Below are 138,664 nucleotides of genomic sequence, written 5' to 3' on the forward strand. Positions count from 1 at the left end.
TTTAGTAGTTAGATTTACTTTATTTTCCCACATAATTAAATGAATTCTTAAAATATATATCGCAGTAAGTTTTTTTTCATTTTTTGCACATAATCTTAATTCCCTGACCAGAGATTGAACCCATGCCCTCTGCAGTGGAAGCATGGAGTCTTACCCACTGGACCACCTGGGAAGTCCCCTGACAGTCATTTTACATCTTTCCCCATAAGAGGTAATCTCTTCCACTGGTAGATTTTATTGTTTGAGCGTTTGGGTTTTTTTTTTGCTACTGTTGGTTTGGTTCATTTTTTAACACTACTGTGAATGTTTTGTGGGCTAAATATTTCAAAGTCTTCATTGCAAGAAACTACCAGTCCAAAAGATTAGATATTAATTCTTAGTGTCATGTTGGGATGAATAGAGAGAGCTTTGAAATGCATTATCCTTAATATATTACTACATAGTAAACATAAGATAAAATGCAACCAACTGTCATCAACAGAACTATGACGGCTGGGCACGGAACTAAGTGAGATATCACTGTAAATCAGCTTGGCTGTAAACAAAAAAAAAATCACAAATGCTATGACCATGAGGAAAACACTTTACATTTCTATACTTTCTGATTAATGTGTTTAATAGAGATTGTGGAAAGTGGCTTCATGTAACAGTTTGTTCAGTTATCAGGATGACTCAGAAGTATGTTGGTAGAGTGGTAGAAACCTTCTAGCATGGCCCTCATAGGATTTGATGAGTAAGGTTAAAGATTATATGTAGGCTTGAATGAACTAACTTACAAAACATGGACTCACAGACAGAGAAAAAAAACTTATGGTTACCAAAGGGGAAATGCAGAGGAAGGAGGGATAAATTTGGAGCTTGGGATTAACAGATATACACTCCTATTATAAATAAGGTAGATGACCAACAAGGACCTACTGTACAGCACAGGGAACTATATTCAGTATCTTGTAATAATCTACAATGGAAAAGAATCTGAAAAAGAATATATATATATATATATATATATAGTAACTTACTTGCTGTATACTTGTAATACTGTAAAATCAACTATACTTCATTTTTTTAAAAAAAGATTATATATAGGTTCAAGTTATTCCCCAGAGAAGAAAAAGCTAGGTGCTGGCAGATGAGCAGGTATTAAGAGAAGTTCTGCTTTGGCTGCTTTATGTTGGAGAGGAAAAAATAAAGTGCTCCTTCTCTCTCCCTCACAAGACAGCAGAGGGCTGAGGGCAGGCATCATGGAAGGAGAAACAGGGGCCCCTTTTCTGATAAACTGTAAGCTGGCAGCTCCTTACTAAAAACCTTAAAGCTTATAATGGAAAACGCCTGCAAGAAATGTGATCAAAGTTTAAAAACTGCTCACTTTCTGAAGCACCAGAATCAAGGCTGGGAAAGAACTTCTAGTTAGAAACACAGGGAATTTTTAAAAAGTTCTATTTGAGCCTGTTTTGGGAGGTGTGTGGCAAGGGGGAAAGCAGCATGCATGGGCTTGTATGTGTGTGTGGGGGGTGTGGGGAGTCGGGGAGTAGTGGGGATAAGGAGTCAGAGAGTAGTGGGGGCAGGGGGAAGGGTTTGTATGCAGGAGAGTTTGATTAAACTCGTTTGACTTGGATTACTCAGAAACTTACCAATTCTACTTGTATTTATTAGTAGATAGATTTTGCATATGTCTTAAGCATATATAAATGTATAAACCTTTAAGTATTTGATATTTATAAAATTATGTTTTCAAATGTGTCCTTTAGTGTTTTATGCTTAGTTACTTAACGCAATCGATTTTTCTGGGCAAAGCCTGAACAAGTGAAAAGGGGAGGCTGTCCTTCTTCCTGGCTCAGTGGGCTCTGCCTGGGAAGTGCGCTGCTGCCTATCTGCGAGGCCATGACCTTCATTTGGGAGTGGCTCACCCTCATTTCAGGCCCTGTGACTTGGAAAATGGCAACAGTCTTGTAAACACACGTATATGGTAGGAGGGAAAGAAGCGTGACCAACTGCAAAGTGAAGAGACTAGATTTTGAGAGGCAAGAGAAGGGGACGTAAGAGAGCTTGTGAGCTCGGGATGGGAGAGGAGTTTGCAGAGCATTTTCAATAGCTGCTCTGGAGTTGGGTTACCTAATGAGAGTGGTAGAGATGCAGAAAAGATTTCTTTTGTCTTATGTATTCTATTGCCATGTGACATTTTCCCCTCCAAATATGGAAGCAAAGATTTGAATTATACTCTGTAAGACACCATGGAAAAACTGAACGAATGTTTTGGCCAACCCGATACATGTTTAGAGAGCTGAACTATATGGTGAGCTGGTTTCATATTACAGTTGAAAAATTTCTAATTCGGCAGTGGTCTACAGAATGCCTGACTTGCAACGCTTTGGAGTCAGCATGTAAATGGACAAATTAGTGTGTTGTGCATTATGCCAAGTTCTAAAAGGGACATAGAAGTGACTGAAGATATACTCTGTGTTCTTATGGAACTTACTATCTGGCTAGACAGGTAGAATTTATCAATCTGCAAAATAAGAGAGCGCTTCAGAAAAAGGCTTTGAACCAGACTAGAGACAGAGAGAACTTCAGGGTAAAGTGAGCTTCCCTTAAGGCAATGTCAGATTTGGAGGAGAGAGAACAATTGAGGTTTCAAGGGGGGCAATACTACAGGAACAATGACGGAGGGGCAAAGGAAATGTAACACATATAACATGGCAGAGATTGTCTTAGAACACGGCTTCCCAATCTCCGGGATCTAATGCCTCAGGATCTGAGCTGATGTCATAATAGAAACAAAGTGCACAGTAAATGTAACGTACTTGAATCATCCCGAAGCCATCCTGCACCCCTGGTCCATGGAAAAATTGTCTTCTACAAAACTGGTCCCTGATGCCCAAAAGATTTGGGACTGCAGCCTTAGAGGATTTCAGTCACATTTCACTCTTCTCAAAGCCCTTTCATGTGAACTGGCTCTGTGACCCTGGGGGTGGGGGAGTAGGCCAGGTTTATTTATTGACTTTTTAAAGATGAAAGAAATGAGGACTTGTGATTCAAGAGACTATGAATCGCCTAGGGTCATGTAGGGGACATATCAGGATTTGCATCTATCATTTGACCCTTGGTCCCCTGTCCCCATAATACAGGGCAGAGAGGGGGCAGTTGTAGCAGTTTGGACAGAATTTAAAGTCCCCTTAGGACACTTACAGCTTCCCTGTGGCTCAGCTGGTAAAGAATCTGCCTGCAATGCGGGAGACCTGGATTTGATCCCTGGGTTGGGAAGATCCCCTGGAGAAGGGAAAGGCTACTCACTCCAGTATTCTGGCCTGGAGAATTTCATGGACTATACAGTCCATGGGGTCACAAGAGTTGGACATGACTGAGTGATTTTCACTTTCACTTAGGACCCTTAAGATACTAATAAGGATGTTGGTTCAGCTGCTTTAACCGAGTTCAAAACCCCAGTGCCATAAATAGGAGTTTGCTTTTCTACTGCATACAAGTTCAAGCTGGCAGGTAGTCCAGGTGAGTCAGGTACAGGCAGATGTAATCCACAAGGTCATTGGCCCTCTCTGTGCCCCAGGAGGCTGGGCTATCTGGACACATCAACCTGGTCCCTTGGTTTAGCTAATGGGAAGCACTAGCAACAGATTAGACTTGGGATGACGGGAGTGTGACTGCAGTGTGTTTGTGCCCCAAGACCCTCTGCAGATCATCACAGCTGGCTGCATCTTTTAATCAAAAATTACAGGTCCTTTTTTTTGGAGGGGGTGGTGGTGGTGGTGGTGCATGCCTTCAAGCTTTCAGGATCTTGGTTCCGCAGCCAGGGACTGAACCTGGGCCAGGGCAGTGAAAGTGCTAATTCCTAACCACTGGACCACCGGGAAAGTCCCTATAGGTCATGTTGAGTGCCTCTTCTACACACTCCATTCTAGTCTATAGTTTTCCCCCTCTGTCCCTCAGCCCTGTCCAAAGCTGGCTATAGCCCCCGACTGGTGCTGGACGTGGGATGTTATCCTTTATGGTTTTCCTCCTCCCTGTCCACATCTTTATCAGCAGTTTCTTATTAAACTGTCTGGCTCATGCCCTTGTCTCCTGCTGGGACCCTGACCAGCACAACCTTCCAGGAACCCACACTGCTTCTACCGTGTTTCACCAATGTTATCCTCATCTACATGGTTACTTCTGACTCACCATGTTCTGGCCCAAATGAAAAAGTAAACAGAAGCTGTATTCATTTCCTATGGTTGCAGTAACCAATCACCACAAACATAGGGCTTAAAACAACATGCCTTTACCTTGCAGTTCTGTGGGTTCAAAGTCCAAGACAGGTCTCCCTGGGCTAAAGTCAAGGTGTCACATGACTGTGTTCTTTTCTGCAACCAGTGGAGGAGAACTCCCTTCCTGGTGGTTTCCAGCTTCTAGAGCACCTTCCCTCCAGCTTCAAAACCACCAAGCGTCAGCCAAGACCTTCTCAGGCTGGTGTCTCGCTCAAGAGTATTTATGATTTCATTGAGTCCACCTGGGTAATCCAGGCTGCTTGCCCTGTGTCAAGATTAGCTGATTAGCAGACTGGCACTTCAATTCCAACTGTACTCCTAATTTCTCTTTGCCATATATGCATTACAGGTTACAGAGATGAGGATGTGGACATCATTTAGGGGTCATTATTCTGCCTATCCCCTTGAGAAAGAAATGGCACCCCAATCCAGTACTCTTGCCTGGAAAATCGCATGGACAGAGGAGCCTGGTAGGCTACAGTCCATGGAGTCCCAAAGAGTCGGACACGACTGAATGACTTCACTAACTAACCTAACCTATTCTGCCTATCAGTGGACGAAGAGCTTCCTTTTTTAAAAATTGAATTACAGTTGATTTACAATGTTGTGTTAGTTTCAGGTATATAGCAGGGTGATTCAATTATACGTCTATTCTTTTTCAGATTCTTTTCCATTGTAGGTTATTACTAGATACTGAATATAGTTCCCCGTGTGATACAGTAGATCCTTGTTGTTTATCAATTTTGTACATGGTAGTTTGTATCTATTAATCCAAACTCCTAATTTATCTTATCCTCCCCTCCCTTTCCCCTTTGGTAACCATAAATTTGTTTTCTATGTCTGTGAATCTATTTCTAAACAGCTTCCTTTTACAGTTGTATCCTTGAAATCACACTCAGCTGACCAACATCCTGTTGGACAGAATTTAGTCCAAAGGTCACATTGAACTCCAAGGGAGGTTGAGAAATATAGTCTAAGTAGGCAGCCCTGGGTCTGGTTAAACCATGGAGAGTTCTATTACCAAAAGAAAGAAGTGGGGTAATGAACAGCACTTTCCAGCCTGTGCTCTATATCAGGCTCCTTTGTTCTTGCCAGGTTCTACTGTCTGTTTCCCTTCACTTCATCTTGCCTCCTGGTGCTTTGGCTAGTTGCACTCACCTACAGGCCCCGAGCCAGGCTTTACCTGGAATTGTAGTTTCTAATTTAGGAGAAGACACAGAACTATTTCCTAAACGGACCATATCGGATACCTCATCACCAGTTATCTCCTGATTGCCATAATGATTTTCGTGATCTTCATAATGAACTCATAGATGAGCTGTAAATGTTTCTAGCTGGTCTTTGGTAACAGGGTTTCGTCACACTTACTGGCCCACCCACGTCCTGTGTGACCCACCCAGCCCGTGGTTCAGCACCTTGCCTTACCTCCCACATTCAGCGTCTTAGATCCTATCTGCCCACCCCTGCTGTTGAATCTTCCAGTCTATCTCTACTGATCTGGTCACTATTCCCAGTAACTTTGGCTCCCGGCTCCTGCCCTTCCCCAGCCCCTCCTCTTGATGTCAGAATTCAGCCTAGCTTTCTCTATGTTGGTCCCTCCTACATCAACAGACCTCCAAGTGCTGGGTGGATGATTTAGGAGAGTATTAGAAAAATTATAATAGAGGCAAAGGAAACTGATACATATTGATGCCTGTAAGCATTTTACAGAAAGAATTAAAATGTATCTTCTTCTAATCATATTTTCAGTTGACTATCACCTATGGGTGCTTTACATACTCTAATTCTTTTTTGGCTACTTACATCAAATTATCTTTCTTAGACAGGAGGCTGAACCATGCCTTTTACCAGGAAAGTTGATGAAGCATTGCTTAGGCAGAATCCATGGATCTAAAATCAAGAATGGAAATATATGTGATGCTTCTCACAATTATGCCTAAATGATTCAAAGGCAAAATTTTACTTTCTGTACCCATGACATTAGGCTCTTGTCTCTAAGGAACTGTGTTTTCACTTAATGACATAACAGTTGTTCTACTGAATTGGAATGCATATCAATCTCCAGTTTTTCAGGCTCCTCACACTAAGTGATAAACAGGTTGCAAAAAATGAGGGGGATGGGGGTGGATTCTATAATAATTTCAATTGGATCTTGATTTTTAAAGGGAAATAGAGCTGTTGGGACACAGTGGCTAGAATCTGGACAGTCTAGTCCTGCCCTGTCCCAGGGAAAAACATAAGAGCATTCTCCCCTATTCATGCAGCACCTTCCAAGACTCAGAATCCTCAGGAAAGAAGGTTTGGGTGATTCTACCTGGCAAAGAGATGTTTGCTGAAGACAGAACATAAAGAAAAACCAGAAACCCCCAACTACAACTTCTTGAGTAGTTATAAAAATAAAGACTGTGACCTCAATCTGTGTTTCTCAATCTGTGATGTTTTATAGATAATTATATTTTGTATTATAAAATACATTTAACTTTTAAATCTATTCCCCCACCCCTACGATTTTGTACTTAGCATATGTTGGTGGTGAAATTTGTTATTTTGATTATGGGTTCAGTACATCAAGACAGACTTATAACAGAAGTGGAAAAGAAATGGAGTTCAGCTGGAGACCCAACTTGATATTTAATTTTTTTTAATTTAAATTTATTTATTTTAATTGGAGGCTAATTAACCCCCCTCCCACCTCTCTCCCTGTACCATCCGTCTGGGTGGAGACCCAACTTGAAAGCTGGATGCACTGAATGAGTGAAGGGGGACCTTGGTCTGGTTCCTCTGAAGACATGGGATGTACTTTCAGATGGCTGAGTGAATGCAACATTGTGTTTGGTGGAAATGCTTGTGTTCTGGAAGAAAAGATGGGATGAAGAATGTATTATGGTATTAGAAAGCCAAAGAGGTAAGCTAGAATGGAAACTTGTGATTCTTTGTTGCCTGGCAGCAAAACTCTTCTTCCTCTGGAAGAGTTCAAAGATAGATGGAGGCCAAATTCCTTTTCTACTACCAAAGCCCAAGGGGGCAGACATTTTTCTCTTCTCACTCCCTGGCAGCCAGGGCACAGGAAAAGGCTCAGCCAATTGGACATTTCCACCAGGGATGCTGAGTCATGAGAAAGTGACTCAGGGTGCAGAGAAAGTTGGAAATGAACAGGATGGTGGAGAGTGTCTGTCACAGCCAGCCTGAGCATCCTTACCTGAGTGTCACCTGAGGCGTGATCTTGAATACACGTCCAGATGCATAATTGTCTTTGGGTACATTTTCTCCAGCTGTTTCTTCATTTTTCTGTGCTATATCTTTTTGGTAAAAGTCCCTTCCTGCTTGATAAACTATCGTTGGTTTTCAGCATTTGCAATCAAGGCAACTCAGACTGGAAAATATCATAGCATTTGGGTTTTTTTGCTGTTAATTATTGGATTTCTTTCATTTTACCATAAGTAGTGCTGCAGTGGAGAAGGCAATGGTAACCCACTCCTGTACTCTTGCCTGGAGAATCCCAGGGATGGGGGAGCCCGGTGGGCTGCCGTCCATGGGGTCACACGGAGTCGGACACGACCGAAGCGACTTAGCAGCAGCAGCAGCAGAAGTGCTGCAGTGGATTATCTACCAAACTCCCCGTCCCACCCTTGTGTTTAAGATTTCTTTCTTAATGTACAAGTTTAATTGGTCTTAGGTTAGATCTTGCTATGCATTGTCAGATTACTTTGCCATGTATAAGAGATACTGTTTTCACTGAATCTTTGCCTTGGTCACATCTTGAACAATGGATACAGCAAGTAATAGAAGTGAAGGTGATTTATCCAACATTTGCCTGGAGAATCCCATGGAGGGAGAAGCCTGGTAGGCTACAGTCCATGGGGTCCCAAAGAGTCAGACACGACTGAGCGACTTCACTTTCACTTTCACTGAGGAATGAGATTTTCCACCAATGTACATTTTAAAAAAGATAACCGAAGCTTATTATTTTCAACACCAAAGTTGTGAAAGCATAACCACTTTTTAATCACAATCTGTCCAAAGTCCATCACATAATTCTTAACCTCATCAAGCTGCAATCCCTGGAGGCCCACAGAGATGATGGGTTTATCTTTGCCTTTGCACTCACACTTGGTTCCCCAGATCACAGTGCTTTTGTCAAGACTGGGGAATTTTTACTCTCTCCAGAACTCAACAGCCTCCCCAGTCAGAGGACAGAAACTCTTCCCTCTTTAATCCTTTCTTTGCTCTGTGGGCTATTACTTGTACAGTCTGCCCACTGCAAAGGTAATTGACATGGTTATTGCAAACAGATCACCATGCTTGCAAAATTCAGTCTATCATTTGTACCAAGTTGAAAGTCAGTATCCCCGTGGGAAAGTTGGAGCATGTTCCATTCTCTATATTGGATAGAGATATTTTGTGATAGCTGTGTTCTTCGACTCTGGCTCATTCTGTGTGCTGTTGGTGGAAATTTCCAAAAGTCCAAGTGCTAAACGTGTGAAAAATTATAATCATATATTTCAAGAGAGATTTCTGGGATGGTTGTTTCTGTAGAAAAGTTTCATCCCATTCTTCAGAATCACCAGGGAAACTGATTTTCCTTGGTAACCTACATCTAAAGAAATTTCATATTTATATGTAATCATAAAGCCCCTTTGTTGAGTTTTTAAATCCATCTGTTAAGAGTTAGCCCTTAATGGAAATGGTTCCAGCTGCTTTTTCTCTTTCATACTGATGTATTTCTTATTCACAAATGTGGGGCCAAATTCCCTTAAAATAATCCCTCTGAAGGAGAGCTTTCACAATGCGCTCTATTATATAGCATACATGCAAAACAGGTTAATATGAAATAACAGATCCATTTTGAAATGAAAAAAATCTGCTCTTTTATACTAAACAATAACATGATCACTAGTCTTTTAAAAATAAGCAGATTTTTATAGCAAATGTGGTTGCAGACAACTTATGAAAAGTAGCTCAATATTTATCTTCCTTCCTCAATATTCCAACACTAGAATATTGTTCTAGTGTCATTTGGGGAAAACAGAATCCTTTGGTTGAGAGAATGAATACATAGGAAAGTGGGTGTAAAAATAAGCTACATTTTGAATTGTATGCATTTTAATCAGAATAGAATAAGAGTTTTACAGACAAAGCATATCCAAATAAAATATAGGACAATCTAGTATATGCCATCCATATTTATGCCATTCTAGTATTAGAGATCAGAGAAGGCAATGGCACCCCACTCTAGTACTCTTGCCTGGAGAATCCTATGGATGGAGGAGCCTGGTGGGCCGCAGTCCATGGAGTCACTAAGAGTCGGACACGACTGAGCTACTTCACTTTCACTTTTCACTTTCATACATTGGAGAAAGAAATGGCAACCCACTCCAGTGTTCTTACCTGGAGAATCCCAGGGACAGGGGAGACTGGTGGGCTGCCGTCTATGGGGTCACACAGAGTCGGACACGACTGAAGTGACTTAGCAGCAGCAGCAGCAGTATTAGAGATATTAGTTTGTTTAAATTTATTTATTTTTACCTTATTGTGTTAACATTTAATATGAGATTTACACTCATTGCTTTTTAAGTGTATAATATGTTGAAAAGTTGAAAGTGAAGTCATACAGTCGTGTCTGACTCTTTGTGACCCCATGGACTGTAGCCTACCAGGCTCCTCTGTCCATGGGATTTTCCAGGCAAGAATACTGGAGTGGGTTGCCATTTCCTTCTCCAGGGGATCCTCCCGACCCAGGAATTGAACCCGGGTCTCCTGCATTGCGGTGGCTCAGATGGTAAAGCGTCTGTCTACGATGCGGGAGACCGGGTTCAATCCCTGGGTTGGGAAGATCCCTTGGAGAAGGAAATGGGAATCCACTCCAGTACTATTACCTGGAAAATCCCATGGACAGAGGAGCCTGGTAGGCTACAGTCCATGGGGTCGCAGAGTTGGACACGACTGAGCGTCTTCATGTTCACGTTCTTCTGCATTGCAGGCAGAGGTATAATATGTTATCACTGACTATATGTACAATATGTAGTAGATTTTTACAATGTACTCATCTTGCTTAATTGAAACATCTTATCTGTTGATTAGAACTCTGCATTCCCCCAACCCCATCCTGGAAACTTATTTAACACTTAGGCCATTGGATTGAAATGAGTATAAATACATACTTATTTATAGATTTATACTTGTAACATGCAAGTCATTATTTTTAAGCTATGAATGGAAAGGAAGGCAAAAGCAAAGTATTCTGAAACTAGAGATGATCTCTTTATTACTCCATTTCTATTCCATATGAAGTGGCACTTCCTTGGCCAGACTTCACTCCCCAGCCATGCTGGGCAAGGAGAGGGCTCAGAGGAGGAGGCAGAAAAGGCTGGTCATTTGTGCTTCTCAGCTTCAGCACAGCTCCTCAGGTTTGCTCATCAGAAGCCAGAAATGAAGGCACACATGATTTTGCACTTTAACTCCACCTAACTGTAGTAGGTAGCATAGTTAATTTCTTGGTCGACAATTTCATTTTTAATGGCAATGACTTGATCTTCCAACTGTTTCAGCTGATCAGCTTTTTCTTGTTTACTAAGATTCAAAGCTTGGATCTTCTTTTCCAAATCTTAAAGAAGAAAATGGAGGAAATGTTTAATTAGGTCCCATTTGTTTATTTTTGCTTTTATTTCCATTACTCTAGAAGGTAGATCATAAATGATCTTGCTGCAGTTTATGTCACAGAGTGTTCTGCCTATGTTTTCTTCTAAGAATTTTTATAGTATCCAGTCTTACCTTTTGCTCTTTAACCCATTCTGAGTTTCTTCTTGTGTATGTTGTTGGAGAATGTTCTAATTTCATTCTTTTACATGTAGCTGTCCAGTTTTCCCAGCACCACTTATTGAAGAGATTGTTTCTTCCTACATTGTATATTCTTGCCTCCTTTGTCATAGATTAGGTGACCATAGGTGCACGGATTTATCTGGTCTTACTACCCGGTTCCATTGGTCTATATTCTGTTTTTGTGCCAGTATCACATTGTTTTGATTATTGTAGCTTTGTAGTATAGTCTGAACTTGGGGTGCCTGATTCCTCTGGCTCCAGTTTTCTTTCTCAAGATTACTTTGGCTATTTGGGGTCTTTTGTGCTTCCATTCAAATTAAACATAGAGCTACTGTTTGATTCAGCAATCCCACTCGGGCATATATTTGGAAGAAACCATAATTTGAAAAAAATGCATGCATCCCAGTGTTCACTGCAGCACTATTTACAATAGCCAGGACATGGAAGTAACCTAAAAGTCTATCAATAGCCGAATGGATAAAGATGTGGTACATATATACAAGGGAGTGTTGTTGTTGTTGTTTAGTCACTAAGTGTTGTCCAACTTTTGTGGCCCTGTGGACTTTAGCCCACCCAAGCTCCTCTTTCCATATTATGTTCCAGGCAAGAATATTGGAGTGGGTTGCCATTTCCTTCTCTAGGGGATCTTCCTGAGCCAGGGATCTAAACCATGTCTCCTGCATTGGCATGTGTGTGTGCTAAGTTGCTTCAGTCATGTCTGACTCTGAGCAACTCTATGCAACTCTATGAACTGTAGCCTGCCATGCTCCTCTGTCCATGGAATTCTCCAGGCATGAATATGGGAGTGGGTTGCCATGCCCTCCTCCAGGAGTTATTCCCAACCCAGGGATCAGACCTGCATCCCTTATGTCTCCTGCATTAACAGGCATATTCCTTATTACTGAGCCACCAGGGAAGCCCACAAGGGAATGTTACTTAGCCATAAAAAAGAATGAAATAATGCCATTTGCAGCAACATGGATGAACCTAGAGATTGTCACAATGAATGAAGTAAGTCAGAAAAAGACAAATATCATGATATCACTTATATGTGGAATCACAAAATAGAAATAGTCACAGATATAGAAAACAAACATGGCTACCAAGGATGAAAGTGGGGGAAGGAAAACTGCGAGAATGGGATTGACGTAAATGCACTACCATATATTAAATGGAAAACTAATAAGAACCTACCACGTAGCACAAGGAACTCTACTCAGTACTCTGTAGTGACCTATTTGGGGGAAGAATCTGCAAGAGTGGATACATGTTTATGTATAACTGATTCACTTTTCCCTACTGCAGAAACACAACATTGTAAATCAACTATACTCCAATAAAAATTAATTTTAAAAGAAAATGGATTAAATGATATCTTTCTATTTGATAGATTACTCCTAGATACCCCCATCATACAAAACACAGGGATTTATATGTCAGTTAAGGGCATATTTAGTTTTGTGGTTTGAATGCATAGATCACTTATTTTCACCAGATTTCTCAAGGTTTTCACTCAAATCAGCAGATAAATTGGTATTTTTGTCTAAAGAGAAATAGATTGCATTAGAAATTAAGAGAGATGATGAGCTTTGGTTGGATATGGTGACTTACTGTATTTCCAAAGGTTTATTCTTGCTATTTTAACTTCACTTTTTAAACAAGTTTCTATCACTTTAGGGCTTCCCAATTTTTCAGTAAAAAAGCCTGAAGACATTTTTAAAGACATGTACATTTATTCATTCTTCTCGGATACGGAAGTCCTTGAACAGTAAAAGCAAAGTAATGCCTTTCACTCTTATCCATCCTTTCATCTTATCTATGATTGCATAAATCCATCCACACACCCATCCATGAATTCATCCATGCATGCAACCATCCAAGCAGTTACTTATCAGTTCTTTACCCAACAAATACTTGGGAAATACTTATAGTAAACCCTAACCAGGAGCTCAAACTGTAGCGGATGAAAGAGGTAGAGAGAGCTACAGTTATCAGTGTGAGGTGGCCTTTAGAAAAGAAACTGACCTTCTTTAGTGGAACTTCTAAAAGAAAGAAGTAAGTGTTTCACTTCACTTGGTTGTATCACATGTGGATACTCAGTTGGTTTGGGGTTAAACTAGCATGTCAAACTAACACGTAGCATGTAGCATAACAAGCTAGATTGCTGAAGAAATATGAAACTGTCTTGTGAACAAAAGTTGAATTAACTGGTTATGCTTCAAATGGAGAAAGAAGATTCAGGATATGTACTATAGCTATTTTCAAGTACTTGTGGGGAGAAAAGCAGAGTGTACACGTTTGGTCATTCCAAGGCATAGTATAAAACCAGCACATGAAAGCTCCATGAAGGAAGATTCTGTCTGAATATAAAGAACTTTCTGTCCAGTGGTTAAGACTCCATACTCTCAACACAGGGAGCATGGGTCTGATCCCTGGTTAGGACCAAACATGTGGCAAGGCACAACCAAATAAAAAACAACTTTCTAGTAGTCACAACAGTTCAAAGACTAAGAAGTTGCTATGGTAGGTGATGAGCATTCTATCAATCACTAGAAACTTTCACATACAGACCATGTGGGATCAAAGAGGGGTTTTAGCATTAGAAGACTATTTGTACCAAGAGAAAAATATTAATAGATCCTGGTGTTTCTACCAAGTAATTTAATAAGAGCATGCTGGATACTCTTCATTTGCCCCACCAGATCCATTCCCCATCCTGCCTGTCCTGGAAAGCCAGCATCCCTGGATGTCATCACCTGGCTCCCTTGACCTCTGGCTTTCATTCACACTTGGCAGCCAGGCGGTTCTGAGAAGTGATGGGTGGCAGGGGGAGGGGAGTGAGCAGATTGCATCCCTGGGGAGCAGCAGGGTTCTGGCAGTTCTGCCTTCTTTTGAGTCCAACTCCTGCAACGCGGCCTCCTTCCTTCTGCCCTGGTGTTCCCAGGGCTGCTTTCTAGCACTCACACCCCTCCTTCTCGCGGCTTCTTCAGGGATGCTAATGGCTTCTCTGCTGGTCACCCAGGACCTCTACGCCCTTGGCTGATGCTCTTAATTCCTGTGCTTCTATTCTAATTTCTTCCGACAAGAAATACAGCCTGTTTACCTTCTCCCCTCAAACCAGGTCTAGCTTTCTTTGCCAGATGTTTGGACCAACAGAAAGCAGAAGAAATGATGTTTCTGGACCTCAAGAACCTTGGGCCTTCTAGTCACTCTAATAGAACCCTGTAACCACCAGGTTGTCAAGCAACCTGAGCTGAAAGACCCAGTGGAGAGAGGCAGTATCTCAGCCAGTCCTGGGCCCTGGCAGACCTACCAGTTGATCCATCAGCCAATGCAGCTGCTTGAGTAACACCCCAGGAGAGACCCACAGAAAAACAGTGCATGCTTGTTGTTCTAAGACATTAAATTTGGGGAACAGTTTGTGATGTGCTGAATAGGTAACTGAGACAACTCTGCTTATAAACACACGATCCAGAATTGTATCCAAGTGTGTTTTCATTTCTTGTTAGGATCCTGACTGACACAAAGCTCTGCAGAGGGATCTTGGCTATAGACTGGGGCCCACTCTCCACTCTCTTCACTTTGACCTGGTCAAGTTAAGTCAGGGCTCCTTTCTGGAATCCCATGGGCCTCTCTTCCTAACAGATGGGATAGAATACAACCCTTGTGGTTCAGCCTGTTCCCAAGTGGCAGAGTTAGGAAGATGGCCAAACCACTGTTTTATCTTCCTATCTGTTAAGTTGTGAAAACAGCCTTGAAGTGAGAAGAAAAAAAAGAAATAGAAGGCATTATTTTTGGTCTCTCTGAGTAGATGTCCCCTGACTTAAACTTCTCTTCCAACTTAATTTCAAGAACTGTGAAAGTTTTAGTCTATGTGGGAAAGTGGAAACAATGTGGACCCTGACATAAAATATAAGACAGAAAGGATTCTCCTTGTGTTTTTGTTCCCATAACAGGGACCAAGGTCTGGGAATAATAGAAACTGATTCTTCATGGTATCGTCCCTGGAATTCAAGGTAAAAAAATATTTGTCCTTTTGAATCTTAATATTTTTAAAATTATTAGGAAAATACTGAAAATGAAAAGAAGCTCACTACTTTTAAAACAATTCTACAAATGTAAAACGTAGTATTTTTTCCTCTTCACCCTCCCCTTCCCCAGAGATATCCAACAGTAAGAGTATGGTGTTATTTTCCCTGACTTTGTCCCACAGTGATGTCGCATTTTCATTTTTTTCATGTCATAGCAGTGATATAAATGGTTATAGGGCCAAAGACTCATTTTATAATCAGTTCAGTTCAGTCGCTCAGTTGTGTCTGACTCTGCGACCCCATGGACTGCAGCATGCCAGGCTTCCCTGTCCTTCACCAACTCCTGGAGCTTGCTCAAGCTCATGTACATTGAGTCAGTGATTCCATCCAACCATCTCATCCTCTGTCATCCCCTTTTCCTCCTGCCTTCAATCTTTCCCAGCATCAGGGTCTTTTCCAAGGAATCAGTTCTTCACATCAGGTGGCCAAAGTACTGGAGTTTCAGTTTCAGCATCAGTCCTTCCAATGAATATTCAGGACTGATTTCCTTTAGAATTCAGTGGTTTGATCTTGCAGTCCAAGGGACTCTCAAGAGTCTTCTCCAATACCCTAGTTCAAAAGCATCAGTTCTTCAGCACTCAGCTTTCTTTATAGTCCAACTCCAGTATCCTTGCCTAGAAAATCCAATAAACAGAGGAGCCTGGTGGGCTACAATGCACGGAGTCACAAAGAGTTGGACACGACTGATCAATTAACATACACACACACACATCCATACATGACTACAGGAAAAACCATAGCTTTGACCGGATGGACCTTTGTCGGCAAAGTAATGTCTCTGCTTTTTAATATGCTGTCTAGGTTGGTCATAACTTTTCTTCCAAGGAGCAAGTGTCTTTTAATTTCATGGCTGCAGTCACCATCTGCAGTGATTTTGGAACCCCAAAAATAAAGGCTGTCACTGTTTCCATTGTTTCCCCATCTATTTGCCATGAAGTGATGGGACCAGTTGCCATGATCTTAGTTTTTTAAATGTTTTGTTTTAAGCCAGCTTTTTCACTCTCCTCTTTCACTTTCATCAAGAGGCTTTTTAGTTCTTCTTTGCTTTCTGCCATAAGGGTGGTGTCATCTGCATATCTGAGGTTAGTGATATTTCTCCCTGCAATCCACTTTATAATAAAGAAGCCCTTATAAGTGAGGAGTTTCAGTTATTTTAATATTTTGAGAGTCACTTATATTCCAAATGAATCTGGTTAACTTGAAAGCATTTGTTGTTGTTCAGTTGCTAAGCGGTGTCTGACTCTCTGTGATCTCATGGACTGTAGCACTCCAGGCTTCCTGTCCTTCACTATCTCCTGGAGCTTGCTTAAACTCATGTCCATTGATTAGTTGATGCCATCCAACCATCTCTTCCTCTGTTATCCCCTTCTCTTCTTGCCCTCAATGTTTCCCAGCATCAGGGTCTTTGGGAAACAATAAACACAACTAGAAGTAAAACTAGACCACTCATCATTTGATATTTCTTGATGCTTTAGAGGTGGTTCGGGACATGATGACTGCCCAGAACAATAACAAGTATTAGCTGTGGGAAAAGTAGACTGATTAACTTTTAAATTATATGTGTTCTGTGTTTATATAACTATTTATTTACTTACCCTCTGATGTCTGATGGAAACTAATTCTTTAGCCAAATTGGTCTATGTTTTTAATGGTTCTTTGGCTTTTATTACTTAAGTTAATTTTTATTGGAATGTAGTTACTTTGGGTTTTCCAGGTGGTGCAAGTGGTAAAGAATCTGCCTGCAATGCAGGAGACACCAGTTTGATCCCTGGTTGGGAAGATCCTCTGGAATAGGAAATGGCAACCCCCTCTAGTGTTCTTGCCCGGAAAATTCCATGGACAGAGAAGCCTGGCAGGCTATAGTCCACGGGGTCGCAAACAATCAGTCATGACTGAGCACGCATGCACATAGTTGCTTTACAATGTTGGGTTAGTTTCTGCTGTTGTGTTAGTTTCTTCTGTACACCAAAGTGAATCAGCTATATATATACATATATCCCTTCTTTGTGTTTTGATTTCCCTCCCATTTAGTTCACCATAGAGCTCTGAGTAGAGTTCCCTGAGCTATACAGTAGGTTCTCATTAGTTATCCATATTACATATAGTATCAATATTTACTACACTTCTTGTGCATCAAAATTTCCATTTTGTTCAGAGTGTGTTTCCTTCCGAGTTGCTACCTACAGACCCGTGCTAAATGACGTAGCACTCTAGAGACTAGATCATACTAACTCCAAAAAAGTAATTTGAAGGAGAAGAGAAAATGGGCAGCATAGGTTAGGACAGGGTTCCCCACCTTGGCATTAGTGATATTTTGGGCAGAATAACTGTTCATTGTCAGGGAGACATTCTGTGGATTATAGAACATTTAGCAACATCCCTAACCTCCATCCACTAGAACATTAGTTGAGCCACTAGTTGTGACAAACAGGAATGTCTTCAAACATTTTTATCCCCAGGGGAGGGGAGAAAATCACCCCTGATCAAGAAGCACCAAATTAGGGAACTTTCTTGGTGGTCTAGTGGCTAAGACTCTGTGCTCCCAATGCAGGGGGCCTGGCTTCAATCCTTGTCAGGGAACTAGAGTCCACAGGTTACAACTGAAGATCCTGCATGCCCCAACTAAGACCCAGCACAGGACCTAGCACAGCCAGAGGAATAACAGAGGCACCAAATTAGGACAAGGGCATTGTAAGGTGACTAAAGGCAATCTCAGTGTGCTCCGGTTAGTACAAGTCAGAGTTCACCAATACTCTTTGAAGTAAGACCAGGCACAAGGCGTGTTCTGTTACAGTCACAAACCCAGCTCCTACTTCTGTCTCAACTGAGCGGACTCATAAGTGGTTAAACTGTGTCAACCATAAATTGAAACCAGTATTTGTCCTACTAGGAAGGTGGAATATTATTAATATGATGTTATTGTCAAACTGGGGGAGTGCATAAAAGGATAGATAGAACTATTACATGATCTGGGAATCCTCAATGTGTGTATTGATCTGAAAGAAACAAAATCTGTATCTCAAAGAGATACTGCTCTCCTGTGTTCACTGCAGCACTATTCACAACAGCCGAGACATGGAAACAACCTGTGTCTGTCCATGGACGACTGGATACAAACAATGTGAGAGGCATATATTCACATATCAGATAGATACATATATATGTATAAATATAGTTCAGCCATAAAAAACAAGGAAATCTTGCCCATATGTAACAATGGATGAACCTAGAGGACATTATGCTAAGTGAAAATAAACCAGACAGAGAAAGACAAATACTATATGATCTCACTCATATGTGGACTCTAAACACACAGAATGAGGAGAATTACGGCTGCCATGGGTTGCAGGGGCATAGAGGACATTGGGCAGATGTTGGTCAAAGAATGCAAACTTCCAGTTGTAAGATGAATGGTTCTGTGGATCAATCAGATTGTATTGTGCACACCAGTAGATCAGAAGCATTATTACCATATATACAAAAAGGCTGGGCTTTCCTGGCGGCTCAGAGTGTAAAGAGTCTGCCTGCAACGCGGGAGACCCAGGTTCAATCCTCAGGTCAGGTAGATCCCTTGGAGAAGAAAATGACAACTCACTCCAGTACTCCTGCCTGGAAAATTCCATGGATGGTGGTGCCTGGTAGGCTTCATTCCATGGGATCACAAAGAGTCAGACATGACTGAGCAACTTCACAGGCATCCCTGGCAGCTCAGTTGGTAAAGAATCTGCCTGCAGTGCAGGAGACCCAGGTTCAGTCCCTGGGTTGGGAAGATCCCCTGGAGAAGGAAATGGCAACCCACTCCAGTATTCTTGCCTGGAGAATTCCATGGACAGAAAGGCCAGCCTGTACAGTCCATGGGGGTCACAAGAATTGGACACAACTTAGTGACTAAACCACCATCACAAAAAGGTAGTTATGTGAGGTGGTGGATGTGTTAACTTAATTGTAGTAGTCATTTCACAACATACATATTCATCAAACCATCACATTGTGCACTTTAAATACATACAATTCTATTTGTCGATTATACCTCCAAAAATCTAGGAGCATATAAAGAACGGGTACCTGCTCTTCCTCCCTTCTTGTCCTCTGTGTCTCCAGCCGGTTTCGCTGCCGCATCTTCTAGCTGCTTCACTTTTCCTAATGTTTCCTTCGTCAGTCCTGATACGCTCATCTTACGCTGAAGAACAGCGTATTGATTCTGTAGCTCAACAAACTCCTAAAACACAGTAACATTCTCCTTATCAGAAGATACTTGTAAAGCAGGCACACATGTGATGTCTGCCTGATATTGTTCATAAAAGGAGTAAGAGGCAACCCTCATCCACTCAATATGCTTGTGTCACTCTTGAGATGTCCAGCAGGGCTTTCATTGGTATTGCTTGCTTGTTTACAGGCTGAAAAAATTCTCAGCTTTAGTGAATTAAAAATCAAAACTTCCTGTTGTAAAATATCAAACATTGTGTTCTGTGATGGCAACTATTTATGAGGTACCAGTTTGTCCTGAAGTATAAGGTCAGAGCTACACAGGACGGAACTGGCTCAGTGCTGCCCTGGACAAAGGTCTCGGTTCAGTTGGGTTGAGCACTTACAAGTGCAAGGTGAAGGTCAGAGCAAGGTCAGAGCAAGGTCAGAGCAAGGTGAACATTCAGAGGCAGCAAGGACACAGGATTTGCTTGTGAGATAGGAATGTGGTAGGAAGGGAGGCAGGAGGTTATGAAGCGCTCCCTCAATATTAGAAGGGAAATCTTCAGGGTCAGCCTAAGTGGCTGACAACCTAGAACGTTAGATGAATACAGGCCCGACCCAGGAATGGACTATGGAAGTGGTAGCAGGTGGGCAGGAAGCACCTTTCTCAACCTCTGTTTCATAGAAAACACCCTCACCTCCCAAGTCAGCAAAAAATGTACCCAGCACATTAGGAATTAAGAGCAAGAAAATACACCAATTATAAAAAACACTTCAACCTCTTTCTTTTGCTTAAGCTGCTATATGAATGAGACCAACCAGATTTTCTGCCAAGAAAATGAGTTGACAGCCTCTTTCAGCAACCCAAATGAATAGGCCATTTTCCACAACTGGTGTATGAATTCACTCTGATTTTTGTAACTCAATCTATTCTCTTTGGCAGGTGACTTGTAGTTCTTTATCTGCTATGTGACTTAATTAGAGCAAAGGGCAAATACGTACAGTTAGACCCGTGACATAAATTGTGAACGTTTGGAAGTTTAGGAAAAAATTCGACTAGATGGGAGTAAACAGTCTAACAAAATCTAGTCACAAAACTCTTCCTTGGGAGACAACCCTCCATGTACAGAAGCGTCTCCATGCCCAGTGGGTTCCCTACACACACACTATGGAACATGGACCAGCACTAAAGGAAATGTTGACAAATGGCACAAAAATCTGGGGTTAAGGGATTATCTTTCAAAGAAGCTGTTTGTCTGCTCTTGGTGGCAGAGGTAGGATCAATGACCTCCTCAAGGCCCCCAGCCTGGTGCCAGGCTGCTTCAGCCTGAGCTCGTGCATGGCCAACCTCTCCTCAATTCCTCTGCAGTGTGGTCTGCAGCTGGGCAAGTCCACCCTCCAACGCTGACTGGTGCTTTGCTACGTCCAGCTTATTCTTCATCTCCTGGGCCTGATTTTCAGCCTGCTGTTGATTGAAACACCAGAAAAGAAAAAGTCTCCTTATGTAATAAACAAACAAGAAAATAAATGATGTAATGATCCCTCCACAAATAATCTAGGTGTAAAGGGAAAGAAAACTGTTCCTTTGCTTTTTCTGTTCTATTAAAACAATGTTATAATAAGATGCTTCTGATAATAGGGTATAAGAGAAAATATGGCACATATCAATGTAGCCACCCTCTGGCTTAAGAGTAAGTAATGCCATGAGCCAAGGCCTTGGGTGTACCACCCTCCTCTCCATACCTCCCTCCACCCCCTCAAAGGTTACCACTACCCTGAATCTAACACTTTTCATTCCACATACTTCTATTTCATTCCATGTGTGTGTGTGTGTGTGTGTATTAGCTGTCTTTTTGGGTATTTCTAACAAAATACAATGGAGAAGGCAATGGCACCCCACTCCAGTACTCTTGCCTGGAAAATCCCATGGACGGAGGAGCCTGGTGGGCTGCCGTCTATGGGGTCACACAGAGTCGGACACGACTGACGTGACTTAGCAGCAGCAGCAGCAACAAAATACAGTATTTTCTACTTTTAAACTTTATATATATATATATAGCATCCTGTTTTTTTCTGCAGCTTGAATTTTTAAATTAAAAATTATGCTTGTACAGGTCATTTAAGCCAATTTGCATAGCTCTTGTGTATTCACTTTTACCAATTTAAAGTGTCTCACAGTTTGACTGTACAAAAGTTGACTTTTTTCTTCTCTGGTGATGCAGGGGTGGCTTCTTATTTTTTTCTCCCTTATAAATAATAACAAAACTTTTACCCTTATTTGGACAGGGAGGCCTGACGTGCTGCGGTTCATGGGGTTGCAAAGAGTCGGACACGACTGAGTGACTGAACTGAACTGAACTAAACTTATTCCTTATTTTGGTGACTATGCTTATGATGTCTAAAAGTCTGATTTGTCATTGGTTATCTCTTTTGTTCTTTGGTCAAAGTTTCATACCTTGATTTTTCTTAAGCAGAATAAACACTCTTATTTTGTATCAGATACCCAGTAATGGTTATATTCAAAGTCTCCTGCATTCTGATTCTCTTGTTTGCTATTTCTGATGATTCTTCCTTAAGGCAATTTGTTTCTTTATTATGTGTTTTAAGGGAACCCTTTGAGGCTTGGTTTTAAGGTACAGTCCTTTGGAGAGGATTTCTCATGGCCTCTGTCAGGCATCTGAGGGCCTTGACAACTCAGGGTCACTTTAAATGACATTTTTGGCTTGGTTTATGGGGGTCACACAGGTAGTGTGGATTCTAGCCCCATCTTACCTGAGAGCCAGCTTTTTAATAATTCTCAGTGAAGATTATCCCCAGAGGCTAGTGTCTTTACCACCTCTCTCTGTGTAATGGTCTAACATTTCCTTGAGGGTGTGCCTTTTAAGGACCTTACTCTCTGCAGGGGCCTCATCGCCTCCTTGCATGGGTTTTTCTATTACTTATGGCAGCTATGAAAACCAGCAGTGCTGATATCCCAGGGATTGGCAGCTGCCCTCTGCCGGCTTCCTGATCAATTACCTGTCTGGATTATGCTTTCCCGTCATTTTTGGCCTCTGAAGATGTCCTCCATTTTTTAACAATTCAGCGATGCATTTTAAAATGGTTTAAAGTAACATTTTCAGGTTTCTTTTTTTTTTTTTTGCTAGGCGGGTTCCTTTGGGTACTGGTGCATCATGCTGCTAGAAACAGAGAAGCCCCTTCCTGTGCCCTCAGGTATATGTGGGAGTTTTTCTAGAGTAGGAATCTGCAAGCTTTTTCTGTAAAGGGCCTGACAGTAAACATTTTATACATTGTGGTCCAGAAAATCTCAATTGCAACTATTCAACTCAGTGCCGTGGCTGCGCAAATGATCTATGGACAATATGTGGCTGAATTCCAATTGAACTGTGTGACTTTGGACACTACAACAGTTGGTGGGTACATGTGGCCCCTGGGCTGTATTTTGCCAACCCCTATTCTAGAGTAGATGCACAGAGGGAGAAAACCTGGAGGCCTTCTTTATTTTTTGCTCCTATATATGTGCAACCTCTTCATATCTAAACTTTTTTTAATTTCCTGGTGTCCTAATCCTGTTCTGGTGCTTTCTGCTTTTCTTTTCAGGATGCCTGTATTTAGATATCTAAACTGAGCTGAAGAGCAGAGACTGAGGAACTTGCAGTCTGCTGGGAAGGGGATGAGCCTTGGAGGAGAGATGTTATGGACTCTCAGACTAGGACCTGTTTTGTCCTTTAACTGCCAGGCTTCCTCTTCCAGACCCATCAAGTGGGTTAAAGCATGGCTTTATTCCTGCCAAACTCTGGATGGAACTCTTTCTTTTGGGTTATCTTTCAGTTTTAGGATATGCTGGTGAGATTTCATGTAAACTTCATTATAAAAGTCTGGCAACAATTAATTTCTTTGGTTGGTGAGCTTTCAAAGCTCTATGACTTTCCCTGGTATAAGAAGGGATAATATGACATCACTTCTAGGTGGAATTTAAGATACAACACAAATAAACCTATCTACCAAACAGAAACAGACTCACAGACATAGAGATCAGATTTCTGATTACCAACATGGGGAGTTGGGGCAGAGGGCTGGGAGGGATGGACTGGGTATTTCGGGGTTGTTAAATATTACATTTAGAATGGATAAACAACAAGGTCCTACTCTATAGGACAGGGAGCTATATCCAATCTCCTGGGATAAACCATAATGGAAAAGAATATTTTAAGAAGAATGTATATATGTGTAAAACTGAATTACTTTGCTGAACAGCAGACACTGGCATAACACTGTAAATCAACTATACTCCAATTAAAAATTAAAAAAAAAAAGAAGGGATAAACTGTCCTCAAATCTATCACTGATTAGCTGTGTGACCTTAGGCAAATGACTTAGTCTCCCCAGGTCTTAGTTTCTTCATTTACAAGTTGGTGGTAGCACTTGCTTTGTCCCCCAGGCTTGGACAACTGTGAAAAGAGATAATGCTGGAAGAGCTCTGTAGTACATTAATTACACATACAATACTATCATAGCCTAATTTATCATCATAATAATCCCACTGAACAGGTAAGACAAGCATGGAATTGGCAGACATGAAACCTGTGCTGTCTCCACAGCTGAAGTTTATTTCAGGTTAGTTTCAAAGAAGATAAAAAAATACCTGAAGTTCGTCCTTTCTGAATTTTGTTATCTCGGCAGTCAGCTGTGTAGAATCTGCCCATCCTTGAGTGATTTGAACTTGGTGCAACTTATTCAACATTTTGCTGAGATTTGATAGAACATTTTCTGCTTTTCTGAGGTAAGATATTAACATATCAGATTAGATAAATATACAATTATTCATTTATTTCACCTTGAGAGTTCATTCAACTCAACCAAAAACTTTCCTGAATTATTCATAAAGTCTGTTTAAATTACTCTCAAGCAAGGCAAAGCACTGAAGTCTTCATTTTGAGAAACAGGTATATTTAAATACCAATAAAAACACTTATATTGTATATACCTACATAGGTACAGATTTTGCCAGGTATGGAAATCAAAGATATAGATATCATTTCTTAACTTGTCATAAGCAGAGCTGTTTGGGTAATAAAAATGCCAAGCTTGGAACAACAACAACAAAAATCTATCTTCAGCCAGCTCTCTCCTGACTCCTCAAACTTAAGCAATGCTCTTGACACTCTTATTGGAGGTGAGGGGCTGGGGGTGGGCAAGTCAAGAGGCTCCACAGAGAGCAAAGAGAGTGGAAGGCTTTGCATTTACAGGCGGTGTTTATTCAGGGTTAGTTAAGCTTCACTGACATTCCAGCCGCCCAGGGGCCCAGTCAGAGGTTAAAATCACAAGCATTCCAAGTGATAGTCTACTTTACAGAAATGAGCTCACCTCAAGTCAACACTCACCAGATACTTAGATCTACGGGCTCAGAAGAACCTTTGGAAGAATGTACGAAGTCAGGGAGATAGCTGACTGACCTTAGTAGAGGCATAGTAGAAATGCTTATGTAGGAGCAAAAATAGCTAAATGGCAAAACATCCTCTTCTCCAATCAACCCATTCTCTCCTCCCAGTGGTAATTTTTTTTCTTTTTAAAGAAAAATACTGTTTTTTTAAGAGCAGTTTTAGGGTCACAGCAAAATTGAGAGGGAGGTACAGAGAGTTCCCATACACTTATAACCTCCCCAGTTATTGACACCCCACACCAGAGGGTCCATTTGTTACAACTGATGAATCTACACTGACACACCATAATCACCCAAAGTCCACAGTTTACATTAGGGCTCTCTCTCGGTGTTGTCCATTCTCTGGGTTTGGACAAATGTATAATGACATGCATTTATCACTATAGTATCAAACTGAGTATTTTCACTGTCCTAAAATTTCTCTGTGTTTGCCTATTCATCCCTCTCCTCAATCCCTGCAACCACTGATCTTTTTTTTTCTCCACTGTCCCCATAGTTGTGCTATTTCCAGAAGGTCTTAGAGTAAGAATCATACGGTATGTAGCTTTCCTTTTCTACACTTCTTTCTCTACAGTTACAGAAGGGGGTTCTGGAATCATGCCTTCTCATAACTCCCCCTATCCCTCTATCTTTTTACTGTATTCTTTTTTTCCCTTAGATTTTCAGTGTATTGCTCATTATAGTACATTTAGAGAGCACTCCCCAAAAAAGAAGAAAAAAATATCGGAGAGAAAATGTACCAATAATTCTACCACCTTTTATGATATTGGCATATTCTAACATTTTTGTCCTTATAAGATTTTTGTTTTCATGACTGAGAGCCTCTTCTGTGTATAATGTGTTATCTTCTTTTAAAAAGTATTAACATTACACTGTAAGAATCTCTGCATGTTACTTCATCAGCATCATTTCGGAGAAGGCAATGGCAACCCACTCCACTACTCTTGCTGGGAAGGTCCCATGGATGGAGGAGCCTGGTAGGCTGCAGTCCTCAGAATTGCTAGGAGTCGGACATGACTTCACTTTCACTTTTCACTTTCATGTATTGGAGAAGGAAATGGCAACTCACTCCAGTGTTCTTGCCTGGAGAATCCCAGGGACGGGGGAGCCTGGTGGGCTGCTGTCTATGGGGTCACACAGAGTCGGACACGACTGAAGCGACTTAGCAGTAGCAGCAGCATGATCGTGCTGTAGTTACTTAATCTTCCTAGTTGTAAATAGTAAAACTGGGAGGGGCTGGGCTTTCAGTGGAGTCTGAGGGACTTTATTTGTATAAGTGGATGGTGAGATAGTTCAGGTCTCAACTCTGCTTCAAGGCATCCAAAAATGATGGTGGATGTAGATGATGGTACCATTATCCACTGCCCCTATGACCTTGACTCACAGTACCCCATGATCATAAAAACATCAAGGTGGCTTCTCATCTTTGGTTAATGAAGTCGACAAGGGCAAAAGGAAGCAAGAATTAATTGACTTTGTGTGCTGTATATATCATTCTACTCCAGTACTACTCTTAGGGCACTAGAGTCCTTCTCTTCCTTACTGTCATATCTTTTTAATGTGATATATATATATTTTAAGTTTAGATTTTCAAAGTATTGCTTATTGCCATAAATATAGAAAGAACCAAAAATCAGTGTAAAAGAAGGGGGAAATACACAGATATTCCCACCACTTGTTAAGATACAGGCATATAATTAATACACAAGGAGCCTGGTAGGCTGCAGTCCATGGGGTCACTAAGAGTCAGGAACAACTGAGCGACTTCACTTTCACTTTTCACTTTCATGCATTGGAGAAGGAAATGGCAACCCACTCCAGTGTTCTTGCCTGGAGAATCCCAGGGACAGGGGAGCCTGGTGGGCTGCCGTCTGTCTATGGGGTCGTACAGAGTTGGACACGACTGAAGCGACGTAGCAGCAGCAGCAGCAGCAGCAGCAGCAGCAGCAGCAGCAGCAGCAGCAGCAATATACAGCATTTACTGGCGTATATTGGTATAAAGAGGTAACAGACCACAGGAAGGGTGCTCAGTCTAAGGAAAATGGGAAACCAGCATCTTTATGCACTGCCTCCCAGCTTCCCAGCTTTCTGGGGCACCTCCACAGACAGCTTAGCCTTCATTTTGGGCAATGAACTATCAGAGGGTAATTTCATTTGAATGCTATAGCTCCTTATGCTAGCTCCTTAGACAAATATTTTTCTGATGGCCTTTCAGCAGATTGCCTGTTAGAGCAGGAGAATCTTAATATTAATTGTACTTACTCAGCTGCTTCTGCCTTCACCAAAACCTTGTGGGCTCCATCTGAGCCTTGTTTAGCCTGTCCTCTTCTGTCCCGTAGTCCTCACAGAGTTGCCTAAGTTTCTGTATTTTGTCAAGTTAATGAGTTAGATTTTGCGATGTTATTGGGAGGTGGATGTCAAATACACGATTCGCCACCTTCTCTACCTCCTCTGGAGGCACTGTTCCTCTTAAATAAGAAGATGCGTTTTAGATAACTGTGTCTCCTTATCACTCTATCTTGTCAATAGCATCACAATGAATTCTAAGCTAAATCTATCTGTATTTGATTAGTGTCTCTAGAATATAGGAACTAGACTGTAAGTGTCCCATAGACTCTTCTGCATCCTCAATTTTCCCTTCTCTGTGAAAGAAACACTGTTTGTGTAATGATGAACACACCTGAACAAATGTTTGTTGGAAAAAAACAGATTTGGGATATTTTGTGACCTACAAAATGTCTTCACAATAATTGCTTATTGTAAGTACAGATTCAAAAGCAATTAAAATGTTTAGATGCCTGTCATTAAGATTCAAAACCATGGAAAACTATTAAGCATAGAATGGATCAGCAACAAGGTCCTACTGTATAGCACAGGGAACTATATTCAATATCCTGTGATAAGCCATCACGGAAAGGAATATAAAAAAGAATGTAAATATATGTATAACTGAGTCACTTTACTATGTAGCAGATATTAACAACAATATAAATCAGCTATAGTTCAATTAAAAAAAAAAAAAGATTCAAACACCATGAATGAGACAATAGGGAAGCCCTGGGTTTGGACTCAACAAAACTCCACTCTAATCTCCCATGACATTAAAAAGGCTCACAATTGCCTATTATACAAAGTGAATTAAGTCAGAAAGAGAAACACAAATACTGTATATTAACACATATATTGGAATTTAGAAAGATGGTAACGATGACCCTATATGCGAGGCAGCAAAAGAGACATAGATGTAAAGAACAGACTTTTGGACTCTGTGGGAGAAGGCAAGGTGGGATGATTTGAGAGAATAGCACTGAAACATGTATATTACCATATGGAAAACAGATGACCGGTACAAGTTTGACGCATGAAGCAGGGCACTCAAAACTGGTGCTCTGGGACAACCCAGAGGGATGGGTGGGAAGGGAGGTGGAAGGAGGGTTCTGGATGGTGGGGCACATGTACAGCCATGGCTGATTCATGCTGATGTATGGCAAAAACCACCACAATACTGTAAAGTAGTTATCCTCTCAATTAAAATTAATTTAAAATAATAAAAAGGCTAACAATTTTTGCTTATCTGCATAACAGTAATTATATCTGATACTGCTTCTCAAAGGCCTATTTTGAAAAGGGATATGACAAAATACACTATGAGCAACATATTATCAAGAAACTTCTAAATACTATGCCCTGCTTTTCAGAAAATAGAATTGGCCTCTTTTGAGAACTGAAGTGGAAGATGTACTGTTGGTGTTGGGGGTAATAACTCTTTGTCTCTTTCTGGCTCCTTTCTGAGGCACAGATCCTGAGTTCCATGGGGGAATTTAGAGATGAATTAGATACAGATCTGATCTCCAGGGGGTTTACCATCAAGTTGGGAAATTATAAGTCATTTCAGATGATTACTGATATTTCATAAGAGGAGAAGTCATAAATGTAAGACAAAATGATGTGGTGTTCAGAGGGAAGAGAAAATATTTCAGGAAGAACTTTAAGAAGACATTCAAATCCGGCCTTAGAAGCCCACACAGATTAAATCTGTGGAGATGTGGGTTGAAGGGACGGGTAAGGGCATTGTCAGCTCAGGCCAAAGCTCAGGGTGGAACAGATAAATAGTGTGTTTGGCTGGCCAGTGGAGGGGGTGTGTAAAAAGTATGTGACAAAGTTAAAAAGTGTCTTAAAAAGTTTAAAAGAGAGAGGTGAAGTTCAAGAAGGCTGGGAGTGGATCACACAAGCCCCTAAATGTGGGGCTAAGGAAACTGGACTTCATTCAAGAGACAATGGGAGCCAGTGTTGGCTTTCAGTATTTGAGTGACACGACCTAAGTATATATCTTCTTTGCAGTAATTTTGCCTTAGCTAGTTTTAATATAAAAGGACTATTTTACTTAGTTTTTTCTTTTTTTTAGCTGTGCCACGTGGCTTGTGAGGTTTTAGTTCCCCAACCAGGGATTGAATCTGGGCCCTTGGCAGTGAATGTGCCAAGTCCTAACCACTGGACTGCCAGCAAATTCCCAAAGTTAATGTTTCACTTCCTATAATGCTTTTGAAAAAATGTAGCAAGAATTTTTCATGAATAAATTAAAGCCATATTTTAAACAGAACCGTGGATCTGGCTCTTTATAGAAATGGTAACTGTTTTGTTAAAAGGAAAAGTTCCAATAAAAAGTGAATTGAACTTAATTCCACATTCAGTCATGAAACATTTATTGCCATTGATTATGAGATTAAAAATTAAAATTTAAATGATTATAAATTCACTTTCAGGAAAAGTGACACAAAACTCTGTTAATAAGGAATTCAGATCACAAGGAAAATATTAAGATGGTCAAAGAAGATCTGCATGGTGTGGCCACCATAAAGGTAATACTTTTATTTGGGCTTTACAGCCAAGAAAATTGAAGAAACTGGGTGGGCGAAAGGTACCACTTCCTGGTGACCAAGAATCTCGGGACTCTGACCAGGGAAGTTCCTTTTATGGAACAGGATTTTTCTTGATGCCTAGGTCGCTAAGAGTCGGACATGACTGAGTGACTTCACTTTGACTTCTCACTTTTGTGCATTGGAGAAGGAAATGGCAACCCACTCCAGTGTTCTTGCCTGGGGAATCCCAGGGACGAGGGAGCCTGGAGGGCTGCCATCTATGGGGTCGCACAGAGTCGGACACGACTGAAGTGACTTAGCAGCAGCAGCAGCAGCAGCCTAATTTTTGTTGTAATAATCTGAACACAGTTCCTCCCCACCCAATTCCTTAGGCTAATTAAAATGACATTTTTATTGTGACTCTATTTAAAGTGACATTCTAGTAGCAATGAGAACCAGGACCGGTATAGCAGTAGGCTCTATGATCCAGTGAACTAGGAGGAAAACAGGTAGAACCTGCTTTGTGATCTGTTGCTTGAGCTCAGGACTGTATTTTATGATTTTCACACAACAGCAGTGGCAGTTCTGATATTTAGTTTTGGTGTCTGAATTAACTTGTATCTGCAGAAACAGCTAATGTGTTCCTCACATTAATCGGCATTGATTGTGAGTATAAATCTACTAGATTAAATCACAGATCTACTACCATCTGTGCCTAGTAAATATCAATCCACCTAGTTTCTCATTGAAAATTTGCTTTTGAACAAACAAATGTCCAGCTGACTGATTTCATACCCAGTCATTTTCACTGATTATTTTGGTCATTTTTATTAATTATTTTCACTCCCTATTTTTTTCTTATTTTGAAAATCAGTATTAGAGCTGCTAATACAATTTCTAGAAACAATGAAATAGACCTTGGCCACAGGGTCTCATAAAAATCAATAGCAAAGGATTTAATAAAGTGACTGCAAAGATTGTAACCGACACCCTGACTGTTGATTAATTCACGTGGAAATATTAAATTACTGAATTTGGATGATGGCTATGGGAGAGAAAGCTATCTCAGATCAATTCCATGTAGTATGGTACCTAAACGACATTATTTGCAGAAAGTGAGGTTTCAGGTCAATTTCCAGCTGTACTATTTGATTTTTATCTTTGACTGCTAATTCTCTGGAGTTTTAAACAACGCTTTCCCAGGGACCTCCCCGGTAGTCCACTGGTTAAAGCTATGCACTCCCACTGCAGGGGGCATGGTCTCAACCCACGGTCAGGAAACTAAGATCCCCTATGCGTGGGGTGATCAAAAATAAACAACAAACCTCTCCTAAAATAAGGCCCTATGAGGGATATCAAGTTTATAATCATAATAATAAGGAATCAAATAGTTCCATCTGGCAGTCACAGAAAGCCAACATGAGTCTTGGAAAACAGTCAATAACAGTTATCCAAAATAATCAGTATTTTAGCTGCCACTTCACTACAGTATTTGATATACTAACCAACAATTGACATGCCTTGATCTAGAGTCTTCATGTTAGATTTTCTTTTTGAAAAAATAATATAATTTTAAACGCTAAGTTCACTTGTTTGGAATTTTAACTAAATTCTAGGATTTATTACTAAATTAACCTTATATAGAGAACCATATTTTTTGATACAGAGTGAGTATTTTGCAATTTTTTTTTCCCCGCCCCCTGCAATTGTTTTCATTAAGAAATTTAAGATCAACGAGTATGTCTTCTTTTGGATTTAGGCATGTGATTTCCAATTAATGTAATTTGGAATTGGTTGATGCTTCAGTATACATTGAAAAGGAAGAAAAAGGAAGAGGAGATGGGGGAGGGGGGGAAGAAGGAGGAACAAAAATTAGTCCTAATATTTAAAAAAAAATTACCTAACAAAAATACTTTCAGTTTTTTTACTAGAAGATTCATTTTTTCTTCTTCAGATTCACTTTGGTTTTTCATATTCCTGTTTCTTTCTTAGCTGTAATGCACTCTTTTTGCAAACTTCTGCCAGTTTACTTATATTTCTGTTCTGGAATAGAAAAAACAAAAACGAGGCAAACATAACAATCAGGCATATTCTGTGATGTCTCGTTACTTAGCTGACCAAATAGAACTCACTAAAACTAAAACAGAAGTCTAGACAACTAAACAATAGATTTATGAAAAGGACTCTTTTAAAAGGTGATATTGGTTGTTTTCATTATCCTGTTTTCTTAATAATGTAAACTTCTCTCTTAAAACATTATTAGTGATCAAAATTGCTATTTGAAAACAATGATTTTTCCTGATATAAATTGAAAATTTATAAATTTTTAAATTTTATTTTTAGGAGATGTTAGTATTTTAGGGTATCAAAAATTTCACAGAATTACAGTGACCATCATGTTTAGGAAGCTGAGAACATTTTCTTTAATATCAGTTAAAATATTAACTTTAGTAAGTTTAACATAAGTTAAAATCTTTACTCTTTTAAACATTCTTCAAATTCAAATAATATACGCTCTTTGAGCGTATAAAGGAAGCATTCTTTCTTTTAATAAATGAGTTTGAACTCAGAGCAGGCTACAAAAATAAATTACAAATACTGTGTATACTTGGTGGAGAAACGATAAGGACTAAAACGCTTACAACTTAGAAGTGCAAATTCTTAACTGTATGATTTGAAAAAGGTCATGGACTTTTTGTTAGGATTCCAACAAATGAGAGAAAGAGAAAAAAAATGGAGAGCAATAGAACAATATCACCCACAAGTTGAGCTGCACTGAATAAATTAATTGTGACAGAAGCAGGGCTAATTAGGATCAAACATAGTTAGGGGGAAAAAAATCTCCCTTTATTTCCCCATAAAAAAGCCAGCTTAATTTAAGCCATACAGATTCTGTGGAAAAGGATTTAATGGTAGTCACTGGCAAATGATGAAACAAAACAGAAATATTTACATGATGAAAAGTATGTACCTTAATTTTTTGGAGTTGTTCCTTAATTCTCTAGAACTTTTTAAACTTTAAAATGGATACCAGTTGCTAAGAGAGATTTTAAAAGTTCTTATCACAGGAAAGAAAATGTAACTACATGTGGTGATGGATGGATGTTAACTAGATTTATTGTACTAATCATTTCACAATATATACATATATCAAATCATTATGTTGTTCACCTAAAACTAATACAAATTTCCTATGTCAATTATATTTCAATAAAAAATAAAGTGGAGATATTGTGAGTAAGAATACATAGAAGAAAGATGAGAATTTCAGAAATAAATACTCTGGTCAGGAAGCACCAAGTTACACAGATGAAATCTCAATGTAGATTAGTTGATGCCATATTCAGAAAGAACAAGATTGCTAAATTACTTCACTCTTAAAACATCTCTCTGCAATCCATCCTCTGTCACGACTCCTGAGAATTCTCTCGTAATCTCTTCTGGCATGCTTCCCCCTTCTAATCAAGAGGAAAATAGCACACCATTTTATCAACATGGCAACCTTCATCCTTTTCTAGTTCTCCATTTATATGTTGATTAAGCAAGATTCTGCTATTATATACTTCAGGGGTTATCTTTTAAAAGTAATCACTTAACATGGTACTTATTTAAATGGTGTGAGATTTCTGGTTTTTGAGGAGGGACTCAATAGTAGTTTAACATTACATGAAATGATTAAGGGTTGATTTAAGCACAGGGATGTAAGATCAGGATTCGTATTTGCTTACTGTTGAATTCCCAGCATGTAGATAAATGCCCAGCATGCAATAGGTACTCAACGAATATTTGTTAAAGCATTGAAGAATAATATATAAGTGAAAAAACTAGGTGGCAATACAAATTTGAATGCTAGGTCGCTTCAGTCATGTCTGACTCTTTGTGATCCTATGGACTCTAGCTTGCCAGGCTCTTCTGTCCACGGGACTCTCCAGGCAAGAATACTGGAGTGGTTGCCATGCCCTCCTCCAGGGGATCTTCCTGACCCGGGGATTGAACCTCTTCTGTCTCCTGCAGCGGCAAGCAGGTTCTTTACCACTAGCGCCACGGATGACTATGTAAACAAAAAATGTCAGCATTTAGGATATGTAAGAATGTTCTTCAACCTGACTATAATCAGAGACCTGCTCCAGAACTTGGATTCTGGAGCCTGTGGAGCAAGCATATTGGACCAGCTGGGGCTCAGGTCCATGGAGACGAGGCTCATGGAACAAATGGCTGCTCTGCAGTGTGTGTGTGCAGGAGTGTGTATCTTAGCTATGGTTCTCACCCCATTTTCAAGTCTGGCTCTGTATCCTTCTTTCAATTCTGAGGCCCAGATGTCTGCATGTACATTTCCTTTCTGTTCAGGAGTTGGTTTCTGCCACTTGCAAACAAGAGGGCTGACTGATATAATATTTATCTTATATTGATTAAAAAATGCAGGTTTTCTTCTTCAAAGGCTCTATGTATATTGCCCCCCAAAAAGGAAACTAGGGAGCATACTAACTTATTTTCAAGATGAACACAATGTACTCACAAAACTCTTAAATTTGTATTTATCCTTTCAAGATGAATATAACGTATTCATCAAAAAGCCTGAAGAAAACTAGGTAACTGAAAATTATACTCATTTTTTAGAAATGATTTTTTAAATCACTTAAAATTATTTGAGATTCTGTTATCAGGTACTTAAATATTAAAACAACTTTATCATATCAACCTAGGAAGGAGTTTAAGGAAGTAAGGGTATAATCCTATTAAAAACATTTTCTAACCTTAAATTCTAACATTAAAATTTGTCTATTAGTAGAATTTCAAACACCTTCTTGAATTAATGAAAAATTATTCTTTACTTGGAGATTTCTATAGTTTTCAAACCTCCAAGGCTAGGAATTTACACATTTCTATGCAGTGTTTGCTATAAAGGAATCATAATCAAATGTCTATTTATGTCCTATGAACATATACTTTTTGTTTTTCTCTTCTCTTTCTTTCCATACACACACACACACACAATGCTATACACATACATACACGTTTATACATCATATATATGAAAAAATATGTTAATATTCTCATCTACTTCTAAATCACCATTTATAGTCACGTCTATATTTTTAGGGCTTCCTTGGTGCCTCAGATGGTAATGCAGGAAGATTCAGTTTCGATCCCTGGGTTTGGAAGATCCCCTGGAGAAGGGCATGGCAACCCACTCCAGTATACTTGCCTGGAGAATTCCATGGACAGAGGAGCCTGGCCGGGTTTACAAAGAGTCGGACATGACTAAGCAACTAACACTTTCATAACTTTTCTTTATTTTTATTTTGTATTTCCAGGCAAAAGAACACCCAACATCTAGAATCTATTCTTTCACTTAGAAGATAAATGGAAATTAAAAAAATTTCAAGCAGTTTGCTTTTTTAAAAATTGCTATAGCTTTGCATATAAAGCATGAGAAGATGTCATTCACCTGTTTCTTCAACCTGTGAACTTGGTTGTTCAAACTGTGAACCACAGACTCTGCTTCCTGAGCTTTCTGCAGGGCATTCATTGAGAGGGCTGGGGAGCCGTAACAGCTCGGGCCACCGCAGGACGAGAGCACGCAGGCCGTGTCCTCTCCTGCTCCGTACACCCGAGAGGAAAAAGGATCTGTGTGAAAAAGTGACTTGTTGGCAGAGGGTTTTCCTAGCGTTATCCAGGCTCACTGAGGCAAGACACTGCTCTACTCATGTGTGTTTCTTCAACAGCTGTTCATGCTTAATATGTAGATATGACCCATTAAATATTTCCTAGTTAACTGAATACGTATCTAACTTATTTGTTGTTAGCACAGGTGTCAATCAATAACACTTTCATACTTATGGTTTCTTTGGAAAATATCGAGCATTTCTATGTTAATTTCATCTTTTTAAAAATAAAAACCACCTTTCACTTATGAAGCAGGAAGAGTAAATGTCCACAGTCTGTACCATTTGGGAAATAGTAAATAGTATAAAATAATAAAATCAAGCCACAATCTTTACTTTTTGATTTTTCTTGAACTTGGACTTAAGAAATTTTTAAAAAGTACATGATTTTTAGATTAAATATATTTATATTATTTATATATTATTCCTATACTTATAAAATATAAATTAAAAATGAAATAAAACATTAGACAGGGAAATAGAAAAGATTTGTATATCAAGTCAGGCTTCCCAGGTAGCACAGTGGTAAAGAATCCACCTGCCAAGGCAGTAGATGCAGGCTCGATTTCTGGGTTGGGAACATCCTCTGGAAAAGAAAATGGCAACCCATTCCAGTATTCTTGCCTGGAAAATTCCATGGACAGAGAAGCCTGGCTACAGTCCATGGTGTCCCTATGAGTCAGACATGACTGAGTGATCAAGCACACACATATCAAGTAAAAACCACTGTCATGAATATTTACCTTTTCTTGCAATATTTGAATATTTGGTATCTTGATCTGCTTTAATTTCTCCAATGACAAGTCTTCTTTTGAGGTTAGTGTATCTAAGATGTTAAGTAAGTCATTCCTGGTATTTTTGGAGTTGTTTATGATGGATGTAGTTTCATTAGTTTTCTTTTCAGTAGATAAAGAACTCTGATAATACTTCTTGATGTTCTTTGAAAAATCTATATCAACACCAATTGAGGTAAGATAAATTTTGTGGAAACAACTGAAATTATACATGGGCTATCAACATAATTATTCTCCAACTTGACTAGACTGTCTTGGTCTCAATGATCAATACATAAATTCAACATCCATTCCCTTGAGCTTGTACTTCATGGGGAAAAGTTAGAAGTTCTATAATAGATACAGATGTAATACCTACAGAGCACTGAGGTTTAAGTCTGCAGACATAGATTTGAATGCTGGCTTCTCCCTTTACCGTGGTGGGTATGTCCTCGAGCAAACCCATTAGTCTCTTAGATTATGTTTCTTGTAAATTAGTGATAATAATTTGTGAAGATTAAGTGAAATAATATAAAAATACTCTGTGAGATGTTCCACATATGTAAGGTATTAATTTTGACTACCTATATGAACTCTAAGATGATGAACCAAGTTTATCCCACTACATAGCACAGAAGTTGACAAACTCATTCTACAAAGGCTGGAGGATAAATGTTTCAGGCTTACCTACCATTACATTGCTGTCACAACTACTCAACTCTGCCACTGTAGAGGAACAGTTACCATGTAAATAAATAGGTGAGATTGTCTCCTAATGAAACTTTATTTATAAAAATGGACTGGGAGGGGAAATATGTATACCTATGGTTGATTCCTATTGATGTATAGCAGAAACTAGTTACAATACTGATATGGTAAAGCAATAATCCCCCAACTAAAAGTAAATAAATTTTTTTTTAAAAGGGAAAAAAAAAACCTACCACAGGCTGTGGGTAGGATCCTCAGGCAGACTGTAGTTTGCTGACCTGTGATGTTGAAGCTGACGACAACAGCTACTGTGCTAAAGTGAAGGTCACTCAGTCGTGTCAGACGCTTGGTGACCCCATGGATTGTAGCCTGCTGGGCTCCTCTGTCCATGGAATTCTCCAGGCAAGAATGGGTAGCCTTCTCCAGGGGATCTTCCCAACCCAGGGATCGAACCCACGTCTCCTGCATTGCAGACAGATTCGTTACTGCCTGAGCCACCAAACGGTGCTAAGTGCTTTCTATATACCTGTACTTCTGATCAATTTTCATCCTTAATTTTACAAAACACTGTGAGAATTAGCCCAACCACCATTTTACAAGTGGAAAAATGAGGCTCTGATGACAGTAAATTCTTGCTGATAGTAAGAGATGCAGCGAGGATTTGAAGCCAGGTAGCTTGACTCTAGAGACTGTGTTCTTAAACACTTCTCTACATTTTGATAGAAATACAAATTCCTGAAAGCATAAGGTGATGTTTTAATGTAAATGATAGCATATTAGGGTTTTAGACTATTTTAGGAACCAAAGGCCCATGATTCTGATCTTTACTCCATACGTAACCAGAGTCCAGGCATGACAACCCCTCTTTATCTTCTAAACATTCCTGGTTTTTATACTAACATACTCGGATGGCATCACCGACTCAATAGACAGGAGCATGAGGAAACTCTGGGAGTTGGTGATGGACAGGGAGGCCTGGTTTGCTGCAATCCATGGGGTGGCAAAGAGTCGGACACAACTGAGTGACTGAACTGCTCTTAATATATCATGATTTTTATTTACCATGAACCACTTCCCTAAACAAACAAAAATCATCTTTCTATTGCTTGTGATGATTTTCTGCCTTGATTTATCTGGCAAATTTATCTTTATTCTATGAAGCCTTTTCTAATATACCCAGGAATAATACCATTCTCTCTACTTCGTTCCTGAAACAGTTTGAATATGCTCTAACAGAGTCTGTTCACTGTTTGGGGTTGTTTATATGCCTGGCTTTCCCACATGAGATTGGGATGACTTCAGGGTGAGGACTGGCTGAATTTACTGCCTGTCTCTGATGCCCAGTACAGTGTCAGGCACTGAGAAAAAGCCCAGTAACTGCTGTTGGAATGCAAGTTTGAGAGGATCAGCATGGGTCAGTTTTGCTTTCTTCTACCTGGCTTGGGTGACTGCTGATGGATTTTCAATTCTTTCACTGGGTACCTTCTTCTAGATTAGGAATCAGAGCAAATTCCTTACTCTTTATATGGTATTTATTAAGGATCATCAATAGTGATTTCATTAAATCCAGGGCCACCTTTTTTTTTTCTCTTTTAGCTCAAGATCAGATGACAAACAGGAGCATAGACATAGGATAAGGAAAAGTAGATGATGCTTTTGCCTTGAGATAGGTTTCATCTCTCAACTAGATGGGTTCTGTGTGAATAAGATCAGGGCTGCCTCTCCTGGTAGTTAACAAGATGTCTGTCCATTTCCAAACATAACAAGGATCTCATGGGAAAAGAGGATATGACTTAATTCAAGTTTTGTTTCAGAGTTCCATTTCCCCTCCAAGTTGGTCTTGGCTTTGGCATGGCTCCCATTCATTTTTTAAAACTATGCAATATATACTACAGCCTGTTAGTGTGTTATATGTCTCCAAATTCCTACAAAGTTCTTACAAGAAATATGTAAGTTCTTTTTGATTCATATCCTTTTGTGTTTATGATTGCTGGAAACTGAGTGGCTTATATTCAGGAAGGTATCAAAACATATCTCTTTCATTTTCTTATGGCCACATTAGAATTTCCAAGCTGATGATTACACAAGATCCTTGTGTGGCTTGGCATCTGAATACTTTGGGTTTTAGTATATGTTTAGTATTGCATAACTGTTAGCATTTTTTTGTGCAAATGCTATCCAGTCTCTGCAATGTTTTAAGAAGTTGAAATATTCGTGCACAAATAATACCTTTAATGGGTATGTTTTCATGTTTTAAAGTGCTTGGGTGCTGTGGCAACAAGCACAGGGTGATTCACTAATGGAATGCACTATGGATTTTATCAACTTCTATCCATAAACAGACAGTTAAGGTACATTTTCTCTCTTACCCATGAGGCTTGCATTCCAGGCACTGGAGTGCAAATCATTTCCTTCCTGAAGATCTTCAAGTAAGAAGTTTGTTTCATTCCTCGTTCTGACTATTGCTTCTTTCAGGTCTTCAAATTCATCCACTGTTTTCAGCTGCTCACTTAGTTGTACGATTTGTTTCCTATAGGCGAAAATGAGAGTAAGTGTAGCAAAGCTTGTATTACATTTGACAGATTGGTGGAAAACACACACACACACAAAGAAATTGCCCTCATTATTAAGTATCCTCATACTTGGGATGGATTTCAACTGCAGTAGTCTTATTTCTGAATCTATGCTTATGGACATCCTGAGTGCTCTGTCCTTCCCCTAGTGCCATTCTGATTTGTAATTTACCCAGTGAACATTTATTATTTAACTAAACCAGGCCTGGAGAATACAATCATAGAGAAAATAGCTTTGCCCACAGGAGCTCCTCCGTGAGGTAGTGGCAAATGAACTACAAAGACATGGGAAGATGGAGAAGGAAACACATCCTTTCTCTGAGGTCATCAGGAAAGGCTTCAGAGAGGGGGCAGTGTCTGGGTGGTTGTTACAGAGGAACAGGAGCTCAAAAGGCGGCCCAGGAAGGGCAGGCGCCCCTACCATCTCAGACCTGGCACTGGGAATCCTGGTCCTTTGCTTCCTTCTCTCTGGCTCTGCTCTGGGCTCTTGCAGGCTCTTTGTTTGGACCAACCACTATGGACTGGCTCCTTCTGCTTTCTCAGTTCCATTTTACCTGCTAGGTCTGACAACCACAAACTAGTGGTCCATGGGACAAGCTCATTCTCAGACATGTTTCTTTGGCCTATACAGTGCTTTTAAAAAGTGCTATTGAATTAGTTGCCTATAGTTTAAAGTGGGGACATTTCCATAGACATCTGGATATCTGACATCACTTAAAAAGCAGGGAGCTCTGGGAACCCAGTCTTTACTAGGGTATAGAAGCGCTTGTTTTCACCTGCCAGCTTAATCTGAACATATTACCACCCTGGGCCCTAGAGCTGTGTTTATGATGCCAGTGGCCCTTCCTCTGAACTAACCAAGTGAGTTGCATCATCCTCCCTGTGTAACTTTTAAGCAATTACTATATACTTCTGGAATTTTTGTCTGATGACAAAACTGACAAAATGAATGGCCTTATATTTACACTTGTGTTTTATATAACATGAAACTTTGTAGCTTCAACTATTCTTTAATCCAAGAGCTTTTCTGGGCAGGAGGAATATTTTTTATAGAACCATCATCTTCTTGGTTTCTCTGTAGACTGTGTGCTCCTAGATGGGTAGAAACTATACCCAACTCATCCTCATTTCCCCAAATCAGGTCAGCAAACTTGTTCTGTAAAGGGTGAGAAAGTAAATATTTCAGGCCTTGGGGGCCATAGCATCCCTGTCCCAACTGCTCAACTCTGTCATTGCAGAGGGACAGCAGCCACAGAGGATGTAAATGATAGTTATGGCTGTGTTCCAATAAAACTTTATTTACAAAAAATGTGATGGGTTGGATGTTGCTCATGAACTATGTCTTGCTGACTCCTGGCCCACAGCAATCAACATCATCTCTAGAACTATTTGATGAATGAAAAAAATGATACTGCATTTTGAAAGACCTATTGTACTCATTATACAACTTCACAGTAATGTATGGGCATGTAAACAACTGAGGAATTTGGGAACATTAAGCAAATTTCCCTGAGTACATGGTTGAAAAAAAAATGTGTATTAGAAACCTTCCTACTTCCAATTTTGTGTCCTTCAGCTCTGCTAAGTTTGGGCTTCCCAATTAACCTTGTGGTTGCCTTTTTGTTATAATCAATGATATCCCGAAAAATCATATGCAATCCTAACTAGATAGGAAAGAGACAGAGAGATATGATCCTCAGCCTGGTTACTAATTGAACAATGATCATTCTCCTAATGTTAACAAAGGTACATTTCTAAGCTGAAAGCTGTTAAAGCTCTCCGGAGTTAAGGTAAATCAGGAACTTGGCGACCTATTACTTTTGCACAAACCTTACCGAACAGAGTCATGATAATCCTTGACTTTTGAGAATTCCTCAGATGAGAAAACAGGATGTCTCCAAATCCTTTCTATTTCAGACATGTTTTCTCTGAGGCCTTTGAAGTCGGCCTCACAGACAGGCAGGGTCTCTCTTTTATCTTCCATGTTAGCAGCTAGCCTAATTAACCCTTGCACCACTGCGGAGAGGGAAGAAATAGTGTGGTCCCATTGATCAAAGCAGAAGTGACACCGAAGACAAGTGGGGAATTCCTGGTCATGACCCCAGGCACAGCGATCACATCGAGGACCACTAATGCCCTCCTGGCATCGACACGTGCCTGTGTCCTGGTCACAGACAGGCTTCTGGGAACCTTCCTTGTTGCAGTCACAGGCTGAAAAAGATGAGAGAAGGAGCAGAGAATGTCAGTCACCTGGCCTTTGGCTCCTTACTAGCTCAAGAATAAAGTCCCCTCCTCTTCCCTGAGAAACTTCCTAAATCCCATTTCTAAGGTGAACATTTAAAGCAGGATAATTACAGAGATCTTTGCAATGGCCATTAAAACATGGCATCCCTCTTTTCACTCCAGACAAGTCAGCTCCTGGGGTTTTTGTTCTGTTTTTTTGGTTTGTTTGTTTTGGCCATGCCACTTGGCTTGCAAGATTAGTTCTCTGACCAGGGATCGAAACTGTGCCCTCTGCAGTGCAAGTGCGGAGTCCTAACCACTGGACTGCCAGGGAAGTCCCAGGTCTTTGTTCTTTCCTGGGCATTATTAGATGTCATTTTTACTGCAAGTGTGTGAGTTGTTCACATCTGGGCTCTTCACCGATGTGAGTGAAGAATATCAATCTAATGACACACTTGTGGACAGCTGCTACTCTTCCTGCAGGGTGGTTCAGGCATGTCACAGACTCTCTAAGAAGGCCCATGATCACACTTTTTCTTAGTGAAACCAGCCTGGATGTGGTGTCTTCCTTGCATAAGAAAGACTGTTCTGTTCTCAAAAGAGTGTCTGTGTAGAATCTCCCTTTGGTATTTACCCAAAGGAATTCAAAACACGTCCACATAAAAACCTACAAATGGGTGTTTATAGCAACGTTATGCATAATTGCCAACTTAGATGTAACCAAGATGTCTAGGTGAATGGATAAAGAAACTGTGATACATCCAGACAATTAAATGTTATTCAGCATTATAAAGAAATGAGTGTTAAGCCATAAAAAAAAAAAAAAAAAAAAAAAAAAACATGGAAGAACCTTAGGGGCTTTCTACTAAATGAAAGAAATCACTTTGAAAAAGGTACATACTGTAATATTATTCCAGCTATAGGATATTCTGAAAAGGCAAAACTATAGAGACAGTAAACTGATCAGTTGTTGCCAGGGGTTAAGGGGTGTGTAAGGATGCATAGAAGGCAAAGCACAGAGGATTTTTAAGGCAGTGGAAATATCCTGTATGATACTATGCTGATAGATACATGTCATTAGACATCTATCTAAACCCAATACCAAGTCAACCCTAATATAAACTATGAGCTTTGATGATTACAATGTATCAATATAGGTTCATCAGTTGTAACGAATGTACCACTCTTGTGGGGAGGTTGATAATGAGGGAAGGTATGCATATGTAGGGTCTGGGAGTACATATGGGAAATCTCTGCCTTCCTCTCAATTTTCCTGTGAACTTAAAACTGCTCTAAAAAAAGTCTTTAAAAAAATGGGAACATTAAAATTACCATCTTAATTAAAAGAAAAACAAACAAACAAAAAAACACCTCGGATGTTAGGTGGTGGTCCAATGGTTAGGACATCCTGGTGGTCCAGTGGTTAGGGCTGCATGCTTTCAGCTGAGGGCTTGGGTTCAGTCACTGGTCTAGGAGCAGATTCACAGCCATGCATTGTAGCCAAAAAATAAACAGATACTCTCCCCAAACCTGATACTATATGTACTTCAGATGAGTAGGTTGTTGATTACAGCTAAGGATGGAGGATGAAGAGAGCTACTGAAGTTATTTGAAGCAATTATTATTATTATTGAAGCAATTTCCAAAAGGTCAGGGAATCACTAGCCTATGCCACAGGCTTAACTGTAAGGAACAAGTGATTTAAAAATCCATTTGGCAGCCTGAGTGCGAATAATGCCAATTACAAATAACTGATTAACACACTAGGCTCCTCCAATAGACATCATCTATCTGGCCCATTCATTTTGGTCCAGAGGCCTCTGCAGGAACCCCTTGGGGGGACTCTGTGCATTTCACCACCTGGAGGCCAAGGCTCCCCCTTATTATCTGTTCTTCTCCAGGAGCACTACTGGGATCTGTAGCCTGAGCTGACTATTTGCAAAGTTTCCTCTATGAAAGCATTTTTATAAAATAAGATTATCAAAATATTAGAGGGACACAGGAATACAGGCTCTCTAAGAAAGATTTTCTAAGAGCCAACATTCCTTCCTGGTTTTTAAAGTAGCAATTCCACTTGGAAAATTGCATCTTTGAATGTGGCAAAAAACCAAAGACTTTTTTTTTTTTTTTAAACCACAAAAGCACATTTATAAAGGAATGGACAGGAAGAAAGAGTTCCCATATGTGGCTACATAGAATAGAAATGACTGCAATGGTAAGTCCATCACATCTGATATTTCTTTAGTTTGACTTCTTTTGGAAGTGGATTTCAAAGAGAAATTCAAAAATCCCTCCTCCTAGAAATAATCCAGACTCTACATTTGCACTGTCCAATATGGTAGCTACTAACCACATGTGCTATTTAAATATAAATGGATTAAATGAAATAAACAATTGTTTTTCTCACTTGCACTAGCCACAGTGCAAGTGCTCAATACAACTAGTGGTCCCTGCACTGGATAGTTCAGATGTAAAATGGTTCCATGTTTGCAGAAAGTAGTGGGAAACAGCCTTGCCCGCCCTGGAAATTCTCTGGCAGTCCAGAGGTTAAGGCTCCACTGTTCCACTGTGGGGACATGGGTTCGATTCCTTGTCTGGGAACTGAGATCCCACATACTGTGAGGCGCAGCCAAAAAATAAATAAAAAGACAATCTCATTTTTTAAAGATGCCAGGAGCACTGGCTGTGTATTAAGAATAAATAAATAGAAATAAACAGCCCTGCTTTAAATCCTATAACTAGTGCTAATGGAATGAAAGGCACTAGGAACACAAACTCCTCAAGTTTGGAGGCCTTGCCTTCTTTGTTCACTACCCCGAGTACCCAGTAGACACTCTGTGAATATTTTTAAATAAATAAATAAGTGAATCTGTGATAAACCACAAGTTATGAAAGCCATGTTAAGGAAACATCTGCTCTGCTGGCTTCTTATGATCCATTTCCCAGCCTCTACCTTGATCCAAATTAGCTGTTTTTGTCAGCATGCTTCCAGATAGCAGAAAATTTGCTACAAGTTATGATCTCAAAAATCTGTTCCATATTAACAACTTTGAGGAATTTTAATAGAACCTAACATTCAATATAGTGCAAAGTTTTAATATAAGAGAAAAAACTTTTAAGGGCTAAAAATACTTAAAAAAAAAAACAAAAAACTAAGATTAAAGTTTGTGAATTTTCAAATATAAAGCATGATACCAGAAAATTCCTAGATGAGAACTTAGGCAAAACATTCTCTGACATAAATCATACTAATGTTTTCTTAGGTCAGTCTCCCAAGGCAATGGAAATAAAAATGAAAATAAACAAATGAGACCTAATCAAACTTATAAGCTTTTGCACAGCAAAGGAAGCCATAAACAAAATGAAAAGACAATCTGTGGACTGGGAGAGAATATTTGCAAATGACCTGATCAACAAGGGCTTAATTTCCAAAATACACAAGCAGCTCATACAACTCAATAACAAAACAAAACAAGAAAACCAAACAACCCAATTGAGAAAAGGGCAGAAGACCTAAACAAACATTTCTCTAAAGAAGACATACAGATGGCCAACAGGCACATGAAAAGATGCTCAACACTGCTAATTATTAGAGAAATGCAAATCAAAACGACAAGTAGGTATCACCTTATATTGGTCACATGACCATCATGAAAATGTCTAGGGCTTCCTGGTGGCTCAGTGGTAAAGAATCTGCCTGCCACTGCAGGAGACATGGATTCAATCCCTGATCCAGGAAGATCCCACATACCACAGAACAAATAAGCCACAACTATTGAGCTGTACTCAAGAGCCCAGGAACTGGAACTACTGAGCCAGCTCTGCAACTAATGAAGCCCTCGCACCCTAGAGCCTGTGCTTCTCAAGAGAAGCACTGCAATGGGAAGCTGAGCACCGCAACTAGAAGGTACTCCCACTCTGCACAACTAAGGAAAGGCTGCGCAGCAAGGAAGACTCAGCACAGCCAAAAACAATAAATAAAATTATATATATAAAAAATCTATAAACAACAAATGCTGGAGAAGTGTTGAGAAAAGGGAACCCTCCTACACTGTTGGTGGGAATGTAAATTGGTACAGCCACTACGGAGAACCATACGGAGGTTACTCAAAAAACTAAAAATAGAGTTGTCATATGGTCTAGCAATTCCACTTCTGGGCATATGGCTGGATACATACACCTCTATGATCATAGCAGCACTAGTCACAATAGCCAAGACATGGTTACAACCTAAATGTACCTAAATGGATGGATAAAAGACATGGTACATATATATAATGGAACACTGCATAGCCATAAAAAGAATGAAATAATGCTATTTGCAGCAATGTGGATGGACTTAGAGATTATCCTACCAAGTGAAGGAAGTTAAAAAGAGGAAGACAAATACCATATAATGTTGCTTACATGTGGAATCTAAAACATGACACAAATGAATTTGTTTTACAAAACAGAAATAGACTCACACAGAACAGACTGTGGTTGCCAAAGGGGAGGGGCTGGATTGGGAGTCTGGGATTAGCAAACACAAACTATTATATATAGGATGGATAAACAACAAGATCCTACTATATAGCACATGTGTGTGTGTGCTAAGTCACTGCAGTGTGTCCGACTATGTGTGACCCTATGGACTATAGCCTGCCAGGCTCCTCTGTCCTCGGGATTCTCCAGGCAAGAATACTGGAGTGGATTGCCATGCCCTCCTCCAGGGGACTTTCCTGACCCAGGGATGGAACCGGAGTCTCTTGATGTCTCCTGCATTGGCAGGTGGGTTCTTCAGCACTAGTGCCACCTGGGAAGCCCACACTATATAGCCCAGGGAGCTATATTTAGTATCTTGTGAAAAACCATAATGGAAAAGAAAAAAGAGAAATCTAACTGGTTTATACAGCTTTCATTTTATTAATATCTTATAGAAATTTTTTTTTTTTTTTTTTAGTTTGTGAAGTTTCTACCAAATAAAGGAATTTAAAATTCGGCTGGTTCACAGCAAGCCTGTGGTAGGACCAGGTTGACTGTACTCACATTTTTAGAACCAATACTTATGAATGCATTGGCCTAGGGGATCCTCATAATGGTTTTCCTCACACTCAGAGCAGCGTTTCCCATCATAGCCTAATCTACACGGACACTGGCCTGTAAGCTGTGAGAATGGTCATGGGTAAGAAATTGACAAGCTTTATGATCTTAAAAAAAAAAAAAAAGGCAAATTAATGCAAAACAACTTTTCCCTCCAGTGATTTAGGACATACAGCTGTGCAGAGGCAGGAGGAGGATTCCCATGGCCAGCAACCACTCCCAACAACACCAAAGATTAAGAGTTAATGTGTTTTGGCTGAGGGCTCTTGAATATACCGCCTGCTTCCAGCTGTTCAGGGACAGGTGGCCTCAAACTGGGAAACATCCACAGATGTAAATGAAAACAAAACACTTAATAGGAAATGGGCCACATTCTTCTCCTCTACGGTTCTGGGAGTTCTCCCCTAAGAGAGAGAGACCAAAGACCTGGTTTTAACATCCATCAATAACTTTGGCAAATGTTTCCATTATGAAATGTAAGTTGGAGTCTTTCCCAACTGGGCTAGTGTTTTTCCTCCACAAACATTTTTTTTTTTTTTTTTTAGTAAATGAAGCTTAATCATTTAGTGACAATTATTTAACTGTATTTTGGAGAGAAGGCTGAACTTCTCTGTATCCTCCCAACTGGATTCTTGACCAGATTTTCTGAACACTGAGGAGATTAAAAAATTAATGAGAAAACACACAAAGCAAATCACTATTGTTGCGGTCCTACATTATACTTGACCAAATCTGCTTACCCAGTGAGGACTCTAGAAGCAGCTGAATTCTTAAAGTGACTGGACTACTAAAGCTTCTACCCATCTCTGGAGTAACCACTGGCTTCTGCTCAGATATAACGAGCTGCAGGAGCCTGTAGTCCCAGGAGTTGTCATGGTGCCACGTTGTCTTTGACTGTTGGGCAATTCTTTCTCTATCTTGATGCAGAATCCGCTCCTTGTAACTTGTTCCCATTGTTCTAAGCCCAGTCTTAAGGAAACTGCACAAAACATGTAGCTTCCCTCTTCTTTTGTACAGTCCATCTCCCAACTAGAGGTGGCCGTTCTCAACTTGTATATGCTTCATTATTTTAAATCAATCACCCCTAAGACTTCATTACAAAATAGCATGGTTCTTTTCCACTATCTACAGACACTAGTTTGTCAATTCAGTGCTTAAAATGTGGCACTCAGAAATGACAACAATGTTCCTGGGAGTCATCTGACCAGTACAGAGGACAAATGGGACAAGAGAGGCTGCCCTGGAGCTGGGCGTGGCACTCCCACTCCTGCCTGAATGGGCATCCCCTCTTTGGCAGCCAAGCCGCACCGCTGGCTCACTTGGAGCACACAATGAAAATCTCCCAGATGTTTTTCACACAAACTGGTGCCAAGTTATTACTCCCTCTCTGCATTTATGCAATGGATTTAAAAAACTCAATTGCAAAACTTTATTTTTATCCCACTGACATGTCATCATTGTTTCCAGTCAATAAGACAGTTGTAAAATATCTTGTCTCTTGTGCTGTCTTGATCATATTAACTTATAATTTTGTAGTATCTGCAAATTTGATATGTGTGTTTCTCCATCAAAACTGTTGATGAAAATATTGCATAGCATATTTGCTTCTCTAAGAACGCACTAGGGACCACCTACGGGCTGACACAGAGACATTTATCAGTAGTTGTTTAAACAGCTGGAGATCTCAAGGATCGTGCGGCTCTTCTATACTCCAATGAAAGTGTTTCCTGATTGTAAAGAACAAACTTCCCCAAGGAATCCCCTGTGGACCAGATTACCCCAAATAACCTGTCATAAGCAGGTCTTCAGTTAAACCAACACCATCTGATCTTCAGCTTCGTAGGCTTCCCTCAGCCTCCACGGCAGAACTGCAATCACTGCCACGTGCTCCTACAAACATGCTTCCCAGAAAGTGTAAGCAGCACTCCAGACAGTGATGTCACGAGCATGAGGACTTCCTCATGAATTAAGGAGCCAAGCAGTGTGTGGGAATCTGCTAATTTGGTCAATATGTTCTGTGGTTGGTGGCTGCAGGTGTGATGAGTGGAGAGGAGCGTATAAAATAGTCATGGTCCTCTAGTGCCCAGATCTTGGTTTCTAACATCATTCTCCAAGAGAAGGAACCAGTGCTCCTTAAAGCAATGGCTGATTCTAGGGCAGAGGCAGGAAATATACAAAAGGAGCTTAGAGCATCTTGCAGTGCAAAAAGTAGGGAGGTACTTAAAACAAAAACAAAAACACACCAACGATATTGAGGTATGTCAAAGGCCTGAAGAAACCAACTGAAAACGTTTCCCATGACCAAAGCTGGAACAACTTGAACAACAAAATTAAGTAGTACTGATTTGTAACTCAAAGAATAGTACAAATACTGTTGAGTTCACTGATATAAAACATGATTAAATAAATGAAGAAATGGGAAGCAACAGACAAAACTCCAGTGCAGAAGAATAGAATAATTTATGGAGACACTCTGCCCTCAAGGGGACAGAGCATAACTCCCTACTCCTTAAGTGTGGTACTGTCCTTAGTGATTTCTTCCAAAGGAGTACAATACGGAGAAGAGCAAAAGGATCACTTTGCAGGAGAGAAACCTGACGCACACTGCTTCAGCCAGGAGGTCAAGGTTCAGGGCAGCAGTGGTAAGTTATGTAAATAGTGTATAGCTTTGATGTGATGTGATGAGAACAGCACTTTACCTCCACGGGTCATCTTTTTCTCAAAATCCATAATCCAAGTCTTACTAGGAGAGAAATACAGCATAAATGTGAACTGAAGGACATTTCACAAAATACTCAAAACTGTTATGGTATCAAAAATAAGGAAAGTCTAAGAAACCCTCACAACCAAGAGCAACCTAAGGGGATATGATGACTGAATGTCATGTAGTGTTCTGAAGTCTTGGAACAGAAAAAGGGCATCAGATAAAAAACTAATCAAATATGAATAAATTATGAACGTTAGTTAATGATAATGTAACAACACTCAATTCATTAATTATAAGAAATACACCATACTAATATATAATAAATTTAATAATAGAGAAAACTTGGTGTGGGGTACATCTTCTCTATCTTCATAACTTTTCTGTAAACCCAAGTCTATCTTAATATAAAAAGTTATTAAGGAAAAAAAGGCCATGATGTGCATTTGTGTGGATATGGGTTGGAGGAAGGAAGGTTGGAGATAAAGAAAAACAGAAGGGAAAACCCATTCTATATATAAGAACTACTTCAAAACTTTACTTCTACAAAATTTGACCTTTAATAAGTTGAACAGTGGAGCTGAAATTGGAGGTGAGACATACTATTTAATTGGGAAGATTCCAGCTTCTGAAATGAGCATTTTGATTCTAATTAAGCTGTAATTCCTATATTGCGGATTCAACTCTAAAACTTCTCATCATTGTTTTACCCTTCTTTTCACATCTCTATTAATGTAAAAAGTGTTTCAAAGAATATATTTACTAAGCATAAAACCTTATCATGAGATTGTTTTTTCCATAAATAATGTTAATATTCTTAAAAAATTTTCATTCTCATTGTTTCATTGACTGAAAACCATATGTGCAGTTAAGTGTAGAGTTTATTGTACATGAAACAATAAAGATTTGCTCCTAGACTGCATTCTCTAGAAACAATTGCTGCTGGTCTGGTAGCTTGAAGATAAATAAAATAAGAGGACATCTTATTTAACCATACATAAAGCAACTGGTGAACCATGGGAATGACAGCTTGATTTTTAAAGATGGAATTACAGATTCTGAAGGCACTCAATTTTTATTCTGGTTAGTAATCAATTGTGATTAATGATGGGTTTCTTGGGGCTTCCCTATGCTTCTATGTACGAAACAATGAAAGAGAAGACTGATTTGCTGTGTGTGAATCTTGACTTGCCCAGTCCCAGTGAGGACTGGAGAAGGCTGAAGGGGGCAGAGCTTAACTTCCAAACCCTTATTCTCTCTTCTTTGGTGCTTTTCATTTCTTGACAAATGCAGATTCAGTGCCCACAAAAGGCCAATCCTATCTAAAAACACTGATTAACAGCAATACATAAAGAAAACATTCTTTACATGTTTAGAAAGCATGTCTCCCCACTGTGTCTCATTCTGACACCATAGGAAGTTGAAATTTTCTTGCCTGGTCACGGCGGCTGCTGAGCGAGGTCCGGGCGTCACAGTCGCATGGCTGACATCCTCTGCCAGGGACCAGATTCCAGTATCATCAGCACAACGGTCCCAGGCCTGGCCTGGGACGCTGGGCAGACGTGGGCACATGCCAGTGTCAGGGTCGCAGAGGCAAGGTTCCCCACCGGGGGGACACTCAGTGGGACTCACGCCAGAGGGATGGCAAGAGCACCCTGGAAGCACAGAGCCATCACTGGGGGTGAATCCACGAGAACACTGGCAGTCAACAACCCATACAAATAGCTTTTTAGAGTGAAGGTATCATTTCTTTAAAAGGCCCGAGAAAGAAACATTTTACAAGAACAGAATTTATCAAAGAGTCTAAGTAGGTTGAATTCATTCAACTGTTTTTGATCTCCCCCAACTATAATTTCCTATGGTTCAGCCAACTACGTCCCAAGAGCTCACAAATAGGATGAATGAAAGTATCACTGTTTCCTCACATCAGTCACCAAAGTTCCACTTAAATCAATGATCTGAAAACAAATGGTTTACTAAATTGACTTGGATGAACTGAAATAATTAAAATATTTCCTAAAAATGAAGAGCATATTCCTTGAGAGTGAAAAAGTTGGCTTAAAGTTCAACATTCAGAAAATGAAGATCATGGCATCTGGTCCCATCACTTCATGAGAAATAGATGGGGAAACAGTGGAAACAGTGTCAGACTTTGTTTTTTGGGCGGCTCCAAAATCACTGCAGATGGTGACTGCAGCCATGAAATTAAAAGATGCTTACTCCCTGGAAGAAAAGTTATGACCAACCTAGATAGCATATTCAAAAGCAAAGACATTACTTTGCCAACAAACGTCCATCTAGTCAAGGCTATGGTTTTTCCAGTGGTCATGTATGGATGTGAGAGTTGGACTGTGAAGAAAGCTGAGCACTGAAGAATTGATGATTTTGAACTGTGGTGTTGGAGAAGACTCTTGAGAGTCCCTTGGACTGCAAGGAGATCCAACCAGTCCATTCTGAAGGAGATCAGCCCTGGGATTTCTTTGCAAGGAATGATGCTAAAGCTGAAACTCCAGTACTTTGGCCACCTCATGAGAAGAGCTGACTTATTGGAAAAGACTCTGATGCTGGGAGGGATTGGGGGCAGGAGGAGAAGGGGATGACAGAGGATGAGATGGCTGGATGGCATCATGGACTCGATGGACGTGAGTCAGAGTGAACTCCAGGAGTTGGTGATGGACAGGGAGGCCTGGCGTGCTGTGATTCATGGGGTCACAAAGAGTCAGACACGACTGAGCGACTGAACTGAACTGAACTGTCTTTCTTTATCATGGAATTAAACCCTTGTCCTCTTCTACATCAGTGATTCTCCTCTTTATACATTAAAGTCTGGTTGATGAGCTGGTTACAATGCAGATTCCTGGGCTCCACCCCACAGAGATCCAGTTCTCTAAGGTCTGAGGCACAGTCCCAGGCATCTGCATAATGATACTCCACATCCATCCCTGGGTGATTCTGGCAGAGGGCACTCTGAGAAAGAAGACTTCAAATCCTGCAGGGCATGTGCTGAAGTGTACAGTTACAAAAGGCAAACTTACAACACCGGTGAGTTATTACTATAATGACACTGGGCTGCGTGTGCACTGCATCCATTTCTGCTGCTGAGTTCAGGACATCAGCCCATTCTCTGTGGGTGCTGGCACTACGGACCTAACTGAAATGAGTACAGGAGTTGCTACCACAGCTCAAGCTGCCACGTTTCCTGCTAAGAGCTTTGCAGACTTACTTGTGCAGGTCTGATTGAGGGCCGATCCAAAGTAACCTGGTTTGCAGAGCTGGCAGTTGGGGCCCTGAGTGTTGTACAGACATTTAAGGCACTCCCCTGTGACTGGGCTGCAGGACCCTGGATCAGTTACATCAATGTTGTTGTTACAGGCACATGGCTGGCAGGGTGCTCCGGAAATTCTTGGATTTCCATAGAAACCAGCACAGCATTCTCCACACTGCACACCTGAAAGAAGGGGAGAAGAAAAGAGAATGAGATAACAAGTTGTGTGTGTGTGTGTGTGTGTGTGTGTGTGTGCGCGCGCATGTGTGTGGAGAGTGATGTGGATAATTGGACTCCTCTAGGGATTATGAAAGGTCACACATTTGGGATGAATAGGAGAAAGTGTTCTAAATTAAAACCATTTTCATTTACTATCTATTCAGAGAATAAAAAGGTTATTTGGATATAGAAAGTTCTTGGTGAAGAACAGACTTTAGTCTTCCTTAAAAAACCACAGAGTTGTGAGTTCAGGCTTCCTGGGTCCTCAAATAAGCAAAACCACTCAAATATGCCTCTGGATCCAAAACTAATCTCAGCCCAGGTTCTCCATGCAGCACTGCAACCCTCACCCAGTCTTAGAGGTGAGACAGCAGCAGCCTGAGATAACATGCCTGGAGGTGCAGAGGGGTGAGTACTCTTCCTGACATGTGAACCTCTGAGGTTTTTTAAAAAATAACCTTTATAAGACACTTTGAGGGTATTTCCATGAAAGATAGTGGAAAAACCATCCCATCTCTCCTACACTCTACTCTTGCAATCACAAAGGCAACTGCCAATGTTTAGGTGCCCAAACCCTGGGTCCACCTTCTGTTTCTTGGTTTATTCCATTTAGAAGTGGTCTCGTAGCTCAACCATGGTCTCAGCTCTTAAGAACTGACCAACCAAGCCAGAGTGCACATGGAGAAGATTAACTAGAGACATATGTAACCATAGAGGTAATAAATAAGAAAAACAATGGCCATGTGATTTATCATGAGGGTAATTATAATAAAGAAAATAATAATGCCATATTTTTAGTATCATTAATTCATACAGATATCATGATTTTTTTCCTTGTTTGTATTGTATATTTGTACTTGTGCTTAAACTCCTTGAATAAAATTTTTGATTGAGGGACAGACATAGATATTGATTAATTTTTGCAGTATCTGTACATTACCCAAATTGGTGCTTTAAGACACCTGAAAAAAATCAGTTATATCTGTGGAATATCAATCAAATTGATTACTTGAAATTATATAAAGAAAGCATTTGAATGATTTTTATTGAAAAATTTTTGTGTTTTATATATATATCAATATATAAAACTTAATCACATATTTATATTACTTAACACATGATTTTAAATAAATTATTTTGATTTGAACTCATTTGGTCAATTTTCCAGACCATCATTTAAAAACATAAGTCTATGATATGAGTTTTTGTCACTGGTTTTTGAACCATTCAAATTCTTTGTTCTGAAAAGTAGCAATTTACCAAATTTTGTCTTCTTACCATTATCCTACTATATCCGGTATCACTAATTTTTCCAAGGCAGATAAATTATGAATATGTGATCATTTTTTAGGTAGCAATGTAGGATGAGAAGGAAAAACAACATCATGAAGTACACTGCATACCTGCATAACCTTGAAGACCAAAAATTTTTCAATAAAAATCATTCAAATGCTTTCTTTATATAATTTCAAGTAATCAATTTGATTGATATTCCACAGATATAACTGATTTTTTTCAGATGTCTTAAAGCACCAATTTGGGTAATGTACAGATACTGCAAAAATTAATCAATATCTATGTCTGTCCCTCAATCAAAAATTTTATTCAAGGAGTTTAAGCACAAGTACAAATATACAATGCAAACAAGGAAAAAAATCATGATGTCTGTATGAATTAATGATACTAAAAATATGGCATTATTATTTTCTTTATTATAATTACCCTCATGATAAATCACATGGCCATTGTTTTTCTTATTTATTACCTCTATGGTTACATATGTCTCTAGTTAATCTTCTCCATGTGCACTCTGGCTTGGTTGGTCAGTTCTTAAGAGCTGAGACCATGGTTGAGCTATGAGACCACTTGCAGATTACATCTGAGTTCCAAAGACTCTGATAACAGGAATGGGCAAAATACCGATTGCTGGAGGGAACATCTGGACACAGGCAAGGACGGCAGGACTGTCCTGAAGAACGATTTCCATAGTAACCATTGATGCATCTGTGAAGGAAAATTCTTTTTACTAAGATGTTCCCAGGAAAAGCTCACATGAGCCAATGTGGATTTGCTATGCTTTAGTGTCAGACTTTATTTTTGGGGGCTCCAAAATCACTGCAGATGGTGACTGCAGCCATGAAATTAAAAGACGTTTACTCCCTGGAAGAAAAGTTATGATCAACCTAGATAGCATATTCAAAAGCAGAGACATTACTTTGCCAACAAATGTCCGTCTAGTCAAGGCTATGGTTTTTCCTGTGGTCATGTATGGATGTGAGAGTTGGACTGTGAAGAAAGCTGAGCACTGAAGAATTGATGCTTTTGAACTGTGGTGTTGGAGAAGACTCTTGAGAGTCCCTTGGACTGCAAGGAGATCCAACCAGTCCATTCTGAAGGAGATCAGCCCTGGGATTTCTTTGGAGGAAATGATGTTGAAGCTGAAGCTCCAGTACTTTGGCCACCTAATGCAAAGAGTTGACTCATTGGAAAAGACTCTGATGCTGGGAGGGATTGGGGGCAGGAGGAGACGGGGACGACCGAGGATGAGATGGCTGGATGGCATCACTGACTCGATGGACGTGAGTCTGAGTGAACTCCGGGAGTTGGTGATGGACAGGGAGTCCCGGCGTGCTGCGAATCATGGGGTCGCAAAGAGTCAGACATGACTGAGCGACTGAACTGAACTGAGGACAGTAACATTACATTGCCAACAAAGGTCCATCTAGTCAAGGCTACGGTTTTTCCAGTAGTCATGTATGGATGTGAGAGTTGGAATATAAAGAAAGCTGAGCACCGAAGAATTGATGCTTTTGAACTGTGGTGTTAGAGAAGACTCTTGAGAGTCCGTCCCTTGGACTGCAAGGAGATCCAACCAGTCCACCCTAAAAGAGATCAGTCCTGAGTGTTCATTGGAAGGACTGATGTTGAAGCTGAAACTCCAATACTTTGGCTACCTGGTGCGAAGAACTGACTCATTAGAAAAGACCCTGATGCTGGGAAAGATTGAGGGCAGGAGGAGAAGGGGATGACAGAGGATGAGATGGTTGGATGGCATCACCGAGTCAATGGACATGAGTTTGGGTAAACTCCAGGAGTTGGTGATGGACAGGGAGGTCTGGCGCCCTGCAGTCCATGGGGTCACAAAGAGTTGGACACAACTGAGCGACTGAACTGAACTGAGGACAATGCAATTCTTTAAACTCAACATTTTAGAAGATGCTCATTTGCTCTGTAGAAAGGTTTTCTGCTTCATATTGAAAGTCCCACAGCTTAGTCATATCATCTAATTTACATGCATATTTTAGGGATATAAAAAGCAAGGTGCCAGGCAAATGCATGTTACTGATGTATCAGACAAAGTCCAGTTCATAACAAGATTTTGAAGGATGACGTAATGACGCTCTATCTTGCCCTGCCCGTTGCCATCACTCTACACTTCAATACAATTGATTCTCTACTCAGTGGTCCTTTAGAGAATGTTGTGAAATCAGAACAAAAGGAAAAAAAAAAGTGCATATGAATGCCATACCTTTCACAGTTTCTCCCAGTTGTAAATCCGCCACAGTTGAAGCATGACCCAGTTTCTGGATCACAAAGTTCAGCGAACCCATTACAAAGGCAGGGGCGGCAGTTGGGAAATCCGAAGTAGCCTGCCAGGCACTGGTCACAATGGCGGCCGGCCACCTCTCCATGGCAGGGGCACTGTCCCGTTACTTGGTCACATATGGCGCTCTTTGAGCCTTGAGGGTGGCAGTGACAAGCTGAGCAAAACAAAGAGAAACCTGTCAGGGTCAAGGGGCTAGTGGTGGGTTGGTGAGAGTCACAGTTCTGATATCATAATCTCTAATTTATTGTATCAACCTGATCAAGGTAAATAAATTTGAGTCCATACAGTGCTTAGAATAGAGCCTTGCATGTACTGGGTCCAGGTATATGTGCTCAGTTGGCAAGTTATATCTGCCTCTGTGTAACCCCATGGACCGTAGCCCACCAGGCTCCTCTGTCCATGGAATTTTCCAGGAAGAATACTGGAGTGGGTTGCCATTTCCTACTCCAGGGTATCTTCCCAACACAGGGATCAGTCCTGTGTCTCTGTCTCCTGCACTCAGTTACATATGATTTGTTAATAAGAATTCACTGATTTCATTTGATCAAAAATTCTGAAAGAGATGGGAATACTAGACCACCTGACCTGCCTCTTGAGAAACCTGTATGCAGGTCAGGAAGCAACAGTTAGAACTGGACATGGAACAACAGACTGGTTCCAAATACGAAAAGGAGTACATTAAGGCTGTATATTGTCACTCTGCTTATTTAACTTATATGCAGAGTACCTCATGAGAAACGCTGGACTAGAAGAAACACAAGCTGGAATCAAGATTGCCAGGAGAAATATCAATAACCTCAGATATGCAGATGACACCACCCTTATGGCAGAAAGTGAAGAGGAGTTAAAAAGCCTCTTGATGAAAGTGAAAGAGGAGAGTGAAAAAGTTGGCTTAAAGCTCAACATTCAGAAAACGAAGATCATGGCATCTGGTCCCATCACTTCATGGGAAATAGATGGGGAAACAGTGGAAACAGTGTCAGACTTTGTTTTTGGGGGCTCCAAAATCACTGCAGATGGTGACTGCAGCCATGAAATTAAAAGATGCTTACTCCTTGGAAGAAAAGTTATGACCAACCTAGATAGTATATTCAAAAGCAGAGACATTACTTTACCGACTAAGGTCTGTCTAGTCAAGGCTATGGTTTTTCCTGTGGTCATGTATGGATGTGAGAGTTGGACTGTGAAGAAGGCTGAGCGCCGAAGAATTGATGTGTTTGAACTGTGGTGTTGGAGAAGACTCTTGAGGGTCCCTTGGACTGCAAGGAGATCCAACCAGTCCATTCTGAAGGAGATCAGCCCTGGGATTTCTTTGGAAGGAATGATGCTAAAGCTGAAGCTCCGGTACTTTGGCCACCTCATGCGAAGAGTTGACTCATTGGAAAAGACTCTGATGCTGGGAGAGATTGGGGGCAGGAGGAGAAGGGGACGACCCAGGATGAGATGGCTGGATGGCATCACTGACTCGATGGACGTGAGTCTGAGTGAACTCCGGAAGATGGTGATGGACAGGGAGGCCTGGTGTATTACAGTCCACGGGGTTGCAAAGAGCCAGACATGACTGAGCGACTGAACTGAGCTGAACTGATACATATATCTATAATATAATAATGGAATATTATTCAGTCATTTTAAAAAAGGGAAGTCTTGACATTTGCAGCAACTTAAATGGACCTAGAGGGTTCATGCTGAGTGAAATAAGTCAGAAGACAACAAATTCTGTGTGATCACATTTTCTCTATTTTTATTTTTTTATTTTATATGAGAGGATAGTTGGTTAACAATATTGTGTGAGGTTCAGGTGTACAACAAGGTGATTCAGTTATGTATGTATATGTATCATAGTAGTATGTACCTGTCAATTCCAAACTCCCAGTCTATCCCTCCCGTCTACCCTTTACCCTTGGTAACCTAAGTTCGCTCTCTAAGAGTATGATCTCATTTGTATGTGAATCTAAAACAAACAAACAAAAATCAAGTTCATGGATATGGAGCACCAATAGATTAGTGGTTGCCAGAGGTGAGGTGGGACTAGATGCCTTGATCTTAGTTTTCTGAATGTTGAGTCTTAAGCCAACTTTTTCACTCTCCTGTTTCACTTTCATCAAGAGGCTCTTTAGTTCTTCTTCTCTTTCTGCCATAAGGGAGGTGTCATCTGCATATTTGAGGTTATTGATATTTCTCCTGGCAATCTTGAACTCAGCTTATGCTTAATCCAGTTCAGTGTTTCTCATGATGTACTCTGCATATAAGTTAAATAAGCAGGGTGACAATATACAGCCTTGATGTACTCCTTTCCCTATTTGGAACCAGTCTGTTTTTCCATGTCGAGTTCTAACTTGCTTCCTGACCTGCATATAGGTTTCTCAAGAGGCAGGTCAGGTGGTCTGGTATTTCCATCTCTTTCAGAATTTTCTAGTTTGTTGTGATCCGCACAGTCAAAGGCTTTGGCATAGTCAATAAAGCAGAAGTAGATGTTTTTCTGGAACTCTCTTGCTTTTTCCATGATCCAGCAGATGTCGGCAATTTGATCTCTGGTTCCTCTGCCTTGAGTATCTGGAAGTTCACAGTTCATGTATTGTTGAAGCCTGGGTTGGAGAATTTTGAGCATTACTTTACTAACATGTGAGATGAGTGCAATTGTGTGGTAGTTGGAGCATTCTTTGGCATTGCTTTCCTTTGGGATTGGAATGAAAACTGACATTTTCCAGTCCTGTGGCCACTGCTGAGTTTTCCAAATTTGCTGGCATACTGAGTGCAGCACTTTCACAGCGTCATCTTTTCAGATTTATATATCATATATCATGGAAATACATATCTATATATACATCACATTTTATCTATTCATCTGTTGGTGGAAACAGGTTGTCTCCATACCTTGGCTACTGTAAACAATGCTGCATGGACAAGAGGGTGCAAGTATATTTCCAAGTTAGTGTTTTCATTCTCTTTGCATAAGTGCCCAGAAGCAGGACTGCTGGACCATATGGTAGTGATTTTTAAGTTGTTGAGGAACCACCATACTGTTTTTCCTAGTAGCTGCACCAATTCACATTCCTAGTGTACAGGGTTCCCTTTTCTCCACATCCTTGCCAACACTCATTATTTCTTGTCTTTTTTGGCAATAGAATTTCTAACAGACGTGAGGTGATATCTCATTGTGGTTTTGATTTGCATTTCTCTGATGACCAGCGATCCTGAGCATCTTTTCATGTAGCTATTGGCCATATGTGTATCTTCTTCAGAAAAATGTCTATTCAGACATTCTATCCTCTGTCCATTTCAATCAAGTGTCACAAACGCTGTTTATACAGAGCATCTGAACAAGTAATGTTTTTAATGATTCGAACTTCCATGAAACTTAGGATTCAAACTTTCCAATTATAAAAATAAGAAGAATCACACTTAAATGGTTAGATTTTTCTTTTCCCTATGTGAGATAATAGAGATTCAATCTTTTTCTGGTAAATTGCAGAATTCTTTGAGCCAATCTTCCCTATACAAAAGTGTGATGCTTGTTTGTTTGACAGGGTGGTACGTGGAAGAAATGTTTTCTCCTTTGTGTGTCAGTGTTTCATAATTTTTTTAAAGGAAAGAAAAAGAAATGATGGACCAAAGCACTGTTTGCTGGGTAGACAACCGTGCCCAGGTGATGACCAGGAAGGTGTACCACCTCTCTGAATCATAACTGAAAAGACATGTTCCCTGATTTGGAAGAATTAACCTACCTGGGTGTTTTCATGGTTCATAAGGAAGATTTCTCAGCGGGGAGCAGTGTTTTCACTAATGGTTTACATTGTGAACAGAGAACTATTTACCCTGAACATGACAGTCTTGGTAAAGAATTAGCAATGCTGGATGAAGCCTCACCTAAGCCTTTATTAAAGGGTGGCTTATGAAATGAGTTCCAAGGTTAGATGTGACCCCAGCAGCAGAAAGGGTAAGATTTTGGCGACAGGGTCATCCCACTTTTCAACTTCCCAATCTTATGGTTTTAGCCTTTCCAACCACTGGGTTTATGCACCAGGTGATAAAGCTGGAGTTACACAGACAACTCCATGGGGTTCTCACATCCTCCCTGGGCTACTATGTTCCTATCATCATGCATGGTACCTAAGAGAGCTCTGCACACAGTCAGTGCCCACTGCATGAAAGAATAAAGTTTGGCAGAAAAATTTTCAGGGTTTTACTTACATTGATAGTCTGAACAAATATAGACAAATTCCCAATTCCACCCCTTTTAAACTCCCCACATTGATTTTCCCACCTTTAAAACTCCAAGGTTGAGAACACGTGTGTGTTCCCCATCTGGGTTTTGCTACGTACAGTGACAGCCACGTTGCCCCAAACCATAGCTTCCTGTTGCGCACATGTCACAGCAGCGGCCAGTCACACCAGGCTTACATTGGCACTGGCCTCCCAGTCGGCTGCAGTTGGGTCCCTCCGAGCCCTGTGGATGACGCTTGCAAGCTGCAGGGAACAAAGAAAGTTAGAGGGAAAGGAAGTGACAGCAAAGCACCTCGGCCCATTGGTAGCTCTAGTTTTGATCTGTCTTTCTCTTTGGATACCTCTACCTCCTCAGATTATAAGGATTAAAGACAATCATGCCTGTGAAGTACTTAGCACAGTGTTTGGCAAAGTAAGTGCTCGATAAACACTACTTAATACACATCACTTAGCAGTAAACATTACTTAACAAGTTACTGAAAGGCTTGAAATAGATCACTTCAATCATTAGTTGTTCCAATGTTATTCTTATTGATGCTATTATGTCTTCAATTCCTGATGATCTATGTTGATGCTGGATTATGCCTTTCATTTCCCTTATTCCATCTTTCATGAAATTGTGGGCACCCTGAAGCCAGAGTCTTGCATGGAAGAAGCATCTGACTGGAACTCAGGAAGCCCAGACTCTCACTGTGGCTGTCACTCTATAGCACTGATTCTCAGCTAGAGGGGAGATCTTGCTCCCCAGGGGACATATGATAAAGCCTGGGGGCATTTTTGGATGTCACACCTAGCGGGAGGGTGCTGCTGATATCAGGTGGGCAGAGGGTAGGGTAGCTGTTAAACATCTTACAACCACAGGATAGTACCCCCTTCCCAGCAAAGTGTTACCCAGACCTAGATTTCAAAAGTGCTGAAACCCTGTTCGATAGCTTAGTGAAATGGGCAAGTCTCCTCATGTTTTGGACTCAGTCTCATTTATTAAATGAAGGTTGAGGGATGAAAGAGGTTGTTTATAGTTCATTCTAGCCCTAACATTCCAGGATTCCAAAGAAATATTTTAGGACCGTTGTTCCAGAAATCTGGTATTCCCCAAATGACTGCCAGGCCCTTCTTTTACATACTTTTTCTGTACTGTAAGTTATGATTTCTACACATGGAGAGAATGCACTGTGTATCTAATCATTGAGCAATTGGTATTTACATTGGCTGTTAAGCTAAAACATATTAAACCATTTCACTCATGTTCCTTTGTATAGACAACGGCGCTTCAGCGGAGCCCATTGAACAGATACTCACCCACGGCCCCATTGTGCAGCCTGGCAGACAAACTGGCTATAAACCTTTCACGTGCTCCAGGGAGCAACTGAGGTCCCGATGCTGAGGCAATTTCAACACAGTTGTGCAGCTGATATTCATCTAAATCCTGCTTGCTGCAGAAATTCTTCAGTGAGTTGATTTGGGGAATAAGACCAAGCTTTTAAAATAATGGAAAAAAAAAAAGGTTTCTGTTCATAGTAGGATCCTGTTCAAGATTCCAGTTATTAAAATAATCAGATCTATGAGAGTCATGGTTGAAAAGAGACTCAATTTCATCCTTTTAATTGCATGCAACTGAAGATTTTAAGATTTTCTATTTAAGAAACCTTCAACTAAATATTTACGTTTGTTGACTTCTGGCAAAGAAAACAAGCCTTTATCTTTTTATTATTATATTTTTTTACTTGCTAATCAATTTGTCTTAGATTAGAAAGATTGCTAACTAGACTACTTGTGATGGATTAAGAAATGACAGCTTAGGGAGTTTCCTGATGGTAGAGGGGATAAGAATCCCCCTGCCAATGCAGGGGACACAGGTTTGATCCTCGTTCTGGGAAAATCCCACATGTCACAGAGCAACTAAGCCGGTGTATCACAACTACTGAGCCTGCGCTCTGGAGATCAAGAACTGCAAGTACTGAGCCCACATGCCACAAAATAAATAATTAAAAAAATTCGGACTTAGATGGTGCACTCTGTAGTATTACTGTGGAACTCTAATTCCACAAAACTCTCCTTTAGAAAGTTTTGTCTTTTTCTATGGCTGATTCATGTTGATGTTTGGCAGAAAGTAACACAATAAAGCAATCATCCTTCAATTAAAAATAAACACATTAAAAAAAGAGAAATTTTTGTCTTTTTCAGTTACACATGAACAGTGCTGTTCTACATCAAACAATCTGCCTCTTGGGTGACTTGCAGTACAGATTAACATAATAAACCTCTGAGAAGTACTGCAAGAAAGTTACCTTTGTTTTTATTGAATTATAGTTGGTTTTTAATGCTCTGTTAGTTTCAGGTATACAGTACAGTAGTTCAGTTGTATATATATAAAAGAATATATATTGGAGTAGGAAATGGCAACCCACTCCAGTATTCTTGCCTGGAAAATCCAATGGGCAGAGGAGCCTGGCAGGCAACAGTTCATGGGGTCATAGAGAGTCAGATATGACTGAGTGTACACACACATATACAAGAATATACATATACATATGTATTCTTTTTCAGATTCATTTCCCTTAGAGGTTATTACAAAATATTGACTTTAGTTCCCTGTGCTATACAACAGGTCCTTGTTGTTTATCTATTTCATGTAGTTTGTATCTGCTAATCCCAATCTCCTAATTCATCCCACCCCATCTTTTTCCCCTTTGATAACTATAAGCTTGTTTTCTGTTTTGTAAATAAGTTCATTTATAGAAAAATACTTTCAAAACTCAGCATTTCCACACTTATTTTACCACTTGGTCCTATATCCAAATAATATTTATTAACATCCTGTATGCTTAGTGTTCCACAGATGCACTTTAGGAATTGCTGGCTAAAACCACACAGCTATTATGGGGACAAGGACATCATTTCAAGCTTATTCTCAAGGAGAAGTGATCTATAGTTTAATAGTTACATGAAGAATAACTATCTGTTTAGGTTTCTTGAGATTTTATCTAAATTATCACCTAATACTATTCAAAACGTTTCCTAATGACTTGGTTGAAATAGTGAAGAATGGGATAGCAAACTGATCACCAAGTTTGTCGTTTTGGACAATTGGTGGAAAAAACAGCACTGGAAATAAGTTTGAATTCAACAGGTCAAGTTGGGAGGTGAACCCGATGGCGCAGATAAATCTCCCCTGATCTTTTTGCTTTGTCTACACTGACGTTAGTTTTCATGGGCTTTACTTTGACCCTCTTCAGTCTTTTCCTTCCTGTCCTCTGACACACCCGTACCACGGGGCGCAGTCTCAAACGTGGATGACGATTTCAGTAATCCACGCTATTTCTACTCCTCAAATTTCTAACCTTATCCTCCCAGCATGTCACTGCCTCTCACTCCTCAAATTTCATAGAGAAACCAGGTAACAGCCAAGGGACTGGAGTCCCCTACTTCCTGTTGCCCAAACTCCTGTCTCACAGGGACTGACCCCCGTCCTCACCCCTGCGAGCTGGTGAGGGAGAGGTGTCCCAGGGAAGGGACGTCCCGGCAGCTACGCCCTATGCCCTAGGGGACGTTCCTGTGGAATATGGACGGGGAAGCCTGGCGTGCTCCAGTCCATGGGTCTCAGAGAGTTGGACACGACTTAGTGACTGAACAACAATGCCCTCCTCCTTCAGTCTTTTCCTTTCAATCGACCTCTGTATGTGCTTAAATCTCTCCCATCTGTAGAGTCACCGCCTTGATCTCAAACATGTCTCCTGCTACTGCCTTGTCTCTTGGTGCCTTGGAAGTCAAATTTCTTTAACAATTGTTTCCTTGCCATCTTCACTACCTCCTCGCCCATTTACCCTTCACGCCAACGCAACAGCTCTGCCCTAAATGTTGGGGCCCCTTGGGGTTCCCTCACAGGCTCTCTTCTTGCCCCACGTCCATTTCCTCAGTGACTGTAACAAAGCTGTGTCTTTGGTTTTCATCCGCATTTATGTCTGCTGCCACATCTCAGTTCTGGTTCCAGCTCTGCACAGACAAGCCTATCGGTTGTCCCACAGGTACTGCCAATCAAACACACCCACAGTCTCCTTTCCTTTCAGTGCCTGTTGCCAGGAAATAGTGCCACCATCTGCCAAGCTGCTTGGTGTAGAAAACTGAAGGCCATCTTCGATACCTGCCTCTTCATCATCAACACGCCCAATCCATTCCACTTGCTCCCACCCCCAACATCAAGTTCTTCACAAGCCTGGTCAGTCTGACCGACTGATAGGTCTCGGATGTGTTTATCGCTCTTCATTTCCCATCCCTTCCCTGATCTAGGCCACCCGGATGACCGTGGTGACAGCCCCAAAGATGTCCCAGCTTCCACTTTTGTCTCCCCTCCGTCATCAATTTTCTACCCTATTGCCACAGCGACCTTTGAAAAGGCAGTCTATTCAGATAACATTCCTTCTTCAAAGTTTCAGTGACTTCCCATCGCCTCAGGATATCTAAGTCACATCTCTTTTCATTCTGCTGCTCCTTGACCTCTCAGCTCACTGGTTCTCTCTGTGGGAGGTACCCACCCGCATGGGGCATTTTAGAAATTCCAAGGGGTAATTTTGGTTGTCAAGGTAATTGGGTGAGGTGTGTGACTGGCATTTAGTGGGTGGAGATCAGAAATGCTAGACATTCTCACAAAAAGGAAAATCATCTCACGTCTCTGATAGCTTTTGAATGTTTCACTGAAGATCCATGAAGGAGGATTCTGTTTATAGTTATGAGTTGAAAGCTTTACCCTGTGTTTTTAAAACATGTTAAACATGTTTACAACACACGTGCTTGCATGGCTGTCTCATATGTAGTGATCCTGCACGTATGAGCATCTCCACACTTCACCGTCTCCCGGTGTGTTCATGTCCATGCATGTACATATCGAACTACACACTATAGCTCCATAAATTACTTCCCTTTTATTTCTCCTTTGTGTTTGCACATAACACTGATAGTATTTAGAAGCTGTGGGTTCAGGTAGGCGATAATTCCTGTGAATTTCACTGCAGGATAGGAAAGAGTGATACAAAATATTTGTAATAAGAAGGGAAGGTTGTGTCAGATGACATTTAGAGCCGCTGCCTGAGGCAAACCAAAGGACCCGTCACAACTCCCAGTATCTGCATGACTGTGCCGTCACTTCCTGCCTAACTGCCTACATCTCCTCCTTAGAGCCTCAGCCCTGGTGACGGCAGGGATGGTTCTAGCCTTACTTACACCTATGCCTACCCCAGCGGCTAGTTTTCAGTAAATGCTTATAAAAAATTCTGCAGTAAAGAAGTATACATGCATTCTTAGTATTATTGTATCTTTAAGTTGATACTATAACGACTCTGCATTCTCCAAACACAAACCAAGCAGGGTGACACTCAGAGGAAACCAGATGGGTTAGGCTTAGGACTGAGGACAGCCAATCCAGGACTACTGTTTACAGTTCTTGGTCAGAGTTGGTTTAAGAGTTGGCCATTCTTGGCACCAAGCCGATGGAACAGATGACAAGAGTTCCTGTTAGCTGTAGAGGTTTGTAATGCCAACTCACTTCTCCTAGAAACTTCTAAGGACTTTATATTACCAACTACAGTCCATCCCATGGTTTAAAAAAAGAATGCCAGTTTTATATTCTAGAATGCGTTATCTACGTTTGAGTCTCAGCACATTTTTATGGACGCACCTATCATGTAATTAGGGCGACTGAAAAAAAAAAGAACTGACTCATAAACAAAAGATATTTGTGCAGAAGGGTTGAACACAGCTTTCTTCTGGTTTTCTTGGTAATGCATCTCAGTTAATCAGGCTACAGAGGAGAATGAACTTAAAGAGGGTCAAGTTCCAAGCAATCAAGTATTTTCCAGAACAGCAGAATTGCTTTAGTCTGTAATCATAATGTGCAAGGATTTTCTCCTACTGTCATCCTGGGTCAGGGACTCTCAGGGACATTGCAGGTGCCCTCCTCAGATCTCCCCACCACCAGCTGCGGTGGCACTGGATGCTGAAAGCTCACAGCTGTCCCCTTCTCCAGAGAATTGGACTCAGTCACTGTGTCCAGGAGTGAGTGTGTTCCCAAGGGTCATGGGGTGGGGTGGGAGCCTGTAGCTGATGATGACCCGGGCACACAAAGCCCTACCCCTCACCTCCATGTGGAACCAACCCATGGGGCAGTTCATGCCCCAGAGCTCCCTGAGCCCATCCTGGCCGAGTTCCTTCTGCTGTCTCCTCACTCCTCTTTCCCAATGAGCACCTCAAATCAGGAGCACCCAAATCTCTGCTTATAAGGAATCTCACTCTAAAATGATGACTAAAGGCCTCTTCTGGGGTTTTGGACAGTTTGCCAAGATCTGGTGGCTCTCTTAATTTTTATTTTGGTTTTAGGATTTTTCATGACTATATGTAAGAGAATGATCACTTGATAATCGACCAAATGGACCTATTTTTAGTTAATTTCAAATTGTCCATGTATATTCTACATCTATCAAACATCATTGTGGTGGTTTTGTTTACACGCTGTCTTCTATATCAGGCTGAGGATGTGTTGAGGGCAAGAACCAGATTTTTTCCCCCTCAGGAATCAGCACAGTGCCTGGTTGTACCCTCAGAGAATGCGTGATGAATGGACAATTTGGATGGATGCATTTAACACAGCATCCAGTGATTACTTTGGAATTTATAAACTTTAGAGATATTTAGGACATGGATTTAAAATAAGAAGTAACTTGGATCTCATTACAATAATAACATCCCTTTGTTACTAGGAATCCTTATTTTCTTCCTTTCCCTTTCTTTTCTCTGCCTGGGTTCCCACCTGTCAGGGTTTTTTCCCCTTAATTAAACCTGTTGGATTTGATTCTCTTTCTTTGTAACTCACATGTTGGTTCATGAGCCCAGTTCTATTTAAAGTTCCTCGTCAGAATATGAATTATATGGGTTAGAGAAATCATGACAGTTTACATTTCCCATTCAGGAGTTGGTTTCTACTTTCCATTTCAATTATACTGAATTTCAGAGAAACAATGAATAATTTTTTAGTATGTCTCAAGTAATATTTGAGGGCAATATTTGGCACATATTTATGTCAAATTCAAATTTAACTGGGTGCCCTGTATCTTTCCTCCCTCCATCCCTCCCTTTTTCCTTCCTTCCTTTCTTTCCTAAATCTTGCAGTCCCACCTTTGATGAAATAATCTTAAATAATGGCCTTTTAAAAATGTTATAATAGCTGAACTTGCTGAATACAAATCCAAGATATACCTGCCCCATACTAAATTCTATAATAGATAATGAAATTAAGAAGTTCTAGCTTGTAAATTAAAAATGTTCAATAGTTATAAACTGAAGTTTAGAGATACAATACACAAAATATGGAGAGAGATATATTACATATGTATATACTTATATATAGCTAATTAAATCAGGGGTTGGCAAACTTCCTATAAAGAGCAGATAGTAGAGGACAGAAGGAAGGCTCAAGAGGGGGGATATATATTCATATTCATATACACGTATGCAGATGTACGTGTATATATATGAATGACTGATTCGAGTTGTGGCACAGCAGAAACCAAGAAAACATTGTAAAGCAATTTTCTGCCAATTAAATTTTTTTTAAAAAAATCCAGGAAGGCCAGATAGTTAATATTTTGGCTTTATGATCATAGGATCTCTGCTGCAAATACTCAGTGGTGCCTTTGGAGCTTGAAAGCAGCATAGATAGGTGTGTGCAACACAGGTGTGTCTGTGTTGCAATAAACATTGGTAGGGTTGTAGTATGCCAATTAAATCACGATATTAAGAGATTCTCGCAGATATTTAAAAACAAAATTTAACAAAGCAATTTGATTTTTATCCACAAAATTTTTAAAAATCTCACACAATTCTGTACAATTCTGCTAATGGTGGGATGAAACTGGCACTTTCACGCATTACTGATGATCCTGAAAATTAATTGATGAATACCTACCAGAAAATTAATTTGACAGATTTCAAGAGCCATGAAATTTTGGTAAAGTAGGATTGCATTTTAAACTATTAAAAAAATATACCAACTATGCAGAGTTATAAAAAATAGAAGCAACTTAAAGACCACAAGTAGGGGAATAGGTAAGTAGATTAAGTAAATTTATTCAGTGTCTAAACTCTGCCCAGTGACAGGACTGAGCCTAAAGTTGTGGACCGAATGAAAGGTTTGGAATGAATACCTGTGGCCCAAATTTGGAGGGGAAAACAATGAAAGAAGTTACTCAAGGCAACACTATGCATGGTTCCTAAAAATGGTAAGCTTACAAAAGCACCAGAAGAAAATGCTTATGATGTAATATAAAGTACCAAAAAAAACCATAAAAAAAATCTTGTCTGAGCACTCTGATTACAATGATAGAAAAGCATAATAGGTAGAAAATGGGAAGTTACAAGATGACAATAAGTAATTAATTATTGGTGGACTGTCTCCCCAAACTTTCTATAATGCAAGTACACAGCTGTGGCTCCAGGCAGAGATGCTGGAATCAGGCCTTTTGGCTCTGAATTCTCACTCCTCACTCACTAACTCCGTGACCCTTTCCTTCAATTCTGTCTGTAAAATGGGAATAAACACAGACTTCCCTCTCAGAGTTGTCATGAAGTCTCAACAATAGAATATGGAAAATACTTCAAACTGGGGCTGACAAGTGCTGTTCTGGAAGATTTGCCATTGTTATTCAACGACCTTCATAAACAGGAGATGATTTTCATAATGAAACAAATAGATTTCTATTTCTCATGAAACACTGCAAAGTACAACCCTACATGTACAATTAGAATGGAACTCAGTTCAGAAGGAAGCATCCACAAGGCTTTGTAGTACTTACAGAATCAACCAGGATGTGTGAATGAGCCTTGAACCTTCCTTCCAAAGGCTGGGAAAAATAGACATCAAGGGAATATTGTACATCTGGTTCTAAACAGATGGGTGTGGGAAGTAGCATGATTCTGTATTAAAAGAAATAAAGCAAAAATTCAGTGTCAAAAGTACAGTTATATAAGCTAAGCAGCCATTGCATTTGGTGTGTTCCACGTGTGCTGTGAAGCGGGTTCCACTGCCGGATGGAGGCTTGGTTTAGATCCAGACCAGCTCAGGTGGGTTGGGTGGTCAGTTCACATTCAGATTCTCTGTGGCTCTACCACAGGATTGTGCCACATAGCAAAACCTTGGGAACTGGCCAAGGGGTGTCACGACTGCTCTGGGGAAAGGATGGAGCAAATGTACTCCCTCCCATCTATCAGGCTAATATTTACAAGGTTTCTGTTTTATTCAGCCACAAATCTCCAATGCAAAATTACTGGCCTGAAAACTAGACTTTTGGCTGCTGAGCTAACTCAAACTGAACATCGTACTCTTATTTTTGTAGCATTTCGTTTGTTCACATCTCCAGGTATCTGGGGGAACAGAAAACAAACATTCAGGATCAGAGTCAGGCTGTCTGGGCTGGAGCCCTGGTTCTGCTATACATCAGCTATAAAACTCGAGCAAGTCATCGAAATGTTCTCAGTTTCCTCCTCGTCTGGTGAAGACAATATCCACCTCATTGAGTTCTTAGGAAAATTCAACGTGATATTAAATGTAAATCATAGTGTAGCATATAGTAAACACTTAATAAACATTACAGTCTCCTTTGATATACCTCTTCTCCCACATAGTTCCTGGTTACAAAATACTGATAAACAAACAACATTCTAAGAAATCTTCAGTATTTGTGGCCAGGTACCCATGCATACCTGGAAGCTGCCGGTAAAGCCTGAGGCTTTGGCTGTGGGGTCTCGCGTGTGCGGTGCTTGCTTGCTCCAATGGGGTTAATTACCATCTGGATGGTCCAGTCATCTGCAGACTAGACAGGCATCACATAAGGGCATGTTCCTGCGAGGATGCATGCACCAACATATTTCTAATGGATAGTGCACGGGATAAACCCAAAGTCTGCTTGGAAGATGGAGTTTTGCATTTGTGAGAAGAGAGTCACCCTCAGGCCTAACTTTCTGGTATTTGAATTATGATCCAGGTAGAAAGAATATTGTTTATGGCCATAGATGTAATTCCTGGGTCTAGAAAACCCCAGGACTCTTGAAGGTCTAATCTTTTATTTTTTTTTTAAACTTTTTATTTTGTTTTGGGATATAGCCAATTAACAAACAATGTAGTGACAGTTTCAGGTGAACAGTGAAGGGACTCAGTCATACCTATACATGTATCCATTCTCCCCCAAACTCCCCTCCCATGCAGGCTGCCACATAACACTGAGCAGAGTTCCCTGTGCTCAACAGTAGGACCCTGTTGGTCTTCCATTTTAAACACAGCTGTGTGCACATGTCCATCTCAAACTTATCTAACAGGAGTCAATTAATTTATCATGTTCTTGGATCACAGCACTAAGGGAAAAAAAGGAATCTTTTACAAAAATATATATATTTCTATCATACTATTGCATAAATATTCTTATATAAATTTATTATTTATATATTTATTAAATAATTTTAATATCATATTACCAGATATATTTACATGTGTATAAATACATATATATATATATATATATATAAGAGAGAGAGAGCATATATGCTAATTATCTAAACTCTAGAAGTATCACAATCTGGAAAAGTTTTTTAAAGCTGTCAGAGATATATTCTGTCTATACAAAAATTTATATATATTTATACATACACGTTTATACACATGTATCTTTTTAAAAAATGACGTTTTTGTCATACTCACCATGTCAAAGTGCCTTCAAGTCCCTTGCTTTTAATTTGTTAAGTGAGAAATTAAGAAGTATGTCATATTAAGAGTTTCAAAGTAGATCATCCACTCTGGTCATACAACAGACAACGAGCCCTTTCAGAATGTGGTCCCCAGAGGGACTCTGGGGGCTCTGAGACCACTCCCAGCCACATAAAATATTTTTCAAGGGAGATGGTCTATGGAGTTTCAGACCACCAAAGAAAAGATTATGCAAAGAAAACTCTAGATCAAGTGTTTTCCTAACTTGGTTTCTCTTCTTTCTTAGATATTTCTCAATAGGCAGGGGAAGGGCTCGAAAGGGAGGAAGCAAGAGGACCAGGTTGGTTTGAGCTTTCCTTTTGTCTCCTGGTAAAATCCAAGTGCAAATAAATGCCTCTTCTGCATCCCCATGAGTCTAAATCTCTGCACATATGTTGCTTATTACACTTTCAGGGGGAAAAATGTCCTAGGAGGGCAGGATTTGCATTATTTGAGTTATTTATTATTCTTATACAAACATTTCATCACCACTTCCCTAGACTTAGTACCTTAAATCTATAGCTCCGGCTTTACTTTCTCTCCATGGAATAATGTGTGTGTACATACGGCTCCCTGTGTTGCTTTAATATCTTCAGGAAATACTTTGGTTTACAATGCTCTCCAGATGTTCAACTTTCTGCAAATCCTGTTATGATGAACCTAGGCAAGACTGGAATGGAAACACTTAGCTTGAGAATGTATTTCTTTCAGCTTGGAACCACCAGCACAGAAGGGGAGTTGAAGGATACCTGAGTTTCAAAGCGAATGGCAACTGTGAAATCCATGGGAACAGGGATGTTCCCCACAGCAAATCTCAAACCAGCCCCAGGGAGAACGCTGGCAAATCCAGGTCCTGTCCATGTAACGGGAATCCCAGGAACCGGCTCTCGGAGAAAGATGGAAACAGCAGGCAGTTGGTCAGAAGTCACCGAGCTCTAAAATAGGAGAGGAATGAACACAACTTTGCCTAGAGTGAAGGGTTGGAAGAGAAAATAAAAAACCTCATGTATTTCTTGATGTGTATATGATCCATCTGGGCCCCGGATAAATTATTCCAACCAGGACACATCCCAGAATACCACAGAGAATAAAGTGCCGATCCTGCAGCTGTGGAACATATGTTACTGTATAGAATGGTCACTTGGAAAGCAGGATCATTGGCCAGCACGAGAAGTACCCCATGTGTCATAAACGGAGTGATTCCACATTGGTGACCTTGGCTTTTCTCAGATATGACTATGGAGTTCTGGCCAAAACATGAAGGGAAAGAAAATATTCCCATGCCTACTTCATGGATTTTGCCTAATTGTGCATGACAATGATAAAACCACATGGATTTGTTTTTTCTAGATATTTCTTTCATGCAAATGTGAGAAATGATCTTCTCCCATCTGCCTGGGGGCACATGAGTACAAAACTGCTCACACGCTTGGCTGATTAGCAGCCCTGCTGGTTTCGATGCTGGATGTCAGCCTGGGACCATCTGGACCCTGTAGATAATACTTCCTTGATGACTTCTGCATCTGCCTCTCAACACTTCCAGCCTCCACTGGAATTCTGCCTCTTTCTTACTTTTTGCCTGTGTTGCTGCAACAGTGTCTTGGCTGTTCTCTCTGTGGTCCCTCTAGTCCAATACATACCACACACTGCTGCCAACGAGCATTTCAAACGCGTTCTCACTGCCAACAACCTCACGCCCAAATTACTTAGCCTGAAGTTCAAGTTGCTCTGTGATCTACCACAAACTGCTCCTCACTTGACAAATGTTTATTTAGGAACAATTCAATCCCAGCCTCTGAATCAGATGCAAAGATGAATAGACTAGAATCCCTGCCACAGAGGAGTTTAAGGTAAATAAGAAATGAGATGAAGGTGTGTGTAAACTCATTCTGCAACATTTTCAAACTTTAAAAAAGTACTCTGGGGACATCCCTGGTGGTTCACTGGCTAATACTTCGTGCTTCCAATGTGGAGGGGCCTGGGTTCGATCCCTGGGTGGGGGAATTAGACCCTACATGCTGCAACTAAGAGTTCACATGCTGCAACTAAAGAACCTGTTCCAAGACCTGGAGCAGTCAAATAAATAAAAATATTTAAAAAATAGTAAAATAATAAAAATTTAAAAGTATCTTGGAGATGGCAGCAGACAGTGTAGGTGCCCCATGGATCCCCTTTACTTAGCTGGTACGCCCATGCCCATTTGTCGTTTGAGTGTGACTTCTAACAGCTCACACTTGCCCCTTCTCTGGAGAACTGCCCTCTCACGTCCCCACCCCTACGCCGAGGGTAGCTCACAGCCAGTGACTTCCTGTGTGTTAGTTGCTCAGTCGTGTCCAATTCTTTGTGATCCCATGGACTGTAGCCCGCCAGGCTCCTCTGTCCATGGGGTTTTCCAGGCAAGAATAGTGGAGTGGGTTGCCATTTCCTTCTCCAGGGGATCTTCCCAACCAAGGAATCGAACCCAGGTCTCCTGCACTGCAGGCAGATTCTTTACTCTCTGAGCCAGCGGGGAAGCCACCAATGACTGCCTGATAGGGTACAAAAGGCTGGCCCTGTGGTCTCAAGAGGCAGGAAAACTTTATCCGCAGTTTATGTTTCTGACTTTCTCTATGGGTCAATCCAAGGTTTGTTTTGCCTGAGACCACCTCTGACTCTTTCTCCTCCTCCATCTTATTTCCTTCATTCTCTTAAAGAGTTTTCCCAAAGAAGATTGCCTTTGTAAATCTCTTGCACATGACTCTAGTCTCAGGCTCTGTTTCGAGGGCCCCTGACCTGAAATAGTTGGTAGCAGACAGTGTACCTAAAAGTAGACTCGAAGATGCATTCTTGGAGGAGAATAATTTACTCTTCAGGTGGCAACGAGGACCTCAGTGGGTAACATGTGTTGATGACCCTTGTGGAGCAGCAGAGCCATTGCTAAAACTGTCATCTTGGGCAAACTGGGACAGGATAAAGAGGGAAGGGGAGGCACTGACATGAGCAATATTTCTGGCATCAACAGATATGGGTTATAAGGACTGTGGGCCCGGATGGCTACTATTGGTTGTCACTGGTGCATTTGATGAAGATGGAAGCCTCAGGGCAATTTACAGTCAAGTGTGAGAATCAGAAGGGCTTCTTGGCAGCATTTAGAGAGACTCTTGGGACTTCCCTGGTGGACCATGGTTAAGACCCTGCACTTCCAATGCAGGAGGTGTGGGTTTGATCCCTGGTTGAGGAACTAAGGGCCCACATGCTGCGCAGCACAACCAAAAATAAAATAAAGAGACTCCCATCTCTTTTAGTGAGAGGGTAGGAAAAACCCAAGACCAAGCATGATACTTTATTGGAAAAGTTGTAGAACTTCAGAGAGGGCTCACTTCTCAGCCTGGGTAAGTCACCTATGCCAAAGTCAGAGCTTCCCTTCGCAGGGAATCAGGGGAGTCTTGAGACATGAGTGATGTACATGAGAACCATGAACCCTGAGGTTCTTCTGAGCACTTTGGACTATGTATGTAGTCCGCTCACTCTTATTAGAAAAGAGCCCTCCCCTAGTCTGCCTCCATCCCTGCCTCATTTGAAGACTATCCGCAAATCTCAAATGATGCAGGTGCCTTAAAAGAAAACAAGTATATTCCTCAGCATCTGCCCCCCCTTAGCACTTGCCTAATAGTCAGGGTCAAATTTCAGCATGGCGTGCTGGATCTCCTAGAGAGACCTGCTTAACACGAGCCAGTAGCAACTGGGAGAAGATGGCTGGGCATGGGGGGGCCAGACTATGAAACCAGGTAAGGAGAGCTTGTTTGTTTGGGGTCACTGGTGACATAGGATTTAGCCATTTGGCAAGGGCCCTGGAGCCCTGCGAGATGAACTAATATATTGCTGGAGTAGTTCTTAGAAGCTTGGCAAAAGCTGTGGTTCAGAGTAATGAAGCAGAGCTGCCAGAACTGCTGCAGCAGCCTGGGGAGGATGGGCCACAAGGCTCAAAGAACTATGGGTGCTAGAATGGATGTAAAGTCCAAGGCTGGAAAACCCATCTGCTGACTACGCTCCATTTATCAAGAGAGTGAGGAATGAACTGGTGAGGGGGCCACCAGGATCACTGAGAAGCTGAGGACTGTGCACCTTCCGTAGGGTGGTAAGACAAAACATCACAAATCTGAGCTCCTTAGTAGCAGTGCAGAGGACATGATCACAAGGCCAGGGAACATTTAACTCTCAAGAGCAAGATGAGTATAAATATAATGCGTAGCAAAGTTGGGATAGGAGACAAGGTGGCCTGACCTATGGGAATCTTCTATGAAGATGATTAGTAGATGTTCCTAGAAGCATGACAGATGAGCAGTCAACAAAATATTGCTTAATATATATAATTGAAAGTGATCAAGGGACTTCCCTGGTGGTCCAGTGGTTAAAAATCTTCCTGCCACTGCAGGGGACCCAGGTTCAATCCCTGGTCAGGGAAGATCCCACATGCCATGGGGCAACTAAGCCCATGCGCCTAGAGCCTGTGCTCCGCAACAAGAGAAGCCACTGCAATGAGAATCCTGTGCACTGCAACCAGAGAGTAGTCCCTGCTTGCTGCAACTAGAGAAAGCCTGTGCACAGCAGTGAAAGCCCAGTGCAGCCAAAAACAAATAAATGAAGTTTTAAAAAAATCAATTGAAGAGCTTTTTAAAAAAGTGACCAAGTATGAATTGACAGAAATCTGGACTGAACTGCTGGAATGTACCTGCTTAGCAGTTGGCACTGATTCTCTGATCTGTAGGGTTAGTCCTCTTATGGTAGGAAACGTCGAGTAAAACCTTGAGAAATGCCCACCCTCCATTGCCCACCCCACACACCAAGCCAAGAAAGTAAATAAAAACCAATATTGCAAATCAGAGGTGTCCTCAAAGCACCACCCTCAAGACTTGGTGGGTCCCATATCACATCCACATTACAAATTTAATACAAGCATAACCAAATTGCAGCCCCACTTGCAGACATTATGATGGATGGAATATCATGACCAGAGTTTATCAACACCAGAGTGTACACTCTGGTATGTGATATGCAGCTACTGAAACGAAAAGGAAGAGAAACAATTTGTATTTGCTTGGGATGGGCAGTAGTGTATATTGTATATATTTAGTCTTGCCCCAAAGTTGTTAATTCTCTTGCTTGCTGTAACAGCATAGTCCAAAAGAATCTGAACCAACCAGATGTTCCATAAAATATCATACTGATCCCCTGTTTTGAAGGACAGTGAAGAGGGTTCTTTGGTCTATGGCAATGTTACGTGGTCTCCCATAACATCGGTGAGAATCACCCTATGGCCCGGTCAGCACCCCTACTCTCTGATGCCTCCCAGAATGTCTATTTCACCAGCGTGGGAAAACACAACTTCCTCAGCCCAAAGGACCCACTTTACAGTAAAAGCTATCAGTGGTCATGTGACTTTGGGATTCACTGTTGCTACACAAACCATGGCATCCAGAAGATGCTAACTTGGGATAGCAGTGGGACGGGGCCCCTAAAAGATCCATCAGCTCCACTGGCTTGGAAGTGACATGCTATGAGATGGGGAAGTGTTCTTCTAGAGGCAGTTTACGGAGTACATAAACCAATGGTCTTTATGTGATGCTATGTCCCCAGGAGGGAGAAAGCACAGGTTTGGGAATGAAGTGGAAGTATCCAAATTCACTGTCGTTTTCAGTGACCATGAATTTCTTGTGCTGGCAACTCCAGGCTCTATGGGATCAGATGTCTTAATTCTTGGGTAGGGACAAATAATTTCACTACTTTAAAGCTGCTGGATGGTCACACTCCTGCACAGAGTGAGCTTAAGAAGCAAACGGGTAGAGTCAGCTTCATGGGCATATAGCCTATGCAGCTGCATGGGACCCCATGCTTAGAAGGACCCCATGCTTGGTTTAATGCTCTGCTCGTGTCATCTTGAAATAATTAAGATTTACGAAGTTGTTTCCTAAGTGAAATGTCTTGGGACAATGGAGCATGCACAAGGACAGAAGGTATATGCACAGCGTGTGTCTGCTTCCTTGCTGCCTCATTTGCACACAGGGCACACAAAGCCCATGAGCAGGGGATTCAAACGGATCTCCTACGCTTAGGCATTCAGTGAGACTCAGACTCAGAGGTAGCACAAAGTCAGTGTGTTACATCTATGACTAAGTAAGCAGGGTGCCAACAGCTCCAAGAAGCTGCGTTTTCTGTTCCAACCAGAAATTTCTTTGAAAGCAGAAAGAAGGGAAAGACATTCTAAGAAACACATTATTCATGTTACTTCCTTGTGTCAGCCAGCTACTCACACTGAAAATGATAACTAGAAGGAAAAAGGACAATAGGCAACTCAGAGTTTCTTTTCCTTTCAGTCCCTCCTGACTCATGAATAAGCTGAAGGTACTGTTGGTCAAACACATACTAAGACATGAAATAACAGCCGAGTTAGTTTTGTGCAGCATTCCCATTATTCTAGGAAGAATTAAATATATATGCATGGTGATGGTTTAGTCACTCAAGTGTGTCTGACTCTTTGACACTCCATGGACTGTAGCCTGCTAGGCTCCTCTGTCCATGGGATTTTCCAGGCAAGAATACTGGAGTGGGTTGCCATTTCCTTCTCCTATATATATACGTACATACATATATATACATATATGACTCCAAAATAAAAATTGTGTAATTTCAATGATTATGTGTATGAATTAAGTGCTCTTATGTTTGCAATTAAAATTGGCATTGCATGCTATGGAGATGAATAGTATAATTCATGCTAATAATTAAAATTTTTACTATTTCTTTTCTTAGAATGACATTAAATAGCATATAAAGTATTTTGACAAGTTGAGAGACAGAGACTATGGAAGAAAGTAAATTTATATTTTACTATCTTCAAGGGGCCCTTTCCCTATTTTCTGTTTTGGCTGTGTATCATTCAGGATCTTAGTATCCCTGTCAGGGATCAAACCCATACACCCTGCAGTAGAAGGATAGAGTCCTAACTACAGGCCTACAAGGGAAGTCCCCCTAATTTCTCAACTAGGGGGCTCTGCATTTAATTTCTATTTTGCCCTGGCCCTGCCCATGGGTCTGAGCATGCCAGGAGTGAGCTGGAATGGATGCTCTTAGGGTACTGCCTGGTTCCCTTTATTGGACCACTCTATCTTGCCACCAGTTCCTGCGACTGTTAGCTGCTATGTCTCAGCACTGCTCCCTTCGAGAACTGCCCTTGGCTGAAGGGAGCTGCCTCACTTGGGAGGTGACCTGGGTCTGCCCCGGCAGTCTGTAGCCATGACTGCCTGACATGAGAATACAACAGGCCAGCCCTGAGGCCTCAGTGGAGGACAACTCTGTGGTGCCCTGTGTGCTTCAGAGTTTCCCCAGGGAAGCAGGCAAGGCTAGACTACTCTAGATGCCTCCTTGCCTCACTTTCCCCCTCCCCAGCCTCCTGCCCTCCTTCCTGACAGGTTTCTCCTGATGAGTACTCCTTCAGTAAAGCACAAGCATTCAGATCTCTGTTGCAGTCTCTGTTTCTAGGGAATCCAACCTAGGACAGTGATTTAGGGTGTACGTATATGCACACACACACTTATGTAAAAGTTTCACCAAAAAATATGCCCTTGCTTTATAGTCTTTTACTGTACTAAGTTGATCCAGTCAATTGATTGCATGACCTACTTACCAACAGGCATGACCTGCAGTTTGAAAATTACTGACCTATGGGACCCTAGAGATGGAAACAATTACTTATGTCCGGATGTTAGGGTAGCGAATGTCACAGAAAGATAAATTGGAATCAGGTCTTAAGGGATGACTACAAGTTTTCCAAGTGAGTAATACGGAAGTAGTTGTTTCAGGTGAGAGTCAGGAGAGGAGTCTGTGGCTGCTTACAACAGTATTTCTCAAAGTGCTTCCAGGGATCACTTTCCAGGGATTGCTTTCCAGGGCAAACATGCAGATTTCTTTTTTTCCCCAAATGATCCAAAAAGTATTTATTTAAAAAAATCATTATGCCAAACATCTCAAATATCTAAATCCAATTGAAGATCACAAAATGTATCTATGTTTTCCTAAACTCTCTGCAGGTTCCAAATTGAGCCTCACTGCTCTAGAGCAACACTGTCTAATTGAACTTCCTGCAGTAATGAAAATGTTCCTTATCTGCACTATCCAGTATGGCAGTCCAATGTGGCTATGGAGTTACTTGAAAAAATATGCAGGTTTCATGACACTAGTCAGATTCCCCGATTCAGCATCTCAAGTGGAAGGCCCTAGCATCTGCATTCTAAACAAGTTCCCTGGGTGATACTTCTGTGCAGTAAAATCAGGAAGTTCACTGAGCTGTGCCACTGGGAACAAGAGCACTCCCAACCCTTCTTTTTCAGGTGGACTTCAGCTCGAGATGCCTGGAGTCAGAGAAGGCTTTACGGACAGGTGGCATGGGGACAGAGACAAGTAGAAGAGCAAAACTGCTTTGCCGTGCACGTGGGCCTGAACGGAGGACCACCACTCATGAAGCCTTCTCTGACCCTCTCGGCTGGAGGTGGTTTTCCCTAAGGGAAATTCGTAACAGGTTTTGTGCACCTCTTCACGCACCCCACCCTGAAATGCATTCATTGTCTGTATACATGCCTCATTTCTTCCACAACAATCTCAAGGGCAGGCTTTCTACGTCTAGGTATTTCTGTTTTCATTCTTTCAACCAAGAAAGTCTCTTAGGCATAAAGAACTGTTTCAAATGCTGGTTGTATGAACAGGACAGCCAACATCTGCTTTCTTTTGCTTTTCCAACCCATCCCTTCATGCAAACACACAGGAATGCTCGGTAAAGACCCCACCATAACAAATGAACAAATAGACCCAAAGTTATCCTGTCTTCAATTAAATAGCAGTTGAATGGCCACAGGGTTTTCTGGTCTCTTCTAGCCTGCAGAAGCTATTGGAGGCAGGGCCCTGAGGAGGCAGCATTACCCTGTCACTCATACCAGCACTAATCAACTATAGCTATTTCAGAATCAAGAGCATCGTCACACAGCATCCTCAGGGACACCAACATGTCCTTTGTCTTCAACTAGGAAGATAGCCATTTCTCAGCACTGTACCTCTCCTTTTTAAAAAGACAAGAAAATATGAGTGCACGGTCTGACTCTTCAACTCTCCAGAATCTTACTTTCCCAAAGTTTTCACTCTGTAGAGAAATAAAGCTAAAGAAGTTTGCCCCAGAGGTTCTAGTTACTTTGAGAGTGCTTCTTCCTTTCCTTCACTCTATTTCTGAGGATAATAAGAGCTTAGAGTGACTGAGCACAGACATGAGGCAGGCATAGTTCTGAGTGCATTACCCAGGTTATTTGCTTCTAGTGAATAGACAATGACCCTGAGGAAACGGTTTACCTCATTCTGTTCATCTGCTTGTATGCTTTGCTGATTTTTTCTCAGTATTATATTTCCTTTGTCAATTATGAAATCATCTCCTTGTTGCTGGAAATACACATCGCATGTAGGCAAAGCTGTTGCTAATATCTTAAAAAGAAAAGAAATGGTAGTTTAAGTAACGAACAACAGTTTCAATTTTACCATAGTTGAAGAGTTTCAGATTCTAAAAGGGAATCATGATTCTCACTTAATAGCCTCGGGAGGAAGTCATGGAGGCAGCTTAAAATTTTTTGTTTCTCTATGAAAATGTGAAATTTTAGGTGGTTATAAGGCTATGTGTTGAGTTTTCTTTTCAAGGGCTGTTATACTGTAATAATTGTAACTGAATAATTGTGTAATTCTAATCTGGGAAAACATTTCTTCTTTGCTATTGGTTTTATGGTGTTTTGAACATTAACAATATGCATGATATACCAATTCAAAGATTTATTAGATGTTGTAATTTTGATACCTCCAGACCAATTTCTCTTAGTTTTCATGGTCTGTAAAATTTGGCTTTAAATGTTTCCATAAGAGATTATATCAGGACAGCAAAATTCCCCCAACTAAACTAAAACAGCAGAATTGCATGCATGCAACTGCAGTTTCCTTAAAATCCTGGGTTCTGTGGGACTCACTTTTATATTATCTCCTAGTCATTCAGTTGTCTACACAGTTGGAATCTCCAATTGTTTATTTCCAAGTTTTCACTGTACCCTGTGTATTAATCACTCAGTTGTATCCGATTTTCTGACTCCATGGACTGTAGCCTGCCAGGCTCCTCTGTCCATGGAATTCTCCAGGCAAGAATACTGGAGTGTGCAGTCATTCACTTCTCCAGGGGATTTTCCCAAGCCAGGGATCGAACCTGGGTCTCCTGCATTGCAGGCAGATTCTTTACTGAGCCACCCCTATATGTTTGCTTGATGTTTCACTATTAGTTTTACAGACAAAGTTTTTAATTTCACAGATGCTCTGGTTGTTCATTGTGAGTGGGAAGCCCTGAGCCCTCTATTCTCATGGTCACTGTTCAGACTCTTGACCAGGCTGTTGAGTCAGCTCCTTTGGACAGGACCCACAGGATTATGTTTATTTGTCCTCTTCATTTTTTCCCCTCACTAATTATGTTCATCTTACAACACAAAATCATAAACTATTTTACTAATTTTATACAGAAAACATATTATGGAATACTATATTAAATGCCATACTATGTTAAATTCAATCAATATTAACTTTTGTGGCCATGTTTAATTTCTATAAGAAAACAAGTCAGGTGCTTCCCAAACTGTGTACAAATCACCTGGGGGTCTTGCTAACATGCAGACTGGATTCAGTAGGTTTAGATGGGGGCTGAGAGTCTCCAAGTCGAATGAATCCACAAATGATGCCACTATTGTTGGTCTGCCCACCATATTTTGAGTAGCAAGGATGTTGCTATAGATTGAATGCTTGTGTCCCCCTGCTAAATTCCTATGTTGACATCGAATCCCCATCATGATGGTCTTAGGAGGTGGGGTTCTGGGAGGTGATTAGGTCATGAAGGCAGAGTCCTCATAAATGGGATTAGTGCCCTTATAAAAGATGCCTGAGTGAAAAGACAGCCATCTAAGAACCAGGAAGAGGCTCTCAGACATTGAATCAGTAGGTACCCTGACCTTGGACTTCCCAGTCTTCGGAACTGTGAGAAATAAATTCATGTTGTTTATAAGCCATCTGGTCTATGGTATTTTTAGCAGCCCACACAGACTAAGAAAGATTAGATAGACAGGCAGGTAGATATGGATGGATGGATGTGAAAGTGAAAGTGAAGTTGTTCAGTCGTGTCCGACTCTTTGCGACCCCATGGACTGTAGCCTACCAGGCTCCTCCCTCCATGGGATTCTCCAGGCAAGAGTACTGGAGTGGGTTGCCATTTCCTTCTCGAGGGGATCTTCCCAACCCAGGGATCGAACCCGGGTCTCCCGCATTCCAGGCAGACACTTTAACCTGAGCCACCAGGGAAGCCCGGATGGATGGATAGATGTAGATATATAGATATCTTTTTGAAGACCTACCAAGAAAGTTAATTGTCATTCTTCTTAGCTCTCCAATTTGAGTATTAAAACAATTACTTGTAAGATGGGTTTTGGATTCATGTCCCTGGGTGTCTCCGTTTTCCATCCTCTCTCTTTGCCCTGAACCTGGCCCCTTCTCCATCCCTGTCTGGACTACTGCAGACGGTGCTGCTCCAAACCAGGCTCTACTCCTGCTGGGTGGTGTCTATGGACAGTCTTCATCACGTCATTCCTTTGCTCAGAAAGATTCAAAGTTTAGCCTCTTTAATGGTGGTGGTTTAGCTACTAAGTTGTGCTCGACTCTTGCAACACCATGGACTGTAGTGCACCAGGCTTCTCTGTCTGTGGGATTTTCCAGTCAAGAATACTGGAGAGGGTGGTCATTTCCTTCTCCAGGGGATCAACCCCACCCAGGGATCAAACTCGAGTCTTCTGCATTGAAGGCAGACTCTTTACTACTGAGCCAGCAGGGAAGCCCCGCCTCTTCAGGAGGAAAATCTAGTTCCAGTACTTCTCTGTGTAAACTTTCTGTTCTACCTGTGAATACACCTGCGTTGTTTCTCCTCTGAGTTATTACTTGGAACTTTTCTGGCTGGATTGTCTTCTCTAGTCCACCAATGGAAACACTTAATTAGTTTCAAGTCTCAGTCCAGATGATTCTACCTGTGTGTTAAGTCCATTCATAAAGGTTCAGTCCTGGCTCTAAAATCCTGAAGCACTTATGGACTCTTCTTGTTTTACGGCACTGTCCCCATCTTGAGCTATTTATGAAAAGTACTAGCTGTGGTTAAAAACTTCTGGAGGGCGGAGACCTTAACTAATCCCATTCTATGCCAATCAGCCTGGGTCTCAGCATTATGCGCCTGGCTATAAACTGGGGTTCTTGTGACACTTTCCCTGGGTTTGACCATTTGCTAGAATTACTCACAGAATCACTTATTTATGCTTACTGGTTTTTTTGTATAATAAAGGCTATGACCAAAGGATATAGATGAACAGTCAGATGAACATGTACATAGGGTGAGAACTGGAAGAGACCCAGACGCAGGAGCTTCTGTCCCCTTGGAGCTGGGTTGCACCACCCCCAGCACACTGATATGGCCACCAACCTGGATGTGGGAACCCAGCACTTGTGGGAATTGTATGGAGGCTTCAGCCCACAGACATGACGGATCATTACCTCAATCTCCCTCACTTCTCTTCCTGGAGGATGGGGTGTGCGGCTAAAAGTTTCAAGTGTCTAATAGTTTCTGGTGACCAAACACTGACCTGAAGCCATCCAGAGTTACCTCATCAGGACAAACGACACTCCTCTCACCCAGGAAAGTCCAAAGGATTTAGTAGTTCTGTGTCAGCAGCCAGGGTCAAAGACCAAACATTAGAACAAAGGATGCTCCTAGTGCTCTTATCCCTTAGGAAAGCTCAAAGGTTCTAGGAGCTCTGGGCCGGGAACCAGGGACCAACATCATTAGGTATATTTTTTCTATTATTTCATGATAGTTGGAGTCTAGACAACAATATCCCCTTCCCAAAGTCCCCCCGCCCCGCCTCTGCCCAGTTATCCTCATAAACCTGCAACACTAAAAACCATGAAGAAGAATCCAGACATAGGATTGTTTTATCTTGACTCTACCCACCGCAGTGCTGAATCGAGGTCAGGACAGTGCAAGCCTTCTCTTCCTGCCCCAATTTCAGTCAGTAAAAGAGCAAATTCCAAGCCTCTTCAGGGGTATCTTCATCCCTCCCGCCAGTCTTGTCCAGATTAGGAAGAGATCTCAGGAAATGACTTAGTCCCTGGAACCTGGGATGGGTTCCCCGTTTTCCACCCAAATCCTGCCTCTAGAACCAGCTTTCATACGCCTTCTCCCCTTGAAGCCGTTCACCTCACACAGCCGTTTCCTGTGTCAGATTCCTGCCTGGGGCTGGAGTCACAGGCATGTGAGTGCTATCAGAGCCTAACTTAACTTTTCTCTGTTAGGTTTGGATGCTTGTGTTTGCCCCCTCATAAGACTTCGAGATAAATATTTTTAGGGAGCATGCCCCACAGGACTGTGACTTGTAATGAACGGGTCCCAGAGGCATTTTTAATCACACACCCCTGCGACCAGCACTGAGGACTGCTAATCCAAGGTCAGCTTCAGGAGGCTGGTGAGCACATCTCACACTTGGTTTGGTACCAGATTCATTCATTCAGTAGCAGAGATTCATGGCTCTCTGTTATGCATCAATCACAGTGCTCTGCACTAGAGCAACAGTGGTGATGGGATAACACACACCCTTCCTTCCCTCTCACGGTTTATAGTGTCATCAGGGAGACAGACCAGGAAACGCTCCATAAACATTCCCTATCCGACGGGTGACTCGAAAGAGCAAGAGTCAAGTCTGTGTCATCACGACTTAATCCAATTCACACTTCTGTGCCAGCCTCTGTGTTGGAATGGGGATATAAAAATAAAATAGAATGCAAACTCTGCCCTTAAGACTTTATAGAATCTGCAATTCTGTAATATGATCAACTCTGCTCCGTGTTTGTGGGCAAAACCACTCTCTTCCAGGTACCTTACCCACAATCTCAAGGGTGTGCTTTATGTATTTACCTACACTCCACCAGATGAAGTCTGTAAGGAGAGTCAGTGAAATACGAACCAAAGGTGCCAGTCCCTGAAGTGGTGCGCCTTCCTCTGCCTGGTAGAGGTAGAAATTCAAAGAAGCAAAGAAATAGCCAGGTGCTGGCTCAGTGCAGCTGCCACCTGTGACGTGGGGGCGACAATCACACTGCCCATTCTTGGGTGAGCACCTGTGGGAAAAAAGAGTGGAGGTGGGGTGGCAAGTGTAAGATAAGGGCCTAGGGGTGCTGGCGTAAGTGCCCTCTGGATTTGAGTCCATTCTTTGAATCCATCACTCAGTCATCCCGGGGAAGATGTGGAGAGGCAATGAGATCTACAGGTCTGGTGTTCTTATTAACTTTTTGTTTTATATTGGAGTATAGTCGATTAACAACATTGTTCTAGTTTCAAGTGTACAGCAAAATGATTCAGCAATACATACGCATACATCTATTCTATTTCAAATTCTTTTCCCGTTTAGGTTATTACATAATGTTGAATATAGTCCCCTGTGCTATACACTAGAGTCTTGCTTGTTATCCATTTTAAATACACCAGTATGTTCATGTCGATCCCAAACTTCCCATCTATCCCTCCCCTAGCCATTCTCCCCTTATGGTAACCATAAGCTCATTCTCTCAGCTCTACAGGTCTGATCTTGACAAACCAACCCAGATCCATGAAACCCTGGCCACCGCTTCTGTCCTCAGTGGCTCTCTGCCTCTCCTCTAAAAACTGCACAAAGGAGAATGCTGGACCTCTCTTTACACGCTGGCAAAAAGTTGGGGTTTCAGGTGGGTCAAGTCATACATGTGCAGTGATATTTCCCACCACCTTGGGATTCCCAAGTAACAGAACTGTTTTCTCAGCCTCAGAAATACCTGAAGTGAAAGAAATCAAGTGGGCTCTCTTTAATGTCTCAAGATTGCTGCTTTTCAATGCCCTTTGCCTGCCATGGAATGACTTCACTTCTGACTATCAGCATGTCCTAAAAAGCGCTTTTACTTATTTTATGGAAATGGGATTGAGGAATACTGCCACAAAACTCACTCATTTTACTGACTTACGTGTTGGAATAAGCACCTCCAATATCACAGTCGCAGGGAGAACATCCATGGAAGTGATTTTCTAGTCCCCAGTATCCAGCCTACAAACAGAAAATGCTCAGTTGATTCCAGTTGTGAAGATAACTGCTTCTCTGAGGTATGGCATTAATATTAAAAGCACTACAAGTCAATTGTCAACAGTAAACAGCCACAGGGCCTGAACAATTACACAGCAGCTTGCTTGCCTACATCCTTGATGCTGCTGCTGCTGCTGCTAAGTCACTTCAGTCGTGTCCAACTCTGCGACCACATAGACGGCAGCCCACCAGGCTCCCCTGTCCCTGGGATTCTCCAGGCAAGAACACTGGAGTGAGTTGCCATTTCCTTCTCCAATGCATGAAAGTGAAAAGTGAAAGTGAAGTCACTCAGTCGTGTCCTACTCCTAGCGACCCCATGGACTGCAGCCTACCAGGCTTCTCCATCCATGGGATTTTCCAGGCAAGAGTACTGGAGTGGGGTGCCATTGCCTTCTCCGACATCCTTGATAATGATCTAAAAGTAAACATATCCTATTCCCAGGACTCAAATGAAGAGGGTAGGTAGGTTGTCTCTGTATTGCTTCGAATGGAATTGCAATGGATAATCAACAAGGACCTACTACATAGCACAGGGAAGTCTATTCAATATTCTGTAAAAACCTAAATGAGAAAAGAATCTGAAAAAGAACAGATACAGGTATAACTGAATCACTTCGCTGTATACCTAAAGCACAACAGTGTCAATCACCTATATCCAATAAAAAGAGAAAAGAAATGCAATAGAAACCTCACAGTTCCTCTGACAGCAACAATTTTAGCTTCCAGCTAGGTTGTTTAAGGCCAGTCAGGAGAAATTCTTCAACTAGCCTACTTGCAACTGTTTGCATAAAACCAATGGAGTCCCTTACTATAAAACCCCTAGGGAGTTTTACTTCCACACTACAGCAATGTTTGTGAGTTTAAAAAAAAAAAAAAAGTGTTCAGCTGATAGTGAGATCTTGTATGAATTATCACCGTTCAGTAGAATCGCTTACTTATAAATAATTGTTTTGGCATAACAAACTCTCCCCATGTGAGAGATCCAACTCTCTTCTTCAAGATTTTTCTCATCATTGCAACATCTTGACCTTTATTCGATATAAACAGCTGGTGAGATACAAACAACTACCTCTCAGTTCTGACGTTTAGACTCAGAAAAAGACTCCCCTGCTCAAATATCTATTTAACAAGCTTAGGTGAAATTAAGACCTAGGTTGGCATGGAATTCTCATTTGAAATGGGTTTGTTAAGTATCCATATTTTTTGTTGTTATCTTGGTACAATTTTATGCCCAGTTTTACTCAAACCGATTTATTTAAAACATTAAAAGTTGACATAATTTGTTACATAACACAGCTAAGGGCTTTTGAAATCTTTTTTCCCCAAACCAAACTTCAGTTTCAGCAAAAGCAATGTGAACTGAGCTGCTTTACTCAGGCTGGGGTTGTAAGAACTCCCGCGAGACAGCTCATCCTGTAATGCTGGCCCCCGGTGCACCACCGATAGATCTGCATGGGGTACCAAGCAGAGGCCTGGGCTCAGCCACGATGGAAAGGTTCCCCAACAGTGGCCCCCGCTCAGTTAGTTTCCTTTTGCAAGAACAATGGCAGTTAACCAGCTAAGGAAAAAGTCAGCTGAGTCTAAGGTTTGTCTGGAATGATCTGATGTGGTGTCTCCGTGGACCTGTTCACTAGCTCTACTCTCCTGCTTTGTGTTGCCCATTCATGGTCATGGAACTTGGCACAGCTCACCTTCCAACAAGAAACTTCTAGATTACCTGTCCTGGGGTAGAGTTCCCTTTTCATATTTTCTCCTTGCTTTCTTTTCCCTCCTCCTCTGCCTCATCCCCATGTGTTTTCAGTAAAGCGACTTCCAATATTAGCACAAACTATGTTGTAACAGACATATGTTTCTTATTTATCAGCTACATTTCTTCAGACACATCAAGGTCACTGTTCTTTTATTAGGTTAAGTTCTTGTTTTTTCTTTCTAAAATGTTACAGTGGGCTGCCAAGTTTGGAGGACAAAGGAAAGAGCTGGATTTTTAACTCTCTAAATGCATGACTCATTTCTTATGGCGGGAACATGTTTTATTTTGCTAATTTGAGACATATATGCTCATGTGTGTAGTAGAGTCTGTGAAAAATTCAAGGGTTTATTTCCCACAGGAATCGACAATACATTTAAACAATATTTTTTTTATGAGCTCATCCAAAAATAATTTGGGGCAAGGAGTGGTCGGGGTGGGAAACTGACTAAATAATGTTAAAAGACTCCATGATCTGGTGGCCTTAACAAGGGGTGGGGGGGTGGGGCAGCAGCAAATAAATGCTCTTACACTCTATTGCTTGCACTTTCAGGAGAAGAGTAGATAAAACTATTGTCTGGGTGGGTTCAGACCCATTGGGTAAACGTTGTGCTGGTAAATGCTTAACAACTAGCTTTCTACAGAACGATAGGGGCTGATTTCCAGTGTGTGCTGACTTCTGCAGTGTAAATACTTTTACCACAGGAGTACTGAAATACAACAGGGCAAGGAAAGTGATCAACAAGACCAAGTCTCTTCTAGGCAATAGCAGTAGAAGAACGCATCACTCCCTAAAGCGGGGGATTTTGTGCTCAGTCGTGTCCGACTCTTTGTAACCCCGACAGGCTCCTCTGTCCCTGGGGATTCTCCAGGAAAGATTACTGGACTGGATTGCCATGCACTCCTCCAGGGGGTCTTCCCAACCCAGGGATCAAACCCAGGCCTCCCACGCTGCAGGCAGATTCTTTACCGTCTGAGCCACCAGAGAAGCCCCCCGAAAAGGGGAATCAGAGGTAAAATACATACAGTGCATTCTTCACAGTGTAATCCGGTAGCAAACGGCTGACACAAGCATTGGCCTGTATCCACATCACAGGTCAAGAGCGGCAGACTCCCAAGGGGGTGACAGTCGCAGGCTGAAAGCACATCATACATAGTTATTCTCATTTTGACTTCTTCACACTGGTAAACCTTCTTATTAGCTTACACTGAGCAAAACATGGCCACGAGAACCCTGAGCAGCCTGCCCTGCCAAGTCCACTGTCTGCCTGGCCGCACCACTATTGTACTGCATTCAGCTTTCCCCAGGAAAGCCAGTGCCAGACACTCTCAGAGCCCTCGTGTGGTTCTGCTGCTGCTGCTAAGTTGCTTCAGTCGTGTCCGACTCTGTGCGACCGCATAGACGGCAGCCCACCAGGCTCCCCCGTCCCTGGGATTCTCCAGGCAAGAACACTGGGGTGGGTTGCCATTTCCTTCTCCAATGCATGAAAGTGAAAAGTGAAAGTGAAGTTGCTCAGTTGTGTCCTACTCCTAGCGACCCCATGGACTGCAGCTTACCAGGCTCCTCCATCCATGGGATTTTGCAGGCAAGAGTACTGGAGTGGGGTGCCATTGCCTTCTCCATCATGTGGTTCTACTGGGTGCCAATTAGGAGGAGACAAGAGGTCATGCATGTTAGGGAGTGGGGCACAGTTCTCCTAAGTGATGCTGGCTGGATCAAGTGACTAGGGGCAAGGGTTTCTAAGCATCATGGTTATTATAAATGGCTCCCTCTCTGGCTGCTGCTGCTGCTGCTAAGTTGCTTCAGTTGTGTTCAACTCTGTGTGACCCCATGGACTGCAGCCTACCAGGCTCCTTCGTCCATGGGATTTTCCAGGCAAGAGTACTCTGGCAGATGCCATCTATTATAATCCTTTCTCTCCTCTTTTTTGGCGCCTCTTTACCTTTTTTATTTTTTATTCTCTCTTTTTCTCTTCCACTCATAGGTATTGTTGAGTTCTGTTTATGTTGTGAAGGCTAAGAAATTGTGCAACCAGAGCAAGATAGGTGTTTTCCCTGCTGAATCTGCTACAGGAAAAGCTAATGTGCTTGGAAACAGCCCAAATGTCCTTCAACTGATGAGTGGATAAATAGTGGTGTATCCAAACGATGGAATATTATTTAGCAATGAAAAGATTTCAAGTTGCTACAACATGGATAAACCTTGAAAACATCGTGGTAAGCAAGAAAAGCCAGACACAAAATACCACACATTATATGATTGATTCCCCTTTATGAAATGTCCACAATAGGCAAATCTATAGAAACAGAAGCATCACTGACTCAATGGATATAAATTTGAGCAAACTCTGGGAAATAGTGGAGGACAGAGGAGACTGGCATGCTACAGGCCGTGGGGTCACAAAGAGTCAGACACAACTTAGTGACCAAACAGCATAGAAACATAAAGTAGATTAGTGCTTGCCTAGGGCTGGTGGGATGGGAGGTGGTAGCTAGAGTGTTTCTTTTCTCCTCCATAGTAAAATAGGTATAATATAAACTTTACCATCTTCACCATTTTAAAGTATATAGTTCAATAATGTTACGTACACTAACACTGTTGTGCAACCAGTCTCCAGAACTCTTCATCTTCAAAACTGAAACTCTGTATCATTAAACACCATCTCCCTATTCCTCCTCCCTCCCCCAAGCCCTTGGCAACCACCAGTCTATGTTCTGTTTCTATGGATTTCACTTAACAAAATGCTTTCAAGATTCATCCACATTGTAGGATGGATCAGGATGTCCCTTCTTTTTAAGGCTGAATAATATTCCATCATGCATACATACCACATTTTGTTTATCCATTCATTCATCAATGGATGCCTGGGTTGCTCCCACCTTTTGACTGCTGTGAATAGTACTTCTATTAACATGGGCATGCAAATCACCTTTAAGATGCTGCTTTCAGTTTTGAGGGTATATAACCAGAAATAGGAGTATGGGGCTTCTTTAAGGCAGAGACATTACTTTGCCGACTAAGGTCCGTCTAGTCAAGGCTATGGTTTTTCCTGTGGTCATGTATGGATGTGAGAGTTGGACTGTGAAGAAGGCTGAGCACTGAAGAATTGATGATTTTGAACTGTGGTGTTGGAGAAGACTCTTGAGAGTCCCTTGGACTGCAAGGAGATCCAACCAGTCCATTCTGAAGGAGATCAGCCCTGGGATTTCTTTGGAAGGAATGATGCTAAAGCTGAAACTCCAGTACTTTGGCCACCTCATGCGAAGAATTGACTCATTGGAAAAGACTCTGATGCTGGGAGAGATTGGGGGCAGGAGGAGAAGGGGACGACCCAGGATGAGATGGCTGGATGGCATCACTGACTCGATGGATGTGAGTCTGAGTGAACTCTGGGAGTTGGTGATGGACAGGGAGGCCTGGCGTGCTGCAGTTCATGGGGTCGCAAAGAGTCTGACATGACTGAGCGACTGAACTGAACTAAGCTGAACTGAATGAAAATGTTCTAAAATTGATTGTAGTGATGGTTACACACTCTGAATATACTACGAATCATTGAATTGTATACTTTAAAAAGTGAATTGTATGGGATGTGAATGTAACTAAATCTTTGACAAAAGAAAAAACAAAAACCCATGTCTGGCCCATTTCTTGGAGGGCATAATGTTAGCCAGTGAACCAGGGTAAGTGCCTGGAGTACTGACAGGTATACTGGGAAACTGGCTTAGCTATATACTTAGTTATCCTGAAATTAAATTTTACATCAAATCCAAGAAGAAGAGCATTTAAAAAATAGAATGATTCATCATGCTGCTTTCTAAACATGCAAATAATCCACAGTTCCTTATATGGGTATAACACAGAGCATGACACTGTGATCAAAGGGAAATAATTAACCCAGACTCTCTGAGGAATCAGCAGCTCTCTGAGACCCCAGGCAGCCTTAAATTTCTGTGATCCTAGAGCCAAGGGGCTCCCCATTTGGTCCTCAAAAATTCTGCAGTTATTTCTATTTTCCCATGACTCCTTCCTTGCTTCTTTTTTCCCCCAGTTGAAAATTGCCTAAGAAGTCATCAATCTATGCAAAAATGCATAATGTAATTTAACAAACTTGTAGAACGGAATCCTGGTGGAGGATTTTTCTTTTTTAATTTAAAGGTTTCATAAAGGCATTAAATTTCTTGGCAGATATCCTGCGTTTGCTCCAGCAGTGAAAATGTGAGCGCCCCCTGCTGGTTCTTGATGATAAACTCAGCAAACCACCTAAAATAGTTCACTAATTCTCTAAAATTTGCGAGAGGTTTTGTATTACTAAAAACAAACAAAAAATTCAGAGAATTCTGGGATTTAAGTCTTTACAATGACCAAATGTTAGCATTGACAGGGTCAGCTCCAAGCCTCAAAATGCACTCAAGGTGATGATCCAGCCGCCGCTGACTTACACTGACAGCCGAGGGGTTCCGAGGCGCTCAGTCCATAGTGGTCTGGCTTGCATCTGTCACATTTTGCTCCTTCCACGTTCTCCTTACACAGGCATCGGCCGGTCATAGACCCCAAGCCAGGATCAGAGTGGCTCACACAAAGCCCACCTGAAATGGTCCCATCAGGGTCACATTCACAAGCTGGGGACACAGATGTGCATTATCTTAATTAACTGCAAATTGTGGGAACCCTGAAATAGAAGCATACTGCTTTACCTTCACTATAACTGTTTTAGCTGTTTAAATACAATACATATGTTTGAATAATTAAACCAGTGAGCAAGGGCTGCTTGGATATGTCTCCCATATCTCAGAACTAGAAAAATATTGAATACATAAATATATTTTTAAAAGAATTTAAAGTGATTCTAAAGGAAGAGGACCAGAGAAAGTCTATTATGAAAGCCCGATGTTAAGAATAGATTGATGAAAAAAAAAGCAACAAACTGTAAAATTTATATGGATCACAAACAACCCTGAATAGCCAAAGCAATCTTAAGAAAAGAATGAAGCTGGAGCCACCATGCTTCCTGATTTCAAATTATATTACAAAACAACAGTAATCAAAAGAGCATGGTATTGGCATAAAAATAAACACATAACCCAGTGGAACAGAACAGAGAGCCCAGTGACAGACCCACACATGTATGGTCAACTAATTTATGACAAAGGAGTCAAGACTATATGCCAGGGAAATGCCAGTCTCTTCAAGAAAAGACACTGGGAAGATTGAACAGCCATGTGCAAAAGGAAAAAATGGATCCCTCTCTTACACCATTCACAAAAATTAATTCAAGATGGACTGAAGACTTGAATGTAAGATCTTAGACCAGAAAACTCCTGGAAGAAAACACAGGCAGCAAACTTTTTGATATCGGTCCTGGCAATGATTGTTTGCATTTGAAATCAAAATCAAAGGCAAACAAAAGGAAAAATAAACAAGTGGTACCATATCAAACTTAAAGGCTTCTGCACAGTAAAGGAAACTACCCACAAAATGAGGCAATCTACTGGCAAGGACAAGAAATAACAAGTGTTTTCAAGGATGTGAAGAAAAGGGAACTTTTTTGTACTGTTGTTCAGTTCAGTTCGGTTGTTCCTTGTGGCCAACTCTTTGTGACCCCATGAATCGCAGCACGCCAGGCCTCCCTGTCCATCACCAACTCCCGGAGTTCACTCAGACTCACGTCCATCGAGTCAGTGATGCCATCCAGCCATCTCATCCTGGGTCGTCCCCTTCTCCTCCTGCCCCCAATCCCTCCCAGCATCAGAGTCTTTTCCAATGAGTCAACTCTTCACATGAGTTTGTACTGTTGATGGGAATGTAAATTGGTACAGCCACTATGGAAAGCAATATTGAGGTTCCCCCCAAATTAAAAATATGAAATATCCAGAAATTCCATTTCTAGGTACTTATCTGAAGAAAATAAAATGCTAATTTAAAAAGATACATGAACTCTATGTTCATTGCAGCATTCTTTATAGTAGGCAAGACACGGAAGCAACTTAAGTAATCAATAGATAGAATAAAGAAATATACCACGTTGTGTATATTTACATAATGGAATATTATACGGTCATAAAAGAATGAATTCTTGCCATTTGTGGCAAAATGGGTGGATTTTGAGGGCATTGTGCTTAGTGAAATAAGGTAGACAAAGAAAATACCACATGATCTCACTTACATATAGAATCTCAAAAAAGTCCCCAAAGCAAACTCATAGTTACACAGAATAAATTGGTGGTTTCCAGAGGTGAGGATGAGAGAGATGGGTGAAGGCAGTCAAGAGGCACAAACTTCCAGTTACAGAATAAATAAATCATTACTGTAATGTACAGCATGGTGAACATAGTTAATAGTGTATCCTACATTTGAAAGTTGCTAAGAGAGTCGATTTTAAAAGTCATTACAAGGAAAAAATTGTAACTATGTGTGGTAATGAATGACAAATAGACTTATTGCAGTGATAATTTTGCAATACAAAATTTACCAATTGTTTACCAAATCTCTGAAATATGGTTGTTAAGAAAGTAAATCTGTCCTTCCCATTACAGAAAAATATGTTACAAAGGTAACAGCTATCATTCTTTTTGAGTCTTCTTGGAAAGGAGCACCTTCAAGAAAAAAAAAAAAGAGAATAAGAAACGTTCAAATCTTTGTTTCAATTTTGGAAATCTGTTGGTGGGGCAAAAGCTTAGATAAAGAGATTCTGGAAAATGAGATAAACAGTCACATGTAACAAAAGGAACAACCTCCTCCACCTTTTATTTTTCCAGTAGAAATTCAAACAATTAAAAGAAGAAATGTCATATGAAAAAGGATGCTGATAATATGAGTAATTCCAGTGGGTAAAAGCTAGAAAATGTAGCGCTTAACCTAGTATAAGAACAAACAGTTGGGGCTGCCCAATACAGCAGCAGCCTCCTTATCACTGGAGGTCTGGTTGTGACTTTGGCATAGAGGACAAGTGCATTCATTAGTAGACATTAGATGACCAACAAGGTCATCTTGAATCTTCGTGGACCTGTGTTTTCAAGGGATTCCACTTTTAAGGAAAGCAATAAAGATTTTTAAAAAATGAATATCTGGATTCTAAGAAACAACTATGTTAAGATTTATACATGTTTGCTTTGGAGTAATAAAACAAAACCCTCAAGTCTAAGGCAATGTTTACCTATCCACCATTTAGGTTAGTGTATTTAGGGGAAAAAATTCAGTCAGTTTGGAATCAATGAAGCAAACAGTTGTCTGACAGAATCATTTGTTTGATTTTCAGTTGTTTATTACTGGATTGTGACTGGTGATAAAATCTTACTATGGAAAACTAGCATTGACTTCTGTTTAGTTTTGGGGAAAAACCCACAATTTTCTTCTAATTAAAGTCAGTTGCTTCTAGGAAGGAAGGAAGGGACAAACTAGGTTCATTTTAGAAGTAGCCAAAAGGAAAAAAACTCATCTTTATTTGGGAGACACTCCAAAGGGTCAGCAATGAGTTCCAGAGTATAATTTAATTATACACAGAAATATCCTTTGGGAAAGGGAAATGGGTAAATGGCCAGTAAGTTTGAAATAATCCTGCATTGTGGCCTTTAGAGTAGAAGTCCAATAAAATCTTTTCAGGTCACACAATTAAATTCCAGCAAACATATTATTAGTGGAGTCTACCAAATATTTGTTTCTTCTGTATCACATTCAACTGTGTCTTAAATCATAGAAGACTTAAAACTGGTCCACTCTTTGGCCTGGAATCTGATCATGTAAATATTTAGGCTCAAACTAGGACAGCTTAGAGAAAATTTATATGAGAATGCTGGTCAAATACACATCATCTGTGTACACACACTTACAAACACATAAACATGTGCTTAGAGAAGCTAAGAAGTCTCAAAATTGTTTTTTTTTTTTTTACAAGCTCATTTGCCTTTCCTCGAGAAATTCCTTATTCACAAAGAATGGTTTTTAAATTTCAAATCAAGGGTACTAATTTTCTTTCCTTCTTTTCCTCCAAAAGCACCATTAAGTTAATACTAAGTGCTCTTAAAGAGCAAGACTCTGGTTGATGAACTTTATTTGAAATATTTGGTTTAGTTATTTCCAATCTCTTTTCAGATTCCTAGATTATCTGTTTCTAAACACTGTATTTTCCTGATTCCATCTAAGAAATTTCATCTTCATTTACAAATATAGAGCTTTATAAACATTAATAAAAGTTGTGTGTGTCTGCATGTGTGTGAGAGAGAGAGAAAGATGGGGGCAGAAGGACAGGGAGGGAGAGAGAAGTGGATTATGGATTCTGGTAAAAAAGTAGGGCACTTGGCACAATTTAAAGAAATATGTTTTATGAGGACCCAATTCTTTATATTAAACAGAGCATGTAAGGTAAATTTCTTTTTTTTAAGGTAAACTTTTATACAATCAGCTACCTACTGAGTAATCTGAGCAAAAAATTTTCATTTATGCTTATTCCACATCATGATGATTTAAACTTTAAAATCTAGGACATTGTATGTATTGGAGTGGTTGCTGATTTACTTTTGCATAAGACTTCAGTTTATGTATTATGATTATGTAAAGTCTGAAATTGGAGTTTCATAGCAAATCCTTCAGACTTCCCAGGTGGCGCAGTAAAGAATCTGCCTGCCAATGCAGGAGCCACGGGTTCGATCCCTGGGCCAACAAGATCCCCTAGAGGAGGAAATGGCAACCCACTCCAGTAATCTTGCCTAGAGAATCCCACATACAGAGGAGCAGGGCGGGCTGCAGTCCACAGGGTCGCAAAGAGTCAGACATGAGTGAGCAAGCACACAGCCTAATATCATTTATCTCAAGTTTGAAAACATGTCAACAGGTGTCATTTGTTGATAAAAAACGTGTGAAAGTGTGAAAAGAAGCAAGGTAATGATAATTGCTAAATATATGAGAGTTTATCCACAGGAAGGAGGGTAGACAAAGAGGAGAAGTGGGTAGCTAGAATATCCCATTCATAGAGCTGTAGTGTCGTAGTAATGTCCTGAAGGTGAGAGGGCAAGATACTATGTCTGACAAAGCTAGTGGTGGGTATATTATTTATATTATATATATAAAATGTTATTTTCTATTATTTTTATCTATGCCTAAAATATTAGCTTTTAAAAAGTTGAGATTAATAAAATGAAAAACTTTAAACGTTAAAAAAAGAAAAATGAGAGACTTCCCTGGTGGTCCAGGGGCCGAGACTCATGGGGACAGGGTTCAATCCCTGGTCAAGGAACTAGATCCCACATGCCACAGCTAAGAGTTCACAGGATGCAATTAAGGATCTCACATGCCACCACAACAAAGATTTAAGTTCCCACATACCACAACAAAGACCTGGTGTAGCCATAAAGATACTTTTTTTTTTTTTAAAGGAAAAATGAAACAAGGTAAATTAGCTTAGCAAAACTGAATCATCTACAGCCAAATGATATAGCCAATCTCCGTACTTAATTACTTCCCTGAGCTGACACTGCAGGTGCCTGTGGCAGGTTCTGAAACTATTGCCCCCTTCTGGTTGAATCCAGACCAGTTTCCTAATTCATCAGTATCAGCCCTGGTAGCTCAGTGGGTAAAGAAACTCTCTGCAGTGTAGGAGACCCAGGTTCAACCCCTGGGTCAGGAAGATCCCCTCGGGAAGGAAATGGCAACCCACTCCAGTATTCTTGCCTGGAAAATCCTATGGACGGAGGAGCCTGGCAGACTACAGTCCATGGGGTTGCAAGAGTAGGACACGACTTAGCGGCTAAACCACCACAGCCATAGCTGCGAGACCACAAGGAGGGACCTAGATTATCTGGCCCAACTTTTCAGAGAGAGAAAAGCTCAGAACCGAAGTGATTTTGCAATTCCCACCACTAAGAGAGCAGTTTGGAGATGCTGCTGAGCCCCGTGGGGACCAGTTCCATCAGCCCCTGCTCAGATGAAGGGTGAGGATGGGTCAGAGGCTGGGGACTCACGAATGCATGCATCAGGATCCAAGATGGCCTTAAGGGGGTCCCTGTAGAAGAGAGGTCTGCAGCGGTCACACTGCTGGCCCTGGGTGTTGTGCTGGCAGTTGTCACACACGCCCCCACTGCAGCCCCCGCTCGCCAGGTATGCAGTCATGTCGAAGTGACAGCGGTCAGAGTGGCCGTTACAGTGACAAGCTGAAAACCCAGCAAAGTCATGAGAGATTGCCAAGGTCCCCATGGTGAGCATCCTAGGGATGGTGGCTCCCTGCTCCATCACCCATTTTCCCCTCCTCCACTTTCTTCAGACTCCCTACACCAAGTACACAGAAGCTTAAAATAGTTGCTTTCAAGGATCTTCTTAGCACTCCAGTTCTGCTCATATACTCTCTATAAATGTGTTCTCAAAATGTTCACTATTTAGATTTTTTTTTTAATCAAGCAGAGAAATACTAATCATTTGGGTGATCGAAAAGCCATAGGATGCGATATTTTTTGTTGTTGTTGCTGTTGTTCAATAAAGAATAAGTTTGGGGCTTTCCAGGTGGCACAGAGGTAAACAATCTGCCTGCCAGTGCAGGAGATGCGGGTTTATCTGGGTCGGGAAGATCCCCTAGAGGAAGAATTGGCAACCCCTCTGGTATTCTGGCCTGGGGAATCCCAAATACAGAGGAATGTGGTGGGCTACAGTCCATGGGGTGGAAAAGAATTCGATATTAGACACAAAGAATATGTTTACTGACTCAGACTGGTAAATCTGAAGGTTTTACATCACATGTTTGGTAGGATGGTAGTACTGGATTCTCCAGATTAGATGCTAGAGCTGGGTCCAGCCAGCCTCTCCTTCTCTAGGGCAGAACTGCTGGAAGCAGGGCTAAATGTCATTTTCCTCCCAATAGGCGCTTGCCCAGATCATCAGAAGGAAAGGCAGTCTGTTTAAAGGGATCTGTGTATCTTTGTGGTAATATCTATGCTACTTGCCTCGTTGGGTTTTTCCCTGTAAACAGCATAAGCTTGGGCCACATTTTGCTGGGTCATGTGCACTGTGACACCCATGGATGGGGATTTTTCATAAGAGCTCATCTAATAACCTCTTTGTCAAATCCTGTTTTTCCCACATTTGGGAAAAGAAACTGAATAACAGCTTTAGAAATGCATCAAAATTCAGAGGCAGAAAACACATGAATAAACTCCCTCCTATCTTTTTAAGTCTAAATATTTTATTAAAAAACACAATAGCCTGTCAAACTCCATCCTGGGCCTCATTTCTCATAGCTTATCTGACATATGGGTTTAAGGTCACATTCACTGAGTGTATATTTATTCAGAAAAACAGTGGGGCTCTCTGGACAAATTCCAGTGGTCACCAGATTGCTGGAGTGACACCGTCCCCACTGATATTACTCTGCCATGGCTGTGTCCCTTCTATGGAAAGGGCCACACAACATATACTCTAGTTCTTCAAATTAATGTTAAGTTTTGGTGTGAGGGTTGGAGAAGCTGGTATTCTTCTGTGCAGGAGACATGAGAAATATCACACAGTTGGAGCTGGAAGTCACAAGTTCACCCCCTGCGGTGCCAGAAGCCCAGCTGAAACCAGCTAAAAGTTCTCCAAAAGAAGGGAAAGCAGAGACTGTGTAAGGAGTTTCATATAAGGAAACTCAGTCTATGCTAAGAACTGAGGTCCACCCACCTCGGCAAGCACTGTCCCGGAGACCCGTAGCTGGCCTCCAAGGAACATCCTGGAAGGAGTCCTTGCATCTCTCATAGTTTGGGCCATCTGTGTTGTGCTGACAGATGCATCGACCATGAACCTGCAAGCGTGAGGAACATGAACGGTGTGAACACGGGGCTCACCTTTGAACTTTGAGGACGTTGGGGTTCTTTAAATGGAAAATGAAATAACAGCCCAAGGGGGTCTCTCTGGGTCTTGGTTTTCCAAGTGGTAATTACAATATGAACCCTGTCTACTATTACTTGCTTAATTAGCTTTTAAACTTTTTTGCTGGGGGCCAGTGTGAGGAACTCTGCCCATGGCAAAGGTCATGAGGAAGGAGGCTTGGCATATGCAAAGGCGTGATCAAGCCTCAGGAAACCCCCTGTTCCCGAGCATCTACCCCAAACCCAGAGTCTGTTTTATGCTCTCACCTACACCTCTGACTTTACGGGGGGCTCTCCCCCATAACCGTTTTTCTCGGAGAAGGAGTAAACGTGCAGCTCCAAGGCAATAAAAATTCCTGGGCGTGACAAGAGTGTTTCAGCTTACGGACTCCTCTGAAGGTTATCTAGCCCGCCTGTATAGGTTCGTCTGGCCACATGTGATTGTTTGCAGTCTCCTAACCTGAGATGTTTTAGACTTACTAAAGGCAAATTCTTTTGGGAAATTGTCAGTATAGTGGGTTGGTTAGGAATTATATTGGTGAAGGGTTTTTCATTTGTTGTGCCAATAATTGCTGCTAATTCCCTGCCCTGGGTGTGACAAGGGTGTCTCAGGTCAAACCTCTCTGCTGACAGACTAGCTTGTGTGACAGGATTATCCATACTCCTGCCACTACCTCTCAACCATAAACAGCACAGAGAGTTTTGGAGTATTTTTAAAGTCTTAATTAGCATAGGGCTTTTCTCATTGTTGAGTCAATGATTGCCGCCAGGCCTCCATATCCTTAGGCACCTGGGAATATATTAATCAATGTATTTGGAATACAGAAAAGGAAATATAGTAGTTTTTGATGTTAGCAATACTAGACTTTTTGAGTTAATGAATTTTCTTTTGTAATAGATCACTGTACTTTCTTATAAATCACTGTGTCCTTGCTATGTAAAAATGTAACTTTATCACTATCTTAAGACTAAATTGATCTTAAGGGGAGCATTGGTGAAAGGATTTTCATTTGTTGGGCTGATGTTTGCTGCTAAATCCCCATGTTCCCTGCCCTTATAATGAATAGCATATAGGAGAAATAAGCATTAACCTTTAAGCATATAGGAGAAATAAGTATTAACCTTTAAGATTAATCATGTTAACCTTAGGTTAAATAAATTCCTTTCTTGATTGTAACTCACTACACCCTCACCCTATAGGAATGCAGCTTTATTTGGAGGGTGGTGCCTGGTTTAAGAAAAAATACCCTTGGAAAAAATAAGTTTTTGGTTATCAGAAAGAAAGGATCATAAAATGTCAGCAGGTCTCATGGCCAGATGATGATGTAAAATCCCTAAGACCTTTTTATGTGAAGCACCTGATTTTGGTAAAGGTCAGGACTGCTGACCCCCGCATGACTCTGTATTCATCCCTATGTGTAACAAAAGGTATATAAGCAAACCTAAAAATAAAGAAAATGGGATCAGTTTCCGGAAAGACTGATTCCCCCATGTCGTTTCTTTCTTGCTCTCCGTTTTTCTGGCTGAATTCCCATCTGGAGCATGGATGCTATTCCATGTAAACCAAGTTATTCAGCCTCTTTTTCTCCACTAATTTTCCTACTACACTATCCGTTTCTGTAATTAAATATGTATTTTTTCCAAGGACGCCGACTCCGTCCCCACCTTCGAACCACCCTGGATCCACTGGGGCTGGACCCCGGCACTTTTTAATTTTAAAAACTTTTTAAATTTTAAGATGCTTAAGTGTACATTTGCAAGGAATTCATTGTTTTTCTGAATTTTGGTATCAGGGAACACATGGCCTGAACACAGGCCCTTGGCAAACTGAGGGCCAGGATGGAGAGTGTGTGTGTGTGTGTGTTTGTGTGTGTGTGTGTGAGTGCGTGTCTGTGGGGGATGATTTAGGAACATCAGGGAATTAGAAAACTAAAACCGGAAAAGGGTGTGGGATTCTCTTGATTTTTCACAAAATGCTCTCAGTGCCCACATTCCCAAGGAAAAGTTCTATTTCTGATGAAACATATGAGGTGTCTAAGTGGAAAGATCTATAGCCTCTGGCCTTGTCCGTTATGACCAATAGTTCAAAACTATTTTTAGTTAGACACACTCCCAAGCCTCTGCACAAAATTAAATTCTTCTACTGTATTATTCCTTTAAGATTAGTCCCAGGAGTGGAGAAGATCCGCACTGCTTAGGACAGAGTCATTCATAGAGTGTCACTCGAGGTGACGGCTTTCGACAGCATCAGATGTCACTCAAACACTTTGGCACTGAGCCCAGGCTCTCACATGAACAGACCTTCAATACATTTTTATGAGACAATGTATGTGACATGGTTCCTCCCCATCAAATCTCCATTCCCTAAAAAACCAATAAACAAGAGCGAATAAGATGGACCATCCGGAAATCATAAATGACAAATTCTGCCCATTAGCTCAATGATGGCCCCATGTGGCAGAATTCACAAGAACTTCTGTCCAGAGAACCAAAGGCCTCCAGATGGCCTAATGGGCCAGATTGAATGATATCTGCCTGGCAGAAAGAGGGCTCTTGGATTGTTGATCCCCACATACAGAGTCTGACATACATTCAGCACTAAGACAGTGAAGGGAAGATAGGAAAGCAGATCTTGCTCTCAGGTGAGTTTGTAACTCACCATGCCTGGAGGGCTGAAAACATCACTGCGCGTCTTCTGTGTTGAAATGCATTCGCTAACATGGCCATTGCAAAAACAGCTTCCACGAAACACCATCTCATACAGAGCATAGTAGTATTTATCAAGGGAATCATTTTGCCTTCTTCCAAGTAAAGTATCCCCGAGAGTATGGAGCCTGGTAAAGTTTATCCTCAGGTTTGTTAATGTCACAAGGTCTAGGGAAAGGAAGATAATGAAATTAATAAATCAAAGTGCATTAGGTTGGATGGGTTCAAAGCACCCTCCTTGACTGATACTCCCTTACCATCCTATAGACATGCAATGATAAGGAATCCCCCTCACATGAAGTTTTACGAAAGAAGTCGGTGTGAAAAATATAAAGCAATTCATACACTGGATATAAGGGCTGTAAGGATTTTCTATTTCAAAGCTGGGATCCAACACCTTTAAAACAACCTGTAAAATAAAGGTAGGCAAATTTAGAGTGTTTTACACCCCCAAAACGTAAGTGTTCAATATACTCTTAAAGAAGATATCCTGACCTTACAAGAAGGCTGAGCCACTATTTCCCACCTGGTGTAGAATGTAGATTATCATTTGGGTTCTCACTTGAATAAAAGCACCAAGAATGAAAATGAAGGAAGGCTGTTAAACAGTCATTTTGCCTCTTCATGCACAAGTGGTCCATGTAGACAGAAGTGCTGATACCACTGGTGGAAAGGACTCCTACGCTTGCTTGGGGTGGAGTGATGGGTTCATGATCCAGCAAGCCCTCATCAAAGTGGATCTGGCCCTGGGGGGATTCTGGAGCTGCCTGCTGTCACCATTCTTCCTACTCTACCCGATAAGGTAATACCTCCCAAGCCTACTCCTATCCCCTGACTGTCTGCCCATCACCAGCTTTGCTCTCAGGAAGTTCTGGGCAGATCCCACCCAGGTCGGGGGCTTGCAGAGCATGGAGGGCTGCCATTAGCCTTTATGGTTCCTTTGAAAGGACTAGAAAAAGATATTCCTACCTCTGGCATCCTGGCCACAGTGTCCACCTTGCATTTTAGCCCTTGTTTACCTTCAGCAGGGGCACTCTTGTACAGGATCATTTCTTGTAAGGTATTTGTAATTTATGTGAATATGAGCTGAATACAGGACTCATTTCAATTTAGACACTGCCATTCCTAAACAAGCAGCAGCTCATGTTCTGTTTCAGTAGACACTACCTAAATTGTTCTCATCTCGATTAACCACGGTAACCACGGTAACAACATGGTAAAAAGATTTCATTTCCAGCAAAGAAATCGAAGAAAGGAAATTCTACCTCACCACCAGTGGGGGGTTCAACATCCGAATATTTGGAGTCACAAACAAGGTCTCCCATACCCTGGGCCTGGCCAGACGTGATGTTAGGGAAGGAAGTAGCACAATCTTTGGCAAAATATTTGAACACTCTCCAGCTGTGTCCATAGTCTGTGGAGCGTTCAACTAACATTGCAGCAGGCCAAAAAGTCTAGAAGAAAAATCAGTTAAACTTGTCATGCTTCGCAAAAGTAGAATTTATAACCCATTCCAGATTGACAATATTTTTGAATTCCATTTTTAATGGAATTTGTATCTTGTCAAATCTATTCTAAGGAATTCTCTGGTGGTTCCACTGCAGAGGGCACAGGTTGGATCCCTGGTCAGGCCACTAAGATCTCCAAATGCCATGCAGCAAGGCCAAGAAAAGGAAAAGAAAAAAAAATCTATTCTATCATGAACACACCAAAATCTCTTTTTATCAAGTGGGCAACTATTTATGAGCACATGATTTGTCCCAGAATCAAATTCCATTTTAAAATTGTTTCTGTATAAATTAATTGAAGAAAAATGGCATGTACTTTTTTTTAAAAAAAACCAATGCAGTCGACATTTTTATAGCAATCTACATGTGGTTTTCTTCGCTTAGAATACTTTTCCTCTGGCAAACTCTTATACATCCTTCAAAATCTACCATGAAGTTTCCCCTGTTTCCCCAGAGTTGACTTAGCCATGTCAAATAACCCCCCAGCATTCTAATCGTACATCTATTTCTGTACTGGTCACTCTGCATTGTAATTTCAAAATTATATATCTGTTTATACCTATGACTAGACTGTGAGTTCATTGAAGTCAAAGACTACTTCTTAAAATTTTAAAACTTTTAATTTTATGTTCATCATTTATGGCTAAAACCTAGCATCAGGCCTGACAAAATTAGAGTTCTGATGAATGATTAAAGAATGACGATAGCACAGATTTTCTCTGGTATCTAACTCAGTAAAGAACCTTCAAATTTTTTTCCTCTTTTGATCACAATTTTTTTTTTTTTGTATTTCCTTAAATAATTTCCAGTGCTTGTCCTTTTACCCTCCCAATTATCTTTCTAGTTCTTATCTCTAGCACCCCAGAGCTTGGAGGTTTTCTTTTTCCTGTATCTTCCAAGATTCTCTATCTTTTCTTTTTTGTTAATCATGTAAGTTATTATTTAATGAGCACTGGTGTTTTTTTGTTTTTCATTCAAGAGCAAAACGCCCAGATAACAAAGCTCCAGTCTGGATTTGAACAGCTTTTTGTTCTCTGCAGGAGAGCAAGGAAGTGAAATCTAAGGTATGCCAAGCATTTGGTAAGTAGATAAGGGGGCAGCACTCTACACATCTGTACCTTAAAGGTCAGAATAAGGTGACTGAGCTGAAATAAGGCCTCTAGGTCCAGTCTGATGCTGACATGATCAAGACCTAAAGGAAAATCCAGAAAGAAGAAAATCAGTGATTTTGAGAGACAACTGTTTACCTTGCTAATTCCTCAATTGTCTGTAATGAAACCCTTTCGAATCTTATGGCTGGTAATTAACACTCTTGGATAAGGTCTGTGTGAGGGTAATAGTTTTCCCCTGATTGCGCCCACATTTATATTTTAGTGACAACATGCACAGCCACAGTGTGGCAGTATGGCATACCACCAGGGGAGTTCCTGGATGGTCCCTGTAGGTAGAAAGAGAGGGCTCATTGTGTTCACCTGAAATCTGGACTTCATATAAGTTAGTAGCCAGCACCTGGCAAACACCCACCCCCTCTCCTTCCAACAGCTACCAGGAAGCACTTGACCTAGCTGTATTGTCTCTCAGCAGAAAACACATCTTGGATTTTTCTCCTGGGACTGAGGGTCTGTGGGCGCCTCTGTGGTGACCAGTCATGTTCCTGTCCAATGGACAACACTGGAAAAGCCTCATACTATGCTTGCCCTAAATCATCTTATATGCTGATGATGATGATTTCCTTACTCCCTTCTCATGGTCTAGAGTCCCCTACAGGAAATACATTTAGGTATCCAAAGACAATAGAGGAACTATAGCCCGAACATCCTGGCCAGGACTTTGCCCTGAGACAGCTTGGTGCCATCCAGGAATAGCATGGATGTGAAGTATCAGCTCCAATCCAGACATGATGGAAGCTGCTGTCTAGAGTGGAACGGTCCAATGGATGTATGAGTCCCATGGGTCATTTAAAGTTTTCTAGCAGGCACATTTTAAAAAGTAAAAAGAAATGGGAGAAATTATTTATATTTATTATATATATATATATACAGTCAATATATCTATAAAATATATTTATCCATATATTATAAATAATATGACATATTATAAATAATACACATTACAGATAATAAATATATATTATAAATAATATGTGAACCATGGACTTCTGGACGTTCAAGCTGGTTTTAGAAAAGGCAGAGGCACCAGAGATCAAATTCCCAACATCTGCTAGATCATTGAAAAAGCAAGAGAGTTCCAGAAAAACATCTATTTCTGCGTTATTGATTATGCCAAAGCCTTTGACTGTGAGATCACAATAAACTGGAAAATTCTGAAAGAGATGGGAATACCAGACCACCTGACCTGCCTCTTGAGAAACCTATATGCAGGTCAGGAAGCAACAGTTAGAACTGGACATGGAACAACAGACTGGTTCCAAAAAGGAAAAGGAGTACGTCAAGGCTGTATATTGTCACTCTGCTTATTTAACTTATATGCAGAGTACATCATGAGAAACGCTGGGCTGGAAGAAGTACAAGCTGGAATCAAGATTGCCAGGAGAAATATCAATAACCTCAGATATGCAGATGACACCACCCTTATGGCAGAAGGTGAAGAAGAACTAAAAAGCCTCTTGATGAAAGTGAAAGAGGAGAGTGAAAAAGTTGGCTTAAAGCTCAACATTCAGAAAACGAAGATCATGGCATCTGGTCCCATCACTTCATGGGAAATAGATGGGGAAACAGTGGAAACAGTGTCAGACTTTATTTTTGGGGCTCCAAAATCACTGCAGATGGTGATTGCAGTCATGAAATTAAAAGACACTTACTCCTTGGAAGGAAAGTTATGACCAACCTAGATAGTATATTTAAAAGCAGAGACATTACTTTGCTGACTAAGGTCCGTCTAGTCAAGGCTATGGTTTTTCCAGTGGTCATGTACGGATGTGAGAGTTGGACTGTGAAGAAAGCTGAGCACTGAAGAATTGATGCTTTTGAACTGTGGTGTTAAAGAAGACTCTTGAGAGTCCCTTGGACTGCAAGGAGATCCAACCAGTCCATCCTAAAGGAGATCAGTCCTGGGTGTTCATTGGAAGGACTGATGATGAAGCTGAAACTCCAATACTTTGGCCACCTCATGCAAAGAGTTGACTCATTGGAAAAGACTCTGATGCTAGGAGGGATTGAGGGCAGGAGGAGAAGGGGACTACAGAGGATGAGATGGTTAGATGGCATCACCAACTCAATGGATATGAGTCTGAGTGAACTCTGGGAGTTGGTGATGGACAGGGAGGCCTGGCGTGCTGCGATTCATGGGGTTGCAAAGAGTCGGACACGACTGAGCGACTGAACTGAACTGATAGATAATAGGTTGTGTGCTGTGCTCAGTCATGTTGAACTCTTTGCAACCCCACAGACTATAGCCTGCTAGGTTCCTCTGTCCATGGGATTCTCCAGGCAAAAATGCTGGAGTGGGTTGCCGTTTCCTACTCCAGAGGATCTTCTCAACTCAAAGATCAAATCCACATCTCTTGCATCTCCTGCATTCGCAGGTGGATTCTTTAATATTGCACCACCTAGGAAACCCTAGATAGACAATACATTATCTGTAATTTATTTATATATTTAAATCATATGTATGATATATATAATACATTGCCTAAATATATTATATTATATATAAATATATATTATGCCTAATCCAATATATCAAAAATAGTCTCATTTCAACATGTAATCAATGTTTTAAAAATTAGGAATGCTTTACTATACATATTTCTTTCCCCAAACTAAGTCTTAGAAACCTAGGATGTTTTTATACACATAGCACATCTTGGTTTGGATTCAGTTCAGTTCAGTCACACAGTCATGTCTGACTCTTTGCGACCCCATGGACTGCAGCATGTCAGGCTTCCCTGTCCATCACCAACTCCCGGAGCTTACTCAGACTCATGTCCATCAAGTTGGTGATGCCATCCAACCATTTCATCCTCTGTCGTCCCCTTCTCCTCCTGCCTTCAATCCCTCCCAGCATCAGGGTCTTTTCCAGTGAGTCAGTTCTTTGCATCAGGTGGCCAAAGTGTTGGAGCTTCAGCTTTAGCATCAGTCCTTCCAATGAATATTCAGGGCTGATTTCCTTTAGGATGGACTGGTTGGATCTCCTTGCAGTCCAAGGGACTCTCAAGAGTCTTCTCCAACATCACAGTTTTAAAGCATCAGTTCTTTGGCGTTTAGCTTTCTTTATAGTCCAACTCTCACATCCATACATGACTACTGGAAAAACCATAGCCTTGACTAGACGAACCTTAGTTGGCAAAGTAATGTCTCTGCTTTTGAATATACTATCTAGGTTGGTCATAACTTTTCTTCCAAGGAGTAAGCGTCTTTTAATTTCATGGCTGCAGTCACCATCTGCAGTGATTTTGGAGCCCCCCAAAATAGTCTCTCACTGTTTCCATTGTTTCCCCATATATTTGCCACGAAGTGATGGGACCAGATGCCATGATCTTAGTATTCTGAATGTTAAGTTTTAAGCCAACTTTTCTCTCTCCTCTTTCACTTTTATCAAGAGGCTCTTTAGTTCTTCTTTGCTTTCTTCCATAAGGGTGGTGTCATCTGCATATATGAGCTTATTCTTATTTCTTCCGGCCATCTTGATTCCAGCTTGTGCTTCATGCAGCCCGGCATTTTGGGCTGCATGATGTACTCTGCATATGGGCTTCCCTCATAGCTCAGTTGGTAAAGAATCCACCTGCAATGCCAGAGACCCCGGTTCAATACCTAGGTTGGGAAGGTCTGCTGGAGAAGGGAAAGGCTACCCATTCCAGTATTCTGGCCTGGAGAATTCCATGGACTGTACAGTCCATGGGGTTGCAGAGTTGGACATGACTGAGTGACTTTCAGTTTCACCCTGCATAGAAGTTAAATAAGCAGGGTGACAATATACAGCCTTGACATACTCCTTTCCCTATTTGGAACCAGTCTGTTGTTCCATGTCTGGTTCTAACTGTTGCTTCTTGACCTGCATATAGATTTCTCAGGAGGCAGGTCAGGTGGTCTGGTATTCATCTCTTGAAGAATTTTCCACAGTTTGTTTTGATCCACATAGTCAAAGGCTTTGGCATCGTCAATAAAGCAGATGTTTTTCTGGAACTCTCTTGCTTTTTTGATGATCCAATGCATGTTGGCAATTTGATCTCTGGTTCCTCTGTCTTTTCTAAATCCAGCTTGAACATCTGGAAGTTCTAAGTTCATGTGCTGTGGAAGCCTAGCTTGGAGAATTTTGAGTGTTACATTGCCAGCATGTAAGATGAGTGCAATTGTGCACTAGTTTGAGCATTCTTTGGCACTGACTTTCTTTGGGATTGGAATGAAAACTGACCTTTTCCAGTCCTGTGGCCACTGCTGAATTTTCCAATTTTGCTGGCATATTGAATGCAGCACTTTCACAGCATCATCTTTTAGGATTTGAAATAGCTCAACTGGAATTCTATTACCTCTGCTAGCTCTGTTCGTAGTGATGCTTTCTAAAGGCCCACTTGATTTCACATTCCAGGATGTCTGACTCTAGGTGAGTGATCATACCATCGTGGTTATCTGGATCATGAAAATCTTTTTTGTATAGTTCTGTGTATTCTGGCCACCTCTTCTTAATATCTTCTGCTTCTGTTAGGTGGATTAGCCATGTTTTATGTGCTCAGTAGCCATGTGTGGAGCCGCAATATTGGAAAGTCTAGCTCCAGAGAACAATGACCTCACTGTGGTGAATTGGGATATAGCTTAGTGTGCTAGGGTGAATGGCTTGGGGAAGGGTTTGTTGCTGAGAGGGCAGGCACATTCCAGGCTCTGTGTCAAAGGCTCCCAGCTCTTTCTGGAAAGGAGATCACCTGTTCCCTCTTGGTCTCAACCAAGCACTCAGTTGAGAACACATCTTCTGTGCAGTCAGCTTTGACAGAGGACATTCCCTCTTAAGGAGACATGGAATGAATGCTGGGCATGTGGATCAAAGCAGCTGCGAAGCAAAAATGGTCCCATTCATCAGTGTGGTAAAAACCACCAACATTGACTAAGGAGAGTCCAACAAGAGACCAATAATTAGGATCCAAAGTGAACTAGCATTTAATAGATACCAATCATGTCTGTGTCCAATGGATGACATAGAAAAATAGCCTTATACTATGCTCACCCTGAATGATCTTACCTATTATGATTTTTCCCACACTCCCCTCTTATGGCCTGGGATCCCTTTAGGGAAATATGTTTAGAGTCTGAACAGAATAGAGGAACTGTAGTCCAAGGTGAGAGATGCAGGGATGTGGCAAATGGAATCCTTCTCTGGGGGGATAAGAGCTCGAGACCAGTGTTGAAGAGGGTCCATCATGAATGAATGAGCTACATTAAACATAAAGCTGGAGTGGGAAATAGGAAATCCCTGATCAGGTCCAAATTTACAGTGGCATCTAGAAAATAGGGCCATTGTGAGGTTCAGGATCACAATGTCATGAACAAGGAAGGGCAAAAACCAGGAAGGAAAGAATTGAAGTCAGTATCCCACTCCAGTACTCTTGCCTGGAAAATCCCATGGATGGAGGAGCCTGGTAGGCTGCAGTCTGTGAGGTCACTAAGAGTCGGACACAATTGAGTGACTTCACTTTGACTCTTCACTTTCATGCATTGGAGAAGGAAATGGCAACCCACTCCAATGTTCTTGCCTGGAGAATCCCAGGGACGGGGGAGCCTGGTGGGCTGCCATCTGTGGGGTGGCACAGAGTCGGACAGGACTGAAGCGGCTTAGCAGCAGCAGCAACAGCCAACTACCCTTTCAATTAAATTTTTACATTAAAAATTTTGATTTGCAGAAAGAAATATCCTTTCTCTTTCTGCCTTCACGTGTTGAAGAAGGAAAAGGCACATGGTATTAACTCTCAGACTCCCCTCGGCATTATTATTTCTGTTTACATCAGTGTGCTTTTTATTCGGCTTAATTTACCAATACCTCATAAACTACTCCCATCCTCCTTTTAATTTTCCCAAAGAACAAGAGCATACAGAACTGTTCCCCACATGAAAAAAGTAAAACATTCTCAGGTATATGCTTAAAAAATACTTCTATTTCTCAAGAGGAAAACATTCTTTCTTAAAATGAAAATTGAATTTTGCTTTTATACAGGGTTTTACATTCTCAGTGGATGTTATTGCATTTCAATATAACTCCTTGTGTAATAGTGCAAAAATCACACATAGAGAAAGATACCTTACAAAAATGTGAAGAAATAAAAGATTGGACAGAAACTTGGTCATACCATTTTCAGATTGCCACCACTTCTTTTCTCTCTCTGGTTCAAAACTTGTGATTATGTTCTCGATGGTGTGGCTGTTGGGCTGGGTGTGTGGATCATATGGAAATCTGGAATCACAGATGAAGCATTTTTGTTCCCCCTGGAAAACACATCATTAAAATTAAAAATAAATAGTCGTCACTACTTATTGTTGATCTGAATTTAAAAACAAGCTGGATGTGCTATATTTGTCATTCAATCTAGCTAAAAATAAAAAGCAGAGGAAATTACAAGACATAAATTTTTCCATCAGTAGGTGCTTGATTACCAAAACAAACAAAATTAAGACTTGACTTAGAAATTTTATAAATGTAAACATCTGGGACAAAATTGCAAATTTGTAGAATAATTTTTTTCTCATACAAAGAGCAGAGGGTTTAGAGTTTGTTTTAAACTATAGAAAAATAACTAGGATATACTCTTGAGTTGGAATGACTTCCTTTAGTTTAAAAAAAAATTAGTAAGAAATTAATGAAACAGTTGGCCATTAGTTTATCTGCAACCATCATCCTTTCTCTCTCAGATATTATTTTTGGCATAAAAGCTCCCAGAGCCAAAACCTTTACTATGCACATGTGGATTTTGTAAGAATTTCATTAAACTCATTACAGAGAGACCCATCCTCTTGTCTTGCCGACTAGAAGGTTTTTGTGAATTGGAACTAATTTTGCTTGGGATGGATTTTCAAAGGTTTTTAACAGTCAAGACTGGCCTTTGAGTTTGCATACACTTGTAGCTGTACTTATTTATAACTCCTGAGGAACTCTCCCAAGATTTCCAAAGGGCTGTCAATGGCCTGCACAGTTGTTCTGGCTAATATCTGTGGGACTCTGGAGGAGCATTTTTGCAAAACTTCCAGGAAGCAGGAGTGATTTCTTACAATCCTCCATATTGGAAATTGCCCCAAACAGCAAATGTGCTGGTAGGTATTCAGCAAACATTGGAATTTATGCTTGACCATGGCTTACAAGGCCTAGGTAATCTGACCAGTTCCACCTCTTTTGTTAAACAAATGCATGATGATTTTAATGACTATTTCAGCTACAGATTGTCAAAGTAAACCAGACTTTCAAGAGTGTTACAATCTTTTTATAATCACTGGCCATCATAAGCCCTTATACTTGAAGAAAACCAAAATGCCCTTTAGAAATTAAGGACCAGTACAAGTTAGATCAGTTCTGCATATGGGGAGATTTGCCCCAGATCTCTCCTAATAGAGCAACAGGAGCCCAATGATTCCACCAAAAGTTGCCAAGAAGTGAAAATATTTCCAATACTATGGAAAACAGTGGGGAAAATGGTTAACTTCAGGCTGTTTATTTTTTTCTGTAAACATTTCAGAAGTACAGTCTTTGATGGAACTGGCTCCAGAGGATGCTTAGTTGTGGTAAATAGATAGGAAAGGCCCAACTTGGGTAACACTCTGAGTCAATGCTGACTTAAACTCTGGAAGAGAATCTTTTGCTTGAGAGCTCTTTGCTAGTCGATGGATGAAAAAAAAATTATTCTCCATGCCACATGAATTTTATGTAACTAATCCTTATAGTTTCACCTGTAATGCTTTGTCAGCTGGAAGATATTTTAGGATTTTTTTTCCCCCAATTTTAAGATTTTTAAGATTTCTGATTCCCTAGACTGAAGAAGTTCTGGAGTTTGTTTTACTTCTATTTGGTGTAACTTTGCCATATAGGAATATCAAGTTCTAATTATTTTAACATCAAGTTCAAATAATTAGACTCATGACAATGTAAGCAGATGCCAATGGTGGAAAGATAAGATGGGTGATGCCAGTGTTGCAAAGTTTCTAATATTAGAGTTGGGAACCACTGCTTTGTCCAGGGGACCTGGTCTTAGGAAAGCTACTTGAAGGGCCTTCCATCCCACCTGACCTAAAATTGAGCAAAACTTCTACAGTGTCACTTTCTTGCACATGTAGAGAATTTGCTTTCTTATACAAGTACTTCCTAAACTTAGACCAGGGCTAAGCACTCAAGTATTGTCTCCACTTATTTATAATCATCCTCATTACTAAAACCAATAAGAACACAAAGCCTTCCCAGAGGCCTCCAGGAGTTGCCTTACACAAACAATACATGGAAAAACCTGGTCACTAACATTAGGCTTACATCCAACTTCCTTCCTGCACATCCTCTCAGTTAAGGGGTTGACATAATTGCCTCAGGCTTTTGAGCAGGTGTGATACTCAGATGACTTTGGATGCTTGTTTCAGAGCCCAGGGAAGAAAAAAAAGCAACTGGTCCTTTTATAAAACTGGTCTTTAAGAATAAAAGGTACAAAAAGATGTTCACATTGGGACTAGATAGTCTCTAAACAAGACAATTTCCAAGTGGCATTGAGACATTGGCAGACAATCAATTCCAAGTCTACACTCTGTCTATCTCCATCTAAAGCAGGGCAGTAAGAGCCCATGTTCAGCACAATAGCCCTGAACCCTGAGGGATCTTCCATCTTCATCCAGCTCATCAATTATTTAATAAGTCCACTCCATTGGAGTCAATTAGAACATATATTGCATAGTAGTCCCTTCAAAGACTGAAAAACAACAACAACAAAAACCCTTTTTTGTTTAATTCTAAAGGGAACAAGAAATAGATGAAGCCCATCTTCCTTATTCCCCAATTAGTGAAGGTTTCCCAGATGTTGAGTTGAATCACTTGTGTCTCTGATGTTTGCAAAGGTGGACTGTCTCCTTTTTTCTTCTGTTGTCTGGACAGCCCTAGATGTACTTGGAAAAATCTACATCACTGATGAAATCATGTCCCAACAAGTAAACAAAGATCCAACCCACCTCGAGGTAGCTGAGGGTGCAGTATTTCTGGGCTCTGTCCAGTCCACAGGTAGAAGAAGCCGTGAGCTGCCCGCTGCTACCCACCAGGAGATCGCCGGTTGGGGGGTGACAGGCACCTCTGCTGCATTCATCTTGAGCTTCCACGTAACTGAGCAACCCTTGAAAACATGATAGAAACAGGACACGTGAGGCAGTCTAAGGGTGGCAGAGGCTTAAAGAAGTGACTGCTTAAGTGGGAGAGTTAACAGTCCACCTGTTTTTAATACTAGTTCTGTGATCATGAAGACCCTGGTGGTGGATACTGTTGGCACCTGCAGCCTGATGGAAATCTCTTAGCTGAGGAGGTTATGCCATCTGTGCTCATGTCCCCACCTGGATCAGCTGAAGCCAGTGACTTATGCATGCATGTTTCTCAGCCATTGCCCCAGGCTGGGATCTACTCTGTGATGCAGTTTATGCTCAAAGTCTCTTCTGGGAGGAGGTTGAAGCTGGATTCCTGCTGGGACCCCATTCTGGCTCCACTGCTCTCACTCTCTCCCTCTTCGGAGTACTCCCTCAATAAATTACTTGCACATAAATCCTTGTCTCAGGCTCTGCTTCTAGAAAGCTGACCTTAAACAACCTCCATTCACTGGAAACTCTCTGTGTGTCGTTTTAGAGCAAATAACAAAGACAATACACAGACATGAGGGAGGACAGTCCTAATCCTGCCTCTTGGATCTGTTGTTCCCACCTGGAGGAAAATCAACTGGAGAAATTAAGAAATCCTCGGAAAATAACTTTCTCTTAAAATATGTAAATTCAGTTGACCTCCCTTTACAACCTGGAGTGCTGGATTCAGGCACACCATGGAACAGATCATGTTTCTTTGGGATAAAAGATGGCACAGATGGAATTCCAGACTGTATAGTACATTTAGCCCTTGGTACCTGCCATGCAACAGATCTGTCATGAAGGATTCAGTCACAGAGCATTAAAGGGCAGCTCTTTCTCAACTGTCACAATTCTCTACTTTTCATGAGAAACCTCTGAGACAATATCCTTAAATGTTGGTTTAAAAATGATGATTTTTAAAGTTCTGTTTGTCTTAAAATGTTGAATTCTGAGTTAATATAACTTAAATCTCTATATATGAATACAGTGTGGGTAATCCACACTATTTCCTGCCTGCACAGCTTGTCTGCTTTATTCCTTAACGTTAAAGTTACACACTTCTAACCCCATAACATTAGTAGATTTTGTTTACTGTTGGGACTGAATAAAAGAAAGCAAAAATCTTACTGGGAATAAGGTCTAAACTGAACACACACTAAAGCTATATACATTATGCTAAAGCTATAATGTGAGTCCTCTATTTTATTGATAACTATTTATAGAAATAGTTACACTTCTTTTATTTTCTTTTTTGGGCTTGCCTTGTGGCTCAGCTGGTAAAGAATCCGCCTGCAATGCGGGAGACCTGGGTTTGATCCCTGGGTTGGGAAGATCCCCTGGAGAAGGGAAAGGCTACCCACTCCAGTATTCTGGCCTGGAGAATTCCATGAACTGTAGAGTCCACGGGGTCGCAAAGAGTCAGACACAACTGAGAAACTTTCACTTTCATACTTCTTTTAAAAGCATATTTGAACAGGACAGTATTTTTAAAAATTCAATTAAATGATTAGAATTCTTTTTTTTGCTTCTTAAGCCCAAAATCTAAGAACTAGTTTTCTCTTGATTGCAACTCAAACTGCAGACATGATAATTTTGCAGAAATAAGACAGCCTCTGGATTGAAAGACACAGGACCCAGAAGAACTAAAACAATTAAAAAAATATTTCTACTTGATATTAAGGTTTACTATGTATCCACAGTAAGCAAGAAAATGTAATATCGGTGGAGAGACAGACCCATAGATTAATAGAATAGAGATCTTGGAAATAGATCTATACAAATACGATCAACTGATTTTTGAGGTTCAAAGGTGGATGAAGGACAGTCTTTAAACAAGCAGTGCTGAAGCAGTTGGACATGCAGAGGCAAAAAAATGAACTACAACAAAAACCTCACACTGTATGCAAATATTAACAAAAATGGATCATGGACTTAAAAAGTAAAATATAAAACTCCTACACACACATAGGAGATTTGGGCAATTTAGGGCTAGGCAAAGCATTTTTAGAATTGGCAATAAGAGCATGATTCATAAAAGGAAAACAGGTAAACTGGAACCTCATCAAAATTAAAAACTTTATGAAGAGGTAAAAAACCAAGGAGAATATAATTACCAATCACATATCTGACAAACCTCGTGACCTAGAATATATAGTGTTAGTCGTTCAGTCATGTCCAACTCTTTGCAACCCCATGAACTATAGCCCGCCAAGCCCGTCAGGCTCCTCCATCCATGGGATTTTCCAAGCAAGAATACTGGAGTGGATTGCCGTTTCCTTCTCCAGAGAATATATAAAGAGCTCTCAAAATTCAACATTAAAAAAACAATCCAGTTAGAAAATGGCAAGCAGCATGAATAGACATTTCACTGAAGGAAATACATAGATGGGAAATAAGCACCTGAGAAGATGTTCAGCATCATTAGTCAGTAGGGAGATGCAAATCAAAATCACAATAGTACTACATACCCATCAGAATAGCTAAAACAAACAAACCAAAAACCTGGTAACTCCAGCTGCTAGAGAGGGTGTGGAAAAACTGGATTACTTATACACTGCTGGTAGGAATATAAAATGGAACAGTCACTCTGGGGAAAAGTATGGCAGTTTCTTATAAAGCTAAGCACGTGCTTATCATACAATCCAGCACTTACACTCTTAGGTAATCAACCCAGAAAAATTAAAACTTATATTCACACAAAAAACTGTATAGCATCTTTACAATAGCCCCAAACTGGAAAGAACCCAGGTGTCTTTCAATGGGTAAATGGTTGAGGCTTCCCTGGTGGCTCAGATGGTGAAGAATCTGCCTGCAATGCAGGAGACCCATGTTCAATTCCTGAGTCAGGAAGATCTGCTGGAGAAGGAAATGGCAACCCACTCCAGTATTCTTGCCTGGAGAATTTCATGACCGAGGAGCCTGGTGGGCTACAGTCTATGGGGTCACAAAGAGTTGGACACGACTGAGAGACTATCACTCACTAAGTAAAGTGTAGTCTGTCCATACCATGGGATAGTACTGGGCAGTAAAAAAGGAAGGAATCATTGATACATACAACACTGTGGATAAATCTCCAAGGAATTACAGTGAGTAAATAATGCCCACCTCAAAAGGTATGTACTGCATATTTCCATTTCTTTAATGATGAAATTATAGAGATGGGTAACAGATTCATGGTGGCCAGGGGTGATAGACACAGGGAGGAAGGGAGCTGGATGAGGATATAAAAGGGTATTACCAGGGAATCCTTGAGTTTGAGAGAGCTCCGGGAGTTGGTGATGGACAGGGAAGCCAGGCACGCTGCAGTCCATGGGATCGCAAAGAGTCGGACAGGACTGAGGGACTGAACTAACTGGGGGAATCCTTGAAGTGATAGAACTATCCTCTATCTTAACTGTGGTGACGGGCTCATGAGTCTAGGCTTTTGATAAAATTGCATAGAATTAAATATACAGACACACACACACACGAAAGGGAACATGTAAAACTAGGGGACTTGAAATAAGGTTAATGGACTATTTCAGGGTCAGTTTCTTGGCTATATATTGTACTGTAGTTACTCAAAGTGCTATCATTTGTAGAAACTGGGTAAAATGGGATCTCTCTGTATTATTTCTTACAACTGCATGAGAATCTGCAAATTATCTCAATGCAAAAAATATTTTAAAAACCAAACAATTGTCTCCTCAAAAATCATCCCCATCGGCCTCTGGATGGTGAATCATGTAAATCCCACACTCTAAAATAATACCCACAGGATGGGTTCCAGCTGCTCCTATATATTATTCCTTTGAGACCAGAGAATTTATGCCAAATCCTGTTTTAAGCAGACAGAGGTGGGAGGGATGAACCTAAAAGGAAAAATAATTACCATACTGTGGAATAAGCTTGCTTTCTCCTCAGGTTTTTTGATGGTAAAAGTAAGAGTTTTCTTCACAGACTTGTTTTGCATTTAATGGATTACTTTCCTTCAGCTTGCCCTCCAAAAATACAGGCTATTGAAAAATACTCTCTCTTGGGTACACATTTCCCACATCTGTTCTGCTCATCTGATGACTTTGTGATTATTATCAGGCATTAAACATATGTAGATCATGGTTCTACAGCTAAGAATATGATCCTTAATGTTTCCTTCCCCACAGGTTACCAAACGTCACTTTTGGGAATTTTCCATCTTCCATCTCCTTGTAAAGATTATTATACTACTACAAAGCGTGACATTTCTTTCTCTTTGAGATATGATAAGTTCCCCTCATACACTTTTAAAATTTTATTGTATAATAAATGATTCTAGCTTGGTTAACATGGATTTTTTCTTTTAATTCACCCAACAATCCAAACCCAAAGTTCCTTTTATTTCCTAGAATTGGCATCAAGGATAAACACCTAATTTGAAGTTTGGACTTAACAGACAGAGGCTTTTTCAAAAAGGTCAGGTATAAAATCTCTGCTGGTGCTACGTGTGGTCTAGCTAAGATTTCCCTCCCAGGGATTTATTATTTTAGACAAGTTTCCTCCTGAATTATTTCACTGGAATTGTTACCTTAGAGATTAAACATGTTTTTATAACATGACTTGGCCAAACTTGTTTTAATCAGGTATGTACTTTTCAGAAATAAAAAGTATTCCAAGGCTTTGGGAAATGGAACTATTATTCGTGTAATATTCTACAGTCAAATATGAACTTTTGATCTAAACTACTTGGCAGAAAGAGGCTAGAAACATTAAGTAGTTAAAGCTTCATGCCTGAACATAGATAGACTCAGAAATATCCTTCCTGGATTAAAGCTTTCAATTGCCAAGTTATTACATGAGCATTAAGTTGGAAATGATTCAGAGAATAATGGTGTTTCAGTCTTCAGAAAACCAATGTATTGCTAAAAAATTACATACAACTTGAGGACAGGATCTTATTAAAAATGTATTTTGGAAAGCTGGTGATTTAAAGAAAGTATACAGTAAATTTTCTGTAAAGTCAGGGGTCATTTTATAGATCTAACCATTACTATATGATCTCAGTAACTGCACATTGTTACAATTTTCTTAAACACATGCAATGTTTTCATCTACTTTAGAATTCACTTCAGAGTTCAGAAGCTATAAACATACACATTCATTTACATACTCACATACATTACTATGAGTGAGAAAACCTGCAAAGGATGCAGATTGGTTAAGATGTGTACTTTGTAAACAGTTCCCCAAACCTAGGACCAAATTTATGATTCTTTCTCTTTATCTTCCTTTGCCAGAATGCAAGACAAGGGGTTTAAATAGGCATAGGTATTTATATAAATGCCTGTGGTTGAACTATGGGCTTCCCAGGTGGCTCAGTGGTAAAGAATCTGCCTGCCAATGAAGGAGATGCAAGAGACAAGAGTTCAATCCCTGGGTTGGGAAGATCCCCTGGAAGAAGGCTGAGTAGAGGTTGGGGGAGAGGAAGTGTCTCCTGATTGAGGAGGCCTCTCTAAGATGCTGTGGCGAGGTTTAGAACTTTGGCAAGATGTGAATAAGTTACCCTGTGGAGGGGCTGGGAGAAGATGCTATGATTGGTTGCTTCTGGTTTTGAATAATGGTTTAATCCCTAAGAGAACAACCAAAGCAGATGTAGATGGGGACTTCCCTGGTGATCCAGTGGTTGGGACTCTGTGCTTCGTCTCCTGACCAAGGTGTGGGTTCAATCTCTGGTCAGGAGACTAAGAATCTTGCATGCCCACGGAGTGGCCAATAAAACCCCACCTCCTTCAAACAACAAAGAAAGCAGAACAACAATAACAAAAGATGTAGATGAAACCAACTCTTCTCAGCCTCTGAGGCCAGACCTAACCTTCCCAGTTCTGAGGGTGTGCAGACCAGTGAATCTCCTCTTCCACTGGCTGGTGGCTCATCTCTGAGGCAGAAAATTTTCTACAGAGAACAAATGAACATTTACCATCTACAGCTGTTCTTTCCATCATGACCAGTCAAGCCAACTGAGAATTTGTCTCAGCGTTTGGGAATTGTATGCAGAAGGAAATGGCAACCCACTCCGGTATTCTTGCCAGGAGAATTCCATGGACAGAGGAGACTGGCAGGTTACAGTCCATGGGGTTGCAAAGAGTCGGACAAGACTGAGCGAATATCACTCACCCACTTGGGAACTGTAAAATTAAAAGAGATTCTTCGAGTCTGCTGCCATGAAGAAATTCAGCATGAATCTTTGAAGATTCTAAGCAATTTAGATGGTACTCACCCAAGGCAGGGCTGTTACAGACACAAAAAGTTCAGGATCAAAGAGTAATTGTTGGAAACCTCTTCTCTATGACTAATGTAAATGACTGTCAGCTTATTAAAGACTGCTCAGTCATGGAGAATTTGGCCTTTTAGCTCAGAGCTGCTACTTACTCAGAAGAGAGGATTTTGCCTATAAATTCTTTATGAGATTTCATCACTGGGTTAAGTGCTACATTCAAAGCAGAGCTATTTTTTAAAATTAAAATGCACTGTATTTGTACATTAAGAATCTGAAAGTATTTTGCTGTTTTAGTGTCTTTATTTATCTGCTGCTGTGAATACTCCATTAAAGACTGACAGAAATAGCTATGTGTGGATACTAGCCATGTTTGAATGAAACTTTCTGGGTGCTTGACACAATTATACAACAGAAGAGTCATGCGAATATCTGTTAGTATAGAAAAAAGGGGTGGATATGTTTAAAACCTATTTCCAGGAAATATTTTAGAACAATTCAATTCAAACAGAAAATGGATTTTGACATTACTCACCAAGGTGCAAAAGAAAGGTCAGTAGAAATTGCATTCTTTTGTCAGGAAAAAATTAAATTCAATTGTGCTAGGTTTAGGGGGCGGGGGAAAGGAAGGTAAAGTCAGTAACTGATAGAATTAAACATTGTCATCAATTTTAAGTGACTTGAAAATTTGTCTGATGGTCTTTCTTTGGGTACTTATTATCCTTTAGTCTTCTTTTTCTCTCCTTTTAAAAACCTAAGTGAATAGTTAATTTACAATGTTGCATTAGTTTCAAGTGTATCTGATGGTTCTTTGAGACACAAAAATACCCACAGCGCCCAACTCCTTAAATAATAAGTGTATACACTTTTTCGCAAATATTTGTTTTCTAGTTTTTGAAGTCACAGAATGTAATCATTAATCTATTTTGTCCATTTTATTTATTGAGAAAAAACTTTAATTATACAATGAACATGTGTACTTCCTGTTGAAAAAATAGAAAAATCAGAAGGCAAAACTGAATTGTTATCCATTGAACTACCGTCCAGAGAAAAGTAGTTAATATCTTGCTTTGTGTTTTTCCATACTTTTTTGCTTGCATATAAATATTTCCCCAAAGTGGTACAATACTGCACGCTTGCTTCAGTCTATACATCCCAGGCATCTTTTTGTACCAAGAAAAACATTTTTACATCAGGGAATTTCCACTTACGGAAGGATATAAGGACCACTGAGGGGCTTCCACAAACCCAAGCTGTGTCCCCCTTTGTAGATTCAGCTATGCCCCTCTAGACAGAGGGCCCCCACAAGTCACTGTTGTAAGGGACCTTGACACAGATGGAAGTACCTGTGGGCCTCTGTGAGTTGGGAAGAGAGGAAGTGAAATGCTTTCCTGTACCAGTATTTTAAATGACTGGATGGTATACTCCTGAATGCAGGAACCAGAGTTTAACAAATGCTCTACAGGTTGACATGTACTTCCTTCCTTATATTTTCCTGTTACATATATTTTTGCCAAGTCTTTGTTCATATCCTTAACTATTCCTTAGGATATGAAGTGGAAGCACTGGATCAGAGTGTACCTATGCTGTGTGTAAATGAAATGTTGATGCTATTATCAACAGCCACATGGAAAGTTTGTCCCAGCTTATACTCTCACCAACAGACTATGGGAACAACCATTGACCTGAATAGAAATTTGTAAACCTTGTCAACTTAAAAAGTAAAAAGTTATCCCTCATCATTATTAATGTTTTTGCTAGAAGAGCAGTGAATATAAAATATTTTTCATGTACTTACAGGAGAGAATTTTTTTTCCATTATGGCTTATTACACGATATCGAATATAGCTTCCCGTGCTATGAGACTTTTTTTTTCTTTTGACATTCTCTTCTTCAAGGCTTTTCCTAGTGAGTTTTTGGTTTCTCCTGCTAGTCCCACATTTAAATCCCTCTTATCTTTCACTACCTACCCTGCAGCATCAATACAGCATTTCCTACTTCCTGAACCCTTTTCTCATGCAGATTCCTTTGCCTTCAATGCCACTCATCTGAACTTCAATGCCAGCCTCTTTATGAAGTTTTTTTAGGGTGTTTTGAAATGACTGACCGTAGGCAAATTTCCCATTCTGTCATCCAAGCTCTTCACAAGGCTTGGGGTTCATTTTGCATTTTGAATGCTATATGGAAATCACTCACTGAGAAGCAAACTCCCTGCTGTATCCTTATTTGAAAATTAGCTCTATCTGCTTTAAAAGTTTGCAACTTTGGACTAGTGATCTTACCCAAAACCTTGCAAAGTCCTATAGGAGAATCCAGAATGGAGCCTTAGGAAGGTTTATTGCTGCGGGCCACCTGAATCTGGGCTTTTTGTTTTTAGGTGGTACTTTCTTATTGTTTGTTTATTTTTTTTCTCATTTAGGGCTGGTCAGTTACCCAGCTACACTTTCGATAACATGAAATTCCCAAATCTGATGTCCTCCTGGATTCAGGACTCCAGCCTACATGCTTCTTTCATTCTAGATATGCATAAAAATTAAGAGTGATTATCCTTTTAATAGGAATGGGCAATATAAACAAAGTTTGAAAATATTATTCTCTATAATCAAATAAATCAAATTCAGTGAGACAATAATTTACCTGCCTACTATTCAGGGCTTGAAATATTCTATGCTGAGTGGATAAAGGTAATTAAAGTGCAGCATAGGAAATATAGTATCATACCTGTTTCTCCCCGGTGGGAATCCATTCACAGAGCAGATTCCAAACTGAAAGACTGCTTCCAACTACAGACCATGGACTAAAATTTCCCTCCTTTGCAAAGATGGGAGGGATGCAGATTGCAGAATTCTAAGGACTCAGATTTAGAGAGAAAGGAGGCAGAACTGCATTGCTGATGGCAGGAGGAAAAGAACACATGAAATACCCTTTGCAGAGCATCTGGAGGGAACAGAGCTTCCCCTGTGATGAAAATGAACCTCTGGGAACTTTCTCCATCCAAGAGTTATCATTAAGTGTTAACAAAGCCATGATAGGAAGAAGTGAGCTTCCCAACATAAATCAATTGGTTCAAGAGTGACTTGCCCCAAAGAAGAGGAGGAGGAGTAGAAGCAGATCCAGACTGGATCAGAATAGATACCCTTCTCTTATCAATAATTGCTTACGGGTTTTCATCAGTTTCTCAGTGAGGGAATGAATGACAGAATCACAGAGCTTATCTGATCACTGGAGGTCATGGCAAAGAATCTGTCTGCCGATGCAGGAGATGCAACAGATGTGGGTTTGGTCCTTGGGTCAGGAAGATTCCCCTGGAGAAGGAAATGGCAAGCCACTCCAGTATTCTTGCCTGGAAAATCTCATGGACAGAGAAGCCTGGTGGGCCACAGTCCATGGGGTCACAAAGGGACACCACTGAATGCGCAAGTGGGCACACACACACACCCCCCTGATCATCTCCTGCCTGTTGAGTGCCTCCACTTAGAGCAGCAGGTCATAGCCCTGGCTGTACGTTAGAAACACCTGGGGAGATTCTTTTTTAAAGAGTTCTCTAAAAAATATTTATTTCATGATAAAACACACATAAAATTTTACCATCTTAACTATTTTAAAGTATACAGTTCAGTAGTCCTAAGTACACTCACATTGTTACACACCCCATGTCTAAAACTCTTCTTAGCTTATAAAACTGAAACTCTGTACCCATTATCAACCTGTCATTCCCCTGTCCCCCAGCCCCATTCTGCTTTCTGACTCTATGAAGTTGGCTACTCTAGGCAGTTCATGTAAGTACAGTCATGTAGTAGCTGTCTTTGTGACTCTTATTTCACTTAGCATAATGCCTTCGAGGTGCATCCATGTTGTAGCATCTGCCAGAATCTCCTTCCTCCTTAAAGTTAAATGATATTTCAATGTTTGTACCTGGGGAGATTTTTTTTTTTAAACAGTCAAGGCTCAGGTTCACCTCAGAGCAATTCAATCAAATTGCTGGGGGTGGGATCCAGGCATCAATGTGTTTACAACACTCCCCAGAGGATTCTTTATATGTAGCCAGTGGTGAATGCCACCTTGAATGCCATATGGAAATCACTCACCGAGAAGTGTACCCATTGTGGCATACTTATTTGAAAATAAGCTCTATCTAAACATCTAAAACCAAAACATCTAAAACTCATCAGTTTGTCCCATATACATGCTTGCCTCTTGAATTCCATTCTCAGAGAATTGTTAAGCCTGGGGAGCTTTAAAAATCCTGCTGCCCATAGCATTCCCCACAAATTAAATCAGAATATAGATGACACAAATAGATGGATAAAGATATATTATGTTCTTGATTTGGAAGAATCAATATTGTCAAAATGACTATATTGCCAAAGGAAATCTACAGATTCAATACACTCCCTATCAAATTACCAATGGCATTTTTCACAAAACATTTTAAATTTGTATGGAAACACACCCCAAATAGCCAAAGCATTCCTGAGAAACAAAAACAGAGCTAGAGAAATCAGACTGACTGACTTCAGACTATACTGCAAAGCTACAGACATCAAAATTGTATTGCACTGGTACAAAAACAGAAATATAGATCAATGGAATAGGATATGAAGCCCAGAAATAAGCCCAGACACCTACAGTCAATTAATCTGTGACATAGGAAGCAAGAATATACAATGGAGAAAAGACAATATCTTCATTAAGTGGTGCTGGGAAAATTGGACACTTACATGTAAAAGAATGAAATTAGGACATTCTCTAATACTATACACAAAAATAAATTCAAAATAGATTAAAGACCTAAATGTAAGGCCAGAACCTGTAAAACTCTTAAAAGAAAACAGGCAGAACATTCTTTGACATAAATTACACCAAGATCTTTTTTGATCCACATAAACAAATGTGACCTAATCAAATTTAAAAACTTCTGAACAGTGAAGGAAACCATAAACAAAACAAAAATACAACCCATGGAATGGGAGAAAAATGTTTGCAAATGAAGCCACCAACAAGGGATTAACCTCCACAATATACAAACAGCTCATGCAGCTGTATATCCAAAAAACCAAAATGACCCGATCAAAAGATGGGCAGAAAATCTAAATAGACATTTCTCCATAGATGACATACAGATGGCCAAAAATCACATGAAAGTATGTTCAACATCACTGATCATTAGAGAAATGTAAATCAAAACTACAGTGAGGTGTTACCTCATACCCATCAGAATGGCCATAATCAAAAAGTCTACAAAGGATAAATGTTGGAGAGAGTATGGAGAAAAGGAAACCCTTCTACACTGTGGAAATGCAAATTGTTGCAGCTGTTATGGAGAACTGTATAGAGGTTTCTTTAAAAACTAAAAATTGAATTACAATATGATCCAGCAATCTTATACCTGGGCATATATCTGGAGAAAACCATAACTAGAAAAGACACATGCACCCCAATGTTCACTGCAGCACTATTTACAATAGGCCAGACATGGAAGCAATCTAAATGCCCATTGACAGATGAATGGATACAGATGTGTTTTATATATATATATATGAGAAAATGTTCGTCATAAAAATGAACGTAATAATGCCACTTGCAGTGACAAGGATAGACCTAGAGACTGTCATATTGACTGAAGTAAGTCAGACAAAGACAAATATCATGATATTGCTTGTAAGTAGAATCTTAAAAAAATGGTACAAATGAACTTCTTTACAAAACAGAAATAGTCACATATGTAGAAAACAAACAGGGTTACTGAGGGGGAAAAGGTGGGTGGAGGGGTTGACATATGCTCAATACTATATATAAAATATATAACTAGTAAGAGTACTGTATAGCACAGGGAACTCTACTCAATACTCTGTAATGACCTAGGTGGGAAAAGAATCTAAAAAAAGAAGAGTGGATATGCATATAACAGATTGACTTTGTTATACAGCTGAAACTAACACACTGTAAATCAAGTATACTCCAATAAGAATTAATTAAAAAAATAGCATTCCAGGACCCAAAAAAGAAGTTCAACACCCTTGGGCAGTCACCACTCCTGCCCCCTTCCCCCCAACAATCTGCCTCTTTCTGCAGCCCCTGGGAACTACTAATCTACTCTTTCTGTACATTGCCCTAGTCTGCATACTTCAAATAAATAAAACCATTTGTGGACAATTTGTGGTCCTTTGTGACTGACTTCTTTCAATTAGCATGATATTTCTAAGATTCATCCATGTTGTGGCATGAATCAATAATGCACTATTTTTTTATGCTAAGTAATATTCCATTATATGGATATGCCATATGCTATTTATTCATCATTGGGTAGACATTTGGATTTTTCCTGTTCTTTGCCTATCATGAATAATGCTGCAATTAATATTTATCTACAATTTTGTATGGATACATGCTTCCATTTCTCTTGGGTAGATACCTAGGAGTGGAAACATTGTTTTGTTTTTTTTTCAAATATGATTTTGTCTAAACCTTCCTATTAGATTGTAAACCCTTAAAGGCAAATATTCATCTTTTAGCCCCTGGAAGTACCTATAAAAATATAAAAAATATTTGCTGACTTGAATTCATTGCAGCTTGCATTTTGGGGTTTAAAATATGTCAGTCTCTGACCTCAGCACTAAGTGACATATGGTATTTCTAGCTTGATTTTTATTTACTGGCTATTCCACCAACTTCAGCTTCTCTGCCTTCACTGGAAGGCCTCAGCTGTACCCTAGAGGCACCCCTTAGTCTTGGTTTCAAAATGCTGGTGTAAATTGTCAATCCTGGGTGTTCCCTGGTGCTAAACTTCTTCCTGCCTCTTCCTCCACAGTCTCTTTCTGTGGCTTCAAGTTCCTGATTTTCTTGATTATATATGTAAATATTGTTTTCCAGAGCCCCGCTATGAAACTGGGGCTGTCTTTTAATCTGAAGATTTAAATGATGTAATAGGAAGCACTTGGATGGTATAGAGGGCTAGAGATGATTACACAGTGCTACATATTTTTATATCACAGCTGGAAGACAGTCCTTGTCTCCATTGAGAACTGATCTTAGAACTATGCTTTGTGAAACAACCCTGAACCACATCCTGTGAAGGATTTACAGCTTTCAGGTCAGAAGAACTGGCCTGGGGCCCAAAGCATTCATCCTGTGGGGTTCTCCAGGGCCCAGTAGAATGATGGGTGGAAAATGGGCCGGGGTTCCCGGCTCCCTTTCCTCTACTGAGATAATGGGAGTGGCCCCGAAGGACTGCCAACATGGGGGTTTAAAATCCTTCGGCTCTCTGAAATCCATGAGGCAGAAGTGAGTTCAGTTCAGTTCAGTTCAGTCGCTCAGTCGTGTCCGACTCTTTGCGACCCCATGAATCGCAGCACGCCAGGCCTCCCTGTCCATCACCATCTCCCGGAGTTCACTCAGACTCACGTCCATCGAGTCCGTGATGCCATCCAGCCATCTCATCCTCTGTCGTCCCCTTCTCCTCCTGCCCCCAATCCCTCCCAGCATCAGAGTCTTTTCCAGTGAGTCAACTCTTCGCATGGGGTGGCCAAAGTACTGGAGTTTCAGCTTTAGCATCATTCCTTCCAAAGAAATCCCAGGGCTGATCTCCTTCAGAATGGACTGGTTGGATCTCCTTGCAGTCCAAGGGACTCTCAAGAGTCTTTTCCAACACCACAGTTCAAACGCATCAATTCTTCGGTGCTCAGGCTTCTTCACAGTCCAACTCTCACATCCATACATGACCACAGGAAAAACCATAGTCTTGACTAGGCGGACTTTAGTCGGCAAAGTAATGTCTCTGCTTTTGAATATACTATCTAGGTTGGTCATAATTTTTCTTCCAAGGAGTAAGCGTCTTTTAATTTCATGGCTGCAGTCACCATCTGCAGTGATTTTGGAGCCCCCCAAAATAAAGTCTGACACTTAGTTCTGGTTAATTCAGGTGACTAAAATATTCTCCCTGAAATGAACCAATAAAATATGATGAAGGGGCAGAAATTATCCCGGATTTTCTTACTTCTCTGTGTTATACAGCTCGTGGACCCTTGACTTCCTGTTACCAATTTGATTCCTCGTATTTCCCCCTCACTCAATTCTACCTCCTGGAATTGAGTCTCCTTCCTTCTCAGTGAACATGGATGATGGCTGATTTCTGCAATTACACTGAAATGTTTAAGCCTATAGCAGCTTGCCTCTTCTCACGTGCGCAGGGGTTCTCATAGGATTGGTTTCCGCGCCCCGCCATCTCCACCACACCCCGCCCCCACCTCCCCGCAGAGCACATTTGGCAAGTGTCTGCAGACGCTTCCCCTGGTCATAGCAGGGGAGGGGGATGCTACTGACATCTAGCGGGTAGAGGCCAGAGATGCTGCTAAATGAATATCGGACAATGCACAGGGCAGCCCCAGTCCCCCTAACAAAGAACTATCAGCCTCAACTATCAACAATACTGAGTTCTGAACCCCTGCAGGTGGCTTCAGTACCCCTAGGTGAGGGCCCACCACCCCACCTTTCCTTCCCTAAGTGATTCAGCCCTAGTATTACTCCCAGTTTTCTGTTTCCCATTTTAGGTGACTGGCTTCACACTAGAAGAGTGTTATAGTGAGCTGTGCTTCCCTGATGGTTCAGCGGGTGAAGAATATGCCTGCAATGCAGGAGACACAGGAAACGCAGGTTCGACCCCGGGGTCTGGAAGATCCCTTGCAGTAGGAAATGGCAACCTGCTCCAGTATTCTTGCCTGGGAAATCCCGTGAACAGAAGAGCTAGGACTGAGAAGCCTGATGGGCTACAGTCCAAAGAGTCAGATAAAACTGAAAGACTAATCATGTATAATAAGTCCCTAGCTTTTTAGAAGTTCTGTTATTTGCTATCACTTACCCAGTCATGATAAAACCCCTCAGTGTACATAAAGCCCCATTCCAGGTATTGTGGTCGCCTCATCCATACCTTCCTTTATCAAGCTACACATTTAATTGGTCCTGCTTTTCTAGTTGGTTTACCACATTGACATTTGCAAAGCCTCAGTGGGGCTACATGAAATTTTTTCTCTTGATAAACTCATTGGTAAGCTTAGTGATCTATGTATTAATTACATAGAAGGGGACAACAGAGATGGTTGGATGGCATCACTGACTTGATGGACATGAGATTGAACAAGCTCCAGGAGTTGGTGATGGATAGGGAAGCCTGGCGTGCTGCAGTCCATGGGGCCACAAAGAGTCAGACATGACTCAGCGACTGAACTGAATCAGCAGGAATTAACATAATATTATTGCTTTTGGGGATGAAAAGCATGTTAATATAGTTACAAAGGAACTGGATGCATTTTGGTAATTGTTTCACGAAAGTTGCTAGATTATGCCGGTCTTAAAATGAGGAAGTGCTGTGATAAACAAAATATATGAAACTAATTTTCTGGCCTTGCTAACTGGTTTTCATTACTGATTGTGTACTAACTTTACCTCATTTGCCTTCAACTTGAAGACTGTGCTCGGGCCTACATCTTGTCCAAGAGTTTCCTCATTTTTTTGTCCAAACAGTTTGGATGAAAATAAATGAAAACACGAGGGGCATAACATATCAAAGTGCCCAGTCCCTCAACCACAGTGTGGGCGCAAATCGTATTCGGTAAATAGCCTCTCCATAGATAGTCCTGCATTCCACTCTTGTTTGCACTACTGTTCCTTTCTTTTGAAAATGGTACAGTAATATCTAACACAGGAGATAATTTTAATAAATTTATAACATTATATACTTCCTTTGTGGCTCAGACAATAAAGAATCTACGTGCAATGCAGGAGACCTGGATTCAATCCCTGGGTCGGGTAGATGCCCTGGAGAAGGGAATGGCGACCCACTGCAGTATTCTTGCTTGGAGAATCCCATGGACGGAGGAGCCTGGTGGGCTATGGTCCATGGGGTCTCAGAGTCGGACATGACCGAGCGACTGACATTACTACTACTGCTAACCTTTTTTGACTCACCTGAGTTATTGTATACATTTAAAATCACAGTTCTCATAGAAATCTTATGCTTAACTTTTTTAACACATTTTATTTTTCACATTACATCAGGAATCATGAACTATTTCACCTGTGTCACCTAAATGGAATAGCATGAGGAATGCAATGCTGTAAAGCTGACTTTTCTTTCAATGACGACAGACACCATGTTTTCCTTGAAACTTGTCATTTACATACACCTAGGATATATTAACATATTTTATATTTTGAAGATATGGACAGCTCTATAGAATTTGAACTTTCTCTAAACTGTCACAACATAGATCACCATGATAAAATAAGTATTCCCCTAATCAGTTCAGTTCAGTTGCTCAGTTGTGTCTGTCTCTTTGTGACCCCATGAATCGCAGCACGCCAGGCCTCCCTGTCCATCACCAACTCCCAGAGTTCACTCAGACTCATGTCCATCGATTTGGTGATGCCATCCAGCTATCTCATCCTCTGTCGTCCCCTTCTCCTCTTGCCCCCAATCCCTCCCAGCATCAGAGTCTTTTCCAGTGAGTCAACTCTTCGCATGAAGTGGCCAAAGTACTGGAGTTTAATTGTGCAGCCCAACACTGTATCATTGGAAGCTTTCTTTAAGGATCAGAAAAGCTCAAGTCATTGGCTGCACCCTTCTCTAAACTATGTATCGACCCTCCCACTGGATACTGTATTATGTATACAGGTCTTATGTATAAATTTGTTGTTGTTGTTACCGTTACTTAGTGGCTGAGCCCTGTCCGACTCTTTGCAACCCCATGGACTGTAGCCTGCCAGGCTCCTCTGTCCCTGGGATTCTCCAGGCAAGAATCCTGGAGTGGGTTGCCATTTCCTCCTCTAACGGATTTTCCTGACCCAAGGATAGAATCCACGTCTTGTGCACTGCAGGCAGATTCACCTGGGAAGCTGAGCCACCAGGGAAGCCTTATATATAAATGTTATTGTTCTGAAAAAGGAATGATCATTCTCTATGCTGGTCCCCCAACTACCCAGCAACTTTTAAATTTGCAGCTGCCTCCACTTAATCCAAAAAATGCCAACTTGCCAGCGAGACCCAAAGGGAGACTTACCCGGATTTCAGAGCTCGTATTGAGAGGTGCAGGCAGCAAACAGGGCATGTGAAGGCATACCTGAAAGTGAGAGTCAATTTAAGTAGAAAATGCTTTCCCCGAGGCACCGGAGGGAGGAAAACCAGATGAGAGGTATACCGAAACCCGCCAAAAAAGGTGACTGTGGAGTCGCTTGTCTTAGGTTCTCTCACATACACACCCTGAATACAGAGGCAAAGAGCTTGACTCCATGGCAAATGTTCTTCACCCTGATTTAGGTGCTCAACTTCAGAAAGCAATGACCAGGAGTCGATAGCAGGGCTACAGGAACAAACTGCAACATTCCTACCAAATCTGTACGTTCCTAGCTGCTGTAATACTAAGGAGATAGATTCACAAAGAATCAGAGGCTTACACAAGCTCACTAAAGCACGTGAGTTCGCATGTCCTCTTGAGAAAATGAATTGTTTGTTGTGAGGTGGGTTCTGGATGAAAGGCGTGAGCCTATTCAAATAATGTTTAATGACTACTTGCAATAATAATGTTTTACAAAGTAAACTCTGGACCTGGAAGAGAGTGGTTGACATGTGCAGATGTTCTCACTATTCACTAAGTAGTAGTGTGTTTTGCTTGCACATCCAACTTTGCCTTCAAAAACCAAGATTCTGGTGGCCTGGAGAAAAGAAGCTGTGTCTGATGAAACTTACAAAAAAGGAGCGAGACAGTCCATGGCATATTCTGGCTCCTAGAATATAAAGTAGTAAACGTATCCTTTACAAATACGAATTTAAGACAAAATTATCTAACCCATCCACTGATTGGCTCATTCTGAACAAAAAGATTAAATTAAAAATCCAGAAGGCTAGCTCACAGCTGGGCCACGGCCTCTGCTGTTCTTGCCTATAACTGCTGCCCATGACACAACGTGTGTTCACCCTCAGGGCACAAAAGGTCAGTTTTTCAGGATCCACTCAGCCTTGAAAGACTTCCCCCCATTTTTACCCTTACCCAGAGACTTTGGCAGTACATGCTCTAATAGAGAAGTTCTGGAAATGATGCTATTCAGTATCTTCTAAATTGTGAGTGATGGGTTTATGGGCTCCATTATTTAATTGAACTTGAGTAAATCAATGTCAAGCAATGTTTATATTTTCAGATACCAAATAGGTAAAACAGAAAATATTCTCTTCTTTTATCGTCTTCTTGGGCTTCTCTTGTGGCTCAGCTGGTAAGGAATCCACCCACAATGTGGGAGACCTGGGTTCGATCCCTGGCTTGGGAAGATCCTCTGGAGAAGGGAACAGCTACCCACTCTAGTATCCTGGCCTGGAGAACTCCATGGTCTGTATAGTCCACGGGGTCGCAAAGAGTCGGACACAACTAACGACTTTCACTTTCTTTAATGCTGGTGTTTCTTCTGGCTTTATCGTCTGAGAGCCCCCTGTCTCTTCCTATGTGCATTTCTCAGAAAAACTCAGACAGGTTAGTGACTTAATCCACTTCTTTCTCTTCTCTAACCCACCTACTTCCCTGAGCTTCAGCTCCTTGTTTCTAACCACTTATGGACATCTCTATCTGGATGACTCACCAGTACCTCAATCATATGATGTTTACAGGTGAACTCTTGTTTTGTTCAAACCTGTCCATCTTCATCTCCATCTCAGTTAATGGCATCTTTATCTACCCATTTGTTCAAGCCGGGAACCTCAGCTATGAGACAGGCCTGGCACCTGGGACCCTTGACTGCAATGCTTGCACCTGGACAAATGTTGCATCAGGCAACAAAGTACAAAGAAACTATATGGGACTAAAAATACCTGTGTGCATGAGCAGCTGGGGAAATTCTGGACCCACAAGATACAAAGAGACCAAAAAAACCCAGCTGCCACTTTTGAAGAGCCTGGAACAAAAACAAGGTACTGTGTATGCCCCCTGCGCACACCACCATCTAAGGGATGGGCAAAACACCTAAGCCACCCTCCAGTCTGACCCCTGGACACACCCCTACCCTCATCCCATATAAGGAGCAGGCTTTCCCCCATGCAGGGACCAAATGAGCAAAGGAACTTGTTTGTTTTCACTCCCCACTGCAGCAGCAGGGGTCCCAATAAAGCCTTGCCTGAAGTTCTTGTCTGGCCTCTAGTCAATTTCTATTGACTGAGGAAGGCCAAGAACCAAGCTGGTTGGTAACAGCTATGCTTAATTTCTTCCTTACCCTTCCATTCTCCTGAGACACAGAGGCAAAATCTGAGCATGAACTCTGAACAATGGATGGGGTCCAGTGACAAAGAGGGAAGTGGCCGTAGCTGTTCCTTCTGCTGTTTTCCCCTCAGCTCAGCATCATTTACTGTCCTTGGGCCCTGGCTTGCACTAGGACACTGCTCTTGTCCTTTCAGAGGGAACCTGTGGGGCTCAGACTGGGTCTCAGACAATACCCAACTGGAAGACTTAAAGGTGCAGTTTGAAATAGCACCTGATCCTCGCCATTTCTACTCCCCCAAGATTGTTAGGAAGTCTTACCTTTCACTAGCTGTTTACTCCAAAGATCCTTTCAAGAACACTGTGGTGCAGGAAAGGGGAGTTGGTATTGGGAAGTGGGGAGAGAAGGCTATTCGTGACTGTTTTATTTTGCTTAGAAAGACCAAATTTAGCATTTTGTGGGCAAGGTCCTGATGACCAAACAAGTATGGTTCTTAGCCTTTCTCAAGATGAGATCATCAAATAATTTTTATGAAGGAAATCCTCTGATTTCCAAATGCTGTCAAGCCAGCTTTTTTTTTTTTAAACAACAACTGCATTTATCCTTTCTTCTATAGCCTTACATCAATATGTTAAGCAGGGCTATCCTCATTTCTGACCCAGACTCCAGGTGCCTTCTAACCCTCATCCTTATTCCTTCTGAGCCTCATTCTCATTTTTACCAGAGCACACAGACTTACACCTGTCACTTCCTGGCTTACAAATCTGCATCGGGTCCTTTTTACTGGCAGGAGTTTCTTAGTTGGGAGAACAACACATGTTCCCAAGCTGGCCCCAAACTCTCCACGTTCCCTGCAGGAGAGTGGCTATGTGCCACCCATTCTGTCCCCAGTATTCATGTCCTGATATGCCTTATGCCTTTGCACAGGACACCATTCTGCCATCCTTGTTTGTCCTTTAGCTTTCACCCTGTCTAAAGCTTTTCTTCTCTCTTCCAGGAAGAGTTGGCTACTCCATCTTCTTCACAATGAAATGATAGCCTTTCTGTGGTGGTGAAGTATCGCTCTTAGTCTCCCCCTAATTACTTTTTACAATGTGATGGCATGGACCACAGGCAAGACCCATCCTTGTTGCTCTTCCTCTGACTCCATGAACTGGGCTGCTCATGTTTCCTATGCCAAGAAGCCAAAGGTTCAGTTCTGGCAGGTAAAGTCCTCTGTATCCTCTGATCTTCATCCCCCTCACCCTCACCATCCAGTACCCAAGGGCCCAGGGTTGAATATTCTAGGGCCCACAAGGGGGCAGCACTCCTCACCCACCAGGCGGGCTTTCTCTTTCCTTCCCGTTCTAGAGGGTTGGTCTAGGGTCTCTTTCTCGCAGGTAGCTTGGCCCAATATTAGGTATCTGCCTTTTCCATATCTACCTTGAGCCTCTCCTTTTACTGGGATCCGAGCACTTTGTTTTCTCCTTTGAGGTGGGTCCCTCTTTACGTTAGCTTCTTTCCATGGCTCTGCCTCAAGGGACATATCATCAATATTTTAAGTCTTGCAGATTTTCCACTGCTGGTTTTTGCTTAATCTCCACCAAGGAGACCATTAGCAGAATTCAGACACATCTGGCCTGTTCTTCTCTGCTTCCTACTCCAGTCCTAGAATGAACTGATTCTCCTTAAGATTGCTATCCTGGACAGTTTTTGGAACTATGGCAGTTTGTCATCTATCTTTCTGTGATGAAGTCACCTGGGCATAACCTTCTATCCAACAAAGTTTTTGGCCAAGGATATAAAATATATCACATCCTGTTTTCCCACATGTCAAGTTTAGGTCAGAGCACACAGTGGATGCTTTATTTTTGAATGGACTAATATTAAATTGCTGAAACTACCAACGAAATCAAAATGAGAGGCTTTCTTGGTAGCTCAGTGGGAAAGAATCCACCCACCAATGCAGGAGACACGGGTTTGATCCCTGATCCAGGAAGATCCCACATGCCACATGGCAGCTAAGCCTGTGCGCCACCACTATTGAGCCCGTGCTCTAGAGCCCAGGAGTTCCGACTACTGAGCCCACGTAGCACAACTACTGAGCCCATGTGCTTCCTAGAGTTCGTGCTCTGCAACAAGAGAAGCTACTTCAATAAGAAGCCTGCACACGGCACCTAGAGAGTAGCCCCTGCTAACAGCAACTGCAGAAAAAGCCAGCACAGCAACGAAGACTCAGCACAGCCAAAAATAAAAATTAATGCATAAAGTTATCTAAGAAATCATATGGAGAAATCTATAGATGAGAAAAAGCTCAATCTCTTAATACAGAATTAGATTCTAAACTCTGGGGCATGTGATTTGAATTGTGTCAGCTTTCATTCAGCCTAAGTTGTCAGAGTGGATGGACCCAGAAAGTAATCAAATGGAATTTTCAGGGAGTAGAGCATTCAAGACAAGAGAGGGGCAATTTTCTCTAGTGTCTAATAATTTAGAACAGCTAGAACATTCTCCTGCATGCCCTAATAAGGTCCTGTGGTAATTTAAATCAACTGTTATTTCTCTAATCAATCACCGTCTGCCTTTCTTCACAAAATGTAACTTCCTTTCTTCTCCCCTCATCTCTTAGACCTTCTTTGTTTTCTTCTCTTATCATTTTCTCTTCTTGTTTTCTCTAAAGCCAATTTTAATTGCCAGGGAAAATGCAGGGATATTTTGTTCCCTTTCTTTATTGATCCATTTTTTCTAGTTCATGCTTCAGTAATCATTTTCAGGCAGCTCGGCACTTAGCAGCTATAAAACATGCTGAATTGGACAGAAAGACCCTAACCCCACTCCAATCTCCTTCCAGGGGGACCAAGCGGAATACTTCCTTTTTGGTTCTCAACACTTGGCCAAGTCCAAGCTGACTCGGGTTTGTCCTAAATGATGGCTTCTCTTGCCTGTGACTCACCAAGTAGAATCAGCGCAGAAACTGCAGGTTTAAGTGGTTCAGGACTCCATGTGGTTTGGAACTGCATTCTCCTCCAAAGATGGCTTATGTAATAGGAAGAAAACTAAGGCAGATCTTAAATTTCATTCACCTGTCAGTAGATTAAACTCCCCATTTTAAATCTCCTATGCAGTTTCCATGGATAAATTTGTTAGCTGCTTGAAAGGACATTATTCAGGATCCCTACAAGCTCATGGAGAATGATAGTCATGAATTAAGCCAAAACTGTTCATTTTTTATACAACATTGACAGATTATAGATTCCATAAATGTTCTTCTGACACTACTTCTGTAGGCCTTTAGGCTATTTCAGAATAGTTTTTCAGTGGTCCTTGTTACTTGTGTTTTTATTTATTGCTATATTTTAAGTTGATGCCCTGGTAGTTTTCAATTTTGTTCCCTATAGGCCAGATGAATCTGTTTACTTCTGACATACTGAAAAGCAAACTCCGAAGACTGGAATCACATCTTTTTCCTTTTGGGACTGAGAGGAAGCTTGTGGACAGTATCTGCTGAACTAACTTGTTTTATTTCTTTTTAAAATCCAACAGCTCCCACAAAGCACCACGGAATAAGAGACCAGACAGCAGCATTTGATTTTTAGGTAGAAACATCCATAGGGGTTAACTGAAGTAAAAGGATTTTTCTGTTTGTTCATTTGATTGGTTTGTGATCTGTTTTATTAATCAAATGCTATTTCCCCTTTTAGTCTTTTAAATTATTGTGCAAAATGTGAAACCTATTAATCAAATGCTACTTCCCCTTTTAGTCTTGTAAATTATTGTGCAAAATGTGAAACCCTAAACACTAAATATTGATGTATATTTAAAAGTTGTTTCAAACATCAAGGATTTCATTAAAAAGTGTTTTCCTTTTGAAATAAGTAAACTTAAAAGGCTTGTTGCATTCTTGGGTGACTTTATTATATCTTGAGGGGTTTTTGCCTGATACATGTATCTAGAGTTTTATAATGAAAATTGAAGAGACAGCATCATTTACATTTCATAAATTTGCTTTCAAATAACCATGCATGGATTACTATGCCATTTAGAAAGCCCAGCCTCTCAGTACAGCTCATATATATATATATATATTTGGCCATGTCGCACAGCATGTGGAATCTCAGTTCCCTGACCAGGGGCTGGTCCTGTGCCACTTGCACCGAAGGTGTGGAGTCCTAACCCCTGTACCTCCAGGGAAGTCCCCCAGTAGAGCTCTTCTTAATCAAAGGGCTTGGCTTCTCTCATTTTCTTCTCCAAAAAGAAAATAGCTTTAGTGCTTTTCCTGTATTACACTATATGCTCATTGACCCAACATCAGATGACATAAAGAAGCTGAAAATAAAAATCACCTCAAAGCCCATAGTCTTTGGTGCGGATCTTTCCAGATGTCTCCCCCTCTCATTCCTGCTCTGTCATCTCCCA

General features: G+C 41.0%; 1 protein-coding gene and 1 long non-coding RNA gene across 2 annotated transcripts; one reads left to right on the forward strand and one right to left on the reverse strand.

The window, feature by feature from the left end:
* Positions 1-10,251: 10,251 nt before the first annotated feature.
* Positions 10,252-121,605, reverse strand: LAMB4 (laminin subunit beta 4). The gene is given in 37 exon segments (XM_040259870.1): positions 10,252-10,863; positions 19,235-19,388; positions 20,646-20,819; positions 24,003-24,135; positions 27,063-27,108; positions 27,111-27,268; positions 31,565-31,639; positions 31,641-31,751; positions 35,122-35,303; positions 36,069-36,274; positions 39,176-39,336; positions 41,215-41,590; positions 46,652-46,748; positions 50,824-50,906; positions 50,909-51,043; positions 52,612-52,836; positions 54,276-54,293; positions 54,737-54,876; positions 56,402-56,633; positions 60,806-60,949; positions 62,006-62,183; positions 69,547-69,667; positions 70,454-70,563; positions 72,239-72,424; positions 85,586-85,736; positions 86,613-86,692; positions 89,502-89,611; positions 92,916-93,095; positions 98,430-98,618; positions 100,114-100,234; positions 102,961-103,175; positions 103,353-103,416; positions 104,273-104,461; positions 105,634-105,707; positions 111,810-111,945; positions 114,655-114,812; positions 121,572-121,605. Coding segments are annotated over 37 exon segments (5,286 nt in total). The 3' UTR covers positions 10,252-10,723.
* Positions 22,489-23,249, forward strand: LOC120878193. The gene is made up of 2 exons (XR_005724485.1): positions 22,489-22,570; positions 22,958-23,249. It is a non-coding gene; the product is annotated as an uncharacterized LOC120878193 (long non-coding RNA).
* Positions 121,606-138,664: the final 17,059 nt, after the last annotated feature.

This window comes from Oryx dammah, unplaced genomic scaffold (assembly GCF_014754425.2).
Source record: "Oryx dammah isolate SB20612 unplaced genomic scaffold, SCBI_Odam_1.1 HiC_scaffold_18, whole genome shotgun sequence".
In the NCBI taxonomy this organism is placed as follows: domain Eukaryota; kingdom Metazoa; phylum Chordata; class Mammalia; order Artiodactyla; family Bovidae; genus Oryx; species Oryx dammah.